Source organism: Siniperca chuatsi, linkage group LG1, assembly GCF_020085105.1.
Source record: "Siniperca chuatsi isolate FFG_IHB_CAS linkage group LG1, ASM2008510v1, whole genome shotgun sequence".
Lineage (NCBI taxonomy): Eukaryota > Metazoa > Chordata > Actinopteri > Centrarchiformes > Sinipercidae > Siniperca > Siniperca chuatsi.
Window position 1 is genome coordinate 4,005,494 of NC_058042.1, and position 107,388 is coordinate 4,112,881.

Below are 107,388 nucleotides of genomic sequence, written 5' to 3' on the forward strand. Positions count from 1 at the left end.
GTCTCTCTGGTGTGCTTCAGTTTGGCTTCAGAGTCAAACTCACAGTGGTGACTTTGCTGTGTTTAGTCTCGAGGTCTGAAGGGATCTTGTATGAGAGTAAAGGAGCTGACAAACGCCTCTCTAAAAGTGAAATTGATTTTGTTGGATTGTGTTTTTGCCTTTGGCTACAGTGAGTTTTAAATCTTCACTGGAGGTGACATGATTCTCTATAACCACTAATCATACCAGCCTGCAGGATAATTACATCAGTCTTTACAATGAATGTAGCCCAAAGCTTAAATTCACCAATATAAGTGCAGTGATTGTGATATGAACATAACAGATGGGAAGTACCACTCAAATACTGAACCTAAGTACCTTTTCATATACTTCATATATAGTCATTCTGTTTCTACCCCACTACTGTACACGTCTCTGTTTATTTGTGTAGTTAGTTTATACTGTAGGTTCAGATTTTACATCACACATAACATAAGATCATGACAAACAACACCACTTTTTAAGAGCTCAACCGCCTTATTTCATCTTATGACCCAATTAATTCGATCTGAAGAGTTTCAGAAATGGAAAGAACATGCAGAATAGTCTCCGCCTGTACAGGAGCATGTCATCTCTCAGCTGGCCTGAGAGCGTGAAAACGCACAAAACTGGAGATACGAGGTTTTCACGGACAGTGACAACATGATTGCTGAATGTTGTCAATAATCGGACCAAGGCCACCTATATTAAAATACTTTAAAGTTTGTCATATAACAACCTGAAAGGAACCACTGAGTGAAGGATCTTCACCTGCAATAATGTTTTTCTTCCATTACTTACTTAATGAAGTCTATATGAAGTAACACCACAGACACATTGAACGTTAAGGGATATTATTATATATTATATTATAGCATTATTATGGAGATTAACCCTATAATAAACTGGCAGAATCACAATGACAGAAGAAAGAAGTGTGAGGTCAACAGACGAAGGCTGCTGATTATCTAACCAGCGCAAATGAGAACTTTGTCTTTCTAAATTCAGTGTTTTCTACATCTGTGAACTATTAATAGTGTTAATAAAGCTGTTGAGATGAGATCTGCTATACACTGTCAACATATCAATTTACATTACAGCTCTGGTGTGTGTGTGTGTGTGTGTGTGTGTGTGTGTGTGTGTGTGTGTGTGTGTGTGTGTGTGTGTGTGTGAGGGGGAGGAGAGGGATGTTCCTGTGTGTTTAAATGGAGAAGCTGATACATTATACATCTTTTTATTTATTTATATGGCATCATATCAGACCTTTTTCACAACATTTGACATGTTGTAGCAGGAAAAGCACAGGTGTAATTAATACCATTAATGATGGCTGCATCTTATTCAGCTGTTCCAGTTCCAGGGTCCTGGTGTTGTGCATGCTGGCTCACTGTCGTGGCTTACTGGCGCAGATCAATGGAACTGAGCCATCATTAACGTTGAGAAAAAGACCCATTAGTCACAGAAGGTAAAGGAGGAAGGAAAGCGGCAATAAAAACAGTACAAACACATTTTCCCTTCTCTTCAGGTAGTGGTGGTCCGAGGAAATGTAGAGGACTATTTGTTCATCCTGTCAATAGAAACTAATGCACTGTCACCATGAATAACTGACTGAATAACAATGATTTATTAAAGGGGAACTCCAATGATTTTACACAGCAGCTTCACAGATAAAATCATGTGCTAACGATCATTTACAAGTGCAAAATTCAAAAGACGGTTTCCTGGTGACGTCACAGCGATGTCATCAGGGTTATCTCGGCTTGGAGACACATTTTTAACAGAAAGCTCCCGCTACAAAAACTGCAGGTGTGGAGTTTGGAAGCCCAGTCCAACAAAAAGATCCTTTTGACCCGTACAAAACAGGATATCTCAGCCTCCTCAAAACTAAATAGCTGGAGTACCCATGGACACGGGAAGTAGGGGTGCTGAGGGGGCTGCAGCCATTATAAAAACCATCAATTAATAAAAAACGTGTGATGAAGACTGGCAGCAGAGAGAGAGAGAGAGAGGGAGCGTGTGAATATAGACAAAAGTGTGGACGTGATACAAAAACTTTCTTTGAACATGAAGCCTAATGTTACTCTACAGTTCTGTGGTTTATCAGTGTGTGAGCTGCACTGCAGACTGGAGTCTGTCCGCCCATCTCCTCTATGAAACATCCGTATCCTCACTGCGCTGCATTATTATAAACGATGATGAACTGGTCGCGGGTCACATCTCTCTCCCGCCTCTTCATCTCCTTGCACTTCTCATGCATTAGTTCCTGTTGTTGACTGTGTGGTTGCTGTGGCTGCTTTGACATACAGTGTGTTGGTGTTGTGGTGTAAAACGTTCTCAAGTTATCCTGGCAATTCAAATTAATACAAAAAAACATGATTATTGAGCCCCATTTAGTAGGCTATGATGTCATTATATGTATATAATGTATCAGTAGGTAAAGTGTGTTGTCAGTTGACCTTTCAGTCACTCTGAAAGAAGAGGAACAATATGTCTGGCTCTGCGGTCGAGTAGGCTTTAGTTGTTTTAATAGGACTTGCATTGCTCTCCCCTCTAATGCAGCACATTTGGGGCTTACATCACAACTAGATGCATAAAGCTCATTAAAGTCTACACGGGAAGATCTCGGTTGTTGATTTTGTAATGAAATGTTTTCACTGCACAGTGGCGAGGGCCGCAGCCAGGACTTAGAAATACTGAGCTCATCAGTTTGACAACAAAAGTAATGTTTCTGAAATGTTATAACTGTTTGGATTTTATCTTATTTATCCAGTTAACTGGTCAGCTGTACTGTGCCCATATTTGTTTCCATGATATTGATTTTATTTTTTATTTGTATTGATTTTTAAGTCTTCAAATTGCTCCGTTTGTCCAACTAACAGTCCAAAACCCAAAGATAATCAGTTTTTCTTTCAAAACTGACAGTAAATCATGTTTCCATGATATTTATTTTTATTGTATTCATTTATTTATAGAATGTTTACTTCATATTTATTCCATATTTATTTTTTATTAATTATTTTAAAATGTAAAGATATTGAGTTTGAAAATACTGCAATCTGCCTATAAAATACCCACCACCTGAACAGAACCATAACTCCTGAACACCTTTAGACAATTCCCCATTTTACTGTGAACTCTCGGGATCCCACTTAACGGCCCCTGCAGGTCTCCGGGCCCCAGTTTGGAAACCAGCAGGACAGCAGGGGGCGCTGCGCCCGCAGTTTGTGCCGCCTGAAGGCAGCTGAGCTCCGTTTCCTGAAACGCATACTTCAGGATTAGGAAGAACACACCCAGTGACATCAGTGAGGTTTGAAGAAGCAGAAGAAAAAGTCTCAACTCAAACCGTGCAGAGGAGCAACAAGAGGGCCGAAAGGTCCTTCCCGGTTTTCTCTCGGTTCTGAGTGTTTTTAAGCTCCGGAGAGTTTGGGAAACAAGCTGCGCGTAAACTTTTTTACTGAAGCGGACCGCGGAGCGCAGAGAGTCGCGAGGAGGATGTCAACTTCAGACGAGACAGACGGGCTCCGGCCGAGATATGGCTGTAAGTTCAGACTTGTTTCTGCTCACCTTGAGATGCCAGGCAGGCCGCTTCCCCGCACACCGCAGAGGGGCGCGCAGCTGCGGATCGCCGCTCCGCTCCTGCTCATGCAAACGCCCCCAAACTTTCAGTAAAGTCTCCTGTATTTGTAGTCAGGTCGGGGTTTTTTGTTTTTTTTTTTTTAAATTTCTGACAGCATGGTTACAGCCTAATTCTGACTTCCGCGTTTTTATAATAATCTAACGTTATCGCAGAGTGGCGTTGGAGGGAGGGAGGCCTGCTTTTAAGAGTTTACACAACTTCTTCCACATTGCATACACGTTAGTTTATACAATCCAAGTGATTACATGCTTTTAGTTATGCCACATGTTAAAAAACAGGACAGAATATTCAAACTTTGCTCATTAGAAGATTTGTGTTTGAGTTCTTAATAGACGTGAAATGACCCAATAACCAACGCCCATGGATTTATTGAAATGAATGTCTAAATAATTGAATCCTCCATCTTTCATTTGGATTGCTCAGTAAAACTTTACACTCCTTTATCCACCAAATATGGAAAACAAGAAGTAGTTTGCTTAGCTGACATATCCCAGTATTTCATTTTTGAATACATATCAGTGGTAAAACAAACTTAGAAAGTGATGCCAAAGGGGACATTTATCAAGTTTTCATGGCATGTAGTGTCAGTTTTTGTTGAAATCAGGATTTACCTGTTGATGATGTTGCCCGTGATCCCTCCCAGGCGGAACTGTCCCACCTCAGATGTGACAAGAGGCTAAAATGGGGCCTCTGTGTATTGCACGCCCTCCTCTCACCCATCCCCCTCTCCGTAATTTGGGAGCAAACTTCTTTGGGGAACATGGCTCTGCAGGCTCTGCTCTGTGTAATCTCATGGGAATCGCCCCATAACCTCCACTGCACTGTTTTTTTGTTTTCAGCGTATGAATAAGCATGCCATTCACAGACAAAGGCATGCCCACATCATACAGTCCGACAGCCCTGAGCCACACTGAGCTCATGTGTTAACTGGTTACACAGATGACTAATAAGTAAGGCGGGTTTCTTTTGTAAAACACCTCAGTATATGGAAGAGGGAGCTGGATAAATAGCTATTTGTTAATAAATCAACCGAAATGTAAAGCACAATACAACTTTCTTCAGTGAATCTTTCTGCTCTTTTGGTGTAAATTCAGCAAGACAGCTGTGGTATTGCTTTGACTCATTACATTCATTCCCGTTTTTGCTGCTGTTTGGAATTGGAAATTGAAATTTTTGTGCATGTTTTGGGCCCCAGCTGTCCTGGATGGCGTGGAGCGGCTTACGGCGGAGGAGATGGATGAGCAGCGGCAGCAGAACATGGCCTATGAGTACCTGTGTCACCTGGAGGAGGCCAAAAGGTAAGCGCTGGAAGACAGTTCACCTGCGAGCTGGCTGAACCTCTGCCGGCTGCAAAAAGAGAGAGGAAGAGCCTGCGATCACACCGGCTCTGAGTCACCTCACACACTGCCTCTGTCTGGGGCTCAGCATTTATTCAGTTCCACAGAATTCTGTAATGTAGAAAGTAATATGGAGCTGTCATTAGGGACGCAACTGACTATTGTTTTCATCATCAAGTCATCTGCGGATTATTTTCTCCGTTAATTGTTTGGTCAACAAAATGTCAGAAAACAGTGAAAAGTGACAATCATAACTTCCTAGAAGCCAAGGAGAAGTCTTCAAATAGCTTCTTTTGTCCGATCAAAAGTCCAAAACCCAAAGATAATCAGTTTTACTTCCAAAAACGAAAGAAAAGAAGGAAATCCTCAAGAATCAAGAAGCCGGAACTATGAAGCCTGAAAAATGACTTCAGCGACAATTGATTATCAAGATTGTTGCAGGTTAATCGACTGATCGATTCAACTCTAGCTGTCGTGCGGTTTTGTCAATCGATTGTAACTGAAATCTATTGCAAAATTTGGGATTTTTGTCCATTCAGACTTGCTTTTACTATCCACTTCATTGCAGTGGACAATATCTTGATAGTCTGAGCCCCACTCACCCAGTCTTGGTAAATTTCACGTTTTAGTTCCTGTTGATATCTTGGATAGGGTATTGAACCTCAATTGCATCTCCATGCGTCAACTGTGTAGTACTGAAAGTCTGCATAGAGTGTCTGGTCAGATTCATAGTCTTGTTTACTTCATCTTTGATCTGATAGTTACTGATTTAAATGAACATTTTGCCAATTTTAGATAAGGATGCACTGACCCGGTACACCGGCTTGGCATCAGCACCACCTTATTAAGGGGATCGGATATCGGCCATGATGTGACCGATCCATATTAAATACAGGTTCTCTGTTAATGTCATTATAAAATTCAGTGTTTCCTCTATCAGTTACATTCATTCAGCCACAGCAGTTTCTGGCCTCATGTTACTTTATAAAAGTTCCACTCAGTGAGGTACACAGATCTTAAATTTGGTTAAAAGTGAGCACAGATCGGGGCGCCCCCATGTCATCCCCTCTCTCTCTCTCTCCCACATTTCCTGTCTCTCTTCAGCTGTTCCTATCAAATAAAGGCAAAAAAGCCCCGAAATAATCTTTTAAAAAACAAAAACACAAGTGTGCACAGATACCCTGAGAAGAGCTTTCGGTATCAGTAGTAACTAAAGTCTCTCACAATCTGAAAATCTGGGATTTAGTCAATACGGACTTGTTTTTACTTGCAGTCGACATCAGTGTGATTTATTTAATCCCCACTCACGCTTTAGCCACAGGTGAAGGATTATCTGTTTGTGTCACTATCCTTTGTGATAAGATTCTACGACCTCTTGGATAGGGCCGGTTGTCAAATCTCAATGCTTTTTTGGTACAGACTGTAACACAGAGAATCAAAAGTACGGAAAGTTGTCTTTGAATGTCTGGTCAGATTCATCTTGTTTACCTATTCTTCGATGCGATAGTTCCACATTTTCCAAAAATAAGGCGTTTTGAAGAAACCTGTTCAGTGTGGTGTTGGTACCGAAACTCGGTAAAACTCGTACTGGTAATAGCAGCAAAAAATTTAGATGTGAGGCTAAAAATAGATTTTTATTATTATTAGATTATTTCCTGAAAGGTTTTTGAGATTTTTGAGATAAGAATTTCTTTTTCCTGGAGAAGAAAATCTAATATCAACATTAAAAAAAAAAATCCTTAAAAGTTTGTGAATTTGAGGGGAGAAAATCAACACACACACACACACACACGCACGTATGTACGTGTATCAGTGTGTGTGATGGTGGTTGTCTGAGCTTGTTAACAGACATGTATGATTGCTTCTAGTGACTCTGGAGTCGACCCTGCTGCGGGCTCGCATATTCAAAAGAGGAAGGATTGTGCGAGACAGGAAGTGACTCAGTCCCTGTTGATTTTAGTATCTCCCACTGTTGCCACAGAAACCCACAGTTGTCATAGCAACAGGTTCCGGTATGAGTCCGTGCTGCTGCGAGGTTGCATTCTCTGACTAAAAAGCTGAAAGGTTGTATGGCTGCGCCGCATGTTTGTTGCCCTACATCCCTCACCTGCTCTGTTATCGTCCGCCTGTGATTCTCAGGAAATTCCTAGAATGATTTATGTTCTGTCTGTACCCATTTTTCCTCCACCTGACACTTCAGCCTCAGTTTGTGGTCTCCTTTATTCCCCAAAACGAATTTCAGAGAATGTCCCTGAACCTTGTGTTCATACTGTGTGTGTACATCGGGAGGGTTAGCATCATAATAAGCAAAAAAAGTATATATTTTCCAGCCAACAAAAAGATGGCCTGAGTCAAAACTCTTCTTCTCCTAGGTTCTTCACGGTCATGACTCGGCCTTTCCTTTCTAAACCCACCACAGCGCTGCTTTCAGACAGTGTTGTAACAGGGTTTCCCCGAAGACGTCAAGGTGGAATCTTTCAGAGGAGGGGTTCGGGTTTGCAGTTTTCTACATGCTCTTCGACCAATCGTGGTCTTTTACTCATCCTAGTGTGGCGGGACACATTGAATAGTTCCATCTGTCTAGCACAGTGCTGATTTTGCTTCGCTGAATGAAAGTAAATGTGTTACGGAGTTATGTTTTGACAGGCTAATGGCTATTGAGTTAGCTCTTTTTGGCTAACAAGCGGCTAAGTAGTAGTGTATTTTTGAGACAGAAGATGAGCCACTGTATCTTCTTTTTCAAAAATACGCTACTGCTTGATTATGTTCTTAACTATACCCTCAGTGTGCTCTTAGTTAAACCATGTCAGTGGTTTGTAGCAGATCCTTTTCTCTTCATCAGATGAATTCTGGCAGAGTGAATGCTGCTAGCCCCTGTTATTGATCCAGGATTTGTTTCCAAGGGAGCTCGAGGATCTGTTATTCAGACACGCTTGATTAGTCACCAAAGGTGTCGCCAAATCCACCAAAACAGAAATATTCTGCATTAATACTTGAACAGTAAAGTGCTTTCAGGATCTCTGTTAATGATTTGCTTGTGTTGCTGCTGCAGTTCTTGTCCACTAAACTGTTGCACCTCCACACTGTGAGCCTCCTGATTGGCTGATGAGGTCCCGCATTGTCTCTGGCTGTTGTCTCTCCATCAGGCAGAGTTTCAGGCAGGCCGAGCTCCTCGTGGGGAACACCTGAGCCTGCAGGGGAACGCTGGGAGTTTGTGTTGATGCTGAGTGGTATGATGGGAATGCCTCTGACAGGTGCACAGCAGGGTGTGAGAGCGTACCTGCATTGGGGTTATATCTACTGTCAGCTGTGTGTTTGAGCGCAGAAGGCCTTTATGGACTGGGGTCACTCTCTCCCAGCAGAGAGATGCAAAGTACGTGTTATCGCTCTTATTTTCATGTTCCCATCAAATGGCTGAAGCGACCTGCTGTGCACATTATCACGCCATATTTGAATGACCGGGCACCCATTCTTCTCTTTCGGCTTTTCAAATCGTCGATGCGCGCTAGGTGCTGCTCGCGAAGCTTGGCTCTAGGGCTACAACTATGACCGTTTTCTTTAGCGATTAGTCTGTTAATTATTTTTTGGATTACTGGATAATTAGTTTAATCTATAATGTCTTCAAATCGCTGGTTTTGTCCAACCAACTGTCCAAAACTCAAAGATACTCAATTTACAAAGATAAAAAAACCTTTTTATTTTTAGCATTCTTACTTTATAAATGATTCATTGATTATCAGAAATTGTCAACCGACTAATCACGTCAGCGACGCTGTTTCTTTTAGATTAGTTGATGGCCTCGGTGTTTATTCTCTGCATTTCTTTCTGTATATTCAACTGTCTTTCTGTCTTCCTTTCACTCTTTGGTTCGCTGCTCCAGTGTCCCCTGGGAATGCAGCTGAACATGTTTTCAGTGCGATACTTGTGTTTATTGATCCGTGCACACTAACTGCACATTCACTCCTCATCACATCAACGTACAACAAACCGTTTTTAGGTAGCTTCACAGTGGATTCACTAATGATAAATGACAAATAATAACGTTTGCAGTCAGGATGTCGTGACTGCTTTGACACCTCTGTCACAGGTCGTCCACATTTGTCTCTTCCTCGTTTCCTGTCACCCTGCGCTGCGTGCAGTGAAGTAAAACTGGTTGTAAATCACTCACTCAGCAGATGTTTTCAGCGAGTGACGTAGTTATTTTTGGGCGTAGCTGAAAGGTTTTGATTCCACAGATGAACCAGATTCCACCCAGATCTGACAGCACAGTGACAGCTGAGTGAAAGTGGAAGAGGAGCGTTTGATTTGCCTTTGGGAGAGGAGAGAGTGTCGACGATGGTACAGTCGACTTAGATTGCTATTTCAGCTTGACGTTGATCTGTAATATATGATCAGATATCCGTCAGCTCCCTGACCAGATACAGAAAAACCTGCAAAGCATTTTTTCTTTGAGATTTTTTTGTTCAAGTTTAACTGTACTTGGGTGTTTTTTTTTGCAAGCAAATTGTTATTTTTGTAGTTCGATCAGACAAACAGGTTGCAAACAAACCCCCAGTTTAACCAGACTTGTTGGGAAGAAAAGAAGATAAAACAGAAGACAAAAGATAAAACATTTGCCCCATCGGTCTGTTGTAAATGTCCATTAGATTTTGTAGAAGAACTTCATGGTTCTTTTCTGATTTCTACAGTGCCATTCTGTGCTGTGGAGGATTGTAACAGATATTTCAGGTGCGCTCACTTTCGGTTTCAAGTGCTAATAAGGTTAAAGTGGAGTTTACAACCTGTGTGTGATTGTTTGACCTCGTCTGTCTCCTGTTGCTGCCTTACTGGACCTTCTGGTACCAGTGATGTCACCGCATTTCCAGGGTCTCAGCAATGAACTACTGCATACGTTACAATTTTGTCAAAACTGACTGGAAGGATGACCACAACTTTGAAAGTTAGACCCGAGTGGCAACAAACTAGACGGCATGACATTCATTTTAATTAAAAAATATTTGATTCATCCCTTAAAATCAGATCAATAAAATTAGCCTAACCTTAGATATGATTCAAACAAAAACATCATGATCGTTTTATTCTCTTGCACAGTTGCATTAGACTAAATTAGAACTTTATTGTCCCCCAGAGTGGAAAACTGTCTTAAAGTCACCAAAACATAAAAGCAGCACGAGAACATGTAACATGTGGCAGAAATGTGTTAACAAAAAAAAACCCACTTAAATATAAAGTACACTACAGTACACCAGTAAAATACAAATAGAATATTTAGATAATAATTACTTGACACACTCAGTAAAAAAAAACAGTACCACAATCATCCAAATATCAGCAGTAGAAACAACTCTGCGCCCATTCTGATCCGCTTTTAATTGCTGATGGACTTTAACATCAAAATATTAAACAGCTATTAGACACTAATTCCAGCGTGTGAACTTGTAAACTTGTGTTTGCGTTGTGTTTCCCCTCCACGGCAGTGATTCCGTAGAAGTCCTTGTTTAGACAGTGCCGAACGATGTGAGCGAGTGTAATGACTGCTTTAGTGGGAGAGCTGAATGGTAAACCAACAAGATTTACTCTACTGCGAGTGCCAGCCTGCTTGATGATAGCCAAATACTCTTCATCTGTGGCACTCGTCCTCCCTCCGTCACTGTGGTGAGGCGGTGAGAAGAGATGCGGAGCAGAGTGGTTCACGTTCAGGTCTATTTACAGCACACACACAGTCTTTTGGCCTCAGAAGGGTGTCTAATTAGTGTTTTGTGTAATTTTTTTAATGACAAGGTTTCCTATAGCCATGAAATTTCATGAAAGTTTAAGGATTTGAGAAAAATATGTACTTATGAAAATGAATGGTCTTGAAAGTACTTGACTGTTTTTTTTTTTTTTTTTTTTTTTTACCAAATTACCAAAATATACTCTCACTTGGTACTTTGTGTTGATTTAGCACCAGTGTTTTGTTTTAAAATGAATTATTTTACCAGGATTTTATGATTTTTGAAACATCATATTTCAAAACATGTCACTTTTGAGTCCTTGAAAGTCATTGAGTTTTATGTCCAGCTGGGTTTTGGAACCCAGAAGAGAATTAAAGATCATTTTCTGTCACATTTTCTGTTTAAGCCTCAAAATGTAGCATAATTGTCTAAACTCTATAAAACATTGGATAATTTTTACTGCTCAACACCGACTAAACAGAAGTTTTTCTTTGGAAGGTCTCTGTTACCTTTCCTCCTGTGTTAATACAATAATTTGACATTTTGGGAAAAATTATTCGCCTTCTTCTCTCATGTCTGTACGGTAAAACACGGTCGTTTTCACACTTCAGTTTTTGAATGGATTAAACAAACTAGATAAACCATGTTAATTACTAAGCTTTAAGGGTGCTGGTAGGTGTAATTTTGAACTTTCCATCACTTCCCACACTCAAAAAAAGAACAGCAGGTGACGTATTTTTGCCCTGGGTGACTGTTGGACTATTGACCTATATTCTAAATAAAACTGTAGTAAGATCAAGGTGTTAACATTTATCTTTTACAGAATACTTTTATTCATATTCTTATTTGCATGCTGATAAATAACTACAAACTTTACAATACCACAAACTGTGGTATCAAAACTGTGTGCCGGTTTTTCAGAGATGCTGTGCTTTGACTTGATAGTTTCACGTGAAGATAGAGTGAGGCTGCATAAGCAAACTCTTGGCTTTCTTTATGTGTCTAAAATATCGTAGAAATACTCTAGCAGAGTTCTCCAGTAGTTAGATTAACCCCTTAACAAGGAAATACAGGCCTGGAGGCGGCTTTGTTACGTTATTTTTGGATGTCATCCAGTTGAATCCCCACTCAAACATGACAACTATACATTGTTTTAAAGCACAAAGCCTCACAATTCTATCTGTGTAAAACATTTTAAGATCCCAATGTCACTGCGACAACAACCTTTCATCGGAGCCAAGGATCGTGGCGGTAATCAAGAGTATTCTCTGTCTTGTGCACAACAAAGGTGTCTTCTTAAGGGTGTTACGGTGTGTACGTGTCTAAAATACTCTTCAGTGATGTGACAAAAATGGGAATACATCTTATTTGGATTTTGCTGACTCTATGACCTTATTACGGTACAGTCATGTAGTAGTGAGTGTTGAGTGTAGTGAGCGTTGCCTTGTGACAGCAGAGTTTACCTGCGGTTGGCAGGTTTCCTCCTCCCTGACTGACTCACTGACAGCAGGCTGGTGTTTTATTCAGTGTGTGCTTTGAGGCGATGAAGGATTTTTTTTTTTTTAACATGCCAATCCATTCTGGTTAGTAACAGTATGTGTTTGTTTGTGTGACAGCCAGGTCTGACAGCAAAGACATGTCGCCTCTGACAGATATACACGTTCAGAATGACAAACGGCTGAATTACAAAAAAAAAAATCCACTTTTTAAAGAGGTTTTAAACCTTTCTGTTTAAAGTAACCTACACTAAAGAATAATCAACATTTACCTGGAGAAGAGACTGTTGCTGTTGGAACAAATGGCACAAATGTCACAGTGGTATTTTTATTGGGTTACATCACTGACAGTTGACAGTGAGGTAACACAGCGCTCCTGTTTAGTTTTTTTTAAATCTCAGGGTGGGAATAGTTTTGGAATTCAGTTCTTGGGATTACATTTTGTTTTTTGGAATCCAAAATGCATTGAACACACTTTCCTTCGAGATCAGACTGGTTAAATCAAATTTGCTTCTGTCATTCCATTAAATAAAATCGTGAGCAATGGGGTTGAATACTGGGAATCCCAGAGATCCCAGAATTTAACGGAAATTCTCTCCAAACTCTACTCCCCTTTCCTGGGAAAAATGCCCGCAGGAACACAGGATTTTAACGTGTGTGTGCTTGTACGTTTGCGTATTGGAGACTATCGTTCATCCTAAAACAAAGACAGCTTCTCCAAACCTCATTAACATGCACTTGTCGCAGCTAAATACTGGAGTGCGACCTTGACAGGGCGTAATAACAGTAATAAAACTGGATCAACCTTCCAGCTGCAGCGGTTTCTGCCGGTTCTGCCAGCCGGAGACAGACACAGAAAAACTGCAGTGTGCAGACTTATCATCATCATCTGTTGTGACACGATAACCAAAGTTTCAACACGCCACGTCACGTACTTTTTTCAAGTATGGGAGCAAGCTGGATTGTGCAGCATCTTCATATTTTAATCTTCCCTCAAGAGAGAAGCTGTTTGTATAAAAAGACGAATTTGGCAGAGCGCGATAATCCATCGCAGTAAACAGAAAGATAATCTCTGTTTTATCTTTAATCCATCAGGCAGAGTCGAGTGTTTTTCATTTCAGCGCTGCATTCGATTACACTCTTCCGTCCTTGCTTACTGTATGTCATCGGACTCCCACCATAATAAACAACGTCTCTTCAAGAAATAATCCTTGTCACTTTACAAACTTTACTGTCACATCCATGTCTGTTTTTGGTGAACCGCAGCAGAAGTGCTAAAAATGTTGCGAAATTTATACATTTTAAAAAAAGGATTACTCACTTTATGCATTGCAAAATGATGGAGGGTGGGGCATAAACTAGACACAGACACTAGTAAAATCTTCTAACTCTAACTCTGTATTCGATAAGATTGTTAAAGTTGGATCACAGCAGTTTTTATGGTGTAAAATACCACAACTGAGTGTGTTGCTACATCAGTTTAAAGCTTTTCAGAAGCTCCATCTTCTCACTCTCACCCTTCACTGAAAGACCAGCCCAGTTCCTCCTGAAGCTCTGGCCATTTGCCTGTAATTTCCTGTTTTCAAACAGTTTCCAAACACTCTTGTGCATAGCCGCTGCTGCAATGAATATTATGAAATGCCAGGCCCGACATTGTGCTGCTATGAGGAGAACAATGGCACAAGAGTGATGTGTTCAAGCCTTTTCATAGACATACGATCTGTCCTCATGTGACTCGCCCTGATGGCTGAACTGACCTGCCGGCTCCCTGTAAACAATTAAAAAAAAAATAAAAATAAAAAAATGTTTTGTCCAATTTAGGAAACCTCCTACATTTATTTTATTTTATTCAGAGCTGAACTGATTAGTCAGTTAATTTGTTAGTCGATCAACAGAAAATGAATCAGCGACATCGATCATTAAATGCATTTTTTAATAGCGAAAATGCCAAAAATTCTCTGGTTTCAGTTTCCGTTTTGGCTCCACGTGTGAATATTGGCTGGTTTTCTCTTTTTCTTCTGTGATAACAAATTAAATGGTTTTTAGACAGTTTGGTTGAACAGAACAAGACATTTGAGTACGTCACCTTCAGCCCCAGGAACATTTTATATTAATAATCAATAATGAAAATAACTTGCAACTTTTTTCTTTTATTTTTTAAGTGAAATTTAAGTGTCGCGGCAGCCATTCAAAACATTTAAAAAGAGTGATGAATATAGGAGGGAAAAGAGTGAAGTATGAAGCGTATAGAAATTAAAAAACGAAATATTGAAAGATTGATTTAAGGTTGTAAATAAATACTAAACCAAGTCCGTCTCGGCTACACTTTGAGCTTAGTTCTCACGTTAGCATATCAACATGCTGTCTATTAGCATGCGGACATGCTAACATTAGCATATCGGCATGCTAATGCATAGCATGCTAACATGCTAGTATTGAGTATCTCAAAGTACATCAGAGGACGACAGGAATTTGGTTGTTAGTTTTAAAAGTATCGTATCGTGAAGTGAAGTGTCGGACAAGTGAAACTTTTGACCAGCTGGTGGCGCTAGATGAAATGTCAGGGTATCATAAAGTCAAAGATTTATTCTCTGTCCTAAATTTTGTCAGTATTCGTCAGTCATCCAGTATTTGTCAAGATATTACTGGACCAAAGAGTTGGACCAACAGGCAGATGGGACTGGGAACAACACAGCCATAAACACTAAGAAGTTACTAACTTAGAAAAACTATAATTTTGTGGACTGACTGTTTAAATCAACATTATTTTGCTTTGTATGTGCCTTTGAGGTCCACATCTACACAGCTGAACGCTCTGTTTTGGTTGCTGTGTAAGTGCTACCTGCTGAGGCCTCCCAGAAACCGGCCTGAGTCACACGGACTGGCAGGCAACAGTTGAGACTGTGGGAATGAAAGAGAGAGGGATCAGTGCTCCATAAAGGCCCTGCAGGAACCGTCCCGGGTCCCACCCCTCCTCCACAGCCTCTCACCTGGCCCTCTGTGAAACCTGAGACTACAAGTTACTCTTCTGGGCTGGATTGCCATCACGGCCCAGGAACAGTATTTGAATCGTATATAGTGATGAAACCTGTCAGTTGCAAAGAGCTGAGCTGACACAGCAGTTTCATCTGACTGACTATCACCCCCGATCACCTCAGACCTGCTTGGTTTTCTGTTATGACATCTTTGTACGTCAGCGCTCAGCTGGTATTTGCACTCAGACAACCTCGACTGGGGACAGTAATGGCTCGAACGCCGCAGGTCAGATGTGATGGATAATTGCACAACCATTAACAGTGCTGTGCTTTTATTAAAGGAAAGTGTGTCAAACTGAACCTAATGGAAACTGGAGCGATTATTTTTTAATAATAATTTAAAAAAACATTTGTATCCTGTTTCATAAATAATACATTACCCATTAGTATAATGTCACTAACAGAAAATGAATGTCTCATCATTGTAATTGTTGATATAAATGAGCTCTTGTGGCTCTTTTTTTATGCATATCCAGTAGCCGGGTTCTGTTTCAACATGAATCGAGTTGCCTCTTTCTTTTATGACTTATGATTTCTTGTCAGCATTAACATTTCTTTTACTTATTTCTGCATCGTGTTTTTTAAGAAATCCATTGTTGTGCCCATTGCAATTTCCCAGAGGGGTACTGTCTGACCCAGTAGTCCAATATATTCAGTTTCAATTATATAAAACAGACAAAATCAGCAAATCCTCAAATTTAGAAAATTGAATAAATTGCTTAAACCAGCAATTTAAACTTTTTTTCCTCTCGTGAACCCACAAAATACAGAAATGTCTACTATGTCTATGACTTTTCCCCCTTGTGTTGTATGAACAATTTTACAAGCCCGAGGAGGTAAGATTATCCTGTAATTTATCAGAAAAACACAAAGATTAGAGGAAAGTTAAGTATGTTTTGTGTTGTTGTTTTTAAAATTCTGTCTTCCTATCTTGCTAATAATCTTACAACTCCCCAGATCTATCTTGCGACCCCTTAGGGGGTCCCAGCCCCCGGTCTGGGGATCACTGACTTCAATTTTTAATTGATTAGCCAACTTTTTGTTTTCTTTCAATCAGCTAATTGTTTCAGCACTAACTTACATTAATTCTTACTGTCTGTAAGTCACAAATGGTAGAATATCAAGATCACTGATGCAGATGTACTGTAAGAGGGTGTAAATGGACCGGACGTGACTTAATATTGTAGTTTTTCTCACAAGCTTTCACTCACCATAGGCAACGGGGTCAGCGCCGCGGCCTGTGAAATCTGTTGCAGTACACAGCCCAGGCCTTGTTGAAAAAGGAAACATGGTTGTTTGTTTCCCCCACTCGAACACAATAAACTTAGATTTCACACAGTGACACAGCGGGTTCACTGTCAGTCCGGCTGCTGTCAGGCTGTTTGAGTGCGAGCGCTGAGAGGATGAGGTCAGCTGGTGCACAGATTCCAGTGTTGCAGCAAAGCATGAAATGGACAACTTGGCTCTCACTCGTCTTTTTTTGTTTTCCCTCTTGTCATTTTTCTCCTTGTTTCCTTCCATCCCTTCCCTTTCGTGCTTTGTCCTTGCAAAACAGCACTGTGTTCATGAAACGCTGGTTTAGACTGAGGTTGTGATTTCCCGCTGGATTGTTAAGAGAATGCTGACTTGTTGATACCCATAATTTCAGAGACTGTCTTCCAGGTTGAAAACACAAGCTTTTCTTAAAACTCAGTCTTTAATTAGACCCCAGTTCATCATCACAGTCGAAGAGATGGGGGGTTAGCAAGAAACAGAAAACAGGGAGGGGGTTTGCGTGTTGGTAGTATCTGTACCTTGACATTGTGCTTGGCCCCAGGCTCCCCACACATGATTTACCTTTCCAGCTCTTCTGTAAATACACGTCCTTCTCTTTCCTTTTCAAACACAATTGGATGCACAAATACATTTACAGGGCCAGGGACAATACAGGACAGGGCATTGTTGTCTAATCATGTTTGGCCTTGTTATGCCTGTTTTTATGTGTTTCTGGTCAGACTTGCATTATTGAGAACATTTGCATGTACATCAGGGCTTTTCCTTGGCTTAATTTAAGGCTTTAAGTGGTGGGTGGGGTCCATGCGTTGCGTAAGCCTTGGTTTAAGGTTTAAGGCATGAGGCTCTTCACCTGAGATGTAAAACAGATCTCTGACAGAAAGTCACTGAAATATATCCAAACGTGGATGAGACCAACTTCTAGCCACGGCTGAAATTGCCGATTATATTTTCATTATCGATGAATGTGTTGATTTTTTTTTTGTTTAGTCAGAAAAAAGTTGAAAAATATTCATGACAACTTCCCAAAGCCCAAGGTGGCGTCTTGAAATTGCTTGTTTTGTCTGACAAACAGTCCAGAACCAGAAGATATTCAAGTGACCATTGTACTACAGAGAAAAGCAGCGAATCCTCACATTTCCTATCAACAAATCTATTAACCAACTCAAATAGTTTCAGCACTATAACTGACCAATAATCTACTTCCAGGGACTTTATTATTTCCTGCAGCTCCATCACAGTAAAAGATTGTTTTTTATAGTGAAACAGCAAGTTTTAGTTGCCAACAACATACTAAAAGTAACATCTACTCTCGTACAGCAGCACTTTGTCCCTCTCGTGTGTTTTAAGGGTGATAGGGAAAAAAACACTTTAGTTGTAATAGTTCATTAAAGTCAGTTAAAGCTTTTATATGTTTCTATGTAACCGCATTTACCCAATAAGCTTAAATTTATGAGATTTTTTTTTTTGGTTATAGTCCAGCAGGATGTGTGATAGCCTGCAACATTTGTGTTCTTAATGCCACAATTCACTGTTTGTTTCACGGTTTCTGTGATGTCCAACTTGTAACTTCAGAAAACAGAATGACATCACACTGTGTGTTGATGCCCAAATAAATGGCATGACTGAGCAGAAGTTTAGTGTGTAATTCCAGTTATGCTAAGGCCAATCATGCTCTTAATGTGGTTAAGATCATGTAACTAAGATGCTGACTTGACCAATTCCATATTCAGAGGATTGCTTCCCAGTAAGCTTTTGCAGGTCAAAAGACATTTAGACTAAAATCCATCTAAATTTGGTTGAAAAGTGAGTTTTTTGGACACCTAGGTTACATATAACCATTGTTTTAACAACAACAATTGTATTAAAATGGTCTTTATAGGTCTATGTACCACATCAGCTATCGGCACACTAGACACTAATTGTCATTGTTTCTTTTATAGCCCTGACCTTAACAATGAGGCAATGAAACCTATTAGGCCACTCCCTGAGAGGGACAAGAGAACAATACCACTTAGTCTTGCAATATCAAGGCTTGTGGTCTGTTAGTATAAGCATAATATTGCCTAGCTGTTATTAAACATTAACTGTGGCGGAAGCATTGTACCTATGGCTCAGAGTGAAACCTGGGAAAGGGGAAGTATGTAACTGAAGTCCAAAGGTTATTCATCTCCGTGGACTAAACAATATCAACGGAACCCCTGCAGCCAAAAAAGTCTCTTCCATCATCCCAGTAAAGCCATGCTGCAGGAGAAGCCGCTGCAGCCGAGGCGTTGTATATTTAATTTGTGCAGGAGAACAAAGGATGTATCGGAGACGGGCTGCTGTCGAGATACATCCTTTGTATCGTCTGTGTGTCTTCCTGGAGAGACAGTGGTCAGTAGCAGATCTCTTCCTATGAGACTGACCTCTGAACTCAGCACTGACTTCAGCTTCCTGCCAGCACACAGGATCTCAGGAGGGAGGAGATAAGGATTCTCGGTGTTTCCATGTTTTCCTGTATTGTAGTGCTACAGCCCACTGTTTTGCATATATTAATATCACTCGAGTCACAGTCAAGGAGTCGAGCTGTTTATTGATTTCTGACCAGATTAAGAATCAAAACTGCCTAATGCTTCGTTCACACCATGTCAGCATAATGGGATGAATGGGGAAAATGCCCCATTGTTACATCTTGGGAACGTTACCTCATTTTTAAAAGATTGTTCCCCCTTTTCACACTGTAGTCACACCAGATAAATGGAAATGTACCTTAAATTAGCCATTTTATATTCTGTTACATATTTGTAGCAGTTTCTTAACAAGTTAAAGCAGATATCAATAAACTGTGGGATATAATTCAATTCACTTTTATTTATATAGCGCCAATTCATTACAGAAGTTCTCATTGCACTTTTCCTATAGAGCAGGTCTAGACCGTACTCTTTATAATATTATGATGCTATAAAGCTATACAATTCCCTTTTTATTGTCTTCATTCATTCTATTAGAATTAATATTGCATTTTATATACGTTAACTGCTGGCGGTGTTGCATTTGCAGCCATTTTGGCACCAGTTTGGGGGCATTTTTAAACATTCATTTCACCACAGTGACGGTTGTCAGAAATTCTCTAGATTTTATTGCAACAAGGAGGCTGCAGTGAACATTTTTTTCCCATTTGTCTGCTCATATTTCCAGTCATATAATGTGACATGAATGCGGCACTAGGCCTACATCTTATCTAGATTGTAGTCTTATCCAGAATTATCCACACCTGTATAAATATGAAAATGCTTGCACTATACTGTGTATGGTTACACTATAACTATGCTAACTACAGTGGCCACAAACTAGCCCCTGTGGCTTTGCTGTCATGTAGGTATGCTAGCTTCATTTGACTTGTTACCGTGGTTACACGGTAGGCTGGTAATGTTAGCTAGTAGTTTGGTTACTGAAGAAGTGGGAAACTATAAAAAATGATCTGTTAATGGTAAGGTGTTGGAGCAAAGAAGTATTCCCTACAGTGAATAATTTCCAATACTTTGAAGCTAAAATTGTGAGTGTAGTTATGCTAGCTAGCTAGTTATGCTAATTCTTACCCCGGTTACAGGTTTGCTGAACTTTTTTTTCGACCAAAGTTTGTAAATTAAAATTATTTTTTACAATGAATATTGTGAGTAAAATTAAATGTCTCAAAGTGGCATTATGTATCCCGTGTTCACGCATTATTCCAAGATGGTTACCCCCATTGCCAGCCTTGTCACACCAGATAAATGGAAATTAAAATAAAGATTTGTCGTTTGAGATATTTGTAGTGGTTTGTCACCAAATGAAACAAAATACGAACAGCTTAAAGCTCCTTTTTAATTGGCTAGTTTGGTTATTTTAATGTTTAACATTGGATTTTATTTGGACGTTTGCAGCCATTTTGCCACTGGTTTGCCTGTAGTTCTTCTGTCAAGAGGGAGATATCGTAGTTGTCAGAAATGTCCGATACCTCCAACTTGCAATCACAACTCGAAGGTTGATGTGGACATTTGTTCCACTTGGCTGCTCTTTTATTATGATCTGTATGGTATGACATGAATGTAGCATTAGCCTTTAGCTTGTCCCAGAGGGTGCTCTTGTGCCTTCATATCTCTCATCTGATGTGTTATTTGTTTAGAGTAATTCTGGAGATTCCAGACGATGCTTTCATATTTGTGATTCTAGACACGTCATACAACTTGACATTTCTTTTGGCAGCTCTCCGCTGTTGTTAAAATCCAGTTGACAACGTTCTAAAATCCAATTCATATCTGCTGTTCTTACTGGTTAAGTGGAGGGTGTGTCTGTGTTTGCACTAGTCTAGAAAGGGTGTGTAGCCCGGATAAAAGAGCCATTAGTTTGCAGTCTTTATGGAGCCTTTCACTGCTCCAGTGTGGAGTGAAAGGGGGGGCTTGTTCCTTGCTGGCAGGCCCAGGCCTTGCGCCGTGGGTCGGTCACCTCGGCCTCAATAGCAGGCCTGTCTGGAGACCCCATGTCATGACTTCCTGGGAGGGAAGTTGTTTCAGCTGGTGGTTAGCTGGCCTGTGCACTGCAAAGTGTGGGTGTGAGTGTATTTTCATATAGTTGTATGAGGACCAAATGTCTTAACACGAATTGAAAAGTTAGGAAAATCCCTGAAAATGAGGCTCTATTTCAGGACATAGGACTTGGATTTAGTGTTAAGATTAGTTTAGATTTGACTGAATACAGTCAGTGAAGGTCCTCAAAGCTCTAGTAATACAAATGTGTGTGTGTGTGTGTGTGTAAAGGGGGCTCTGTCTGTAGGAGGAAAGGAATCTTTTTAATCTCGATCAGGATATAGTTAACCTTGTTGCTTGACAAAGACCTTAGTTACAGAAGATTGGGAATGTTTTCTTTGCAGATGAAAAGAGAGAGACTGTTTGACCTTACTCTGTCTGCCCTCACACTGTGAAATTCCTTACAGTCAATGATAAACTCAAGGTTTTCATAATCTGAGCTGATATTTGAAGGCCTTAATAAAGCAGGGCAGACACTACTGTCCATTACTGGGGAGGAAACGATGTTTGCACTATGAAATGTGGCTGTTATTCTTGAATAGAAGAAGACATGTGTTGCTTTGAGGTGGGGAAGGGAACTACTGTATAGCCATACATTTTCCAGTTGATTCAGGTATAGAACATCAGGCCAACATTAGATTAAAAGTTAGATAGAAATTATTAGATTAGAAAATGCTCACATGTGACATAAGTGGAATAAAGAAGAAATAAAGTCAAGTAGATTTTTGAACTACTGTGTCAGAGTAGACACAGAGTAGTTCTTAAAGTCGCTTGCGGTGGAAAACTCGTCTTTTGCAGTGAACCCTGACCCAGTTTCCACATCTGTGTTGTTTAGTGAATGTAATTGGATAGAACTGGGCCTTGATATCATCCCATGTATTGAAGGAACCCCCACCTTAAAATTCTGACTTTGCATTGCAGCTACAGTGGAGTCTGAAAGCCAAAATGTTTCAACAATCTGATACTTCTAAAATAAATGTCAAGTTTTGTTGTCAGTCCCTTAAAGGTCCAGTGTGTAACATTTAGGAGGAGCTATTGCCAGAAATGGATTATAATATTAGTATCTTTTCATTAGTGTATAATCACCTGAAAATAAGAATCGCTGTGTTTTCATTACCTTAGGATAAGCCGTTTTTTTTTTTATCTACAGAGGAAGCAGGTCCCCTTCCACAGAGGCCATGTTGCACTGCCATGTTTCTACAGTAGCCCAGAATGGACAAACCCAAACACTGGTTCTAGAAAGGGCCTTTTGCGGTTTTTCGCAAGTTCTGCGGCCACTCTAAACAGGTCAATACGGTGAAAGGAGATTTCCAGGATGATTTATTTTCTGCTGTGAATAAGTTTTAGTTGTAGGAACAAAAATGGACTGTCTTCGTTTGTAGTCATTGGACAGTGATAACATGAGGTGGTGGAATCCAGTCCACCAGGCCTGTCCCAGTATGAGAGCTCAGCATGTCTCCTTTGTGGCCCAGAGCTGACACGGGCACATAGCAGGAATGTGACTTCACAGTATGATCTAAAAGAAATGAAATGTCACACATGAGGAATGCCGGGAACTCGGCGTTCAGGAGTTTACCACAGGCCACGTTAGGTGCGTGTAGTCCTGGAGCTGCAGGACCTTCAGCCTCAGCCAGACAAGTTTTATCGTTGCAGAATATTTCACGAGATGGTGCTGTGTTTTAGGGAAAAACACAGGAGGTGATGTGTAGGAAACATGAAGGCGAGTTGCACTGTACTGCACTAATATGCAAGCCATACCTGTGAGATCTAGTTCCGTGTTTACCTCTTAACCAGTATCCAATTTACGGAGGTTGAACCCAGTAACACAACACCATTTTCATTCAGATATGATATGGAACGATCCTTCTTTAGGGCTCCTTATTTACTGTAATTGCAAATGAATCAGTCGGTCAGTCAACAGGAATTTGAGCAGTTATAATATTGATAATTGTTCTTTGCTTGTTACAGCTTCATAAAAGTGAAGAGGTGCATGCTTTCTTCCATTTAGCATCAGTTTTGAATCCTTTAAATTTTGACCTCCACTATTTAAGACATAATCTCTCTGGTAACTTGTGATGCACATTATGTTTGACATTAAGGAGTAATTAATCAATTCAATGAAAACGAGGCCAAGTCTATAGTCATATAGTTCTGTGTTAATCATATACAGAAGCTGCCCCTTGATATTTTAAATTTACTCTCCACACGTAAACAAAAAAAATAACATTTGTGGGATTGGAGCGATAACCTTGTCAGACCTGGTTCACCTTTTCTTTTTTTTTTTCAGTCTAAACTGCAGTTTAGGCATTGTTTGTCAGCCTTAGCTGCAATTGCTAACACGAGCGCGCATAGTATGTTAGCGTGCTCATGTTAACGTTTAGCATACTAGCATTAAGCTCAAAGTACAGCTGAGGCTAGCAGGAATTTATTTGGGCATTATTTTTTTTAGAGGTATCCTGTCAAGTGTTGGACAAGTGGAAATTTTGACCTGTTGTTGAAGCTAGGTGAAAAGTCAGGGTATCACCCAAGTAATTAGGATTCATGTGACCATAACAATTGCTTGGGGGTGACTGCAGATTTCCACTTTCTCCCAAATGTCAAATGTGGAATCCCAGACACCACTGGTCTGATGGCATTCGATGAGATGAGGCATCTTGTTACCGTTTGTCCAACGGCATGCATGCACCAAATAATAATCCCCTGACTTGATCAATAGAAGTGCTTCTTAAATCGGATACTGTTAAGCTGAGCGCAAATCACTTTAAATGAATATATAGCAACTTTTTTGTGTGTGTGAGGCCACATCCTTACTCTTTGCTCTACATGTAACTAAAATTAATGCAGTCAACAGTTTTTTCAGTTTCAGTTTCATACAGCCACACTGCTTTAACATTTCTAGAACGTATTTGACTACAGACTACACTTGTGTGCATGAGTCTTTGTACTGTGTTTTAATTCTATCATTTAAAAAAAAAAATTAAGTACATTTATCTTTTATCAGTTGCTATAATTTTATTGAACACTGCTTTCTACTCGCAAGTGCCAGGACACCCTTGCTGAAATAAAATCCCTTTGAAATACTGTCTTGATTGTCTTGTGGCTTTACACAAAATAAAATGGTAGACTTTTCAACAACAGTAATTATCCCTGTAGGGAAACTAAGCTGTATATTTAAGTATGAATGTATGTTTCCTCTTTGTGTTTACTGTGATATGTGCTCTCCTTGCAGATGGATAGAGGCCTGTCTGGACGAGGAGTTGCCTCCCACCACAGAGCTGGAGGAGGGGCTGAGAAATGGCGTCTACCTGGCCAAACTGGGCAACTTCTTCGCCCCGCACACCGTCTCCCTGAAGAAGATCTACGACCGTGAGCAGACGCGTTACAAGGTGAGAACATGTATTAAGTATTTATACGTCATAGGAGGATACAATTGTTTTTCACCATTACTTAATCCTCAATCACCAGAGCCAGGCACTGAGAACGGGAGTCAGATATTTGATTCTGCGCTCTGGTGTTTGGGCCAACCACTGTATAGTTGCATGCATTTCCACATCCAAGTAATGTGCTTTGAAATAACAGTTGTTAAGGAGATTAAACTGGAAAAATCATGTTAAAAACATCACCTGCTTGGAGTCTGACTTAGAAAAGTAACTAAAGTAAGTCAAATCTTCCAGAACAAGTAACCACAGCAAGTCATGAAGCAATCCAGCTATTAATTCACAAGTAAAAGACCAAAGTGTAGCTGATGACCTGATGGTTGGGCTATTGAAAAGATCCTCCTCTTGGAACCATGAGGATACGAGTATTTGTTGAGATATCTTGCTCTGGAACCATTTGATACTTCCATCAGCAGGTCAAAAACCGTCACAGCAGGTTTTCTGAAATGCAAAACAATCCAGATAAAATCACCATAAATACAATGAGCCAATATTAAAAATACATGATGTATCAGAAGGCAACAATGGCTAAGAAATGACTGCTATTTCAACCATCTTCTTGACTGGGGATGTTAACAGAGCCATCATTTCTACAGCTTTTGTAAAAGCAGGAAGTGTCAGTCAAATGCTCTAAAGAGTTTATACCATATATAAGTGTTTTGAAGCCAAAAGGTGACGCATCATTCGGCCACAAAACACCTTTCTGCCTTTTATAGAGCGGTAAAAAGAAGATCTTGTTAATCTCCATCATTTTGGTCTGAGAAGTAAATATTTGTGGTTCTACAAACCTCCATGGAGTCTTCACTGAAATGGTATTCTTTTAAGTCCATTGTGTCAGTCAGTGTGTATTTCCCTGCTTTGTGTTGTAGCCGGGCTGCAGCTGTTGGTTGAATGGGGCCTCAGTTAATAGCTTTTTGAGTCTTGAGTCGGGACTGAACATCATGTTTGTTGTGTCCTTACTTTTGGTTTCTCTCTCACAGGCGACAGGTCTCCATTTCAGACACACAGACAATGTCATCCAGTGGCTCAACGCCATGGCAGAGAAGGGACTGCCAAAGGTGAGCATGGCCCGCATCCGTCTGTGTGTCTCTCACACACACGCACACACCAATACTATCTCCGACATGTAAATGTACCTACATTTGAAATTAGAGTCAGACAAGTCCATCCCCGATCAGTCAGTAAAACCTTGAATGAAAATTCTGTTTCTTCCTTAGAAACATTTTTCTTTGAAGGACCATATCGGTTTTGCATGATTTAGGAGATTAAATGCAAATCACACACGGTTTACGTAACATTAACGCTGTTAATAATAATATTATTTAAAGCATGTCACTCGATTATGATTTTTACAAAACAATTAATGGCAACACTGTTAATAGTGATGGATTATCTACCTCAAACAAGTTTTCCGCTCAGTGCACATTGATAGTTTCATGCTGTGGTGAAATGAACTGAAGCCAGTGGCTCACTGGAGAGGAGAAAGCTCAGTAGATTTGTAAACTGCATGTTTTGTAGTTAGTCGGTTGAAATGTTCCTTTAAATCACTACTCGCCCTAAAAGAAGTAAACAGTGGCCTATTATAGTAAAAGTTCTTTTCTGAGAATTTTCCACTCTTTCAACTCTGGGGCAACTCTGATACTTGTCATTATGTTGGCATGAAAAAAAAAAATAAAAATGAGTACCAGCCCAAAATATCACCAGTTGGCAGCTTCGACAGAAAGTGTAAGTAGCTTCCTTCAAAACTTCCATTTCAGTTGCACCACAAGCCAGGGCGTGTGAATGCACATTTACATTGTGTAACCCCCCCATTTGAGCTAATATCCTGAATCACTCCTGCAGACATGCTGCAACATGCTTGCTGCTGAAAGTGCTGCTCTGATGACTGGCAAATGGACTGTACTCGTATAGCGTCTTTCTAGTCTTCCAACGACTTCGCACATATTCACACACTGATAGCATTAGTGGGCGACCTGCCTCTAAGCCGCAGCCGCCCCTGATTGACTCATTGTCCCTGTTTGCATTTCAGATCTTCTACCCTGAAACCACAGACATATATGACAGAAAGAACATGCCACGCTGCATCTACTGTATACATGCACTCAGGTACTCTCTCTGTTTGTGTCTCTTTCTGTGTTTTTGTCTGATTTGTACAATCAGGCCTCAGGTTGTGTGGCCTTGCAGCATGAAATTCAGTACTGAAGTCAGACACAATCAGACCACTGGTTAGATTCTTCTGCTGATTTGTTTAACAAACTGAAAACCATTAAAGCACCTTGTTGGTGTCAGCAAAAAGATATTGTGTTTTTAAATGTTTTTTGTAGAAATCATGTGAATTCCTCGTTCGTTGGATTGCGAGTGCTCAAATGATTTACTTGACAAGCTGTTTATTCCCCGTGGTCCTTACACGTCTCTGGTCTGACCATGTGTCAAGTCTGTGACGTTTTTACGAGGTGAACGGTGCAGTTTTTCAGCAGAAAGGCATTCAGTGGTACGAGGTATGGAGTGGTTTGTTTTTAATAGAGCATTCCACCTCAGGTGAAATGGATGCAGGGGCCTTCGTCAGGACGCCAACCAGCAGAGCAGAGTGGGGAGGCATGGTGTTCCAGGCTGCATGACTGGCCCAAACACAAACCAGTAACACCCAGTTGCCACAGTACTGGCACAGAAGCTCTTTTACTGTTTTAATTAAATACCACAGGAAACAGTCAACGTAATCTGGTGTTGTTGTGAGACTAGAATTTGACAGATTCATAAGTTTTATCTCTAAAAATTTGGATTCTACTGCAGAACTACAACAAGGTTGTGCTTTATCTTGGACAGCTGTGTAGCAGCATTAGCACAGAGGATTTCGGTGTATCACACAAAGTATATTTCACATAATTTATGGGATTCAGGTCAAGATATGATGTACTGATGGACTCTGCTATCAAATCTGTTATCAAGAGCCAGACTGGAGCTCTGTTCCTCCTTTTTCTTCTTCTCCTCTGCCCTCTTCTTCTTCTTCTTCTTCAAACTGAAGTTTAACTTTGCTGCCTGTTGTCCACATCCATATAACATATACACTTCCAACAATAAACACAGCAACACATTTCATATTATTATTATTATTATATATATATATTTTTTAATTTAGATTAACTTTACTAGCAGCCCAGGTTTATTGGTTTACCTCACTATGTACCATTAGGTGAACAAACAAATTACAACAAATAATTCCACTGCATATGTTTTGAATTATTCCCCATCTGCCTCTCAATAATCTGCAGCATCATAAGAAGTGACACGAGTGGCAGCATGGTGCAATGTTGAAAACATCTGTTTCCTTGCCCTGAAGTGACGTAGTTGCATCCTGATATTTGCCTTTACTCCCCTCAGTTTCTTCTGGTAATCAGGTTGTACTGAAATTGTAATATTCATGACAACAATATGTCATGAATATATACGTTTCACCTCTGCTACTGATGTATTCTTTTATGCTTCCTCATTTATTGTTTCTCTGGCCTCTTTTACAGCCTGTACCTGTTCAAGCTTGGCCTGGCCCCTCAGATCCAGGATCTGTATGGAAAAGTAGATTTCACTGGTAAGAGTGTGAACTTGAACACAAGTCAGTGCATCTGTTTTCCTCATTCTTTCCCTGTTAACCCAATTATGTCATCTTAAATCCAGAGCATTACAAATGTATGATGCCAAAGTTATCATGAAGTTTAAAATGTGTTTTTATGAATTTGTCTGCAACCTGAAAACAGAACTGAGAGGAGGAGCACAGAGCTTCTTTTTTTTCCCAGCAGGCCCCGGTGGTGAGGAGCTGCTGGAAATGTTAGTCATTAGTAATTGTGAGAGCTTTTCCTCTCAGTTGAGTTCCCACTCAGCTCCCTGTCCCAGAGCCAGAGTCAGAAATCTGATTATCACACATGAGCCAGGAACAGTCTGTCTCACTTCCCTAACCCAGCCCCCGTCTGCTCCCCTCTTTGTTTTCACCTCAACCCATTGGTCTGTTCCTTCTGCTCTGTCTTCTCTCCCAGAGGAGGAGATCAACAACATGAAGAGTGAGCTGGAAAAGTATGGAATCCAGATGCCCGCCTTCAGCAAGATTGGCGGGATCCTGGCCAATGAGCTCTCGGTGGATGAAGCTGCATGTAAGAGGGGCTCAGATGTCATGGGGAGAGGGCGGGATCTGATAGTTGCAGATTATATAGTTTAGTTGATTCATGCTTTCATAATGAAACAGATATAAATCTCCTCGCCCCTCTGGAGGTCATTGTAATTCAGCCATTTTTTGGATTTGTCAATTGTTTACCTAAGAAACCCTTTCTGCCCGATTTCACTGCATCACTTTTTTAAGCACAAATTCATCTACAAGCCTGTTTTTTATTTCTTTTGTTTTTTTACACAGTTCAAATTATGATTAGTCAGTGTTCTTCTTTCTTTCTAAAGTCTACAATAAAGACAGCTTTATTCATATATTTTTTATGTCAATGATGAGACGAGACACAATTACAGCTAAAGTTGTTTTTGTCTTTGTGCAACACACAACAACTGATTTCCCCCAAATTTCCAAGATAATGACTTCACTTTTACTTTGTCTATAGACTTTGAAGTTACATTGATTCATGGATTAGAATTCCCCCTGCTTGCAGTCTTTATACTAAGCTAAGCTAACAGTCCCTTTGCTGTGGCTTGATATGTAACGGACAGACATTCATAAGTTTAAGTACTATATCAGTAAGACAAGACAGAGTACAATAAGATAGATGATTTATTGATATTTAACATCAGCTATCAGTAATCTAAGATAAAATACAGATAAAAGCCCCCAAACTCCATATGAAGCCAGCTCTTCACCATTTTCTCTTCCATCCTCAGTACACGCTGCTGTGATCGCCATCAACGAGGCCATCGATCACGGCATACCCGAGGGCACGGTGGCTGCTATGCAGAACCCCAACGCCATGCTGGTCAACCTGGATTCCAGCTCTGCTCGTCAGTACCACGAAACACTGTACCAGGCCAAGGGAAAGAAAGTGGCCAACTCACGCAAACGGGTACGGAGTTTTAAACTTCAGCACCAACGGCTCACAGATGCGATAACAGTGTGCGGTGAATGCTGTGCACAGGTTTCAGATGGCCAGAAAAGAATGGTGGCCTGGGGCACATTATCCATGAGAGACCAGATAATTAAAAATGTTTGTGTGTGGGGGGTGGGGGTGGGGGTGGGGTCATGCAAGCCATTGTCCACTTTTTGATTAGAAAATAATTGAACATGCAGCCTGAAGCAGAAGAAAATTTTGGCATAAGATAGAACAAAGTGCTGAGGTCACACAAACCACTGAGTGAGAGTCAGAGAGAGGACTGAAACCACTCCATCCTCTTGACAGATTTGGCAGCAATTTCTTGCAGTGAGAGATACATGTAGGATTTGTGATATATTATGATTTTAAAATGTAAAAAGTTTGTTTTGCCAATAGGCAAAGCAAATAAATGACCAAAATTCAGAACAAGAGAACAAAAGTACCCTCTGGAAAGAAATATATTTTACTTTGGTGTCCTTTAGGCGGGATATGTTGAGAAGTAGTGCTAATCTGTAATACTTGGCCACATTTTTGTTGCTCTGCTCCAACAGCAAACAGAGAATGCCGAAGCAGAGAGGGATATCTATGATGAGCTTCTCACCCAGGCTGAAATCCAGGGCAACGTCAACAAGGTCAATGGTAAGTCACATGAACACACACACACACACACACACACACATTTATTTATGGATTTGATCATTTGTCTTGGTTTCCATGGTATAGTGGTGAAAATGTCAACCTTTCTCCTACAGTGAGCAACGCCTTGAGTGCAGCTGAACAGGCATTGCTGAGTGGCGATGAGAATAAGTTATATGAGGCCCTTAAAGCCATAGGCGCTCAGAACCTGCAGGTCCAGAACAAAGGCTGGTACCTCAAACAGCTGCAGGCTGACCGAGAGAATAAAGAGCAGGTAGGGATCAGTGTGCAAACGGAGCCATACATTTATGTCAAGAAAAAGGTGAAAAGTCTGCTTCTCTGTCTCCTCATTATAACCTCAACTTGATTTCTTCCTTGTTAGGGGTCTCCAGGAGAAGTCCTGACTAAGGATGAGTTGCAGAGCGGTGTGGACGTGGCCAATGAAATTGCAGAAGGCTACCTAAAGAGTATGCACATAATGCATATATTCGAACAAGAATTGTCTCACAATTTTTCAAGACCATTGTCTTCTTCTGCTTCTCTGTATTTGTTCTTATAATTCACCCACGACTGTTAATTTTCTGTGTGTGTTTGTGTGTGTGTAGTGTTGAAGGCAGTGGAACGCATCAACGCTGCCATCAGGGCGGGTGTGCCAGAGAAGACGGTGGAGGAGCTGATGAACCCTGACGCTCAGCTGCCTGAGGTCTACCCCAGTGCTGCAGACCTCTACCAGAGAGAGCTAGTCAGCCTGCAGCAACAAAGCCCGGAGGTACCCACGAGGAAACGCACACAAAATTAAATACGTGGAACCCACACCTGCAACACATCGTTCTTGACAAAAACATGTGGTCATGTGGCTTTTGAGGGTAAATTACAGGACCAGTTGACCTGCAAATGAAAACTACCTGGTCATCAGTCAGTACCACACAGACGTTTGTACAGTTTATATTACTACAGGTGTGCTACGGCAATCTAGCCGTCTCTGTTGATAGCAAAGTTTATTTTATGTTGAACTGATAAGACTTTGAGACACGCTGAAATGAAAACAAATGCACCTCCTTCTTGCCTAATTCTCCAAATAATAACATACATATAAATGTACCAAAATTGTACATTTTTTAATTTTTAAATCAAAATGCTGAAACAATTAGTCGAACAGAAAATGAATCCGGAACAATTCTGATTATCAGTCAATAGTTCTTTATCAAGCAAAAAATGGCAAACATTTGCTGGTGTCCAGCTTTTTAAAATGTGAGGATTTGCTGCTTTTTCTCAGATTAATACTGCTATGAATTAAATATCTTTGGGATTTGGATTGTCGGCTGGACAAGACAAGCAATTTGAAGACATCACACGGAGCTCTGGGAACTATTGATGGGCATTGTTTCACTATTTTATGTCATTTTATAGACTAAACTGATGAGTCATTAATGGAAATAATGGTCAGGTGCAGCCCTACAAGGACATTACTTATTATTAATAGTTAGAGCTTACTACACAGTCTACCTGTGAAGCATACAGTACATTTCCAACCATTTTTTTAAAACTGTGCAGCTCTTATCTCTCATAATTGACGGCTTCATCACCTACACACCAGTTGCTTTGGACCCTCTTTGGTGTTCCCTGGCCACGTTTCCTCTGAATGGACTACGGAACAACAAATTAAGACACTATCGATTTTATATTGTTTGCCTCTGGTAGTCTTAATTAGCACTTTGACATATGAGATAAATTTGTGGCCGTTGTCCCGCAGGGGTCGCTGTCCCACCCTGAGCTGCTTGTTGCCGTGGAGATGCTGTCATCGGTGGTGCTGATGAACGAGGCGATGGATGTTGGCGACCGAGCCGCCCTCTGGAAACAACTGTCCAGCACCGTCACTGGACTCAGTAACGTGGAGGATGAGTATGCACAGAGGTGAGCACACACACCAGTCAGTGACACATTGCCTCAGTGATGTCTGATGTTTTTGTGTGTTTCTTGATGTAACACCGTACCTGTGTGTTCCTCAGGTACATGGATGAACTGATGCGTCTGAAGGCAGCAGCCAGAGAGGACGGCTGCGACTATTTGACCTGGAACGATATTCAAGCCAGTATCGACCAAGTCAACCTGGCTGTGCATGAGGAGCACGAACGTAAGAGACAGGCACTCGCATCCGTTTACACCCAAATACTTAATCTATGTTAAACTCCAGAAAAGTAACACCTACACACTGACCCCACACCACACATGTATTTAGATAGACAACGTTTTGATCCAAATTAGATCCTCATCGAGTCAAAATGTTTAAAAATGGTTATCAGATAAGCTAATAGGCTAATTGCGTTTGTGCTAACAGGTGACCTGCCCAGGGTTTGATGGTAAACATCTCAAAACAATTACATTTTTAAATAGTATACAATGAATACTCCATCAGTAGTAGGTATAACATACATAAAAAATATTAGTACAGTTACAGTACAATACAGTTATGATTTATGTAGTAGGCTCCATAACCCCCAAAATAACTTTCAGAAAGGTCATTTGTTGGCCACAGGTTCAGAAGTATAACAACATACCAACACATTTAAAAGTAATGTTTGTCCTGCTTTATCTAAGTTAAATTTCATCTTTAATTGTCAGACGATGCCAGATCTTGACTGATATTACAAACATCCCTCCCTTTTTTTTATCTTCCTACTCATCCTCCCATATTATATTGTCATCATAGACTCACAGAGTTTTAATTGGTCTATCTGTACGTCTGCTTGTGTATTTGCAGGTATTGCAGCCATCGGACTGATCAATGAGGCCCTGGATGAAGGGGATCCCATGAAGACCCTGTCCATGCTGCAGAACCCCTCAGCCAAGCTCACAGATGTGGACCCGCCTGTGGCTCAGCACTACCATGATAAACTGCTGGAGGCGCGCAGAGAGAAGGCTCACGTAAGACACACACACACACACACACACACAACATACACAGGTTTCTGGGAAGAGTCTACCTTTCTGACAGCTGCTGTCGAGAGGTGGATGTAGAAAAAAAGTTCAGGTGATGATGTTCAGGTTATCATCTATAGATAAGTATGAGGCTTGGATGAATATTAAGCTTACCTCGGCTACTGTGTCGGTGTCCTGGTCTCTCCCTGTGTGATTTGCTTTTTCGTATGTATCTCGTACTCAGGTGAGCATTATGCAAACACTTCATGCAAACAGCGCCTGGATACAGCTACATCCAGACTTTTGATGGGCTTTTTACTGCAGCTCATACAGTTGAAAGTTGTCAAGGCTGGGCCTATGATATATATCGGTGTATTTTAACGATTCTAATTAATGTGGGTACTCAAGGTGTAGTTTTTTAAGTGTAAAAAGAGGCCAGTTTCCTGCTTAAACAAGCTGTCAGGGGCCAAATATGTGCAGCTGCTTGAAGTTCAATATTTGGTCTAATTCAGGCAGTAAGCTGCAGCTTTATTTTGAAAGGACCAGTTGTCTAACTTGTACATTTGGAGAAGCGACCAGCCATTCATTCAGCCGACAATGCCAAAGAGTTCTGTGCCTCCAGTATGGCCCAAGGTGCACTACATCACATGAAAGTTACAAATGTCATGTGTTAGTCACTGTAATACCCAAATGCTGCATAGATGTATTATTGTGATGTGTGGTCATAGCTCAGTGGGATCCTAGACCCATCGTGGCTGCCGATGCCTCCATGTGACTCAGGCCTCGGAGCACCACATGACATGACCAGACTGCTGATGTCATAGTGTGATCAGCTTTTCCCCAACTCACTTCTATAGACACTTCCTGTTGTCTGCATCTGACCTGTCTGCCTGTGCCTCCTTGCTCTCTCTGTCTCTTCAGTTTTCGGAGGCTTGACCTGTCTTTTCTGTTTTCATCTTTCATCTTTTCAACAGTCCTTTGTTGGAGGACACACGTTGAACAGAAGCACCGTCTTTCTCGAAAGCAGTTCGTCAGCACCCTGCTCTCTCTGACTCATTTGCCTGTGTTATCGTTACTTGAGTGAGGCCAGCAGAAGGTGGTTCTGTGTTTTACAGCACATTTACATATGATGTCACAGGAAGACAACCATATTTGGGTTGTTTTCCTGTCGTAGGAGAAGCAAAGGCCAACAGAGCTGCAGGTGAGGTCAGACTGCAGGACCCTGATGTGGTTTTATCACAGTGCACAAAGTTGCAGAGTAGGTGAAAATCCCTAATAAGCATAAACTGGGAGTTCTTATTACTCAAAACCTAAAAGTTAAGTGCTCGCTCTTGATTTCTTAAGAACAAGGTCTGTAAATAGAACACATTTCAGTGAATCCATTTTAGTACTGAGTCTGTTTTTATCCTGTGTAAATACAGATAAAGGAAATCTCCTATCAAGGTTCGACAATACTTGGCCACTGCCCCACTGTTTCAAAAGTCAACAGCCATCAATTACATCTAAACCCTTGAATACATCATGTGGGAACCTATCACACTTTCATAACGGGACCCAGAAAAAAAGGAGAGGAAAAAAAGCAAACTATTTTCCTGCCGATTTCACAGGCATAGGAAATAACAAGTCGGGCCTCAGTCATTTGCTTCCATAAAAGGGCAGAAAGCTGACCATTATAGTAAATGGGCCAGGCCCACAGGCATACACACCATCCTCTGGTGGTTGATTGGTAAACGTGGCTGTTGGAGGTGATGAGCTAAAGCCAGAGGAAGTGGTTAGAGCAGTTTGAGCTTCCTGTTGAGTTTCAAAGGGTCCAGTGCAGATGAGATATTCCCCAGCTGAGAGGGAAGGATCAAAGGGCCGTCGGCAACTTAGAGGAGGTGGGATTGACTGAGGAGAAAGACCCACATGGCTAAGATGTAGTCAGGCTGCAGGAGAGGTGTTTCCAGGTGATCTGAGGTCAGAGCAGTTTGGAGAAGAAGCTTGTTTTTTCGCCTACGATTCAATTTGTGACTGGCTTCTTTGTGTCGCCTCATTAACTCAGCAGTGTTAGAACAATTAGTCAGAAATACAGTCAGGCAGAAGTTGGCTTTGACTGTGGGCTGAGGGCTGTGCCTAGATAAACAGCAGGAAGTCCTGCCCAGATTCTACTTACTAACAAGCCGAATATAGTCTATTACAGTATGCCTCTTCAGATTGTTATCACTTCACTTTGTAACTGCAACAATCACGATTGGGGCTGTATAAGTTACTTAAGTCTATTCGTGCGTTGTTCTATATGTGTGTTTTCAAGTTTCATATGGAAATGTGCCTGAAGACACATGAATGAGCTCTTGGTTTCTAAGGAAGTAAAAAAAAAAAAAAAAAAAATGTTGTGCAGAAGAAGGATGAATTATGAACTACTCAACCCCCTCAGCTTTCACTTCCTCTATTTCCATGATGTGCTTGTAAGTTGTAATGAACTACACAAGCTAAGCCCAAGTCCTCCTCCAGTCCCCTTCCCACTCTGGCACCACACCCTGTCTAGCGCCTCCTGCCAGCTGCAGTGACTCATCACCCACAAATACCAATTAGGGCGCCAAGTACAAACATACAAACACTTATCATCACTCGCCCAGGTACGGCTTTGTTTACTATAAAGATGGAGCATATTTGACTTGCAGATGTTAGCTGCCAACCCCCCCCCCCTTTCATTTCATAAGACATCTTCAAGATCAGGTATCAGTCTTACCCGCCTACCTCTTTCACACACATACACACACACACACACCTCGTCTCATCTACCCTGCAGCACAACATGAAGGGGCGGGACACATGGAGGGGGAGGCCCATACCAAATGAGTTGCAGCAAGTAGCAACTAGCCGCCACACACTTTATACAGAGACAGAGTGCGCCATCTGGGTGCAGTTAGGTATAACTACAGTTCATAATAATATAGTGTTGAATTCAGTACTGAGGTCTTGGTGTGGTCTATAGTGAGCAAATGGAATCAAGTGACATAAAGGAAAAATCTACACTGAAACACTTTACACATCTATTGGTGACATTTCTTGCATTTTTAGGTCTGTTTGTGGTATGGTGTATTTTTCTGTTCCTATGGATAACTGGCCGAATGGAGCTGGTGTGACAGCATGTCCTTGTATTTCCAGCAGCTGCAGCTGCAGGAGCATAATCAAAGAGCAAAGGCTTCTCCATCACAAATTTAGAAAGCCATCGCAGAGACAGATATAGCAACACCCACTGTAGCAGAAAAAAGACCAGAATACAATGCAACTATAGGAGATGTTGTAATTTGAATACTGGGTGCGACCGTGACGAAACACTGCACACATTTGACCCACAGCTGCATTAACACACTTTGTTCCATTCCTGACAAAGTCTGATGTGTTGTATTTTTTATAACATATTGGAATCTTAGACCGAAACAAAGTTTAAAAGAAACAAAACATACTGTAGTTATCATACATTATTATTATTATTGTATCAGAACTGGCAGGGAGAATTTGTGAAACCCACTCAAACATCGACAGGAGTGGGTGTATTTGCTATTTAATTCACCATATTTATAAGTACAAAAAGGCTGCTAATGAACCAATTATCTCAGCCGTCTTGTGTGCTGCTCATTCTGAATGTTAGCCAGCGGCAGGGAAAGTAATGCCTGTCTGCATCTTGATAAAGGTTGGTGGACTGTGAAAACACCAGGGACAATGATGGAAATAAGTCCAGGACTTTATTGTTCCCTCCCTAACAAAGTCTGATGTTGTATTGTATGAAGATATTGGAATGTGTTTAATAAACCAAACCAAACACTGCAGGTTTAAGAACCAACCATTTTCACACAGACAGAGATGTGTGGCCTGAGAGAAAATGCGATTTTCTAGTTTTATTCAGGTCTTATGGGTTTGTTAGAATAACATTTGGAGTTACATTCTTACTCTACTAGTTCTTAGCTATATTGTGTCTTTTACTTATGATTTTGCATGAATTTTTAAAAAACAGTGCAACTTCGGTATGAAGCTCTAGCGTTTGGAGGAGAAAACAAAGATGGGCAGAGTCCATGATCAATTAGAGGTCAGATGGTGAGCGTGTGTGTGTGTCCATGTGCTTGCTGTGAACTGTTAGTTTCTGAATATATTTTTTCCATGTCCTTCCAGGAGACCCAAGACCCCTCTGCTGTGCTGTGGCTGGATGAGATCCAGGATGCCATTCTGAAGGCTAACCAGGACACACAGGAGGCCTTACAGTGTAAGAGCACACACTTTACTGAACCCATTTTATATATAACATTTGCTAACCGCCCTCTCCCAGTGTTCTTGATGTTAGGACAGTGTGAAGAGCAGCAAAGGCTGATTGTGTTTGTATCCGCAGTCTCGCAGTCCATCCAGGCTATCAATGAGGCGGTGGACAGTGGCGATCCAGCTCAGACCCTGGCTGCTCTGCGTAATCCTGGGACAGGACTGTATGGTGTCACCTCTGAGTGTGCCCAAACCTACCAGGATGACCTGGTCAAGATCAAAGACGAAAAAAAGACAGAAGGTGAGGAGAAAATTTCGGGATGAATAAGGGGAAGGACGAACATATTTGTCATTTATCAGAAAAGTGAGGTGCTGTGCCTGTCGATAATGTACAATTCTGATGAAACCTTAAAGTATTGATGCATCTTTTCAGTGGTTTCCAGTGTTTTTAAGGTGACACTATTTGGCCTGATGAGGAGATTATAATTTACTATCCAAATGTCATACTTTGAATGGTGGTAGCGCCCTACTCTGTGAGTCTGACAGACATGAAACCTCTTACACACATACAGCTCTACTTACTCACTTACAAACTGCACTGACCGGCTTTTTCACATGTGATTTCCACACAAAAAAACAACTTAAAATCGTCCAGTATTGTAATTAGAAATCATAATCCAAACTACAAAGGGCTTTATCTGCTGCACAGGATTACTGGCATTACTGAAATAAATGTAAAATGGAGGGATGATGCTTCTTCGAATTATTGGCCCAGGTTGTTCCTCTATCTTGTTCACTTGCATTCTGTAATGCTGTCTGTCCAGGTGATAATGGCAGTGACTGGGTGAAACACTGGGTGAAGGGAGGACACAACTACTACTATAATCTGAATACCAAGGAGGGCACCTGGGTGGAGCCAGAGGGCTTCCTACAAAACAACACCCAGCTCAACAAAGAGGACATCCAGGTAAGTTACTGTCCCTGTGCAGCACTGCATGGCTGTAGCTTTTTTAACACCACATTAAACTGGTTTTATTCTCCCTTTCAGTCAGTGGTTTCTGGGGTAACCACAGCCTACAATCGAGAGCAGCTGTGGCTGGCCAATGAGACTCTAATTGCCAAGCTGCAAGCTCGTTGCCGTGGCTACCTGGTGAGAAATGGCCTAAAAGAGCGGATGAACTTCCTGAAATCCCAAGACCCAGCTGTTACATGCATACAGGTGAGATAGAACAGTATGCAACCATCATCCTGAGCTTATACACTGAAACGTCTGTCTGCTATCAGGACTTATTATTATTATACTGATTATAATAATCAGTTTGCTGTTTATTATACTCAATCTGTTTTCTCAGGCCCACTGGAAAGGCCACCAGCAGAGGAAGAAGTTCAAAGACCGTAAGCAGTATCTGAAAGACCACAGTGATGAGGCTGTCAAGGTAAAATTATTATGAAACGTCTGTCTGTAATCTGAATATTAATATCAGTAGTATAAATACAGTTAAAACTAAGGGATTTGTTTTTGTCTTTCTCAGATCCAAGCCATGGTTCGGATGCACCAAGCTCGTAAGAAATATAAGGATCGTCTAAAGTACTTCCAAGATCACGTGAGTATTAATAGCCTAAAACCTTGTTACATAAAATGAGATACAAATTGAGTTTTGGAAGAACCAAGGCAAGGCATTTTAAATTTTCTGTCACAAAAATTAGGGTTTCAAGTAAACAAATTGCACTGTTATCTAATAAAAGCTTTAAATCACTGAGCCTAGATTTCCCCTGACACATCCAGTGACATTTACTCTGTGTCCTGTGGGGTTTGAGGGAGGCAGATGGCTCATTTAGCACTCTGACATGTGTGAAGTCATTTCCACTCCGACTCACGGTGGATTCCTGTAGTACTGTTTATAATGAAGACTATTGACCAGCCAAGTGATTGCTGTTTTATACTGCAGATCAAAGATGTGGTGAAGATTCAGGCTTTCATTAGAGCCAACAAGGCCAGAGACGACTACAAGACGCTGAGTGAGTAGCATCCCAACAGGTGTTATCAAACTTTTTTGTGCTATGAATTGGTCTCCAGTTTTTGGTGGCCACTCGTCTCAAAATGTCCTTCCTCGCACAGTCAGCGCTGACGATCCCCCGATGGCGGTGGTGAGGAAGTTCGTCCACCTGCTGGACCACAGCGACCAGGACTTCCAGGAGGAGTTGGAACTGATGCGGCTCCGCGAGGAGGTGGTCACCAACATCCGCTCCAACCAGCAGCTGGAGAACGACCTGAACCTCATGGACATCAAGATCGGCCTGCTGGTGAAGAACAAGATCACCCTGCAGGAGGTGGTGTCCCACAGCAAGAAGCTGACCAAGAAGAACAAGGGCCAGCTGTCCGACATGATGATGATGAACAAGCAGAGGGGAGGCCTGAAGGCTCTCAGCAAGGAGAAGAGGGTCAAACTGGAAGCCTACCAGTACCTCTTTTACCTGTTACAGGTAACACCACAATACATATCTGTTCTTTGATTGCTGTGTCTGTGTTTTTGGCTAAAACAAGTCATATTTTGCTGCTGAACTTATAGATGCTGAACAACAGAATCATAAAGTTGAAGATACTGGTGGCTATAGCTGTTTAACCAGTCGATACCTCTCTACGAAATGTCTGCTTCCTTTTAGACCAACCCCACGTATCTCGCCAAGCTGATATTCCAGATGCCACAGAATAAATCCACAAAGTTCATGGACTCTGTAATCTTCACCCTGTATAACTACGCCTCCAACCAGAGAGAGGAGTACCTGCTGCTCAGGCTCTTCAAAACTGCCTTGCAGGAGGAGATCAAGTAAGACACTGAAACCCAGTCAACAATAATTTATGACCACAGTTCTTTAAATCAGATGAAGCCTGGTTCATGAATACACAGTAAAATGTTTGCCTTTAACAACCGTCCGCAGGTCAAAAGTGGACCAGATGAAGGAGATTGTCACAGGAAACCCTACAGTCATCAAGATGGTGGTGAGTTTCCACCGAGGTGCGCGGGGACAGAACGCACTGCGGCAGATCCTGGCCCCGGTCGTCAAGGAGATCATGGATGACAAAACGCTAAACATCAAGACCGACCCGGTGGACATCTATAAGAGCTGGGTCAACCAGATGGAGACGCAGACTGGAGAGGCCAGGTGAGCTGGAGAGAAGGTTGTCTTGTACCTGCGTGATGACAGTTCTGCCAGCTCCCTCTGAAAGCTTCTACTGGGGGCTTCTACCTGGCAATAGGGTGGCTTTCTAATTTTACTTTAATTCAGCCGTAAATTATCCGTGCATGGGAAAAATATCACTGTGAAAACAGCTAATCAATTAAGTCATATAACTTATTTTAGGATGATTAAATCGGAACTTTTCTTATCAACGTTAAATGCTCTTGTCAAGCACCGTTTGCGTTAGATTAAACTTGTTTCAATGTAACTGGGCTTGATTTTTCTTTGGCAATGCAAGGCAGCTTTATTTATTTAGCACATTTCAAACACAGAGTGCTTTACATAGGCAAAGCATTAGAAGGACATTTAAAAACATAAAACATAAAAACAATAATCTTATTTAATCTTAGAGCTGGCAAGTAACATATCTGAAGAATAGACTGCATGGTTATCACACTTACTGTATATCACAAACTATTCTAAAACAAACTAGTTGTCGTACTTATGTCAAGAATCAGACCAATCTGAGAACAAGGTTAAGACAAAAACACCATTTTTCTTTTTTAGTTTGTTGAATTGGTCAAAGGCACAGTCTTCACTATAAACAATATATATTTAAATAAGCGTATAATCTTATATTTTATAATCAGATTTAAAATCAGTAAAAAAAAAAAAAAAGATTCAGGCACCTTATCTTTAATTTATTGAGTTTTTCTTTGTTTTATATCAAGCCTTTTTTCTATAGTACTACTGTATTACTAACCCCACTGGCAGATGTTTTGTTTGATACTAGCAAATTTCTCCAAATTACAGAATAGTTTGCTTGTTTGTAGAAGAATTTCTTGCGGTGATGATAGCATGGCTACAGTACTGCACACTGGTAAAGCAAAAAAGGCTTCAGAGGTTATGATCAACGTCCTTTTCTCCATCTCTTTCTGCTCCTCCTTCCCTGTCCTCAACAGTAAGCTGCCTTATGACGTGACTCCAGAGCAGGCTATGGCCCACGAGGAGGTGAGGACAAGACTGGAAGCCTCCATCAAGAACATGAAGACGATCACTGACAAATTCCTGTCTGCCATAGTCGTCTCTGTGGATAAAATTCCGTACGTTCCTCAAGTTACAGCATCACTGTCTGCACGGATCACGTTTTTACAGACACAAGTCCGCTGGTTCAAACCAACAATAATTTTTTCCCCTCCCTAACATTTCCTGTTTCACACTGTCCGTCAGATACGGGATGCGTTTCATCTCCAAGGTGCTGAAGGACACCCTCCATGAGAAGTTCCCAGATGCTACAGAGGATGAGCTGCTCAAGGTTTGCATCTTTAATTTGTTAGTCACTCTGTGCACCATGAACTTTAAAGGGTCAGTTCACCCAAATCACAAACAATATATATTCTCCCAGTTCCCACTTAACACACTGGTATCTAACCATGCAGATAATTTCAGTTTGATGTGGCAAATGAGTGTGGGCTCTTTGACTTTGACTTGCTACAAACCCAGTATAATTGAGATGAATGTCATTTGATTTGTGGCACTTAAACCATTGAACAATTACATTCGGAAACAGATCGCATTGACTCTTGACAAAAATGTCTGTATACAGAAGGATTTGTCAGCCACAACGTTTGACCACCACATCCTTCTGAATATAGATGGTTTGCAGTCGTACTGTGATAGAAAATTCTGTTGAGAACCGGGCGAACTGGCCCTTTAATCCTGGTGGTTGGACAGCCATAGCTCCTCTTCTCTGGCCTCCTCATTGAAAAGAGTTTCTTTCTTGTCATCTTCTGCCTGGCTCTCCCTTCCCTGTTTCTTACACATTTCTTTCCTTTCTTTCCTTTTTTCTGCTGTTGCTCGGCTCTTTCCGCCTTGCCAACCAGCTGCAGCCTCTCTGTCGGGTGGGGGTGTCCTCCTTCTCTCTGTCTGCTGACATTGAGGCGAGCCATGCCACTCTTCTGGCTCTCCTCCTCTTCCTGCACAAGCTGAGTCCTGACAAGTTCATGAGCTTTTCCTCATTTTGCAGTAACACCTACCAAACCTTTAAATCTCAACTCAAGATGTCGACAAAGATATCATCTTTTTATCAGCTCTTTCTTTTGCAGTCCCTAAATGCCTTAGGTTAAATGAAAATAATGATTTAATTCAGTATTACAAATACTAGTATTTATGTTGATGGCTGTATTACAGCACCTTTGAATATAACTTAATTTCTGTCTGAACAGTTTGATCAATAGTTTAAGTTATATATGTTCCTGTATTTTGCTCAGTTAATGTTTTCTAATTTTAGCAGCTTATGGTAATATTTTTCATCCTAAAAAGAGCTCATAAAGCATGAAAAATATGTCATGTATTTTAACTAACTGAGTCATTTGATGTTGACTTTTCAGATTGTGGGGAACCTCTTGTATTACCGCTACATGAACCCGGCCATCGTGGCACCCGATGCCTTTGACATCATTGAGGTGTCGGCGGGGGGCCAGCTGACCACCGAGCAGCGACGAAACCTGGGCTCTGTCGCCAAGATGCTGCAGCACGCCGCCTCCAATAAGATGTTTCTGGGAGACAACGCCCATCTCAATCCCATCAATGAATATCTCAGTGCCTCCTATCAGAAGTTCAGGTCTGATGTTAATCGTTATAGAAGTATGAAGCAGGTGTGGTTTTAGGAAGGAGTGTGGAAGCTAAATGTTTTCAAAAGGAGCATTGAAAATTACTTTTCTTTCCTTTTTCCTCTCGTGTTGTCTTTGTTATTCAAAGCTCTTTTTCTTGGCTCGTCTCACTTTATCCTTCCATCTTCCATCACAGGCGTTTCTTCCTGGCAGCGTGTGACGTTCCCTCACTTGAAGATAAGTTCAATGTGGATCAGTACTCTGACTTGGTCACCGTCACCAAGCCTGTCATCTACATCTCCATTGGAGAGATAATTAACACTCACACAGTAAGTTTGGACCACCTCACGTTTGCTCTTTCTGTCTCAAATCACTCCCACTGCGTGCTGAAGTGCCAGATATGTATTCATGTCAGTCGGTACCTAAATAGTTCGTTTTTGAGAGGTTTTGTCTTCTACAGTATGACTGACATACTGACTGGGTACTTCTATCTTGTTAGCTGCTGCTGGACCATCAGGACGCCATTGCTCCAGAGCACAATGACCCCATCCATGAGCTGCTCGAGGACCTGGGCGAGGTTCCCACCGTTGAGTCCCTCATCGGTGAGTGGAATGAGGCGGGGGAAGGCTTTCTTTGTCAGTGTGGTTCCAGTCCAGCATATAATATAATAAAAAAAAATAATTGATGCCTTTAACAATTCTGAAATGGTTAAATAAATAGATTTTTTTTTTTTTAAAGAGTATCTGGTAAGTTTTTTTTAATCCCCTGTGAATGTTTGACCTTGACTTAAATCAACAGGTTACAGATGAAGACGAATGCAATTATTAACAGAAACCACCCAGCATGTTATCATCTGATCCTTTGAGCACAGTGTTGCTTCATCTGATTAGCTCTCTGTCTCATCAGGTGAAAATCCTCTTCCTCCTGACGACCCCAACAAAGAGCTGATGGGGAAGACCGAGGTTTCACTCACACTCACTAACAAATTTGATGTCCCTGGTGAGGCCAACGCTGAGATGGATGCCAAGACTCTCCTGCTCAAGTAAGTTCATACTGTAGATTCAAGGCAAACTAAAGAGATTAATATGGTTGTTTCAGAAATTCAATGGTTTCTTAAATGTCCATGGTTTTTTGTTTTTTGTTTCTTTTCAGCACCAAGAGGCTCATTGTGGATGTGATCAGGTTCCAGCCTGGGGAGACTCTGACTGAGATCCTGGACTTGGCAGCAGGCACAGAACAGGTCAGAAATAAGATTTAGGGCCAACAAATCTACTACAGTCCACTGCTGATGTTGTGGACAAACTGGACCCTCACCATAAGGTGGTCAGCCAGTAGCTTTATCTACACTGCATATTTCATCTGGGTAGAAAACTACTGGATTGCTTTATGGCACAAAACAGGAAGAGGGTGCTACTTCTCTGGGTCGACTTCCTTTCCAAACAGGCTAAATTATGAAACTATAATAACTATAATCCATCTTGTTTCCCTGGTGACAGGAAGCAGAGTACCAGCGTGCCATGCAGAGGAGGGCCATCAGAGATGCCAAGACACCAGAGAAGATGAAGCAGGTCAAACCGGTGGTGGACGACAGCCTGACGCTGCAGGGCAAGAAGGACAAGATCAAGAGCAACCTGCAGAGGCTGGCAGAGCTGGGGAAGGTTCACCCCCAGAACCGCTATCAGGACCTCATCAACGACATAGCCAAGGTAAAAAAAACAAAAACAAACAGATTATCTCTGGAAGTGGATAATTAAAACAGCAGTCTCCTTAGTGTTTTATTTAAATGTGATGTGTTTGTATGTGTGTGTTACAGGACATCAGAAATCAGAGACGGTATCGTCAGCGTAGGAAAGCTGAGCTGGTGAGACTTCAGCAGACCAACGCCGCCCTGAATTCAAAGACCAATTTTTTCAACGTTCAGATTGATTCTTATAATCAGTATATCAAGACGTGCATGGACAACCTGGCCAGCAAGGGCAAGTAAGTGGCATTAACAGTTCACATTTTACATTTGTAATTCACTCCTACCAGTCACCACTGAGACCTGTTCTGTTCTGTAGTGCTCCAAATGTTGGGCCTATATCAGATTTTCTTCATTTTTTTCTGCCTGTTTATTTCTACCTTTTTAAAGGTGAGTCATACAGGATTCCTGTTTACACGCCGAACAACCCACATGCGATCGTGATTAAACTGCAGACAGAAGCCTTTCCTGTTAGCAAAGTTACACTGCCATCTGTATTGTGCACATACAAGACAGGAATTTTATTACAAGCTGGAGGGTTAGCGGGGGTCGGGGTAAGTGTTTATATTCCAGGTCTAGAGCCAGAAGGTGGGCAGTGGGAGGGAGCTCCACTACACCTTTTCCCCCTCTCTTTTAATTTGGAGACACTAGAAATAGGGAAAAATTGCAGGCAGCAATTACAGTGTCATGAAGTATCTTAACTGTACATGTAGATGTCTTTGTCTGCCTCCTATCCCCAAAACTGATGTTAAACTTTCACATTCTGCGTCCTCTCCCTTTTCACCTTTTGAAAGCACATTTCTGAAATCTGCCACACGTGTGCAAAAATCAGAACTGGGTCACTTGTTACAGGCTGTGGGTCACAATGTTGATCCTCAGACTCCTGCTGGTTTGGATTTTGGACTTCTAAACAGCGGCTGTTTTACTCCTGGAGTGCAGAATGCAATTAAGCACAGCTGCTGCCTAGTTAAGATAGAAAACCAGTACTGTGGGTACCGAGGACCGGGATCTAAACCGCCAGAGTAGAGGTCCTCCTTCCTTTAAGTGAGGTGTTTGTTAGTCAGAGGTGAAATGTTTCTGTTATAAAATAAATATTTATCAAAAAGCTACTGTGTATACTCAACAGACCGCAAAGATAAATACCGGATGAAGGCCAGATTAAATGGTTTGTTAATTTCCTTAAATCAAATGTGGCTGTGTCAAATACAGCCACGTTCTTGAAAACCTACCTTCTGTCCTCTGATGATCATTTTCCAAACATGTTGATGAATAAGAATGAATCTCCTCCTCCTACGTGGTGAATGCGCAATATTCATACTTAGAATAATATAAAATGCTTAATGGTTTGAAATAGTGAGACTCGAAGAACCATTAATACCATGTGCTAAGAGATGGTATTACGTTGTACTGTACACTTGTCTTTCTCTTCCCTTTTTCAGGTTGTCAAAGAAACCAGGCGACAACAAGGCCAAGAAGAGTAAACAGGTTTCACAGAAATACACTGCCGCTCGCCTCCATGAGAAGGGCGTGCTGATCGCGATAGAGGACCTGCAGCCCAACCAGTGAGTTCTGCCTTCTTTAACGCGAAGCCAAGGTTTCCACCCGCCAGGCGCCAAATTCTGGCTCAAAATGTGTTTTCCAGGAAGATCAATAGTTCCTACTTGGCATTCTGGCCAGTATCATTTTGAGGCAGTAACATTGTGAATGACTGAGATTTCTTTGTTTGAAACGTTATCTAAACTGCGGCTGCTGTACTGAAATTGAGCTGTTGACTGTCATGCTGCTCAACACTCTTATTTTAATGCATTGTTAAATATCAAAACGTGACATATCCAATTTCATCTTAAACTTCTGTCATTGTCATTCATGAAAAACAACTTGTTTACTTTGTTTCAGCAGTTTTAGTTGAATTCATGCCAATTTAAGAACCAGCGGGCTTTCACTGATCAGTTTCCTGTCGCATGGTTTCTCCTTTCTCCACATTTACGAGTCTTCCCTCCTTTTTACTCTTCTCTCTTCGCAGGTTCAAGAATGTTATTTTTGAGATTTCTCCATCAGAGACTGTCGGAGTTTTTGATGTGAAGGCCAAGTTAATGGGTGTACACTTGGAGACATTACAGTTAGAATATCAGGTATTTTTTTCATCTTTTTCATGTCTTTGTTTTCCTACAGTAAAACAGACAGATAGTGAATATTGGTACATATTAAAGAGCCGGTTATCTGTGATTGATTTATTGTGTCTGATCTTTTTTCTGTTTGTTTGTTTGTTTATTTCTCAGGATCTCCTCCAGCTGCAGTATGAAGGCGTGGCGGTGATGAAGCTCTTCGATAGGGCCACAATCAATGTCAACCTGCTCATTTTCCTGCTCAACAAGAAATTTTATGGGAAATAGAAAACAAAGGGCTACAGACACTGATTTAAACCACAAAACCCACTTTGAGGGTTGCAGAAAGCCCTGACCTGAACCATCCTGGCTTTCCTACACAGTCCCTACTGCACTTCTCCTATGTGCCTATGCAAATCTATGTGCATTATTTTTTGTTATGTGGATCATCGTATGTGCTTTATTCTCAATGGAACACTCCATTTCGCGACTCGAGCCAGCACACCACAGAAGCATGCTGGAGTCTTTTTCTTACTGTCCTTATTGTCTATAACAGCAGCTAGGTCAGAGGTTTAAGATTTGTATGTTTTGCTTTAAATATTATGAATATCTTGTGCATGGGCTTTGATTAATTATAAAAAAATATGTGTTTTATGTAAAGAGATCACATTTTGTGTCTTACTTAGCTGTTTATTTGCTCACCTGACTGATAAAGGCCTGATAAACAGCTCCTCCGCCAATACCAAAGTGCTTGTGTACTTTTCAGCAGGGCTGTAGTACATGAGTCAGCATGTTGCAAGTCCTGACCTGGTCTTGGACTCAACGACCGTCTCCTCTGGGCCATGTTTGTGTTTGATTTTGTGTTGCTGCTTGAAACGAATTGGAAAGAAAAACTTAAGAGCTGTGGTGGCAAAAAAAAAAAACCAAGATGAAAATTCTTCACCATATTTTAAATTATTTTTCACATATTTTGATTTGAATATGATTCAGCTTTCTCTCTCTCGATTTGGATTTGACCCACCTCCACCCATCCTAAACACACACACACACACACACACACACACACACAGACACACACAAATATTCTGATATCTATGCAAAGAGAAAGTGACATCAGACATAGTATTTGACAAGAATTGCAAAAAACTGCCATACTCATATTGAGCTGTTGAACTCCAAACTCGGCGTATAAAAATTATATAAATCATTTTAGAATCGAATTTGCTGCACGAGAATGACAAAGTCACATTACACCACTCAAATCCATAGTCTCCGGAGTCTTTAACTGTCTTTCTCGACAAGTCAGGATGTTGGTTTGTCTTGGACTGGACTGAGCTGGCCATGACTACAGCCCTGGTGCTCTGAACTGACCTGCAGTGCATTTCTGCTCTTGGCTCTGACATTCATACGCAGGCGAGACGTGGCACTCCTCCACTTTCAGCACACAAAGCTGTGCAGATGTGCTCATTCACTGGCTTTTTCAGACGACTTACTGGAAATGATACTTCCGTATATCTCTCATGGGCTTTTTTTTTTTTTTAAATCTTGTATAGCTGAAACACAGATTATTGTTACATTACAGGATTACTTTAGTAAATTCAACATCACATCTGTTAATCTGTAAAACAGGATGAGATCTAGAAGTGTAAACTGAATATTGAAAACAGAGATTTTTATAATGTCTTGTTGAAAATAATTAGACAAAGTTGCCCTTATTTATATTTTATATGTTGTCAGTCCACATACTGTAGTTGATGTTTGCAAAGCCTAAGACAGATCGTGTAAGTGAGCTTGAGAATGTGCAGTATTACAGTAACTATACCTGTGGGACCAGTAGATGTCACTCTACACCATCGAATTTTCAGTTAAGTGTTTATCGTATCAGATTTTGACTTATTTCAAGAAGCCTTAAATTGAGAATCCATGCAGACCTTTTTGAACTAGATGTTGATTTTCTGTGTCATGTAAAGTTGCCCTTATTAGAGGTTGACACTGTTATTTGAAACGTAGGAGACCGTGCTCTCTGTAGATTATTTGCTCACTTTCACGATCCATTAAATGTGTTTTACCTGTTTTAGAATAAAGCTCTACAGAGGCAATGTGTACATTGACTCAAGTACTGTACTTCAGTACAATTTTGAGGTACTTGTACTTAATTTGAGGATTTCAGTTTTATGCTACTTTATACTTCTACTCCACTACATTTCAGAGGGAGTTATTGTACTTTTACTCCACTAAATATATTTGACAGCTATAGTTACAGAAGATTCTACATGCAAAACACATCATTACTTTAAAAAAAATACTACTCAACAGTATATAAAGCAGTTAAAATCAACTCCCTCTCGACCAGCTAACATTAAAATACTGCTTACGTATTAATAATTAAATATGAATAAAAAAAGACAACATCCACAGTGCCACATAACGAATACTTTTACTTTTGATATATAAAGTATATTTTGCTGGTAATACTTCTGTTTTACTTGTGATGGAGTATTCTTACATTGTGGTATTGCTACTTTTATACTTAAGTAAACGATACTTCTTCCACCACTGTGTGCAGGTTGAGAGCACTTCCACAAAAGTCTATCTGATATTCGGTTGCTTCAGAAATAAAGCTGACGCGTGCAAGCCAGTACAGTACAAAACGTTTGTCTAGTAGTGGGTTCTTATAATGTATAAAATAAATCAGGATATTCTACTTTTATGACTCAAATAGGGGTAAACCCACTTGGACTATACTGCATCCACAGGGATGAAAACCACACTAGAGCTGGCAGGGACTCTTATGTCAGATCCAGGATATCCATATAATGATTAATTACTGCGCCCAAAGATATTATTATATTAACAGTCATTAGTAATCCAACACTCAGCCAGGATAATGTGGTGAGTTTGTCGCCGCCCTGTGGACATCGCGGGTATCGACGGCGTTTAACGAGGTAATGTTTTGTTCGCAGTAGTGTGAGGATAACAAGCCAGCGGATCTGAGTTGCGGTTACAAGCCCTTGTCAGGCGACGGCTGATAAAACTGAAAACATTTGCAGCAGTTTCTCAGAAGATTTCTGGTTTAACGGCGACGAAGAAACAAGCTTTTCTGTCGGCGTTGTTGGTCTTCACGGAGTCGTCGGGTTGGAGTTTGTCTGAAATTTCTCTGCTGTCCGTGGATTAACGCAAGACTCGACTCCGAAGCGCTGTGATATCAATTTAAGTGTAAAAATGTGGATTATGCTCCTGCATCACGTGTGAATATTTGCCTTTTGGAGGCTGCTTGTTTCCCGGTTTGTGGGTAACGTTAACATAAACTCGAAATTCAGTTAAGTCCGGGCAAGACCCAGCGGACACTTGTTGAAATACAATTTACCGAGCAAACCTTTGCCCAACCGCTCGTGAGCTTTGCTAACGTTAGTAGCCAGATTCAGCTAAAGTGGCTAACAACTTTCTCTTAACACCAGGCTAAATCTTTAGGTACGAATTGCTTCTAATACATGTCCGTTTGATGTTGACCGAGGTCGAGTGTCGACAAGTTGGCAAAGTGCGTTTGTCAAAACTGTTGAGATGACACTGACAGCAGCTTAGCTAACTTGGCTAGCTGCAGCTGTTCTCTGGCTCTCCGTTCACCTCCAACGTTATGTTAGCAGTGACAGCTAACGTCATGTTAACGTTAGATTCAAACAAGTGGTTCGCTGGAAATATGTCAATATGAAGTTATATTGTACCATTAACTTATTTTTATCAGCACGTCAGTCTTAGCGAAAGTTGTTATAATTAACTTGCAAACACAGATCATTTGAATAGGCTTTATTTACTCCGCTCTCTAGGGATAAGAAAACAACTTTTATTAACGGGCGCTTTAACGTTAGCTTAGCTACGTTAGCTACTAACTAGCTCGGCTTACAGTAACACACTCAGTCCTGATACTGCAGCCAGCAGAGTTGACTCTGAATTAACTTTGGCCGACCAGTAATGTGCGCTATGTTTTTAAAAGACTCATGGATCCACTGCAACGCTCACTGAGAGACTTTAACAAATAGACTCCCGGCACCGTCTTCCACTTTTAAGTAGCTGAAGTTGTAAAACTGCGGCCCGCGCAATGTCCGGCTCCCCGGGCACAGGTGGCTCAAACCCCAGGAAGTTCAGCGAAAAGATAGCGCTGCACAACCAGAAGCAAGCAGAGGAGACGCGAGCCTTTGAGCAGCTGATGACAGACCTCACTGTTTCAAGGGTAAATACACTTCATTTTCAGCTAATTGTCATTTGTCAGTGATCTTTTGCACAAAGCTGCCTCTTTCACACAGCCTCGGCTGGAGTGGGCTGTGTGTTGGTTGTCAGATTGACTTCATCTGCTGACTGAGATTTCTGGTGTTCAACCGGTATTTCTTGTTCCTCTTCATACATTCATTCAGAAGTGACAAACCATATTTGCTGCAGTCATAAGTTGCTCGGTGTAAAAAAACAAACAAACAAACAAACAATGAAGAACCAAAACTTAAGCTATCAAAGACAAATAAAATGGGAACAATATTTGGGGCACAATAATTTACACAAACTGTACAAGACCAGTTTTTTGACCAGCAGTGAAAATGGGGAATTGGCTCCTCTTCATCTGCACCACCCCTCCTGGTTGCACTGTTACAAATATCCAAAGGAAGCAGTGTTGCCTATTAAGAGACAGTATGCATGTCTTCAGACCCTGCTGTGTTTGCACCTTGTCATTCTATTATATTTAATTAATTCCCACGGGTTAAAACTTGATGTGCATCCTGGACAGACTCTGCACAGAGAAGGGAGAGTGGGACCAGCCCAAGAGGAACATTTATAATTTGGGCACATCAGCGTACACTCGTATTTGTATTGGGCAGTGCTCCTGTTCATTTGCGGTATAGGTGCTCAGGTGTCCCTTTTGTAGACTTACAACTTGTGATATTTTGAGAAACTTGTCCAAATGTTGAAGCATAGTGACTCACAACAGTCAGATGCTTTGTCATATTTAGGTGTCTTAAGCACAGCTAAAATGTATTACAGAAATGTATTGTATTGTGAAAAGTATTATAAAGTATAACAGAAAAATCCAGATGTGTTGACAAGTGACGTGTGACTCCACAAAGCATTAAAAGCATAAAATCTAGTAGAGCTTTTTTGACACCGGCAACTGTTTTGATAATCAATTTATAGTTTCAGTCATTTTTCAAGCCAAAATGTTTAAAAAATGCTAAACATTTTCTGGTTCCAGCTTTTCAACTGCAAGCATTTGCTGCTCTTCTTTGTCATATATCATTGTAAATTTAATCTTTTGGGTTTTAGACTGTTGGTCAGACAAAACAAGGCATCACCTTGGGCACTGGGAACGTAATGGATAATCAAAAAAATTATCGGCAGATTAATCGATAATAAAAATAATAGAAAAAAATAATATGGCCTGTGGTTTTGAAATGAGATGGTGAGACTGATAAGGATAGGTGAATTAATGCCGAAAGTATAGTTTGTTAGTGGCTCCTAACTGTACTGACCCCCACACTGCACATTAAAAATAGTGACTTCTAGCAGGATAAAATGGCCCTTTTCACGTTATTCTCATACCATTGGTTCACAATGAGCTCTTTCTATGAGAGGGAGAGTCCTGAATGGTTAGTCAAAGAGGATGTGGTTTTGAGGCGACACTGAATGAAGTTTGCCATAAGGTATGAACTGTCAGTGACCCCTGTGAGACAGTAAAGCCCAGTCAGCGAGGCTGAGGCTGGCCAGGACACACTGTCAGCAAACAGCTGGAATTAGAAGTAGCTGCTTCAACATTTAGACCAGTAACCAAAGTACTGAATATAAACCCCCCCCCCGAGGGGCTCTGAAGAACTGTACATTGTACCTGAGCGCACAAACAGATATGAGCCTTCTCTCGGCTGCTGTGCTGCAGGGAGTTGGCATCCTTGTAAGCCATATATGTGTAAAGTCTGCATGTTTGATGTTGTGTAATAACTAACGCCGACACTGGAGTAAGAGTTTTTATATTTTTTTCCTCTGTCCTAGATGGAAAATGTTATGTTACTGATGGGACATCCAAGTCAATCACAATAAAGTGATACTGTCAGATTACAACTGTCCCTTCTACCCAAAGTGGGTAGAAGGGACAGTTGTAATCTGACATTCATTGGCCTCATTTAACTAGGGGTGTAACGGTACACAAAATTCACGGTTTAGATATGTACCTTGGTTTTAGGGTCATAGTTTGGTATGTTTTTGGTACAGCAGGAAAAACACAAAAATGAAAAGAAAACAATTTTAGCATTTTTTTATTTTGAAAAATGTAAACATTCAACAATGGCTTATTGGCCATAATTCTTACTGTAACAGTCAAGGCACTCAAATACTAGATCATTGTCAATAATAAAAAATAAATAAATAACACAAATGTCAGTAGTGCTCCATCGTAAGACTCTGACTTGTTGATAATTCCTGAACAACGGCAGCTTGCGTTGGTTTATACAGGGCAGGCACAACAGACTGACTGACTAAAATGCACACATGAAGGCACATTGTAGCAGGGCTCAAGCACTTTGACCACATGCTTGAATCCTGTATTCTCTACGACCGAGCATGGTCACATATCAGCAGGAATAAACATTCCTATAGCATTAGTTATTACTTTGGCACTGTCCAAATCAGCAGAGAGTGGCTGCCTGAACGCTGTGGGGAGAAGGACTCGCCTTCCAGTCTCGTCTCGTTGTCTCGTTCTGCTAATCGACACATTCGGGTGATGCCGAACGGTTCGGGACGAATACACTTACCGTTACACCCCTACAGTTAACACAAAATTGAACTGACATTTTGGGTCCCTGCTACATGTTATATTTGTGTGCCTCCTCTAAATCAGTTGTCAGGTTTGGATGCAACTTTTTGGGTGTATTTTCTCAGAATTGTAGACGCTGTGTCTTGGAAGTTTTCAGTAAGATAACGTTTTTATTAGTATGTCATCTTTCAAGTCCAGAGAGAAGGGAACGTATTCACAGCATGACTGTCAGGGTTGTTTTTGCCTTTTTCAGTGAAAGACTGTTGTTTTTGTTGTTGTAACTATTGCAACTATTTTTTGTTTCTTTCTAATGGCCGTAGATGCCCATGAAGCTGCATTGAAATGACTAAAATTTGTTGCTGGCAAACAAGATAAATGCACTCACTGCTGTATAAATTATATTATATATAACAGAATGTGGCTGTAGGTAACACTTCACCATAGTTACTACACATAAACTAACACATTTTGCGCATTTAATCACATTTTCCAAGCCTGTTTCTAATATCTTTTCATATTCACAATCTCTTTGAGAGATCTCTGTCCATTCTCTGTAAATCTATTGAAAAAATCAAATAAGGTCAGTCTTTGAGATTCAAATTTTGCCCTTTCAGCAGTTTAAGGAAGAAATGACCCTCTGATTTGCCTATTCCTGATCACAGCAGATGATTGGCTCTGTTTATCTTACCTTGGCAGAACAAGCTGCCTTCTGTTTTCTGCGAGGGGATCGTTGTGGGATGTCTTGGTAGGGTGCCGGTTTGGAGGCCAAGCTGCCCATTTCCTAGAATGTATCCCCTTGTGTCCCTTACATTGCAGATATTGCTGCATTTTTATCAGTTATTTTGGATGCATTTGTACATTACGTGCTCCATTAAATAATAAGAGCTTTGATTCATTGGATAGTTTGGCACACTGATGTACATGAATAGTAGTTGTAATGTGTGACAGTTACTGTTTCGACACTGGAGTAGCTGCTTGCGTCACAATCAAGCAGCAGCCAGCCTTCATTCGTCTCGTGGTCTGACTCTGTCACCAGATTCGTCACAAATTCGCAAGCATATTACTGCCAATTTTCAAGACGCATCTCATATCTACTGCGGCGAATATGATTGTATAAGTGAACACTACATCACAGCCACCTACCAAAAAATAAATTTAATCTGCTATTAGGTGAACACAATGCATGGACGCGTAGGGAACCAGTTAGTTTGAAAACCAGTTAGGCCATAACACCGGCGAGAGCAGAGGGGGCTTTCGTGCAACAACAAGGCCAGCTGAGCTAACGTTAGCGGTGCAGTATGGAGTTCCACAAAAAGCAACGTGAAAAACCGTTTCCCACATCCAACTTACTACTCTGGTTATTTAATTGGCTTCAGATGAGGCTTAACGTTCACACAATTTCTCTTGACTGTCCCTCAATATGATAACATTAGCTAGTCCAACATCGTCCTAGCTTGTGGGAGTAGACGCTAGCCACATTAGCCCCTCACCATGCTAACGCCAAGTTCAACAGGCTATCCTGAAAAAAATTAAACAGTGAAGCAACAGGAAAATGGGGTGCACGGTGGCAGAGCGGCTAAAGCTCCTGCCTCCCAATAAGGAGATCGTGGGTTCGTGGGATCGATTCCCGGACCAGACCAACATCACACAATCTCTCTGGGTGGAGTCTGCATGTCCTCCCCGTGTTACCGTGGGTTCTCTCCGGGTTCTCCGGCTTCCTCCCACCGTCCAAAGACATGCATGTGTAGGTTAATTGATAACTCTAAATTGCCCGTATTGAATGAATGTGAGAGTGAATGGTTGTCTGTCCTTGTCTGTGTCTGTGTTAGCCCTGCGACGAGTTGGCCACTGTCCAGGGTGTACCCTGCCTAAGGCCCAAAGTCACTGGGATAGGCTCCAGTCACCCGCGGTAGAAAATGGATGGATGGATGAAAATGGCAACAGGAAAATGGCTAAACTCAAAGCTTCCAAGTTTGTACCATCCCTCGTGGCATTTCGAAGTACAATGGTTAACACAAGAGTTTTCCAGTTGTGGGGACATTTCCATCAAAAATAAAGTTAATAGGTCTTCACTTCCTTGGATGGTGGGAGTAGATTTTTGCAGCCAACAACAGGGAAATTGGCATGCTTTGCTCGTAACGTTACCTTCCACATCTTCATATGCACAACACCAGAGTAGGCGTTAGCGAGGAAAATAGTAGTTAATGGATGTAACTCCACTTCTATGAGTACGTGCGTAGCCCTCTACCTGCATGTTATCGCAGCCACAGTAAAGCACATTCATTTTAATATGCTAAAACATTTATCACGGTAATGACGGTACTGCAAAATCCATGTCGTGGCAGAAACTGACATCGGTGATGAAACCGGTATACCGCCCACCCCTAGGTCACAGAAACTACGTCCATATTGTCTGTGGTCACAATATGACTTTTTAACATTTGAATTGTGTACATCCACAGTTTGCTGTGAATGCTCTGAAGAGGCATACATAGGAAAGTGAAAATGGCAATTTTAAGAGCACTAAAAGTGAGATTTTAGACATTCACAGCTACAATGTCGTGATTGCACAAATGGATTAGTATGACGCAGGAAAAGGAGCCAGAGTGCTGACGTTTGTTTCTCTTTTGTGAGAAACGATGACAATGGTGGCAAAGAAAATCCCTAATTGCAACAGATTGTAATTTTCATCCTGAAGTCATATGTTTTTTACACACCAATACTCAATGTCCAGTATTTATAACCCCTCACAGTTGTGTGTTTGTTCTTGTCCCCCGTTTGACCGATAGGTGCAGTTTCAGAAGATCCAGCAGCTACGTTTGTCTCAGTCACGGGCGCAGTACTATGGAGGCTCTCTGCCTAACGTCAATCAGATCGGCAACACCAGCACTGAATTTCAGGTGGGATTTCTTCACAGTCAAAATATACAGCATCACCACAAACTACGAATTCAAAATGCAATTACACCTCTCGTATACAGTCAGTGAAATTAAACATTTTGGACCGCTTTACCATTTGGTAAGCCTAGTCCTACACAATTTACAATTTCAGTAAATACTAAATTCCAAATTCACTTCAATAGAATTTCGTTTTATTCCAGGACAAGGCATAATCTTTGTCTGGGAAACCAGCCCTCTAGGTTTATGAGTAGTGCTTATTCCAGGGTCATTGCAGTGAATTGACTGTAATTAGTCTAATGGGTTTCTTAAGGTCTGTTCAGACAGAAAGCACACAAACTTTCAACCCACGTGGACGCGTCTTCACGTCAATTTGTGCCGTCCCATTGACTTTGTATGCAATCGCACCGCCACTAAAATTCGCTTCGTGTTTTCTCTGACCACACAATTACAGTTGTCATGCCTCTGTTACCAGGTGTTCAGACCAAAAATAGCACTGTTGCAGCTATGATGTCCCATTGTGTTGCGGCAGAAATTCAGGTTAAACTTTTTTGCTGGATGGCCCTGCTGTTTTTTTTGTTTTTTTTGGATGGAGCCCTCTGCATCAGCACCCCAGCTGTGCCAACGCAGCAGTGCAATTTAAATAAATGAGTAGGCGGCATATTTTCACATAGTGCTGAGTGTCAGTCTGAACACAGCCTTGTAGATGTTCTGGTGCTGTAAATCAGTTTATTTTGTGTGAATGTACTCAAATTCTTTTCTTAAAGAAAAAGGATGTTTGATGTCAAACTAAACATGAATATTTGCTTAACTTGGGATTACCATCTACCATTTTATGGTCTTGTTCTCATTCACAGGGTTTTCAAGGCCTTACCACAATAACCCCCAGCTTTTAATGTAGTCTAGTCCAGAGGCCGAACTTTTTTAGACCACAGCAGCAATGAATACAATTATAAACACTAATGTTCAATGGATTTCTTTCATTTTATTCCAAATTAAAATATATTCCATATTTAAGGTTTACAAGGACAAACCAATAAAAAGGTTGCAGGCATTTTTATGGGACATGTGAGCCTGCTGTTGCGAACACTCTCTGATGTGGGGAGAGAGCAAAACCTGCAGGTCTGACTCCACTGACAGGCAGTTTCCAGTCTTGTTTTCATGTATACCAGGGGTGATAGAGCCAGATCACACATATATGATGTTGGGAGAGCACAATACCACAGTGAACGCGCCATCTGACAATAATGGATAACCGTCTCCCACAATCAGCCAAAAAGCCGGTCTGTTAAGCCGTTAGCCGAGTAGTGTTGAGTCTGATTTTAGTTTTGTTGGTCGGCTCAGATTCAGTCATCTTAGACTGTGTTGAGGGCTGAGATGCATCGGCATTTCTTCAGCTCTGTTTGATGTGTCGAATTTTTCCATCGTTTGCTCTGACGGTCACTATTTTTGAATGTTCAGCTCCTGAAAACCACCGAGCCGGAAAGCGTGTTGTGTTACTATGACAACCGCCAACCATGCGTTGCCTTGTCATTAGCGTCAACATAACTGCAGTTTTTTTATACAGTGAGATTTGTTGCTTTTTTTCTTCCGTTTTGATATGTTTGAAAACGTAGCATAAAACGTAATTAATGTAAATTATTTCGAATGTTGTGAAATCTTGCGGCACCCTTGGCCCGTCCTCAAGTCACCCCAGGGTGCCGCAGCACCCACTTTGGGAACCACTGGTCTAGTCTAACAGCAAAATGCTGTACTGGACCTTCATAAGTGCAAACAAGCTTCTCTGGAGAGTGTTAAATAATTTACCTGCTGACTGGAAAAAAGATGGAATAAAAGATCAGTGCAGTAGTTGTCAGCACTCCTTCAAGCAGTGCCGTGCTGTATGAGATCCAACAGCGCTTCTCTGCAGTGCTGGTCCTGTATCTGTGTCAGCTCTCCAAGGAGTGGGCTATGCTGGGATACAGAGGGTCCAGGTGAAAGTGCCCTTGTTACTTGAAAGAATGGCACTTAGAGGTAGAGCAGTAATTGCACTGTGGCCAGGTCCAGAAATCAATCCCCACATGGAGGGAGAAAGCCCCTCTTACTTATGGAGTCCATTCACCTTCTCTTCTGGGAAGAAAACTCGACAAACTAAATGGCTCCTAGATTCCACTTGATGATAACCACTTTGTCAACCCTAATTCATTTAAATGAATGCAGAGTACTCAATGTAGCCAGCTCTGAACTTAGTAAAACTCTCAAACAATTTTATTTAAATCCCCGAACTGCATTTAGTCTGCAGTGCGCACATGGCCAACATTCAAATGTGGATCATATATTCAATTTCAGACATTGTTGACTATATAAGCAGCAATTAAAGTGTGAACGATGTGGTCTATGGCTTTTGCTGCAAACAGGGCGATAAAGGATTGGGGCTTTAAACTTGTAATAACTTCTAACTCTCGACGGGTCGAAGCAGTACTCTTTTTAAGTGACCATGTTTAAGTGTTGAATCCAAATAAATACATTGGCATTAGAGTACATTTTTGTTTCATTTTAATTTAATTACAAATCTTGAGAGTACATTTTTTCTTAATTTCATTGCTATGATACACTAATGTGGCATTCAAATCTGGCATTTTTGATGAAAGTATTTTTCAAGATAACAGAGGCTTTAGATCTAAGTTGAGACTTAATTTGAGGCAGTAATACAAATGAAATATTGTTTTGTTTTTTGTTTTTTGCTCACTAAACAAAATTACTAAAAATACTGCATTCAGATACAGCTGAAGTTTGATTAAAATGACATTTGACAAGGTGATTGCCATTCTTCCTCTCTCCCTGCCAACCTGTGGGAAACTGTTGTGTTATGTGTCTGATGTCTCTTTCTCAGGGTGGCTTTCCGTCAGGGTTGGACTCGGTCAGAGGGACCCGCCACCATGGGCTGGTCGAGAGGGTTCACAGGGACCGCAACCGAATCAACTCTCCCCATCGCCGACCCATTGACAAGCACGGACGGCAGATATCCTTCCAAGCCTAAATCACTGACAGTACGAGATCGCAAAGGGTAATCAGTGATGTGGAAGTGGGTGTTGTGGCTTCCAGGTGGTTGGTCTTCATTGTTGTTGGTTTTTTTTTTTTATATTTATGGCGGTTTGTGTTGTGGTGTGGTTTCAAGCATGACAACACTTACCAGTGTAGGCAGTTGTTTTGTAGCCTCAGGAACAGAATTAGTCATTATGCTAATCTGAAGTGTGACGCAGAGACAGTGCGCTTTACTTATGTCTAATGGACATTGACAGTTGGAGATTCTCAGCATACTCCACACTCAGGTCGTGTATCCTTGTTTGTATTTTACATACGTAAGTGTAGCAGCAGATGTGATTTTTATGAGGAAGCTGCAGCAGGATCTAATTGTTGCAATGGTGGTAATACACAGAATGAGGAACAGAGGAGTGAGCGTTTACGTATTAATTCTCAGCTACACCCTTTAAAATCCGTTTCCCCAGAGTATCCTTAGAGTTGGGGTGAGTAAGAGCAGAAGAATAAGTCTTTTTCCGCTACTATTGGTTACAATATTAATGGTTTGTAGTCTTATAATTCAGGCTTTGTAAGTTTTTTGTAAGCCAGATTGCTCCCATTTACAATGCACAGCTAATCACAATGAATGTTGTCACCAGTCAGCTACCACGTGGGGTGTGTGTCAGAATTTATCACAGAATTCGTCAAAGCTGCGTAGTTATCTCATGTAGTACAGAACAGAGACACGTAAACCAGTGGTTGAATTTAGAACCATGATGATTAGCGGCCATTTTATTCTTCACATACTGGATCGCCTTGTGCAACTATACTGTTCTGAAAATTAAATCAATTAACGCACTACTGCCAAATTTGTCTTGGAAGAGAATAAGAGAGAAAAAGTTGATTTAAGCACCTTGGGAATCATTACATATTCGATTTGAAGTGCAGGAAGGTCCCTGTTGTCTTCCTAACTACTCAAGTGTCTAATTGTTTTGAATGAGACCACTATGTGCAGTCCCTATTATAACTCTATACATGATCACACAAAATCTGTTACTTCTTATAAATGATCATTAGAACTGTTGAGTTAATACTCAACACTAAATACAGTACATTTATGATCTAAGCACACTGTCACACTACAATGCAGTGCCGCTCCTTCTGCATCAATATTATTACTTTTTATTCTGTGAAACATTTAGTGTATATATATATATATATTGTTTAAAAAGGCTTTAAAAATAATATATGGTTAATGAGATAGTTTGTAGTAAAGAGATACAGGACATGGATTAAATTTCCTGATCTGGATTCACACCCAATATGTTGCATTTACATGAAACACCACTTAGCCCACTGATCCAGCACGCCCCCACCTCACAGCGTTTTGATAAGCGGATCTGTTTATTCCCTGCCTCGGGACACAGATGATTCAGTAACTTGTCATACACTATGGTGTGTGATAGCTGGAGGGGAGTGTATATTTCTGTGGCGAACAATCGGAACAGATGCGTAACGTAATGGTCATTAGGATTCATGCAGTATGTTGAGGAAAACGTTGCACAAATCCACATTAGTTTTTCTGTCATTGTCAGTACAGTATGACATCACTGATAAAACTTGTTTGTTTCTACAATTTGTATAGAGTCATGCATGTTTTTCATGTGGGCATGGCTGATGTGTACACTAGATGGGGATGACCTACATTGAGAGGGATGTTCAACTGTTTAAATTGAAGAAGGTTCAGCCAGCATAGCATAGCTATAAACATGCTCAACTGTTTCAAAGGGTTCCTGATTGATTAACAGTGTAATTTTAAAACTAGGCAATGTAAGCAAGCTCTGTGGTTTGGCTTAAACTTTCCTGTTTATTGTGAATGTGTTGTAATGTAGAACATACTGTAAAGTATACATCCTGAGTAGAGGCATTGCTATAGAAGTCTGCTCTTGTTAGTATTAAAAAAAGAAACAGTTGGCCCATTTGTATTTGATGGGTGGTGTTGGTTCCACATATGTGTGTACTGTGCATGCACGTATCCTTTAGGCATATAGATGGTCTGGTCAAAATGGTGTAAAGGTCACTGGTGAAAGAGATTGTTGTTGTTGTTGTTACTGCCAATATACACAGGACTGCCCCGTCAGTCCCTAGTCACAAGGTATTTGTCTAAGTGGACATCTCAGCATCTCCTTCACAAATGCATTTAATTTGTCAGTTTTAAAATCTCAGCAGAGTGAATGATGAGCACTTAAGTCGGACTTTAATTCTGTTCATGTCTTTGTATTCTTTGAAAACAAGTGCATTTGTTTGAGCCAGTGCAACATAGGACAGAAAAACAAGGCTCAAACAAGACCCGAAGTGGTCTAGTCTCTAGGTCATGAGTGATGGTGGTTATTCTATAACTTTTTCTGTTCCATACAGGAAAAAACTGACACTCATGAAAGTTTTTTTGCTGAGTACAGTATGTATTTGCTTACAATTTCTTTCATTTTAGTTTTTTGTTTTGTTAGAATGCTGTGTTTCCATGCTACAGCCAACCACCAACCCCAAATTAATAAAAACGCATACAACTGACCAACATTTTCTAAAATCATCATTTGGTCAGATATGCCCTACATAAAATAAGTTGAATTTTGTTGAAAAGTTAGGATTAAAATAAAATGTGTTTTGATTTATTGTTGGGTGACAAATTGACAATATTTAGGACTTTGAGATACTTTGAAAATTGGTCAAAATACATCTTAAGTTCTTGGATGAACTCAGCTCTGCACAACAGCAGTTCTGTAAAATAGTGTTGAAGTAGGTGAAAGAACAGGTTATGTCTTTCTTGATGTTATCCACACTGTAACTATGAAGGAGGATTCTTTGTCTTCTCTCAATACTGGTCCTGCAACTTCAGCTCCACAGCCCAATGTAAGAAATAGGGGTCCAATTCTACAATCCTTATTCACATTCCAAACTATAAATACTTATTTCAAGGCTGCCCAGTAAAAACAACGTGATACTGAATTGATGCAGTGGCGCCTGTAGGGAAATTCTAAATGTCAGTGAGCTCTGTTTTTGCTGTAAGATTTGTGTCAGGAAAGCATTCACCTAGGGCCGGCCTCAGGTTTTTTGGGACCCTGGATAATATTTAGCTTTAGTGCCCATATCCACCTCTTTCCACAAAAATAAACACTTGTACAATGCATGCTTCAAAGTAGACTGATTTTATGTTATTATAGATATATCAAACTGCCAGATTGCTCTTTCTTGCACAATATTCTGTGACCATGCTGTCATTGCTCATATTTTTGACAATCAAACCACTGAAAGGGCTGTAAATGTGTATCGCCAAAATAATGGTATCAAGTAGGGCTGGGTATCGATCGTACTGTAATGTGACACTGGATACCTGATCAGATTCATAGTCTTATTTAATTATTCTTTAATCGGATGTGTACTGATTGCATCATAATTTTATAGATTTTAGACTGTATTTTATGTAGGCAAAATCCTTGTGCTGCTTGTGTTTAGACAATATTTAACATTTAAAAAGTCTGACTTCTCATGTTAAATGGTAAAAAAGGTTTTTGTAGAAAAAGATGTTTATCTCCCACAAAGTAAGGTATTGAAAATTGGTTTGCATTGATACCTAAACTCATCGTTTCAGCACTAGTATTGAAAATCCCAATACTCAGTCCTTCAGCAAGCTACAGTCTTCTCTGCTACAATAAAAAAAAAAACTTTGCAAATGGGGGGCCCCCAGGAAAAAGCAGAGCACTTGGCAGCTCCCTAGTTCACCTGATCAGCAGAGCCGGCCCTACGTCCACTGAGAATCAATTGAGCCTCACAGCTGCAAACGAGACCATCATCTGCTATGGAAAGTGGTTTAAATGATGATGACATGGAGCAGCGCAACAACTTGAAAATTAAAATGTGTAGTGTGGTTTGTGGCTTATCCAATAATAGTGCCATAATTTGAAAATGGAAAAGTGGTTTGTGACTGATTGGTTAAAGAAATACAGGGCCATTTTTGAATTATATCCCAATTTTACAGTCACTGCTTATGTAGTTTCTACATACTGGATACAGAACTTAAGCGTGCCATCGACAGTTTGTGATCATTATAGTTGCTGAGGTGTTAAGGAAGAACACATGAACCAGTCAAATAACCAGGTTGACAGGATTGTTCCCTTTCCTCTTCTGCGTCTAGAGAAACCACAATAGTGTTTTTTCCACTTAGTTGTATTAGTGTATATTTGAAAAGGGGCTTATCCCATGTTTTGTGTAGGGGGTGATGAGTGATAGCAGGGCTTCAAACTCTGTAAATCTGTCTCAATACTGATAATAATTTGTCCAAGGCCTAAACAGATGCTGCGTTGAACATTGGTTGGCCTTGTGTGACACCCAATCTCGCTTTACCTTGTTTGTATGGATCGGTCAACATTTTTACACACCTCTCTCTAAACAACTACCCAGAGAAGAGACCGTTTCCAGAGCAGAGGAGCTCGACTTGCAACCATTAAAAGAGTGACTGTCTGCAAGACGAAACACCACCCTTCTGATGTCCTGCCCTTTCACAGACAATGCCAGGAACGCTGCCTCTGCATTTAGTAGTAAATCAAATAATGCTGGCATTGTTTCTTTAAGTATTTGAAAAAGGCAGCTATTGTTCAAACTTGTCTTTCACTACAATAGGGCATTGATGAGAATGCGCTTACTATATGAATGCTTTCTTTTCTCTTTGAACATGTCAAATTCTCACCATCTAAGATTCTACTTATTTTATGTCAGATTGGAAATGTGTTCTAGTTGTCCTCCATTTCTTTCTGTGTGGTGATACATGCAGTCTTTTTGAAATTAACTTAATATCACAGTGATGTTTCTGTATTTGTGCCAACAATTTCCTTAACTAAACCTTACTTAGAGAGTTCTCCGTATGGAGCCGTGTACCTGTCCCCACCTCTGGACAACAACTGGAGAAGGTGAGTAACGCATCTGTTGAGTTGCTGACAGAATGGTTATTGTCTTCTCTTCTTCCTCTAACTAGATTATTTTACAACAGGAACTGTTTCCTCTTGCCAGTCTGTTTCCTGTATCAAGCCTCTCTGTATTATACTAGTATTGTCTTTATATATCCACAGACCAGCCATCTTGATCAAACACAAATCAGAAATGTATATCATCAGTGGATGTCCAGGGCAGAACTGTGGCAGGGTGACGGGTGGGGCTTTCATTATTTCTGCACAAATGTTTCAAGTTTCAGGATGCTGTGTTAGCCCTGGGAAGGCTTCATCTACCTAAAGGTGTTTGACAGATAGCCTTTTGCTTTAAAGGTCATACCCAACAGCAGTCGTCCTACTGTTTAGGGATTTTATGTTGTCACAGCACCACTGCCTTGTGGTATAGAATCTCCAACTTAGCAGAAATTCAATAGCAGTACCTGCTGGAAAACAATGCTACACTAGCTGACCTTGATGTGAGCTGCAAGATCCCTTTTTCCAGCTCTGGTGGTGCCTATGTAGAGCAGTCAGTGTATTGGCAGACAGTTTTTCCTCAGTGTTTACAAGGGAGTGAATTATGGCCCTGTGATAAAAAGCTCAGCCAAGCTCCTCCCCACTCACTCTCTTTCACTCTTGCTCTGTCTCCACACTTGTGTTTTGTAAGCTGGCCGTCTGCCAATCACCCTGCCTCGTCTTCATCCACAGCGCCGACACAGACATTCGCCAGGCTCCGTGTTGAGCGTCCTATAACAGCTTGTACTGTAGAAGTGAATAAGGCCCACGCCCTCTCATCATTGTTGACAGCACAAAACAGGTTGGCTAACAAATGTCCTCACGGAGCAACAAGATGTCAGTGTTCTCAGAGTGGGTGTGTTTCCTGGAGAGCCATGTGGCACAAAGCACCGAACGCAGACTCTTACGTTTAATTTACGCAGCACTGCTTTGTTCCAGACTTCAATGTTTCTCAATGAAAGCTTGAGTATCACGTCATCTAAACTTCAGTTAGAGTATGAAAAAAAACATGACAACCATTTTAATTCATGTCATGAAGGCACATGCAGGCTTGGGTAGTAGACCTATCATTCATACACCACATGAAGTGAACCTCTGAATTGATGAGATTAATCTTTCTGTAGCATAAACCTATTTGTTATATGCTGCAAAGTGATGGACCACAGCAGTTTGTGACAAAATTATTTTGCATTGATTGCCATACGTGGTCTGTGTAGACATAACAGTCCTCGCACATGCTGTTTTTGATTGTAGCTGTTAAATCACAATCTTCCTGCTTTTGGAATTGTGAAAAAAAACAAAGGTTACATAAACAATGTTTCATGTAACCTTGTGAAAAGGCACACCATTTATCTCTACTTTATTCTACTCATGCTCATCTCTTCCTTTGGGTTTTTTCTTCTCTTCCATCATTCCCCGCCAATAGCCCTGTATATGTGATTGGCATCTGCTCTTTCAAGTCTCTGCAGGCCAAGCATAGCCTCCTGCTTCAACCTGCAGCAGATTGTTGTCACAGTGTGTAACAGGGATACACTTCCCCCTCAACAGTAGATTTTGGCCCACTGCAGTGTCACAGGTAGAGATATACAAGGTTCCCTTAGTGCTGGCTTAACCTGACTGTGTCCCAACAGACAAGAGTCTGAAAGCTTGCAGAGCACCCAGATCCATCTGCTTAATGTCCACCTATCCACTTATCATAAGAACATTTTACACAAGTTTTAGTTTAATTGTGTTTTGGGTTGGTTTTAGTGTTTTTATGTATGGACCATAGTTTAGTGTGACCAGCTCACTTTTAAAACAACGTTCTGATTTGGTCTAGATCAAACATGGGTTTCTCCTGGCTATACATTCTTATTTCTAGTAGCTCACTGTGCTCCTGCTATGTAAAAAAGCTGGCTAGTAAACCCTCCTGAAATTTTGCCTATCAGGATCTGGCAAGATGTCATGAGTAAATTAGACCTTTATGATTCATGGTTGATTTACAGAGTCTGGTTTTCACAGAGCATGTGAAAGAGTAGAATGGATAAAGAAGATGGAGATGAACGTTACGTAGAAGTAGTAGGATAGAACTTAAGATGCATGCAGCAGGTCCGTTCCTCATCTCCGGAAAATCTGACCAGAAAACCCTTACAGACAAGACAAACATTTCATATTTCTACCAACCAGTACCGTTGAAGAAAGCATTGTAGAACATTTGAAGTCAAAGGACACATAGAAATATAATCCAGGATTTCTCCTAAAGAATTGGACAATGGTACTAAACCATCATACTGTACCATAGCAGCTCCATCATTCTACTTCCAAAATAGGATGTCAGTGCATATTCTCATGCAATTTTAGCATATAAAATATGTTGGCATAAACAAGTATGATAGCGACATAATTCCCAGGTGTCCTGGGTAGACCAATGGGTTCAAGCATAACTTTAATTTAAATATCTGATTGTCAGTTGTTTGCACTAATTGTGAATTGTCATGTGACATTTTATCAACCTCTTGGACCCAGGAGCAAAATAGCACCACTTGTCAGGATCATACTCCATTGCAACCCGGTAATTTCCCAAATGATATTGTGATTAATGTCATTTCAACATCAATATTTTGCAAGAGTGTCCTTGTACTGTAAGCTGTATATGTGGGGGAAAATGAATGAACTGTACATAAGCTTGCTTTTGCACAATCAGTGTTTTTACTCTTACACCGCTGACGGAACTGAAAGACACAACACATGTTGGAGGGGAAATCAGAGTGGACTGAAGTCTAGCCAGATTAGGGAGGCTCTTCTTTCAGTAGCCTGCTAAGAGATCCTATCTCATTGAAGAAAATTCTCTTTTGTTACACCCCTTTACAAGAGACTATTGTTAATGTACTGTATACATTTAAAAAACATTTTCCTCTTGTCCAAAGAACAGATCAGTGCCTCAGCTTAACCCTCTGGGGTCGCATCAGTCGTTTACGATCACAAAAGCACTCACTTCATACTTTTAATAATATCTCTGTAACGGATGTCTGTAGCGACTTTAAAAACTGTCCTGCAGCGTACTGTTGTTACAGGAGCCTTCACTTGTTCTTATAATCCATCCATGGTAATGGTAATCCATCAAGGAAACACTGTTATTTTTGGACACGTTTGAAAAATAATAAACACGATAATTAGATGTTTTATGTACTTAATAATCTAATGCCGACTATACAAACAACTTTTTACTGTTTTGGTGAATGAGATTGCTGGCAGACATGTTGACACTCTCCTCTCCAATCACAAGCTGTGTTACTAGGTGGTGAACCGTGCACAAAGCACTGCACCAATCACTGTTGCAAAATGGTGTATTGCCGATTTACAAACGTGATTGTAGAGATCTATGCTGTGTCCTGAGCATTTAGAAATCACACGGAAGCGACCTTCAGATAGTAAATAATGTGTCAAGATAGTTATCTGAAGTGTACTGAGCTACGTAAAGACACGTTCCTACTTCCGTGTGCACTTGGCAATGGCTGTAGCGTGTGCACCATAGATTTTATGTTACGCAGACAGTGGAATATGTGTTTTTATTCTGTTTGGTGTTTAATTATGTTTTCAAATGTTTTATTACTGAACAGAAATTGAGAAACGGAGAGAACAGCTTGGCGGAAGTGACGCTGTCGGTTTCCCGTTTCAGAAACGAATATGGATAGTTGTGATAAAAATGTAAATAGTTCTGTTTGTCTGTGTAATAGAGTATTTATTTATTTATTTATTTATTTTTTTTTTTTCACCTGAGGCCTTTGGCTACAAATGTGAAGATAGTAAACTTTTGCACATAGTTTGTTGTGGAAAATGAAGAAATTGTTGAAACATTCAAATTCAGCTTTCTCTTCTATTAACTTTTTTTATAATATCATGTGATATCACTGCAGCAAACATTCAAATAGCCAATGTTGTGCTGGAAAAAATTTAATAAATGACTTGCTTGTGCCTTACAAGAGAGTCGAGGCCCCAGTAATAGGGAAAAAAAGGGCTCAGACCCCAGAGGGTTAATATCCATCGATGGAAATGGTCTTAGGCTCTTGTGTTGCAGTGAGAGGCAGAATCCCTGCTTGTCCATCTCAGGGGAGAGTGGGACGGTAAGTGTTTACAACGCCAACCACATCTGCACTGCATTACCGCCAGTCAGCTCTGGAGAAAAGCCACAGAGCTCTTTAACTGTTTCTGCGCTTTAACTACCACAACAGTGATCAGCTATCTGCTGTACACCCAGCTGCTCGAGCACTGACGATTGGCATAGAGCAAACGTCTGAGAACCAGGGGGCAGAGAGAGATGTGCAGTAAGCATACATATTTTGAAAGGTGCCATTTGTGTAAGTGTTTGGTTGCAATTACATTATATTTTTTACTGCTGCACTGTTTGTATTAAGATGACTCATGCCAAGCTTCCCAGCCTTTTAGATGAAGACTTAGAGGCAGTGGGCCAGTGCTAAGGGATCGTCAAGCATGACAGAAATGCAGGGGAACGGAGCTGTTCACATAGCCTTTAACCGCTCCATGACCAGCAGTCTGGCCAACAGATTCTATCATCACTCTGGATTTGGTGAGGCTGTTGTTTTTCTTCAGGAAAAAAAGTAGTGATTTCCCAACTTTGTCCATCTGTAGTGAGTCAGGTCATGATTTTTTTATATCCACCATCTGTCCTCTAGAGTTTACTCAAAGTATAGTACTTCTTCAAAAAATATTACTGTACGCTGGTGTCTGGGAAGATAATTTCTTATAAGGGATTGGTTCCTGGGGACATCAGACCTGAGTACAGCCCTGGTTGCGTCCCTTCGGAGACCATCTGTTTCGGGGTTAGAGCCTTGATTCAGTCCCACGCCCTCCTCCTCTTCCATTCACCCATCTTTGCTATTCCTGTACCAGCCTCTCTCGGGATGAAATCTCAGACCAAGCTCCCTGTAGATTGCTCTGTAGAAATGCCTTCCAGAGGAGAGCTCTTAAAATGTCCTCTTTGGGAGATGTGGTGTGATGATTCTTGAGGGCTTTTATCCTCCATCTAGGTGGTCTGATTGCTTCCCTCCTATAAAAAGTGTTTCTGCTCATAAACACCAACTTCTTTCTCACCCTTAAATCACATCGCAATCTTGGTGCCCTTACAAATCAGACACTCCACACTGCATCAGATGTACAAAGCCACATAGACACGGCCATTCTTGCACAGTAGTAGGCTAGTTTACACCAGTTGGCCATGAGACTGTCTGTCTGTGTTTCATCTTTAACACTGCATTATTTTGGCTGATGAAAGTTTTAGTTTAATTGTGTTTTGGGTTAGTTTTTAGTGTTGACTATGTATTGACCATAGTTAAGTGTGACCAGCTCACTTTTTAAAACAACGTTCTGATTTGGTCTAGATCTTTGATGCACATATCTGGCTTGTATCTTTTTTCTAAAGGTTCTGCCGAGACAAACATGGGTCTCTCCTGGCTATATGTTCTTATTTCTAGTAGCTCACTGTGCTCCTGCTATGCAAAAAAGCTGGCTAGTAAACCCTCCTGAATTTTGCTTATCTGGCCGGATGTCATGAGTAAATTAGACTTTTATGATTCATGGTTGATTTACAGACTCTGGTTTTCTCAGAGCGTGTGAAAGCATAGACTGGATAAAGACGATGGAGATGAACGTTACGTAGAATTCAGCATTAAAATGTTATACTTCAAGTTTTCTTTCTTTATGTGAATGCCGGTTTCATAACATTTGCCTGTCTGTTCCCTGGCTTCCTGCTGCACACGTTACTCAATGTAAGTTTCATGTTCCCGTGGATTGTACTGTGCATTGCGAAAATCAGGATCCCTGAGGCGTTCTTGGGCTCCACTTCACTCACAGATGCCACCTGGTGGTAACACTTCTGAGTGTTAAAATGCATTAATGAACTTAAGTGCCCCCCTGCTGGTTCCGCGGTAATCATGTTGCGAAGGGCTGTTATTCATGACATGAGACTTGACTTAGACTTGAGACAGGTGACTCGAAAGGAGCACGCACTGCCGTGCAGGAGGACGAGCAGGAGGACTCATCCGTAATGATGTTTTTGCATTGATATCAATACCAAGTCTCAAAATGACGACAAACCACAAAACTAACTGTGATGGAAGCGTTGAAGGGTGATAGAGATGGAGGGCAGCCTGGCGGTCGGGCAGGACAGCAGTCTGTGGGCTGCACCGAGGCTCTCTGCTCCGCCGATGACGGCGCTGTCAGCAGCCTGGCAGGAGGAACGCTTCATGGTGCGCTGGGATTTTATAACTGAACTATGAGCTGGACGCTCACTTTTACTTTCTCCGACTGTGGTGATATCGATATTAGGCCTACACGTATTTGGTCGTATCCACAATATCAACAAAACTATTTTGTTAAATTTTTTTTAACCAAAACTAATATAAAAGTAGTACTGATAATTTTTAACTAATTTTTAATAACATGTATTTTGCACACAAAAGAGTATTTAAGTATCGATGGTATCGATGAGCACTATCAATAGTGTGTATTAGTAGTATTGGTATTAATAAAATCCTAACCATACCATACCCATCCCTAGTTATAGAGACTAACTAACTAACTAACTAATGTGCAGTTTTCTCATGACATGGCTTGCCATTGTACCCATTTCTCTCTTGTTTTAATGCTTCCTTCATGGTGACTTGACTTGTGACTTGCTTGACCTGAGCAATGACTTGACTTGCTTGAGTCTAAACATAGTGACTTGGGACTTGCTTGAGACTTGAAGGATAAGACTTGAGACTTGCTTGTGACTTGCCAACCCATTTTCATTCCCAGGCCGTCAAATACCGACGTTTTGTCACGCCCCTTGGCATCTCATACAGACGCACATGGTACCCTTTAGTGTCTATATGGGACGCACCGGGCTTTCAACCTATCGTATTGTTAAATTATCAAGGACACTTTTGTGTTTTAGTTTTGAGAAATGTTAAGGATATCGTGGAAAGAAAACCTTAACAGTAACAGTGAGGAAAATACTTCCGAGTAGTGGGTCCTCGGTTCTCCAATGAGACTGATGCTCACAGCGTCTTAAAGCGCTGCGGTCAGGTTAATATTGGAGTGAATGGACGGCCGGAGCAGTTCCTCTGAGCGTCTAATATTGCCGCAAATGGTTTTACATTGGAGTCAATTGAAAGCCCGGTGCATCTCAGACAGACTAGGGTACCTTGTGGGTCTGTATGAGATGCCAAGGGTCGTTACCAACAAAACGTTGGTATTTGACGACCTGGGAATGAAAACGGGTTGGACCTGCTCATGTGTGACTTACTCCCACCTCTGGCAACAGAATACATACTTAAATGCACAGAGTGGGAGGAAAGGACTAATTTTTGCTCCAGGGCCGCCTAGCAGGTTAACGGCCCAGTTTGTCCAACATTCCTATCAGTAATAATAACAATGTACTCACCAAGTTAATTGCTGAGATCTGAGAATGCAGTAACATCACGTGTCAAAACAAGAAAAACGTTCCCTCACTTTTAGTTTTACCTCCTCAGGTTGGTTTAGATAATCTGGCTAAACAGCTTTTTACAAACTTTTTTACGACCTGTCTAATTTTCTGACCTGTTTCTTGCCACATCTGACTTCATAGAGAGATGTCACAGTGTTCCCAGATCTCAGCAATTGTTTTGAGTACAATGTTATCATAACCAAAAGAACACCAAAACTATGAAATAAGATCCCATGTTGTAATAAACTGAAATTATCCTGTAAGTGCCACTGGACTTTTTGGGAAGAAGAAATCACCATGTAATTCTTTAATTAAAGCTGAAAAACAACAAAATTACCAAAACTGTAGTTATTTCTGGTAAGCAAGCATACTAAGAACATTACCACCAGCATGGCTGAAAAAAAAAAAGGTGGTCTAGGAAATTTGAGTATTTTGTGGAATATTTATTTAAAATTTAAAATACTAGTTGTACCAGTTTTAAAAAAGCCAAGTCTGTGTACTTTCAGCCTAAGGAAAAGTCGAGATCCCTTTTTGCTGAACGCTTCAGAAAAATCCACTTAGTCACTGTTCCCACTCCATCGTTTCAGGCTTTGACAATGACCCTTCACATCAAGTTTCTCTCTCTCTGGCCAGCCATTCCCCAGAGAGCTGGTTGTGTTGCACTAGTTTTCTCTCCCCATTAGATACTGCTCCTCAGCTGCAGGTTTATAAACTTGGCTTGCAGTCGTTCTTCTCGTTAGCACTCATGTCTTTGTTTGTCTTCATTTTTTCCGTCTCATCTGTCTTCACTCTGCTTTTAATTTATTCTGTCTTTCCATTTTCCTCAAATATACAACGTTATTGTGCTGTATCTGAGTATTTACCAGGGTCTTTCTTCCTTCCACATATGTGCCAACACAAACTCATCATATTTTTTACCAAGATATTTTCTCTTTTTTTAAAACTCTATGGTTGGAGCTGGGGGTCTCTGCTTTCACCCAGTAAATTTGCCTGTCATTCTTTTCCTGTCTCTCTTTGAAGGGAACAGCAGCCATGGACTGAGGAAAAACGGCCTGGGTTTAGATTAATATCACAACTCAACAGGTGACCTTTGATCCCCCTCTCTCTCTCTCTCTATTTCCCTCTTCTATCTTTACCGCTTTATCCCTCGCTCACACAGGCCAACAATTCTGTTCTTTGTCTTTTTGTTCTCTGTCTCTTGACTGCATTGTGTCCTGGTTTCTATCCTTTGTAAATCTCCGCCTGATTTGTAACATCTCAATAATCCCCTCCTTTCTTCCTTTGACGCACTGAGATCGAGGGGCACAAAATCTCAGCGAAAGACTGTTGTGTTCGATTTATTCATAATTTTTTTCTCCTTGTAGTTTTCCACTCATCTTTCCAGTTTGGTATTTCTGAAACATTAATCAATAGTTCTTCTCTTACTAACCCAGCTTTAGGACTCATGGCTCCTTCGCAGTCTAACATCAAGGCTCCTAATTAATTTTCTTACTTTCAGCCTTTTTACATCCTTCTCCAAGTGTTGTATTTGTAAAGTGTTGTTTTTGAAAGTGATCTCTTTGTGAGTTAAAGATTTCTGAATTCAATGCAAATCCAGTTTGAGTTGACATTGAGTGCTCATGGGCAATGCAATGGGACCAACACAGAGAGGAGTTCTGATTACATTCCCAAACTTAATTGTTCAAAATGTACATAAATATTTGCTTTGTTTTGAAAAATGTACGTTAAGTAACATTAAGTGGTTCACTGAGGAAAATTTGAGAGGTTTCTTTTGTTAGTTAGAGTTAGAAAATGAATATGAATTTGACCTCTCTGGGTTCAATACAGATGTAGCTCTGTGACGTGTTTATCCTAGCTTTGCATACAACTGGATGCTGGTAGTTACCAGTACATCCAAGTGTCAGCTGGGTTTTGTTCAGAGTTAGAAACGTGTGTGTGAAGCCAGTAACTTCACTATAAGCACAACAGGACTTCTCAGATGAAGTGTGATCACTGTGCCCGGCTGTAAAGAAATGGCTTCAGTGCGTAGGCTAACTGCTCGTTAAACAAATACAAAGTGCCTGAGTATCCTTTAAAATTTTCCAATTCCAGTAGTAGTATGATTCCTGAGTTTCAGCATAGATACCAAAACTATACCTTTTTTGATGCCTTACTTTTAAGAAATATAAACGTTTTTCCACAAACCTTTTTTGTCATTTAAAAAAAGAAGCCAATCTTCTCAAATGTTAAATATTGTCTTAACACAAGCAGCTGTATAAAAGCTCTGCGTAAATGAAATTTGCTAAATTGATTTAAATAGGTAAATGTATGATTAAAGAGAAAGTAAACAGGTCTACAAATCTGACGAGGCATTCAATGCCAACATTCAGTGCTAGACCGTTTTTGATGCCAAACATTTTTAAGGATTGATACCTTGCCCTAACAACGTGTTAAGCATCATATTTAATGCACAGAGATGAAAATGACATTGATCTCACTTAACTCTCTTTAAGATGGTAAGTAAAAACATTTCCCAAAATGTCAGTATTCTGTAAAGATGACTTATTTAGACTGTAAAAACTCATAATGTTAGAAGTGTGTATTTTGTAAAAAGACATACATCCTAATGGTGACCTTGTGACCTTGCTGTTTAATGGAAAACATGGCAAATGTATTCAGTTATATACAATGAGTTTACCAACATTGGAATATTGCATTTTCCTTTGATAATGTGTTGCTTGCCATGTTTTGATTTTAAAATACAACTTAAAAAAACATGTAAACTGTTCAGACAATCTGGCTGGTGATCGATCTGATGATCTTTATGTATATGTTTATTTACGTATTTTTCATTTACGTGGTATAATTACATTAGTTACCTTTACATCTACCCAGACAACCAAACAATTCACAAAAAATATGTACGTTAAACTGAGCTTTAAAATCTGACCTTGAGTGGCTATTCAAAAGATTTTTTTTTTTCTACGCTTATTCTGTCTGCCATAATTGTCGGAATCAAACTAAACCTGGCAGTTTTAAAAGCATCAAATTCAGATGGACCAAACGTAAGTCTGATTACTACAATTTTCTAAAATGTACTAGAAGGAAAGTAGGAATGATGCATTAAATTAAAGCCATTGAGGCTTAATGGATAGCACTAGAGAAAGCTCGCAGCTGAAGTGATATGGGACTCAAGGGTTTGTGTGGGTTGGCCCGTGCATGTGTGTGAGGCTGGTACAAGGCAAATATTAGAAACATACAGCCAAGAAGAGACTGATTTCACATAAAATATTTTTTTGTAGTTGTCAGTTGAAATTTTATCCAGATTTTTTTTTTAAATTTAAAAAACTTTGACAGACTAATAAACAGAATATATTTAAAATGTCATTACTTAAACAGCTAGTGGAGAAATGTTGTATAGATTGCATCCCTGTCAAATCTATTCCAGGTAAACGCTGTCAGAAAATTATATTTCTCAACCTTTATAAACTGCGTGGAAGATAGTTGATCTTCATGTTATGTTGAGAAGTCAGCGTTGTCATTTCCCTCTATCAGTATAATTAGGGATAACAAACAATAGCATATTTATATTAAGGGCTTTAAGGTGATCTTTATTTCATCACTGAGCCAAAATGTGTTTTCCTAACAGACTGATAAACATTTAGTCCAGTGCTGTGAGGATGTTTATGAGTAAAGGTTAGTGTGAGCTTGCAGATGAATGCAGCTTGTGTGGAGGCAGAGCAGGAAGCAGAATGACTAACTGACCTTACGGCCCTGAGATATCCTCTGCCTCAGTCCAAGGTGCTGGCATAATTTTCCTCTTCTTCCTCCTCCTCCTCCTTCCTCCTACACAGAACCAACTCAGACTCTGCTCTCCATACGAGCGCTATGAACCCAAACCCTCAGGACCCCTTTGGCATGAACCAGCAGATGGGTCGAGGTCCCCCCCAGCGCAATGGTGAGAGTAACACACACACACACACTCAGAACACAAGATACTCACTTTCAAAGAGAGCAGTGTCTTTATTTGTGTGTCTGCTTGACTGTGTTTAAATTCATCCATGTCTTGCAAGAGATGCTCTTGTTTTAATGTTTCCATAAGTCCACGCCATCTTATGGAAGCTTGTACCTCAGCTCCATCATTTGGACGTGATTTGATCCATTTTGTCTTTTTACACTTCATCTCTGTTTAGTTTAATTTTTCTCTCTACTATAGCTGCACAATTTAAAACATCTTGCATAGACCTTTGAACCAATTATATGCCAGTATTTTTGAGTATTTTATCTTAAAAAAGGCTGAGTATAATTATTCTTATTCTAGGAAATGTTTTCTATATTCGAACTGGTCTCAGTCACTCAAGTCGTTCTTATTGGCCATCCACTAATCTTACATCGTCAGACCTCCATCTCGACAAGCTCACAGAAGCCTGGAGAAAGAGTAAAACAAAAACTGGGTCGAAAATTTACGGGAAAAGTTCCCCTTCACTCAAAAATGTGTTTTGCTTATTGTTACTTCAGTTGTTGTTGATGTATGAGCTTCACTGTACAGAGTGATGTATATGCGGAGTTCAACACTAGAAGACTTGAAGACATGCATGTACAAGCATGTTTTGTGATGTGGAAATCTCAAGTGTACACTCACTGGACTTTTGAAGTAGGAGACATCTTGTGTCCAATAGTTAAACTTCTGGAACAATATTTTAAGAATGTTAACAGGTTCACAAATTATTCATCCAATCAGTATTTTTATACATCTTAAAAAATGCCTGGAGGGATCTTCAAACGTGTTCTAAACCATGTGCTGTCCTACTAGCAGCAACTTATTTTTTCCTTACAAGCAAAACTTTTGACTTGACATAATAGCAATAAAAACTGCATTAGATGTTTACCGTAAAAGATTTACAGACTTAATCTCATTTCAGGAACGCAAGTAAAACACAAGTCTCAAGTCGTTCGTTATTATCATTGCCTGTTAACAGAGCTGCCACCTCCTATCAGAATTCCTCACTACCATTATGGAAAAAGATCTCGCTATACTGCTTTTTGGTCTGGCTGCATTGGATTAATCATTCATTGTGGACTTGACATTCTCATCAAAGTGAAATGCCTTTTTAATTATTACATGCTTATGGTAGCTTTGCAGACTGTCTTTATTTCAGCTTTTTGTACTTTGAAAAACTTCCCTACATAAAATAACCACTAGGAGCTGAGCTGACAGGATCAACACTGCATTATACGTACTTTGAAGCAGAGGTGCAGCCTTGTGAGAGCAGACCTCTAAGTCATTGCAGCACAGAGCCGACACGTTTTTAAAGTAGATACCTTCCCAGGTACATGCAGTGTGCAGGCTGCTCCCGTACTAGGCCCATGTTGTAGTAATCATGCTAGTTTATGGTGTTTATGTTTCTGTTCCTCTGGTTATTTATTAACAGAGAACACAGTCCATCCAGCCAGCTGCTTTTCAGTCTCATAAGCCACTCTGGGCTCAGTTACACAAATCACCATCAGGCCATTGTTGGGTTAAAATGATCTGTTTATACCTTTTTGTAGTTGAATTGGTCCAAAGACAAAGATCTAACTCTTAAGTGAAAGAATTCATCTTCCTCCCTCTCTTTTCACACTCTCCGTCCATTCCCTTGCCTCTCCCCTGAGCAGTTTCCATTTGAGCATCCAGTGTGTTTTTGACAGTGTTTATCATATTTGTCTGATCTCAGCACTGATGAAGTGAGAAGTGCTCCTACAGTGGATTACTACTCACTGCGTTTGGCCAACAAGTTTAAACAGGATATTTCCTTACGATCTGGGCCAAGTATGAGTATCACATAGAAACAGAATCAACCCAGTGTAGATAAATGAAATACAGCACAGTGTCTGTTATGCTTTAAATGCCTCACCTTAGACCCAGTTGGAAATGTTGGCCTGTGTGTGTGTGTGTTACTTACAAAAATAGCTGATATCAGGTATTTCATGTTTATGATTGCTTCCTGTTTGTTATACCCATGTGCCGTGAAACTCTTGTGTAGGGCTGCAACTAACAATTATTTTAATTATCAAGTAATCTACTGATTATTTTCTTGACTTATCATTTGGTGCCATAGTATTTTAGCTAATAGCAAAGAAATCCCATCCGAGTTCCCAGAGCCCATGTTGATGTTTTAAAATGTCTTGTTTTGTCCAATCAACAGTCCAAAACCCAAAGATATTCCATTTGCTATCACAGAAGACTAAGAAAACCATTAAATATTCCAATTTAATGAAGCTGGAACCAGAGCATTTTTGCTTGAAAAATTACTTGAACAATTAATCAATTTTCAAAACCATTTTTGGCGGCCTCCTTCAGTGCAGAGCTGTCAGCAGACCTAGAATCAAGCCATTATAGTTAAACTGTATGTGTAAGGAGATGATTATTTTTCCTCAAAGGTGAACTGAGCTGCCTGTGGAGGATCACATAGTGTATACAGTACAGTCTTCTTGCATAGCCTGCTGTATATAATCCACCAGCACATACTACACATCGCTGTACAGGCTGTATATCCTTTCCCCTAAAAGAGGACACCAAACTGGTTCATGTTACGAGCAGCGCAGCCTCATCGCCTCACTGCTGCCATCGCAGGAGCGCACAGAGCTGTGGAGCTCCAGGGCCTCATTGACACCTCGAAAGGTTTCAGCGGGTTTTGAGTGGTGTTAAGCCCTGGCTGATTAAAGAAGCATCTAACTCCAGCTGTGAGTCACACTGCCGAGGTGGAAACACTTAGAGCAGAGTTTAGCTACAGTTGTTTTGGTGTAATCTCCTTCCTGCCAGTTGCTGTCAATGGAAAAGGAGCGGCATCGGTCATAAGAAATCTAATGCTACCTCTGCAGCTGAAAGGCCTCTGATTACTGCTATGCTCTCGCAATAGACAGTGATGTTATATTTTTTCTTAACCCTGAGCATTTACAACACCCATATTGAGTGCATTGCACAGTGTAACTGATCCAGCCAGGGACACAAGCCAGCCATTTTCCATCCCAGTTGTCCTGTTTCCGTCCCAGTTGCGCCTCTGCGAGCAACAGCGACTAGACACCTTTGAAGGGAAATGTAATGATGCCAGACTGTTGTATCGCCTCATTGTCTCATCTGTTCCAGCAGCCGAAAAGCTGCCTCTCAAAATGAATAGGCCTCAGAGAGACTGAGAGCATGGAAGGAGAAGGAATGGGTGGGCAATGGTTCAAAGGCTAATGTAAGAGAAGCTGAGTTTAAGCGATGAGGAGACTTAAAGGAGACATCAAGAGAAACAAAAAATATTTTCCTAATAAGTAACAGAGTGCACTGGAAGTGTTGTTGCTAAACATAAGAGTTAGACACGGAATAAACAAAAGTTAAAAGGAGGAAAACACAAAGGCATGTGTATCTGGCATCAGGTCTACAGTAAGGAGGAAGAGAAAGAGGCTCTTTGTGGCATGAGAAAAACAATGGCCCTCTCTTTATTCCTCATCAGTCTATGAACCCCCCACCCAACTTCTCTCCTCCCTTTCCTCATCTGTGTGAGTAATAACATGATGCCAGATGCCCAGCTGTTAGGTTTATGAAACTGCACAGTAATTGCAGGGCCTGTTCCTGTCAGAGGGACTGATCATTGTGCCAGACATGCCAGGAATATTTCAAAGCTGGTTAATATTGAATATCCTCTAATGTTCCTCTGCTTTTGTTTTTGTCTTTCTTTATTTCTCCATCGATCATCCTTCCCCCACTCCTTTTTTTGTTTGTTTCTCGATGAGGCTCGCATGCAGCTAGTGTAAATGAGGCAGATGTGGACGGCTCCGGAAATGGTGAGTTGAGTTTCCTTCAGTAATCAAGAGATAGTTTACATTAGTTTGTCTGTAGAACACATGTTTAATTCAAGTGTACCATCTTCTCTTCAGTCTTCTCCTTCCCCTCCCTGCCCAACGATGAGAGTCTAATAGGTGTCAGTAAGCCCCTTCCCAAGCAGCTGTGGGAGGCCAAGAAGGTGAGACTGTTGCTCACTTATTACTTCTTACATCAATGCCTGGTTGATGCTTTCTGTGTTGTTTGACGTATGGTAACTCCTTATCGAAGCAGATTGTCCTCTGTAAATCCTGGCCTTCACAGTGCTCTCACATCTGGATGCATTGTTGCCATGCTGATGATAAACTCTCCAAAAGAATGACTGTAATGACGGGATCAGACTGCCCAACATTTATGTCTTTTGAGAATGGTCACTGTGTCAGTAGTGTATTAGGTGATCGTGACACCTTAAATTCCTGACTTGGCAGAGACACACCAGACTACACACTGAACCAGCCAATGGGCCTGAGACAAATTTCTGGGATCAGGAATGTCAACAACCACAGGATTCAAAGCATCAAGCAGAAAATCATAGACAACGTCAAACTAGACGAGAAAAGGCAAAAAAATGTGTTAGTCTTTCTGTCTGGGCCTCTCGAGGTGTCCTAGACACAGAATCAGTTGCTTCCACTATTACTCACTACTTGTTTTCATGCCGGATGCTCATTATCGTTCCTGACAATCAATTCCTTTTGGATCCGGACATTACTTTTCTTTGCTCAGCCAAAGCAGTCGTGTTATTTTTTGTGTATTTTGCCCATTTTAGCCTAATTCCTGGATGGCCGAATAGCAATCTACAGTATGCTATCAACCTGGAAATTATCTTCTGAAGATTTAAATGCAGTGTTATTACCTGGCAAATAATTGGAACTTTTGTGTTTCTGTTTCAGGTCCAGTCTCTGGCATCAAGGCCTAAATCATGTGAAGTGCCTGGAATCAAGTAAGTGAGGGCAGAAGCACAGGGTCAATGTATATTTTTTTGCTTATTCGTAATTAAACTTTTTATTTTATCCCATTGTACCCCGATCATCATTTATGTGATGTTATGTTACACAAAGCATTTTTAAATGCCACATTGGCAGTAGCTGCTGTAGCTGGTCAACAGAAACAATGGAATCCTACAAATGAAATGCCAGACATTCCCACCTCGTCAAACAGGATGTCTGTGTTCTTTACACCTTTAACCCTTTTAACTCTGTTCCTTTTAAAGGAACAGAGTTATTACAGTCAGATTCCATGGGCATTGTTTAACAACAGTTTGCCAAGACTATTGTCTTCCTACTGCAAACGACCTCTGGTGTCATGTCATGATTTAGAAGCAAACGGATGTGTCCATTTTTACTAGCAATTCATTAGCTTTACAGCAGCAGTTTTCCTGTACCATTCAGGCAACCATCAGGCATAATTTAGAGTTAAATATATGATTGATGAACACAGTGATAAGTGATAAGAATAAGAGACAGAATATTATGACCTGTGCAGCCAGCACTAAGCTGCTTTGGCCTCTTTATTTCATGCTGTCTCTTGTTCTGACAGAGAGACACACAGTTGTATGTTTGTGGAGGCAAGACTTTGTTCATTGTTTTGTGTTGTGCTAGTTTGTGTGTGTATTTGTGTGGGGACAGACAACAATGAGTCACTGTTGCTGCTCATATGCTGTTAATGCAGCATATGAGCAAAAATGGAAATTAGAGAAATAATAGAGGAAATGGAGAGTGGGTGTTAAAGAAGAGGCTAGAACAAGTGGACTGGAGTCAAAGAAGCGTCTTGTCCAATGTTAATGACCCTGCCTTTAATTATGCAGAATATTTACATGAATTAATATGGATTCTGAGCATCAGTGTTGTTCTTGATGAGTCAAACCAAGTTTTCTGTGTACCTTCGCTGCAGTATATTCCCGTCTCCGGAGCAGAACCCTGGTCTGTCCCACTACCAGGGCTTGTTAAATACTGGCGGCTCCCTGCCCGACCTCACCAACCTGCACTTCCCGTCACCACTCTCCACCCCGCTGGACCCTGAGGACAATGGAGGGTACCCCAACCTCAGCGGGGGCAGCAGCACCGGAAATCTGCCAGCCGCCATGATGCACCTAGGCATCGGCAACTCACAGGGTGGGTGGAGCACAGCTTTGTGTTTGTTTGTACGGTCTCTACCTGTATGTGTGCATGGTTCCCACCCTTTTTGACATGTGACTCTTAAAACAAGCAGTGTGTATTTGCGACTTCGTACAGGTTGATTTACAGGTTTGTTTTGTTTGTTTGTTTTATAGTTTCTATAATTATTACAGGTAATATTCACAGGGGAAAAAAGGAAAGATTAAAAGACAGTATGAAAAAATGAGCATTTTTTTTTGTAGCAGAAATATGTTGGTCTGCTTTTTTTATCTTGTCAAACATCTTACAACCCCCTAGAGATATCTTACGACCTCATGGGAGGGGTCCCGACCCCCAGGTTGGGAACTTTGGCTTAGGGTATATGGTGTGAAGGAAAATGCAGCTAAATAAGCCTTGATATTTCAACTCATCTAGTCAGTCCTGAGTTCTTGGTCTTGGTCTAAAAAACTGAAACAAAGCCTCAAAGAATAATTTCGAAACTATCAAGGTTTACAGACCCATAAAGATAATAGTTCTCTATATGTCAAAGAAAAATTTGATTGAGAACTAAAAGTAGAGGAGGATTGGCGTTTGAACACAACACGTTTCTACAAATTCCAGGAACTGGAGGGAATTTGGTTGTTTTTTAATCACACCTCACATGGAAAATAAACAATTCCATACTCAACAGCATTGTTGGATGGGCACATAAATGCCAATCTCGGATAGGCCTGTCACAATAACTGCTTTTGTTGGACGATATATTGTCCTAGCAATAATTGCGATAAATCTACAAAGGGGAGGGAGAAGATCAAACAAACTATTTAAATATTTGCAAGCTATAGGAACACTGTAATCCAGAGATCCGGAGAGAAAGAGTCCGAGAGAAGCTCAAACCTGCCTGCCCCACACGCCGCACCTACTGACCGTCTGCACACGGCGCAAGAGGAGCGACGAGACCCCGGCGCTGTTGGCAGAAGAGCCTGAGGACTGCGATTACTCTGGGCAGCATGTGTGGGAATGATTTACAATATAATATATCAAATATATTTCTCGCCTTTTCAGTGGTGTTCTGAATAAGTCGCTAAATTTGTCGCAAGTCACTTTTTTGAAATAAAGTTGCTAAGAGGGTCTGAAAAGTCGCTAAATCTAGCGAGAAAGTCACCAAGGCGGTAACACTATTGTGTGTGTGGACTGGAGAGAGGAGCTGCCTGAGCCCCGCCCATGGTGAAACTCCACACAGAGAGCAGACGACGAGAGGACAGAAATGACAGCAAAACCTGTCTCAGCATAGTTTTTTAATAAAACTACGCGCTTTTAAAAATGCTTAAGCACTGCCCCCCAAGTCTTATAATGGTAGGGAAAACCCTGCTGTTCATTCTGGCATCATGTTGGCTAAAATGTTGGTGATATTCTTATGTAAACAAACAAACACGCATGTAAACACAACCGGTAATATCAAGGTCAGCAAAATTGATCAAGGTCATATCCATATATTGTACAAAAAGTCGATAACGTAATCTCAGAACCCATCGGCTATCTTCTGACGACGATTTAGCCTCAGGGGGCAACGGCCAATGTTTTTGGGGCTTCCAGTGTAGCCAGCAGATATAAAAAGCTAATCTCTAGTGTTCAGAGATTCATAGAAAGCGAAATCGTTATCAGATGATAGCCGATGGGTTTTGAGATTGCATTATAGCCAATGCGTTCCAGCTCTTTTGCTTTCCACACGGACTGTTTACCTGCAAGCAACCGAAGCCCACTCAAACGTGATTGGTCAATACTACTCAGGTTACAAACGGAAACCAGAACGCTTCCGATACCAAAATTCTGTCCCTTGCTTACAGATTCTTCATTTTTAGGCAGATATCTTTATATAGAGATTACATAAATGCTAATAATTCCCACATCTTTTGGTCATGTGAAAAAACATATTTTGGGAGAATGCAGCTAAATTGTTGGCAGTGGCAGGTAAAATCGTCAGGCCATCTGCCACTTTGGCAGACAAGGAAAACGCACAACAGAAGGACACATTTAGTAAGGTTAGCGTATTTTTGCATTGAGCACTGACTGTATAATACACTGTGAACTTCAAGTTCATGTGTGCTTTGTGTTTCTTGTCTTCTGCCGGTACCTTTTTGAAATACCTGGTTGTTAGTGATTGTTAAGCGGTCATGTACTGAAAGACATGGGTCCTTTTGTGTCCTTATGTAATGTTTTTTGTGTAAATACATCGAATAACATTATTTACATTAAATTATGTATAAATGATGAGTGGCAGACAAAAGAAAAAATACTTGCCTGCCACAGTGGCAGGCAGTGAAAAAAGTAAATTTCAGACCCTAAATATATGTTAACGCCTAAAAGACATTTTAGGTTGAGATTTCTAAGGACAGCAAGATATTGTATCTTAGATTGATAACAGAAGAAGTATTATTAAGAAGAGACATCTATTTCTGTAAATATTAAACTGGTTGCCTGAAAACAAGCAATAACTAAAAACACAATGCAAACGATGAGGAGTCAGTCGTATCTGAATCTTTATAAATCTAAGGGCAATATGAACATATAGACATTAGAGTAAGAAATGTATACCACACTTAGTTCCAGTGTTTTATTGGTTTGTGTTCTTCTTTCTTTTATAACATATTTTTAAATTGTTACAAATAAAAAGTAACAAAAACAAAAAAACAGCCACAAATTGAGAGCAAACAGTATCAGTTATTGCATTATATTAGTGCTGTGAGTTAGAATATTTCATAATCCACTTCATCAGGTTTCAGTGCAGAGCCAAAGCTCACCTGATGATGATGTTTCGTTGCTGTCATCTCTCCATCCACAATTTTATCTAAATCTGGCGTTTTTCCTCTGTGTTTTCTGTAAATATTGTGGCACACTGGAAATTAGTAAGGCACACGCTTTTTGATGAATGTCTTTCTCTGCTTTGGTACTGTCACTTAGAAGAATTTGTCTTCTTCCAGGATGCCTAGCAACACAACTCTAATCATAGTCTACCTGTCGTCCAGTGCATTATCTGAATTTACTTAGTCATTCAACATGTGCCCCTTCAGACTGTCAAGACTGTAAAATCTGTGTATGTCAATGGAAGTGAGTCGTCATCTGTGGGGATTCTAGTCTTTGTAGGTTTAATGAGCTTAAGGTCTGTTCCAGCTTTAGACTTAAAGTTGGAAAGCACGGCTCCAGTGTTTTGAGCATGTTCCAGGTTTCTTCCTCTGCCCCAGCCGACCATACATCTCCGACTTCCTCATTATGAACTCTGCTGCCTCTCAGTCTTTCCTTTCTGTATGTTGTGAGTGTGTGTGTGTTTGGGCTCTCATGTTGTACACAGTTCAGCTTGGCGACCACCAAAGTGACAGTGGAACTTTGACCCTGTTTTGGCTCCCTACAATCAGCTCTTTTCTTTTCCCTCGGTCTTCTCATTTTCCTTTTCTCTGCCCTCCATCTTTCTCTCGCTCCCCAGTCACACAATAAAGTCTAGTGTTGTGGGTCAGGGACTGGAGAGCATGCTGGAAAATAGAATACATACTACATTATAACTTCCACATGTTCCTCGGTTTCTAAGGGCCCGTATGTGCTCTGGATTCACAGCTGCCTTAGTAGTTTCATTCTAATGTACATTTACACTCTGCCCATGTCTTGTTGTCTTTACTGTCCCTGCAGGTCTCTCCTCCTCTCTGAGCAATCCCTCAATTCAGGCGTCCCTCAACAACTGCCAGATGCAGTCGTCGCTCAGCAATCCCACCATCAACTCATCCCTGCGTATGTCCAACAACTCCCCTCGGCGACGGCCCACTCCCATCAGCCCCCTCACCCTGTCTCCTGGCACAGAGCAGCGGAGGGGTCTGGCCAAGCAGCTGTCTCCCACCATGTCCCCCTCACTGTCCCCCATCACACAGGTACACACACCTCACAACGAAGGTTTCATGTTCCCCTGATTACAAGAGGGACTGTTTGTTTTGTAGTGCAGTAGAATAACAATAAAAACTAAAATTCATGTGTCTATAAAACTGAATAGTATGAGAAACATTAATAAGTTTTTGTATACTGTTTGTGCAGATCAACAAAAATAAATTCTGGGGTGTTTTGTGTTGAACTTTTGTTATTTGTTGGGCATCTCCAGTGTCATTGCAGTTTGTACACTAAGAACCACTGCTGTCAAAAATACTAAAACTAGAGCTAAAACTTAAATCTAAAAAAAAACATTGCCATTGCAAAAAATACACTGGGGCCATTGTTTTTACCCCAGCGTTGATGGGGAATGTGTAGTTGAGTAATGACACTATAATCAAAATAAATAAACTTGAAGTCCCAACTCTTCATTAAGCTTGTAGTCAGTCTTTAGTGACTCCTGCTGGCTTTCTCTGTCCTGTCTAGGGAGTTGCTTTGGATACTTGCAACATGCCAAGAGAGCCGCCCCCACCCTATCCGCTCTACCAACAATCTCAGCATGCAGTGGACCAGGGCCGACAATGCCAGCAGCAGCAGCAGCAGCAGCAGCAGCAACACCACCAACAACAACAACAACAACAACACCACCAACAGCAGCAGCAACAACAACAACAGCAGCAGCACCACCAACAGCAGCAGCAACAACAACAACAGCAACAGCAGCAACAACAGCAGCAGCAGCAGCAACAACAACAGCAGCAACAACAACAACAACAACAACAACAACAGCAGCAGCAGCAACCTGTTTCCCCCCTTCAGAGCGTCCCAATGGATTTCAACTCGAGCCAAGTAAGTGCCATGAAGAGCATCTTTGTCAGGGTTTGTGTGCATGGACAGAAGGCTGGCTGGCACACACACACACAATCATATTTTGTGCAGTGTTTGTGGTGTTCTGTGCATGTGCATTGTTGATGTTCATAACTTGCTTTTGTCTCCCTGCAGAGCAGAAATTAGTGTGAGATTAGATTCAACATTTTTATTAACCCACACTAAGTTCAGTAATCACATTTACTGTGTAGTTTGTTTTCCCTGCGAAATAGGCCTACACAACAGATTAAAATATTCTGCAAATGTTGTCCTTAGCTATAAATATAAAGGTCTGTAATGCCTCTGAAAATAAAGATGTTAATATCTTGATGGAACTGCTAGTTTCCATTCATGTTGGACATCATGTCATACTTCTTGAGTTCTAATCATTAACAGGTGTTCTAGCCAGTGAAGTGTGATAGGTAGAGAAATAGGTTTTTTTGTGTGTATGTGTGACTGCCAACTGGGCCACCCTCAGGGCTGCGATTAATCGATTATTTGCTTAGTCTATAATATTGTGAAAAATGTCCGTCACAATTCCAAAGTCCAAGGTGACGTTTCCAAATGTCTAGTTTTGTCCGACCAACAGTCCAAAACCTAGAGATATTCAGTTTACAATTGAGAACCAGCAAATCCTCACATTGGAGAAGCTGGAACCAATAATGAATGATTTAAAAAAATTAATTGATTATCATAATTTTTGCTGAATAATTTTCAATCGCATAATCAGCTAATCATCGCAGACAGCTTATTTTATTGCCTAACCAAGAATAAAGCCTGATCTACTCCACTTCACTGAACCACTGTTAAAAAGTTATTTACATCACACGTGTCATAGTTGATTTTAGAAACAAGAAAACTTGCAGACCATTTGCTTTCTTCCCACATTTGACAACAATGTGATGTTTTGGTACTCTTTTCTTCCCTGACAGCACAACATGGCAACACTCTTCAGCGACCCCTTCATGGAACCACAGTACTCCAATCGCCAGCGCAAGACCCTCCCTTATCAGGTACATGTTAACACACACACACACACACACACACACACACACACACACACACACACACACACACACACACACAGACTAAAGTATACACACTTTTAAGCACAAAGTATCTTTAGTCAGAATTCATCTCCTGCATCTCAACCAGTAAAGAATCAGAATCAGCTTTACTGCTGTGATCCATCAGGAGGGGAGTGTCTGAAACAGTTTGTGTCTAGGGTGGGAGGGGTCAGCCACAATCTTTCCTGCATGCCTCAGGGTCCTGGATGCGTACAGGACCTGGAGGGAAGGTAGATTGCAGCCAATGTTCAGCTCCCACTTGAGGTCCTGGGTGATGATGGTGCCCAGGAAGTGGAAGGACTCCACAGTGTCAACTGGGGGAGTCACACAGGTGATGTGGGCAGGTTGTTAATAGTGTCTCAACAAGGAAAAAGACTTGTTGGCTGGTTTCTTTTCTCTGTAGTCCTGACTGTTGCATTTCCTTATCAGCACATAAGTAACAGCCAACAGATGCAGGAAATGTGGATGCAAATGTGTAATATTTGTAATCTGACAAATATTACAAAATAAAAGTATAATTGGATAATCACTGCTGCAAAATAAACCCTGACAGGGTCATCGAGAACCCTGACTTAAAGCAGAATCTACTCGTAACACAGACATACATGTTTTATTCAAACAAGTTAAAACAACATAATTTCTTTAACCAAGAAATTATTAGGAATTTTGCAGTTTTACAGGAGAAATGGCATTCATTTTTAATTTTTTTTGCCCTGCAAGGTTAGTTTATCAGCAGTGTCCAAATCTTATTAATGGATATTCATGAAATCTGGCTCACACAATAACTAGTAATTCAGTTTTTGTCAGACCACAGAACTGAACAGAATATGTCATTGTTATCAGTTGTAGTGTTAACTATGCACTGTAAAACATGTGAAGACATCACAAAGAATTAGGTTGCCAGGATGAACACAACAACAACTCTGCTCACTGATTCTTTGCATTTTCTTTCGTTTGCTATTTTCCCTCCACCATCTGCTGGCTAGTTGGACCAGTTCACTTTGTTGGAAAACGCGATGAGCTCCACAGCGGGGGGTTCTTGCTTCGACCCTTCCTCCTCTTCCTCCTTGCTCTACTACTCCCAGGCTGCCCTCTCAGGGCTGGGTGGCAGCCATGGCAGCCTGCAGGACCCAATGCACATGAGGTCCAACATGCTGTACTCCAACTGCAGCGGAGGACTGCCCAACATCATACTCACTGGTAAGTCTAACGGGTCGGTTGTTTGTTTTGGTGTCCATCACCATAGGTGCATCCTGGGCAAGAGGATTTCAGTGATTGTGGTTGGTTTTTTTAATAGAAACCAACTGAATATATAATATAAAAGAAAACGGACACAAAACATCAAACAAAATCAAATTATATACTGTAACTCCCAATGGCAATAATTATCCGTTTGCCTATTTAAAGCTGCATTCATTGATTTTTAGCCACTAGGGGGCAGAAAAATCTCTAAACAAGCTGACAGACACACAGCCCTGACGTATTATTACCTTAAATTTTTGTTTGTCGTTTGGTGCTGGCCAGGTAGAGGTAAGTACAGTGGGTGTATCAATTCTTAATAATAAAAACAAAACCTGCTGCTGCTGAGAACAAGCAGGGATGTGATTTTTCCAGCTTAATCTGGAATTCCGGATTTCCTGTAATGTGAAAAACTACCTGTGTTTCTTTTAAATAAATATTGTAAATGTCTAAAATTGTGTGAAAATGCACAGTTTTTAGTCAAATAACATCAGATTTTCTTGGTGGAGGACCCCACGGCCACACAACATCAATGCAGCTTTGTTGTAAAGATATATTTTTTTATGGTTATGATGAAAGACAAGGGAAAATGGCTTCTTTTGGCTGATTCTACATACAAATCACTAAAGGCGTTCTGCAGTTGTTTGCAGTAAAAGCTTCAATTCTCTCCAGACAGATGATAATTATTCCTTGAATTTTCATTGTTATTGCTATAAGCATCTGTTTTTCAGGAATCGAGCATTGTAGGTTGACATTTCTCACAGGAGGATAATGAACACACCTGCATGAAGTTGCTGACTTGTGTCTGTGCTGCCTTGGGCCCCAACTTTGTTTTGGCTGCAAGTGCTGATATTTGGGTCTAACAATGGCTGAACAGATACAACAGTCTTAAAGGGAGGAGAGTCTGCGATGTATTTTTAAAAAATGAGCCGTCATGACTAATGATGAGGGCAGTGAGACTGTTAGCTATAGCAAGAGGAAGTGTTTTCCAGACTGAAGGAAACATTCACCCACCATCATCTGTTTCTCTCTCCCAGATGACTCCAACCCCAGTCTGTCAAAGGACATCAGCAGTGCACTCTCTACGGTGCCTGAATGTTTTGACTCAGAGGGAGGCTTCCCCTTGGAGGACGAGCTGCGTATCGAGCCCCTCAGCCTGGATGGTCTGAGCATGCTCAGTGATCCCGACATGGTGCTGCCGGACCCATCTGTGGAGGATACTTTCCGCAGTGACAGACTCTGAACATAGAGAGCGTCACAGGCTTCAAGAAAGTGAACGCACACACGGATTTGCAGTGTACAGAGTGTACATATCTGAATATATGCATGCAAACAATCTCTGTAGGGCCACTGCGCATGCATCCACTGCCACTAAGATTAAATGTGAAAGACATAACACCATGTGCACGATCATACACACACACTTTTTAAGGAGACTTGTGAACAAACACTGTTTACACCTGCTTCATGCAAAGTCCAGCTCTGAGTCTGCTCCTCCTCCAGACCGCTTCTCCCCCTCGAACCAAAAAGACTTAGACGAGCATGTGAGACGACCCTGCGAGGAGCCGAAAACCTCCCGCTTCTTTCTCTCATCACCAGCTTACAGCCCCCCTGAAGCCATGGCAACCTCATCGCCATGGTTACACACCATAGCAACCCCATCGCCATGCTGAAGAGCAGCAGAAATGCCAACACACAATTTACTTTTCTTACAGCTCCAGTAAATGAGGGAATGGGAGTCCAGGGCTGTTCTGTAGTTACTGTTCACAGCTGGAGCAGTGGCATGTCGGTGGTGAAACATCTGGCAGCCCAGTTTTCTTCAGGTGAAGTAAAAAACAGCTGTGCCGTGGCTACTTCAGGCTGTTGAACAATCGTAGAAATGAAGACTAGAGGAGCTTATGTTTTAAATGTATTTCTTTACAAATGGTATCAGATTATTTTTGAGATGTTTGCCACAGAGAGAGAGAGAGAGAGAGATATGCCTCAATTTCAGCCTGATTAGAATGTATTTTCAAACTAGAAACAAAAAGGGCAAACTGTTTACAAAGATGAGATTTTAATAAGTAAATATTACTTAAGAGAGTACAGATTTTTGAATTTCTAATCAAGAAATAAAATTCTAAGATGTATTGAATAGATGCTATATTTTTCCTTGTAATTTGGATGGATATCCCCCCCTCTCCTCGCTCACAGATGAGTCAGCTGTGATTTCCTTTGGCAGAACTCTCACAGCACTGGGACGGCGTCACAATCCCTTTTTAAAAAGGAGCTTCACATCTTTAGTTGCTTTTGAAAATACTTCTATGTACATTCATTGCATATGTTTTATTTTACATTTTGTACTGACTTGTAATGGCGCTTGTACTGTACTTTAAATCTTGTTGTGAATAAGGGCATGCGCCGTGCTACTGTGGATTGATTATGTCCTGAATATCTTTTTGCATCCAGCTTTCTGTCCTCGTGTTACAGCAGTACAGTAACCCCCCTCTGTGGCTGAACAGTCAAAGTGACTCATTCAGAGAGCAGACTGTAATCATGTGGACATCGGACATCATGTAACATTGCACTTAACCTCTTTTGCACTAATTGGTTCACAGTGTGTAGACTAATATTTTTACACCTGGTAAGAGTTTTTTTTTTTTTTTTTTTTTTTAACCTGATAACCCAAAGAAGTTGAATGAATCCATTATTAAGAAAAGTGAGACTTTATGTGACTATCTATCTATCTATCTTTATATATAAATAGTCACTGCACATACACACATTTAAAAACACCAGCAATGGGTGGTTAATTTTGATATGATGTGAGAAATTTTATTTTCTGGGCTTTGGTCCTACAGTGATGTTTTTGTAAAGAGCGCATATTTACAGGTGATTATGTAATAACTCGGCCTTTTAGGGCATGGAGTGCCCCCTACTGTCTCTTTTTAATAAAGTCAAAGAGCTATTTTTAATATTGCTTCTGAAAAGCAAATTTCTTACTTTGCTCCTTTAGCTATGCAACTTTTTTGAATAAAGTGAAACCTGTTGAACAGGTACAACGTGTACATTATGCAGTGTAACATGGCTTGCAGGTTAATTTTGTTATGTTCACAATGTGGGGGATCAAATTTGCTAGAAATCACAATATTACATGTGTCCAGTGTCCACAGTGTGTGTTGGCTCTCAGTCAATTAGATGAGTGTCTGCTCCTGCAGGATTTGCATCTAACTGATCAACAGTCAGAGAACAAGAGCATTTGTAGTGAATGATTTTAAAGGAACTCGTGCAACATTTTGGATTGCAGGCAAAATGGTGCATGGCACTGTTTGTGTTTATTTTTGTGTTTTACTTTTCAGTCAGAAGATGTCATACCTGCACTGTGTGGACTGTGCGTTCTTTCTGAGAGTATGAAAGAGACTCGTTGTGATTATTTGTCAAATACAAAATGAAGAGGGGTGTTGGGGCTATCGTGATGTTGTTTTATAAGAGTTTATATTCAGTTTCAGCTATTATACATGTTTACCTGCTCTCTCGTTAACTCTGTAAAACAGTGTGTGAGTGATGGAGCCACTTTGCAGTTGAATTTTCCTTTGTTTATAATGTTTTGTTTTGTCTGTTCCTCCTTCTGTCCCAGCCTGTTTCCTGCTGTCTAAACGCCTGCCTTCTGCTGCCTTACTTTGTTGTATTTTGACTTTTCATATTCCAGCAGTAATCTGTAACAGCTAGTAATAACTTCCCTTTAGCTTTAGCTTTGTTTGGTACTAACTGCCCATAGTTCTTTTCTGTCACTTAGTCTCACTGTTTCGTTTGTTTGTTTTTGTGGTGTCTTACTTTTTTAGTTGCATATTAAAATGTACAGTTCTGTTATTTAAAGAATGTCTTTTCCACTAGTGTTACTACTTTTTTGTAATGTCATTTGAGTTTGTTTTTCCCCAAGATATAACATTTTCTTGGTTTGTAACGTATGTTATAGTGCTTATCTTCCTGATTTAATATAAACAATAAAACTCTATACTGTGTATTAGGTCTAAAGGTTCTGTTGTCTTCAGATGTCACAGATGTGGTTGTTGTTCCTGCCAGTAGATGGCAGCAGTGTAGTGTATTCATATCCCACAAACACACCATCCCTGTGTTGAGTTTGGAAAAAATATAAAAATACGTTGTTTAGAGAGCTTTCTACCCTTTCTGTATGCTACCACGTTCTTTTAAAACAAAGGCAGCTTTTTCTTTGCTTCATTTTCTTTTTGGTGAGAAGCTCAGAAAACAGCTCTTGTCTGTTTGGTTTCATTGATTAGACAGACAACTGCTTTATTTTTTAACCAAGCTAACAGACCATCAGTTTAGGAAGAGGCTCTGAGCCAGAGGTGATTTAGAATCTAATTAAGTTCAGCACATGAAATAATCTTTTCCTTCATGTCTTCCTTCTGTAATTTGGCATCCGTCGTCTGCCAACACTCGCTGAACTACATCATCAGTCTTTCCAAGTGTCTTCACTTTTAAAATGTAGATTTTTACTTTTCGAGATGGCTTTGTGGTGTGGTTCATGTATCTGTTCCAAAAAGACAACATTTTGGAGAAATATCTGGACTTCCTTTAGAAAATTCCCTTCAAGTTTTGTTTTTTGGCCTTCTCTTAAGTGAAACATCACTGACCCTGTTTTTATACAAAGTAGACAAGTATGCTTTTTCTTGGTATTCCAGCTGTTTCCACCTCATCAAAGGCCACCAGAAATTTCTTTCAGGTGAAATTGATGGCAGTAATACTCAGTGTTTATTTGCCAAGATCCCAATTGGAGTCAGATGGTAACAATTTGAAGATGGTCTCTACCTTCCTACCAGCCTGCAGAGACCATTAACTGTGAGATTAAATGATGGAGGATAAAATTCACTACCAAATTCCCTCTTTGTGTTTCCCCGAACAGTGATTCCTTGTAAGCTGCAGTGGGGGGGACAGTAAGACTAAAAGTACTGTAACTTTGATAGATAGCCACTTGATTTGTTTAACTCAGATTGCTGAAGCCTCATATTAGCTTCAGCTAAACTTGAGGACATTGTTTTACACCGAACAAAGTGGATTTTGTCCCCCATCTCTTATATTGGAATCGTGTTAAGAAAGGATCTCATTGTGGCCAGTATGCACAGGAAGAACAATTACAGCAACCAAAAATTGTTTCTGTTTACAGTTTAAGACTTTGGAGCGGCCTAGTCAAAGTCCTGACCTGAATCCTATTGAGATGCTGTGGCGTGACCTTAAAAAGGCAGTTCATGCTCGAAAACCCTCCAATGTGGCTGAATTACAACAATTCTGCAAAGATGAGTGGGCCAAGATTCCTCCACAGCGCTGTAAAAGACTCACTGCAAGTTATCGCAAACGCTTGATAGCAGTTGTTGCTGCTAAGGGTGGAGCAACCAGTTATTAGGTTTAGGGGGCAATCACTTTTTCACACAGGGCCATGTAGGTTTGGATTTTGAAATAACAATCTTCATTTAAAAACTGCATTTTGTGTTTACTTGTGTTATCTTTGACTAATATTTAAATTTGTTTGATAATTTGAAACATTTAAGTGTGCAAAAAAAAAAAAAATAAATCAGGAAGGGGGCAAACACTTTTGCACACCACTGTACATATAGAGTGTGTGAGGACTGTATAGTCTGGCAAATGGACAATGTGCTCCTGGAAATCAGCCAAACCTCATGCATAGAATGCAATCTGGGAGTGAGTTCCCAAAACAACACACACACAGAGCAAGGGAGCTGAACAGATAATCACAGTCATCAGTCAGAGAGCTGGAGTCGGTCCAGGTCAGGGCAGGTCAGGATGCCAGCCTGAAATTCCTCTGAGGATGATGTTTGTGTGTGTGTGTGTGTGTGTGTGTGTGTGTGTGTGTGTGTGTACCGTCCAGCTGGTGAGAACCTGAAGGAGCACTGAGCTGCTGGCTGAAAGTAATTAATGAAGTAGGTTAAGCCACTGACAGGCTAACTGTGTAGCAGCAAACTGCTTTTATTGTATTTAACTTTTATTTAAGTCTGTTAAGAACAAATTTTGACTCAGAGTGATGACCTTTTCATACAAAATCATGGATATAAGGATATAATCACTCCTAAGTTGAGTGACAGGTCTTTTAGTACATAGATGAAAACTAGTGAACATGTGAATTTAACTTAAAGTCCACTTTTGCCCAAACTTTCAACTGCATCTCTCAGTCTTCGTCAGTGGAAGGGGGTTTGCTCTGCAGTCAAAACTCCTTAAATTATTCATATTTTCAGATGCTGTAAAAGGTTTGTTTACATCAGTTATTTATGTGAAACCAGGTCTGTATTTTCATCATTTTATAATCAGATCAGAAACTACCAAACTGCTGTCTTTCCATTTAAAGGTCCAGTGTGTAGGTTTTAGCGGCATCTAGCGGTGAAATTGCAGTTTGCAACCAACTGAATAGCGCTCGCATCACCCTCCCCTTCCAAGTGTGTAGGAGAAACAACGGTGGCCGTGAAACTCGAAACGCGAAAGTCTTTAGTTTGTCCATTCTGGGCTACTGTAGAAGCATGGCGGTGCAATATGGCGGCCTGACTGTACACTACCTGCCCAGCACCAAACAGCAGACACACAAAGTTAGCGACTAGCTGCTGGAGAAAATGACTCCAGATGAATGCTAATGTTGCTCTGTGTCTGCGTAAATATGCGATTCTTTTGCCAACACATTCAACATATGAACTTAATAAAGTAATCATTTACGAGTGCTAGGTTTTCAGCTTCTTCTGCTGCCACAAAGTCAATTAATGCAGCTTTAAAGTCAAACTCCTCAGTTATATGTGTGAATCAATGTATATGTAATTGATTAAAAGAAAACACAAAAATACATTCTAAATACAAATTTAGAAATATGAAAGTAAACATGGTTTGTGAGGTGTTGATCAAAGAGATGTCTTTGATTTTGCTGTATTGCTGTCTGTGTGGCTGGCACGCCACATTTCAACAGATTTTATTCATTCTTTTTATTTTTTATTTCATTTTTCTAAACCCTCTAAGCATCAAAATACTTATACGCTAAATTTTCTTTGAAGAGCAGACAGTTCTGTAATCTCTTTTCGCCACCTTCTGCAGTGATAAATGTGTAGTTGCCAGCATGTTAGTGTCTCACATCCTCACACTGTTCCATGAATCAGGGGGGGCAGCTGTACATCGACCCTGACCTCTACAGAGTCCTGAGGGTGGGCTTTCCTCGTGTCATCTCTTGAAGACTAGAAGACAAGAAGTTAGAATCCTTTTTTAGATTTATTTTGATTATATTAAACCCCATTTTTATAGCCATTCAATGTATTTGCCTTCTGTAATTGCCTCTTTATACGGTAGTTTTCATTGTTACTGGCAGCGTTCACCTTTCCCTCTGGATTTAAACTGCATCCCCACACACAAGGGATTTTGATCATGTGTTCGGTGATGCCTCGTCGCCTCCGTCTTCTTCTCTTGCATTTATGACATAACTGCTCAAAGCTTGTTTGCTGCCCTTGTGATTAGTAATTTTGAATGAAACTCTTAAAATGTGCTCGCCACAACCACAGCTGTTCCCAAATCACCAATCTTCAAATTCCCTCCCTGTGTTTTTATCCAGCATTCTTTCTTGTTTTTTCATTTGCTTGCAGTTAACTGTTCTCATGTCCTTGTTCTTTTACTGTTTTCAATCAGAAGCATCCTTGACTTTCACTGCCCCGACTCTGTGTTTTTACCACGTTTTGCTGATATTTATTCCCTCCTGCTGTTTGTCAGCTAATTCCACCCAGACCCCACAGAGAAAAACTGTAAGTTGCGAACGAAAATGTCTCCAGATTGGCTTTTTTCAGGTGGTTGTAATATTGATAAAAGAGGAGACAGAAATGTGTTTTGAACACTTTGTCCAGTTTTCATTTAAAGGTTGGGCAGATTTCAAAAAGTGCTGGCATGGAATGAAAGTCAGGGAACGGCCCACACGTTCTGATGGACTAAGTGCTTATTCAGTGCAGAATAAAAGACTCACAACAGAGCTGCTTGACTCTGTTTTGCTGTTTGGGACACAAAACATACAGTGAAGTCATTTACTACTCTCTTCTGGCATCAATTGTATGTGTGTGTGAGAGAGAGAGAGAGAGAGAGAGAGAGAAGAAAATCCATGTGTAATTCCATTTTGAGGCTTAAATGCTGCTAAGCCTCAGCACATACTGTATACAGAGCTAAACAAATACGAAAATATAGCTTTTATATTTTGCCATGTTTTTTGAAAACCTAGTGTTTAAAAGAAATCCATTAAAGGCAAAGTCCAAGAGTCATGAATAAACACCCGTTTCCAATAACCCGACTGCCCCCATCTCCAGTCCGCTACACATCTTGGGCAATAAAAAAATAGTCTCTTCGCTGCCCCTTGTGGCCGAAGGGGAAAACTGCGTAAATCATGATTTTATTTTTTCAATTGGCCACAGGGGGCAGCAGTGAGCCCATTCCTTCAGAAAGAGGGGAAGAAGATACCACACTTCTACAAGCCTCACAATCGTACATTACAATCATTTGGCAGACACTTTGACCAAAGGCAGTTACAGTTTTTTCACCCACACACACACAGTTTGGGCAGTTTGGGGTTCAGTGTTTTGCTCAAGGACACTTTGACATGTGGACAGGAGGAGCTTGGGATCAAACCACTAACCCAAATGGTCGACCCACTCTGCCACCTGAGCTACGGCCACCCACTCAAACAATTTGTTTACAAGAGAAACGGCCTCACGGATAAAGACTAAAGGGTAACACACAGCGGCGTGTGACCTGTGTCAAAATACTTGCACCCGTTGTTTTCTACTAAGGCTGCACCGCTGTCTTGACAGGCGTCCTTGGGGATTGACATGTTTAAACTTGTCAGCATATGTCACCCAGTGTTGACATGTGTCAACTCTCCAGAAAAGCTCCCTGGATTGGCACATCACGGCTGCTGTACCCGTCTGTACGATGCATCCGGTGTGCGCTACAGGTGTCGAATGAAGTGCTTCAAATACCGCGATGACACCAATGTGTATTTACAAGTTAAAGTTTGTGGCGTTAATGATTTTAAAAAGGTTATGTTAAATAAAAGCCCTGTTCAAGACAACTGTGTAGTACTTTCCTGGATGCTATCAGAGTTTAGGCTAACGTTAGCGGCTCTGTCCTGCTCTTTATTGGATTTGGGGAAGTTTACACTTCAGCAACCCCAGCCAACGTTACTCGAGATACGGTTAGCCAAACACATTGGTTAGTCCTCATCCTAAAAGCCTTTTCTCTTGTAATGTTAAACATGAAAACACACTAAGTATGTAAGCTAACCAGCCAGACAGGGTTATATTAGAACAAAATGACATAATACTATATCATACTTATAATACTAGGACTAACTAGCTCTACACTGCAATACAAGAACAGAGCTGCCCTTTATTTCCATGTCTTCTACATGGTGAGGATGCAGATTTTTTGCCAGGAATATTTAGCATCAGTCTTTAAGTGCATTACCGTGTGTAAAGCCGGCAACTGCATATCCAAGAGCCCTTTTACAGGATCCTCATTTTAAACCGGGTCAGCTGGAAACAGTAGAAAGGCAGCCGGGGGGCTGAATTTTCAACCAACTCACAGAGCAAACGTTAGCTTAATTAGCTAGCTAGCCACAGGTGATAAAGTCTGCCAGTTGTCACAGTTGTGATTTCAGCCGACAACATCGCCGGCTAAAAATGAGAAGCCTGCTATTGTCTACCTCTGTCTGAAATCAAGGCCCCATTTCAATGATAGATCTGCCACCGTTACCATTGCAAACTGCACTTTCATTCTTGCACTATGAAAAGCTCGAACTAAGGGGGCTGGGCGAAGGCTTCAGTCATCGGCTGTAGAGTTATCCTGTTACTAACTGAAGTACTGCTCAAGTAAATTGGGACTTGTTAGTAACGCTACATGAAAAGTCCAGGGGATCACCACATGAACATCTGCGCCAAATTTTATAATCCATCCAACAGTTGAACCAGGCAGGCTGACTCCCCCCTCCTCAAGAGAAGAGTTTCATAGGAACATCTGATGACTGTAACTAAAAAACCCCTCAGTTATCATACCATGTAAATACTTGTAATCTGTATTTTTAGCATGCTGGGACTCAGATGGCTGCGCGGTCACACCTCTGGTGTTGTGTGTTGCGAGTGACTGAAATAGCTTAATCCCACACAACAGGAGCAGGATCAGAGCTGAACAGGCTCAAATAAACCTCATTCCCAGAACAGGAGGCGGAGCAGCAGCATCTGATCTGCGGAGTGGATGTGTTGGATGTGGTTGGTGCTGGTTTTGGCTTTTGTGTACATGCTTATGTGTTATTCTCAGCCAACAAGTTTGGACCACATTTCTGCTCAGCGGGAACATCTGTCAGCAATAAGCGAGTCAGGGATGACTTTGTTTACTGCGTGTTTGTGATTTTCATTTGGTAAATGTAAAGTTATCTTTACATGCACACACACACACAATACTGCAGTGGCATTGATTGACTCCTGCAGCTGTGTTTGGTGCCCTATATATGTTTGTGTTAAGATGTGTTTCTTAGACTACCGTGCCTCTGACATAAACACAACTGCATCTGTGCAACCTCAGCCCAAGGAGAATTGTGTTTATCTACGTGTGTGTGTGATTTATTGTACTTGTAGTAACCTCCAGTGTGCTGGACAGTCTGCACTGAAGGTTTACTGGACTTCACATGTGAAGGAGAGACACTGAGTCAGCCTGGACAGACGCAGCAGATGCTTCCCATCCAGACGCCTTGTTTAGACAATCAAGTCCGACTGCTTACAGGTCGTGTGATTTTACAGGGACACACTGTTCAACAGCACACCGTAAACAAAACTCCAGTCATCAGTATAAGGTTACATATTGCGTTTATAGGTTACACATTCATTTTCGGAAAGAAAAAATGCATTTCATCCGCCGAGGTAGTAAACCTCAGTGTGACGCTATCCTCAAATATCGCTCATGTTAGAGATGTGTACATGCAGGTTTACGTTTCAGTTTCACAAAACCTTACGGCTGATGAAATGTATTTTTTTCTTTCCGAAAATGAATGTGTAACCTATAAACACAATATGTAACCTTAGACTAATGACTGGAGTTTTGTTTCCAGTTGAACATGATGAAGCATGATGCTACTATGACCTAGAAGACAATAATTTGCCTTGAAATTGTCATGTTACTGTTTTCTTTCTAATTAGAGACTTGACTGTCGTCATAGTGTGCTCACAGTGGTTGTGGATTGTGGGAAATGACTTGCTAGTTATGTTACTTAATTCTGCTTTGGGATCCCTGCCTGAAGATCTGAGACTTGCAGAACCAGCAACATATTTTAAATCACTTCTTGTGCGTATCTTTTAAAAGGCCTTATATGCTATGTGAATATTATCATTATTATATTATATTTTCATATTTCAATCCAGACCCAGTATCATGCTTTCAGTCATGTGGCTGTGGAGGTCAGTCTGGTTTGGTTTCACACATAACAATCCTTACAAATAACATTATGTCATCAGTGATACAGCCATCATACACAACATCTTTCTAAACATGGAGAATTTTAGCCACTTCATTTGCGTTCTCGTTACTTCACACTTCAAGTAGTCAATCCATATTACCTGCAGACCACAACATCCCCTGTCCACCCGCAGACTTGTGTGGAGTGGGTGGTTTCACATCTGATGTGGACCACCACATCAGATGTGAAATCATCAGGTTTTCTAGACTGCATCCAGTTTCAACATCACATTTTCACGATGCCAAATGTACTCTCTAAAGTGTAAAAATACCTCTAGGGACATCATAACAACACACCGTTTTAGACAGTCAAAATACATTTTTAAAAATGTATTACATTGCAGTGGAAATAACAAAAAGCATATTCTAAACTAAACAATGCAAAATTGCAAAATTTGAGGTCCCAAACGTTCAGCACATCCTCTAACTCTGCACACGCTGGTGTTGACATCTTTTTGCACAAAGTGTCCTCATTTATTCATCCAGCCAGTTGAGAGCAGCATGTGACTGTTTGGTTTCTGTACATAAACTCTTGTTGCAGATGTTCTACAGTTTTACAGTAGTCAAACAGTCCTGTAATGTAGTGGAAGGTATTTACTAGAGGTTTTAAGTGGCTTTTTGCGTGTGTTATTTTCTCCTGTGGGAAAGCGGTTGGTAAAATTACTATGGTGGTTGCATGTAATGAACAGCTCTTATTATGATGAGTTAGGACTACACAGAGCTTCATGACTGACTCAAGTCCTGAAGAACAAGCTTGACTGCACGCTCAGGTCCTGGGAAGCAGCTTTGTTTTTGAGGATTTCTAACCTGAGTGTCACAGACTGTGTAATTCTCTCATACCTTTCCTGCCAGCTGTAAGTCGTTGTTCTCTTTGTTCCACCTCCTTTATTTTATGAACTTTATGAACCCCATACATCAAACCTTCACATGCTCTGCAAGTGCCTGCTCACTACATAATTCTGCTAGAACCATTAAGCCAGCGCCACATCCAAAACATGTCATAACATCACATCCATGTATACGGTAATGTGTTGCCCAGGTGACGGACGACAGCTTGAGATGAAAGCAGGAAGTGCCTGCAGGGTCTTCTGAAGACTTTTAGGATTTCAAAATATAAAAGCCTCCAGCGGGCACATATACCTCCACTTCAAATACCACCCATGATGCATGCTGGGATGGTGCCATTTTATTGCATATGTAGACAATCAGAGAATACTCTGTTTCATACCTTTTTCTTCTTTCACCTCTTTTATCTTTTTTCGGCTGAACCACATGTCTGGAATAAAATGAATTAAATCGATCTCCTCAAGAGAGTCTCGGTGTTCATTCGTCAATTCGTTTATCTGCTGTATTCACAAATATGCTGCTCCAGACGATTAGTATTTTTTTTCCAGTGCTTGATGACGCTGGTCTAGATTTTAATCATGTGTCTATGTTGCCCAGACCTGCATGTTGTCTTGTTACAGACACAGTTTCAGCCTGCTGGGCAAACATGCAAAGAGTAAAATGGCACTCAGAGAGCACATACCTCCGCCAAGGATGCTCAAGCTATTTTTTTTTTGGGCTAATGTTAGCATCTGCCTCTGGATCCGCATCAGAAAAACACAGTCATAAAATCCTAGGATACATGTGAATGAAATAGAAATGGTGAAAAAGATCAAATCCATTCATCGTAGACAAAGATCGAAGCTTTAGGTGTTGCTGGCCTTCATCATTACTGAACATAGAGTAAACTGACCTGCTTTCCCCATGTGGTATGTGTGTGTTTCATACAGATTCTAACATAACATTAACTCTGAGTACCTCAGTACGTAACAGCTGACATGCACATTACACTTTTGTGTCATCTTGATTTGTTGCATAATGTTGTTCTGTACTGTTTATACTGATCTGTTGGTAATTATGGTCGAATATAAGTCAAACAACTTGACTTAAATGAGCGTTTGTGGCTCAGTGAAAGGTGCACAGACAACCAGGTAACCTGTGATGAAGGGCTGAACTATTAGTCATTTTTAAGTCAAAATCACAACATTTTTTATTAGGATAACACAAATTATTGGCAATGTCTTAACATGAGGTGAAAGAATTATTTATCAGGTGTAGTAAGGTGTAACTGGTGTCACCTCTCTGTGTCATTACAATGTTTGAAAAGCTAGAGAATGGACTGTGTCTTTTTGCTGTTCAAAAAAAGAGCGGTGAGTCTTTGTAGTTAACCACCTCATGCCACACTCTAATATTATATAATATAATGAGCTCGTTAGTGTAAATGACTGGTGGATAGTAAACTGTAGTCCGAATCTTCCAGTTAAACTTTTAAGCAGATCATTATTATTATTGTTACCTTAAAAGCTCTTAATCAGGGACCAGCAAGAGAATTTTAAATCTATTTTAAAACCATAAAAACACACTATCCTGGTGAGGAAATGTTTGATTTGTTGTCTGTGCACTAAGACATTTCAACCAATCACAAGCTCTCTCTTAAGTTTTTTATTTTTTAGAATGGGAAAACAGATTTGACCTTCCTAAAAGGGTCGTCAGTCAGATATGAAGTTGTCAACAATGCACTTTTGAATGTCATGCTCATATTTAAAAATTACGTAAGTACCACTAATGTAATATCTTACTGAATGTGAGCTAAATTGGTCATATTTTCCATTTCTAGAAGATGAACAACCCTGGGTGGACCTCAACAAAAGGCATCATTTTATTGTATTTTTGTCATGTAGGAGGTAAGTTTGTGAAATATGCTTAAAACAAACTTATCTTGTTCAATGCTATCTAGACCACAAACACAAAGGGCTGGAGTTAAATTTCTAATAATAACATTATAAATAAGAATCACGATATTGGTAAGAAAAATCACAATTTCCCTCAAATCATTCAGCAGTACTGTGCTCTCCTGAATGTGGGCCAGAGCTTTGGTGCATGTCAGTATCTCTTTAAAAAAAAGCATACAAAATGTCAGATGTCCAAAATGTTCACCTTTTAACTGTAACTGCCCTTCAGGAATTCAGCTATCTTTCCCTTGGGTAGAGCAGTAAGAGAGAACAGACTGCACACCAGGAGAAGTTACTAGATAAACACATTTATTAAACAATTATTTAAACAGGGAACCACAATAAAAAAGCTCTGCTTTATACTTTTAAACACTGACTGAACAATAAAACAAACAAGGTTGACCAAGGTTCAGTCTTAACACAGCAGCAATAGTGTTCACACCACAAACAGGCCTGGTAATAACGCAGCAGCAAGATTACCAGATATTCCCTTAATAAATAATCAGCGAAAATAAATGACTAAAAATAAAATAAAATAACAGCAACCCCGAGAAGCAAAGAGGGGAGCAGGTAGGTTATGTTCAAATTAAAGAAATTGTTAGAGCCATTTCTAGCAATATCGTATAATTTGTTAATTATGTAAATGTAAATAATATGGCAGCCCCTGTGGTAGTTTTAGGTGCTAAACCAAGCGCACAGCATCACCTGACCTCACGTCTCAGGAACCCACTTCATGAAGACAGGTGTGCTGAATAGGGGAACTGTGGAAGACGGCATTGAGAAGCCAGTCTTCAACTGTGTTTTGGTTACTTTGTTTGGTTTAATCTTAGGTTTGTTTGATGAATTTGTTCCCCACCGATTTTGGTTTCTTTGCAAACACCTGTTTATTTGGGGGAATGTTTGTTTCGGGTTTGATTTTGTTTATGACGCAAACGTCAGCCAAAGCAGTTTATAGCCCTCTACAGCCCTAACTTACACAGTTTCACAAGTACAACAGACTCAGTATCCCACAATCCAATATGAATTTTGCAGAGGACTACAACACCAAACAGGAGAACATCGTGGAGCCTCAGCCTCGCTCTGGAGCTGCTGACTGGAAACACTTTTGTATGAGACACTGACTTGTCTTCTGGGTACGCCAATCCACCACATCTGTGGAGTTAGTCTATCCAATGTGTTTTGGAAGACTTCCAAAAGCTCTAAGCTTGTGATGTTCTTGCTTTTAACGCTTGCGTTTAGAGGGATACCCCTCGGATGCTGCATTCCTTCGCTAGGTGACTGCGAGATGCAATTAAGCACATGAACAGAGAGGGCAGTATACCAGGATGTGAAGTGAAGACATCAGCAGACTCTGAACAAACAACAACAAAAGTGGCGGAGATTTTGAAGAGAAACCAATAGAGCTTGTCGCCGTGATTTCAACATTAACAATTTAGTAATCACTTTGGGTGTCGCCATGTGTAGTTATGTTTACGTCGGCCTGACCTGCCCTGTTGGTGGATACACTTTTTAATCCTCCAGGTACAATATTTAAAGTCAGATTTTAATTGGAGGTTTTGACCAGACAGCAACAAAACACAAGCTAAAGCACATATAACGTCCTAGCTGCAGCTGTGTTAAGGCTGCATGTAATGTATAAGACTTTTCACACCACCACCGGCAGTCTTTCATCAGTGCTGGTGTGTAAAACCCTGTCCAGTCATCAGGTTTCTCCATTCATACTGGCAGGCTGCCAAGCTCCGTAAAAACCTGGGGGGGTGGGGGGTAGATATGGGGTGTAGCACTCCATCAGGTACCCCACACCCACCCACCTCCCCACTTATGTCTTTGAGGAGAGGTAAAGTGCCTCTTCAGCTCAGAAGTCTCTTATTACAGAGCAGCACACTGTAGGCTGCCAAATGCACACACACACACACACAGAAAGAGAGAGCGTACGTGCATGAATGCGATGATTACTGTAAACACTTGGCTATCTGTCTCTCAGTAAACACACGGCGCACTAAACAGTGAAGTGTGTTCAGTTAAGACGGGGGAACTATAGGGGGGGCAGAGGAAACCGTACAAGCCGAAACAAGCACAGAGATGTTGGAGCACTTGACTAATCATTATATACACGGCAAAGAGGAGCCAGTCACTGCTGACAGAGACTTTTCTATAGAATTTATGAACTGACAGTCGGCGTACAGCACTGTTGTTACAGATCTGACTATTTTGATTGTTTAATCATTTCCAACCCTCGTCTAACTGCATGGACTTCAGTGTCATAAAAAGCTACAGCCAGACCTGACTATCTGTACATTCCCCTTCACCTTAACGGTGATGAATCTCTTCACAACAGCAATGAGAGAAATACAGAGAAATTGTACTTCCAAGAGCAAGAGAATATAACAAGACCTAAAGTCTAAAGGCCTCAGACCCACAATATGAATGTATTGGACGAAAAATACTTTGTAATACTTGAGTACACTTAAAGTCTTTTTAGTGTGAAATTCCCTTTTTGTGTTTCCCTGAACAATATTTCCTTGCTGCAGTGAAGTGATAGTGGCACAAAGAAGGAATGTCATGCTAAAAAGAACCTAACTTCACCCACTTGATTTGATTAACTCAGACTGCTGAAGCCTCATAATAGCTTCAGTTTAACTCGACCAGAGTATATTTTTTGCACAGAACGACGACTGGATTTTGTCTCACATCTCTTACATTGGAATCCCGTTAGGAAGAAATCTCTTCACAGCCAGTGTGGGCAGAAGGAACGTTTACAACGGCCAATAACTCTTCCAGTGTACATATGGTCATGTGACTATTGTTTTAACTCAGACTTGAAAAAAATGTGAACCTATACTTTAAATATGCTCTTGTACCTTTGGCCCAGTTTGAAGGATTTTTGCCTCTGATTTGCCTCTTTCTGATAAAAAAAAAGACTGGCAATTTTGGAGCACATCAACGAACCAAAAACTGGATTTATTGACATACTGAATTTATCAGTATGTCAATAAATTGGGGTGACCTTTGGTGACCCTAATGCAACTAAGTAATTGTCACTCAAAGTAGCCGTTTGTGGGATTACTTTCTACTCTCCTTGAGTAATAAAGTACTTTAAGTTATAATCCTTTTGATTTAAGTCCTGGTTGATTTTACAATACCTTTGGTTACAACTAGTAACAGTAAGTGTGTTTTTAATAATACAAGACCCAGCGTGTCAATATCACGTGGGTATCGACATGCGTGCATGCTCCAGATTTTGTCTTCTGCATCATTTCCAGTATGTGTATACATCATTTCCTGTGAATCCTTTGCGCATGCGTACACTATCTAAATCCCAGAAAGGCGGACTCCACCAGTAAAAATTATAACTGCTATGTAGAGAGTGCTGAAAAGTGTCAGCCGTCAATAGTATTAAAGGATAATTCTGGTCTACTGTCTGACTGAAACTGAAAAGATGAATCTGTCGGCTAACAAGTATTGTGTGTGTGTCACAGCCTGATGGATCTTCTTCCTCCATTGTTGTCCAAAAACTATTAAAAACACATCAGTGAGCCGCACTGTTGCACTGGGTGACACGTTCCTTCATTACCATGAACACACACACTGTAGTTTATTCTGACTCAGTCCCACATACACCGTCCTGCTGCCCCAAACACTCACTGTGGCACCAAATGCATATTTATCCGCTGCTGAAAATAGTCCCCAACAAATGTACTGTTTCCTCCTGTGTGAGCAACATTTGCTGAAAACTACAGTGAGCAGATGTTTAAGGAAATTACTGAGGCATTTTATTTTAAAAATGAAACTACATGTTTGTGTCCATCGATCTGTCTTCAGTACTAACCAGTGGGTCTGGGCCTGAGTGCAACCAATAGGCTGGGGAAATTGTAAAAACAATAGAAATGGACTAACATGTTTTTTTTTGTTTTTATGGGATTTGTTGACAGCAATAAAAATAAAGAATAT

At 40.7% G+C, this 107,388-nt stretch overlaps 2 protein-coding genes and 1 long non-coding RNA gene across 6 annotated transcripts; 2 read left to right on the forward strand and 1 right to left on the reverse strand.

Moving 5' to 3' along the window:
• Positions 1-1,238: 1,238 nt before the first annotated feature.
• LOC122880107 lies at positions 1,239-4,837 on the reverse strand. The gene is made up of 2 exons (XR_006378831.1): positions 4,267-4,837; positions 1,239-1,437 (listed from the first exon to the last, which is right to left on the reverse strand). It is a non-coding gene; the product is annotated as an uncharacterized LOC122880107 (long non-coding RNA).
• On the forward strand, positions 3,295-49,096 carry iqgap1 (IQ motif containing GTPase activating protein 1). Its single transcript, XM_044204801.1, has 37 exons — positions 3,295-3,556; positions 4,851-4,953; positions 24,286-24,442; positions 25,474-25,551; positions 26,523-26,599; positions 28,009-28,076; positions 28,519-28,632; positions 29,360-29,538; positions 30,117-30,204; positions 30,318-30,475; positions 30,584-30,668; positions 30,807-30,970; positions 31,955-32,115; positions 32,211-32,335; positions 32,963-33,126; positions 37,273-37,363; positions 37,487-37,654; positions 38,178-38,320; positions 38,402-38,572; positions 38,706-38,789; positions 38,886-38,957; positions 39,303-39,372; positions 39,473-39,837; positions 40,018-40,181; positions 40,294-40,518; positions 41,496-41,636; positions 41,764-41,848; positions 42,924-43,156; positions 43,342-43,474; positions 43,645-43,747; positions 44,052-44,187; positions 44,298-44,385; positions 44,642-44,851; positions 44,959-45,125; positions 46,326-46,448; positions 46,910-47,018; positions 47,166-49,096. Exons 1-37 carry the CDS (start codon positions 3,511-3,513, stop codon positions 47,277-47,279), a joined length of 4,962 nt encoding a protein of 1,653 aa, XP_044060736.1. The 5' UTR covers positions 3,295-3,510; the 3' UTR covers positions 47,280-49,096.
• Positions 49,097-49,913: 817 nt separating this feature from the next.
• Positions 49,914-93,137, forward strand: crtc3 (CREB regulated transcription coactivator 3). Of its 4 annotated transcripts, none has more exons than XM_044204815.1 (15): positions 49,914-51,219; positions 56,568-56,678; positions 59,548-59,676; positions 64,578-64,639; positions 73,155-73,217; positions 75,968-76,071; positions 79,872-79,922; positions 80,016-80,101; positions 80,850-80,899; positions 81,850-82,070; positions 85,734-85,969; positions 86,448-86,810; positions 87,761-87,841; positions 88,882-89,095; positions 90,172-93,137. In XM_044204815.1, the coding sequence occupies exons 1-15, from the start codon at positions 51,088-51,090 to the stop codon at positions 90,375-90,377; spliced, it is 2,109 nt and encodes a 702-aa protein (XP_044060750.1). In that variant the 5' UTR covers positions 49,914-51,087; the 3' UTR covers positions 90,378-93,137. The 4 variants fall into 4 exon arrangements, with proteins under 4 accessions (XP_044060750.1, XP_044060766.1, XP_044060758.1 ...); XM_044204823.1 differs by having other exon boundaries at positions 49,915-51,219; positions 79,884-79,922; XM_044204831.1 differs by lacking the exon at positions 73,155-73,217.
• The last annotated feature ends 14,251 nt before the right edge of the window (positions 93,138-107,388 follow it).

What these genes read in the sequence shown, in the direction of transcription:
- iqgap1 (XM_044204801.1), top strand. Translation starts at nt 3,511, where the DNA reads ATGTCAACTTCAGACGAGACAGACGGGCTCCGGCCGAGATATGGCT. An exon ending in CAACGTCAACAAGGTCAATG is followed by an intron (nt 30,205 to 30,317) that starts GTAAGTCACATG and finishes TTTCTCCTACAG; the next exon opens with TGAGCAACGCCTTGAGTGCA. An exon ending in TCATCAACGACATAGCCAAG is followed by an intron (nt 44,852 to 44,958) that starts GTAAAAAAAACA and finishes TGTGTGTTACAG; the next exon opens with GACATCAGAAATCAGAGACG.
- crtc3 (XM_044204815.1), top strand. Translation starts at nt 51,088, where the DNA reads ATGTCCGGCTCCCCGGGCACAGGTGGCTCAAACCCCAGGAAGTTCAGC. An exon ending in AGCTGTGGGAGGCCAAGAAG is followed by an intron (nt 80,102 to 80,849) that starts GTGAGACTGTTG and finishes TTTCTGTTTCAG; the next exon opens with GTCCAGTCTCTGGCATCAAG. An exon ending in TGGATTTCAACTCGAGCCAA is followed by an intron (nt 86,811 to 87,760) that starts GTAAGTGCCATG and finishes CTTCCCTGACAG; the next exon opens with CACAACATGGCAACACTCTT.